Source organism: Balaenoptera musculus, chromosome 7, assembly GCF_009873245.2.
Source record: "Balaenoptera musculus isolate JJ_BM4_2016_0621 chromosome 7, mBalMus1.pri.v3, whole genome shotgun sequence".
NCBI lineage: Eukaryota > Metazoa > Chordata > Mammalia > Artiodactyla > Balaenopteridae > Balaenoptera > Balaenoptera musculus.
The window spans coordinates 52,153,429-52,297,607 of NC_045791.1; the positions used below are offsets into that span (position 1 = coordinate 52,153,429).

Sequence of the window (144,179 nt, forward strand, 5' to 3'; positions counted from 1 at the left end):
AGACTTGTATGATCACAGACAAATCACTTCACTTCTCTGAGATCAGTTTCCTCATCTATTAATGGGAGGGAGCTTAAGGGGTTTACAAATGTAATTCCTTAGCACCCCTGGTGACTGATGAGATGCTTCAGGAGTCTCGTGGATGAGATGTTCTCCTTCTGTTCCATATTCTGAGCTCCTCTGATAACCACTAACCAGCTGGTTGATGATCCCTTCCACTCCTGTATGAGGCTGGACCGCATGAATTACAAGCATAACCATTCATTGATACACAAGGTTTCAGTACATAGTGCTGAAAAAGGAAAATGGAAGAAAATAGTGGAGTGGGAGAAGCCAGGGGGAGGAGAGGGAAAGAGACCAGGGAAGATTGAAAAAGGAAGAAACAAGTTGGCCAGGCTAGTAATGTGACCCATGCAGAGGGCTGACTCCTTAGACAGGCCCTATGGGGAGTTTCAGCTGAAAGGTTTACCCAAAGTCAAGACCTTTTCCCTCCAGAGAGCTGGAACTTTTGTGAGGAGTAGCTGATGCAGTTCCAGTTCATAGGTGACTGCACTGTGTAATGGGTTCATCTGTACTGCAATGGAAGAGGAGTTCAGACTCTTGGTCTGCTACTAACTAATGGCATGACTTTAGGCAAGTCAGGTGATTCTGTGAGGGTCAATTTCTTTATCTGAAAATGGAAGGAGTAGGACTGGATGATATCTTGAGGTCCTTTCACCCAGGACGCAGTGGGGGTCATTTGTCTCACAGTCTTGGGTCTCTCTTCTGAGAGTGACTCAGTTGGAGGCAACTTGAATGCCTAGGAGTTAGAATCATCTGGATGCTTCACTGACATGTCTGGTCCCCGAGCTAGAATGACTTGAACTCTGAGCTGAGTACTCTGTCAACCGGAGCACCTATTCGTGGCTTCCCCATGTGACTTGGGTTTCACAAAACATAGCAGCTGGGTTCCCAGAAGGAATGTCTTGAGATTGATCATCCCAATAGTGAGCCTTCCAGAACAGGCAGAAGCTACATGACCTTTTCAGACCTAGCTTTAGAAGTCACTTAGTGACAATTCTACCATATTTTGTTGGTTACAAGCAAATCACTAAGGCTAGCCTAGATTCGAGGGAAGGGAAGGTAGACTCCAGATGAGCAAGTTCACGTTGCAAAAGAACCATCATTGCTGCCGTCTTTGGAAAAGTATGATCTGCCCCAGTCTGCACTCTGGTAATGACGGTTCACATGCCTCCCGAACACATTGCCTCATCCCTCCCTCGAGATCCCCAAAGTCTCATCCCCAAGATCTTCAAAGTCTGCATCAATTCAAATTCCAAGATCTTGCTATCTAGTCGGGTCCAATGCTGATGAGGTCTCTCAGTGCCTTTCTCAGGCCCAGCCCCTTCACTGAAGTTCCTTGCAGTCTGAAGACTTGTGAACCAAAGAGACGAGTCTTCTAGTCTTAATATCCTTTAAAGGCCTATTATCTATCTGTCTGAAATGGTTCATGAGGCACCATCTTAAATCTTTCTGAGGTCTTAAAAAAAGTACTTAAAGTCACATCGTTGGCTTCCTCTTTACTCTGAGACCGTGTCTTCCTAATCAAACCCTTGATTCGACCTTTGCACTGAGGACCTTTCTTACTTTGAGGATGCTTTGCTGATTGCAAAGACTGACTTGAGCTCGCTATACTTCTGCTAAATGTCACTGCAAAATTGAACAGAGCCATATTTTGTCATCAGTAACTAAAAGAAACCAGTTGACACTTTCAGCTTTCTGCCAGGAAACCTCCTTAGGCAAATCCACTAGTTCACTCAGTATAGTTTCTATTTTTCATGTTACCACAGGCGATGATGTTGCTAAACCTTTTGCTACAACTTAGCAAGGTCATCTTTTTTCCACCTTCCAACAGTAATTTCCTCTTTGTCCCTCTAGCTTTCACTGACAGTCTTCTCAAGGTCCATCCAGGTTTCGCTAACTTCTAAGGCCATTTGACGTTGAGAAACTGAATATACAAACAGATAATGGCCAGATAATATATAAAAGTGGAACTCTCACCCACAGTCTGCAGCAGCCAGCCTAGGAGACTAACCTATTATCTACAGTAACCAGCCCAGAAGGCCAACCTACTATAAGACAGACTAGGAAATCAGACAGCTATCTCTAGCAACAATCCAGGAAACCAAACAATAGCTCCTGTAAAAATTGGCCTCAAATGACCAGGACTTGATTAATAACCAACTGCTTCCCTAATTTTTGTCCCTGTTTCCAACTTAGGACCAACTAGAGAAAGCCAAATATTCATTCTAACCAATCAGATAGGATTTCCCACTTCTAGTCAGTCTGCTTGTAGTATCACCATGCCAACAGCCTCCAATCAGGGCATATTTGAAGTCTTCCCCTTTTTTCCACTGTAAAACTGTCCCACTCCTCCGCCTGCCTTTGAGTGTCTGCCAAAACGCAGGTGATCGTGGCTGACTCCCTTGCTATAGCAAGTTTTGAATAGATAGCCTTTGCTTGTTCTCATTTGGTTGGTCTTCCTTTATTTCCACAAGCTTCTTCCTGCTTCCCAGTCAAAAGCCAATGGGTTATGGTTTGGGGTTTTGTTATGGGAGAATCCCATGTCCGGGTACCAAACTCTATTCTCGTTATCTATTGTTGTGTAAAAACCACCCCAAAACTTAGTGGCATAAAACAACAGTCATCTTATTATGCTCACAGATTCTGTGGGTCAGGAATTCCGACAGGGTTAATAAGGATGGCTTGTCTCTGATCCACAACATCTGGGGCCTCAGCTGTGAAAACTTAATGGCTGAGGGGGGACCCACCAGGAGGCTGCCTCATTCACACATCCTGATGCCTGAGCTGAGGTGACTTGAAGATTGGGCTCAGGTGGGGCTGGCAACCACTGGCTTAGGCTCTTCACAGCTCTTCACAACCATTGGCTGAGCTCTGTGAGGGAGGGTCCTGAGACATGCAGCCAGGCAGTGAGTGTTCTGAGAGAGACAGGTGGAAGCTACAAGCCTTTTCTGACCTGCCTTGGAAGTCACATGTGTTGGTTAAGTGAGTCACTCAGCCTGACCTAGATTCAAGGGGAGGGAATCAGGCTCAACTCTTAAAGGGAGAGTGACAAAGTCCCTCTGCACAAGGACACATGGGATAGGAGATAGTGTTGCAGCCATTTTTGGTAACTCTAATTTGCCACTCCAGGCCACCCTCTTCCTGGCATCCCTCTACTCCTTCATTCCCACATTACTTATTTTTACCCTGCTTCCTTTCAGAAAGAATTTGAAGACACTCAGAAGATGGATTGGTGGGCATGGAAACAAAACAAAGGAAGTTGATTGATGTCAGGTGATAATCTCATACAGGTATTCATTTATTCATTCCATGAGTCTTTTTAAAACGTTAACAATGGGTTCCACGCTGGAAATATACGGAGGAGATGTGAGATGAGCAAAATGAACACACATCCTGTTCTCATGAAGTTTAAGCCCGGTGGGAGAGGCAGACATTTAAAAATAATTCCACAAGTACATAACCACAGGTGCTCTAAGTTCATAAGCATTATACAGCAATGGCCCAGGAGCTGTGTAAGTGCACAACACAGGAGCTTGGTCCTGTTAGGGAATGAGAGATTTCCCTGAAAAAAAAAAAAAAAAAAGAATATTTAAACTAATAACTCAAAAATGAGAAAAAAGTCAGGTAACTAAACTAGGGTGTTGCAAAGCATGTTACACGGACCACTAGTGATACAGAGAGCTATAGCATTGGCCAAAAGGTTCGTACGGGTTTTTCATAACGTCTTATGGAAAAACCCGAACGAACCTTTTGGCCAAGCCAGTATTATTATTGTCCTTGTTATGTATTTATTTTATAGTTTTGCAATTTATGACAGGTGATGTTGGTTTTCCATTGTTGTTGGCAGATAAAGTTTCCTTGTAAAATGAAAGTTTTTAAGTTTAACAAAGCTATCAATTTAAGGTAAAATAATACGGTAAGCATTACATCTTGAGTTGGCAAATATCATGTAGGTGATGTGTGGAACCTGAAGCTCTGTATAAAGACTGGAGTTGGTATGTTGAGCGATTGGATGGCGAGGGGGATCATGGGTAGTAAAGAGAGCATTCTGGTGCAAAAGCCCTGAGGTGGAAGAGTGGGGGGGTCCACAAAACAGAAAGGTGACCGATATGGCTTGAGCAGAAAGCAAGAGGGAATAGTTTACAGTGAGCTGGAGAGGCCTGCAGGCCCCTGAGTGTCAGGGACTTTAGTTCAAAACTGAAACTTCCAAAACTCAGCATGGGCAATTGCACTTTTTTCCTTTAAATACTGTACCTGTGGCAGGGTTAGTACAAAATCACTGGCATTTGAATAGTACATTTATAATAGAACAAATTTAGATGATACAGATATCAAGAATATTAATTTGCAGTATCTGAGAGCTAATGTTTCCTTTGGAAATACTTTGTTCAACATGTTCAACTATCCTAAAAGCAATGGGGCGTCATTGAAGAATTTGGGAAAAGGGAGTGATAAAACCTAGTTTGTGAGGTTTTAAAAAATAATGTTTATCAATGTAATTCACGCATTAAAAAAATTGTCCAGAAGAGCTAATCGTAACAATAAGCAACGTTCTGCTCTCCAGCCTCTTCCCCACCACAGAGGGAGCCACTTTAAATCTCTTCTGGTTCCATTCTTCTGATAGTTTCCTTCTTATCTCCAAAAAATGCTTATATCTGTGTCTCTTGATTTATCAGATTTGGGCATTATATCAGATATATCATATGTGCTTACTCAGATTTCCTCAGCCTTACCTTTCTCCCAGTCTCCCAGCTCACTCCACCCAGGCCATCCCAATGGTCACCAACTAAGTCTGAACTTCTGTTTCCACTGCAGCAGGCCATCAGGCCACATGCCCAGATCTACTTCCCCAATGGCTACTACAGGGCCCGAGTGACACAACCTGCATGCATGGGAGAGTAAACTCTCCAGGCAGCAAATTTTGACCAGTGGAAGAGAGAAGGCAAAGACAGAGGGGAGATATATTTTCTCTTCCTTTCTCCCTCTGATGGATTGTTCTGGCACAATATTTCCATCCAGCCTGTCCAAAGAGGTTCTTTGTGACTGAGTGGTCACCTGCTGAGGAACCAGCTCTGGTTATTCATGGCATTTTATGCAGCAATGGCCAGTGCAGTAACTCATCACCTTGTACTTGCTGCCAGATCTTCTCTGCCTGTCTTCCTCCCTAACTCTCACAGAACTGGGGTTGTACCTCCTAATAAAGCATAAGCCCTTAAGCTTTGCCTCAAGCTCTGTTTTCTAGGGAAATCAGGCCAAGATAGATATTGCCAATATTACCTGTTGACTTACAACTATGACTTAAGATCACCATTCGCATCTCTCTCCCATGTTCCTACAGTGAACTCGTTGTTCTTAGTTCTTTTAGTTATGCTTCTAACTTTCGATTTTGTGCTTATAACTTTACTTCTTTTTCCAACCACCAGAGAGAGTATCTCTTGGTTCTGATATTTTACAGGACGGAGATACTGGCACTCCTTCCTTCTTTGTACTTCTCCTCCTCCTTCCATCCCTAAACCGCTGCATCATACTTTCACATCCTTAAGGTTGACAGAACTTGCATTCTGTTCTGTAATCATGATTGTCTTCTATTATCTTCCTAAGTGTTGATTCTATATTTGAAAATCAATGTGTGTATATACTATGTATAGTATATACAGTGCATATACTATGATGACTGTTCATTGAACCATAAGTTTCTTGAGAGTTTGCTGTGTCTCAGGCACTGTTCTCTAGGCTCTAGGGATAACACAATGAACAGAACAGACAGAAATCCTTGCCCTCTCAGAACTTTCATTTCAGTGGAGGAGACAAACAATTAACAAGGTAAATATATAGAATGTATGGTATGACAGATAATGAAAAGTACTGCGAGGAAAGTAAAGCAAGGAAGGAGAATAGGAAGACTCAGGCTGGGGGTTGCAATTTTAGGTGTTCTGAGCAGGGAAGGCCTCACTGAGAAGGTAGCCTCCAGAAAGCAAGGGAGCAAAACAAGCAACCATCTAGGCAAAGGGAACAGCATTCTAGGCAAAGGGAACAGCATCCTAGGCAAAGGGGACAGAAAGTACAATAGCCCTAAGGCATGAATGTGCTTATTGTGTTCGAACAAGAGCAAGGAAGCTCATGTGGCTGGAGCAGACTGACCAAGAGGGAGACTTAGAGAGGAACAAAGAAAGAAGTAATGGGAAGCAGATAGTGTAGGACTGTGTAAGTCATAGCAAGGACTTTGACTTTTATTATAGGAGAGATGGGAAACCTTGAGAGAGTTTTGAGCAATGGAGTGACACAATTTAATGTACATTTTAACAGGATCACTCTGGATATTGTGTTGGAAAGAGACTGAAGGGGACAAGGGAGGAAGTAGGGAAACTAGTTAGGAGATAATTGAAATAATCTAAGCAAGAGATGACAGTGGCTTGAAGTAGGGTTGTAGCAGTGAAGGATAGGAGAAGTGGTCAGAATCTGGATATATTTTGAAGGTAGAACCAACATGATTAGTGAATAGTTGGATGTGAGAGAGAAAAAATGGAGCCAAGAATGACTATAAAGGTTTTGAACTGAGCAACTGGAAGAAAGGAGCTGTCATATAAGTAGAAGGGAAGACTGGGAAGAATAGGTTTGAGGGAAAAGATCAGGGACCCAACTTAGGCAGTTTGAGTTGCTGTTTCAGTTCTCTATTACTGCGTAACAAATCACCACAAAACTTAGTGGCTTAAAAAAACAAGAATTAATTATCATGTCTCATGGTTTCTGTTGGCCAGGAATTCGATGGGGGTTAACCAAACAGTGCTTGTTTAAGGTCTCTCATTGTAATAATCCCAGTTTTAGCACTGAAAGTCTTGTGTCCTGGGAAGCCCCTCCCAAGGATGCGAAAAGTTCTGGGTTTCGGTGATGGGTGAAGTATTGAGGAGTAGGGGTAGTACAACACCCATACAGTGACCAAAAATATAAGGACTGAAAGCAGGGCTGTTTTTAGTGTCAAATGGATACAGCATGAACTGTCTGTCATCACCGTCACTCACTGATTTTTCGCCTCACCACTGATGTTGGCAACCACGATTTGCAGTTTACAATAATGGGTCACCCATTGTTGCCTCATTTCCAGTGATGTGAGTTAGGTGTGCAATATAAGTGTGTGTGATCATGGCATTAACAGTCCAAGTTTGACCTGGCCTATGAATTAACTGTTGTGCTTTGAATTAAGATTATAGAGGCCATCTTGAATAATCAGGATAGATCCCCACCCCCAAATTTGGTTGGGACATTGATACTGATGCACACACCAAGAGGCTTTGGAAAGATTAATTATTTACACCACTGAGGTCCCTGAGAAGGGCAGGGCAGGCCTCTCAAGCAGGTCCAGAATGCCTTGAGAGAGCTGAGATAGGACACATACTGGCTTGGGGTTTTTATTATGGCAAGGGGATGGGGGCGGTGAGGATTCCCAGTACAAGTAGGGACTTGTGTGGCTTGACTCTCCCACCAGCACCAAAGGAGAGAGCGCTCAGGCTTTCTTAGCAGCTTGCCCAGATGTAGGGCAGACGGGGAGATGAAGGGATAAGGTCTAAAGCTCTTAGCTGTCAAACATCAAAATGGAGCCACTCTCCTATTGCAGAGATAGTGCTAGGTTAATTTTTAATGTGAATATTGGGACAATGTTTTCTGAAAGTTCAGATCATGAAGATGGGAACTACTGTGATATCACAGGCATGACCCAGATATCACTGAAACAGGAGGCTAAATGGGTTGTTTTTTTGTTTGTTTTTGCTTTTGTTTTTTTACATTTTGGCCATTCCGTGCAGCCTGTGGGATCCTAGTTCCTGACCAGGGGTGGAACCTGGGCTGCTGTGGTGGAAGCGCCCCTGTGGAGTCTTAACACTGGACCACCAGGGAAGTCCCAGACAGGGTTGTTTTAATGATAGAAGGAAGGACACATACAGCTGGATTAGGGAGGAAAAGAGCCGAACCAGAGCATGCTGTACAACATGCAGAAAATAATTTTGGATTGGACATGGCAGAGGAGATGACTGTGGAGACACATATGGAGAGTGAATTTCACAAGTCTGGGATTAGACAGGGAAATACCTCTAAATTAATCAAACGGTTTTGTGGTCTCCCAAAGAAACACCAATGTTCAGTTGAAAATAGTGAGTACAGAATTAATTTGGGCTAACCACACGACCAACACGCACGATTGTATCATTCCCTTTGTGGCGCTGTGGAACTGAGTAGAGTACCATATACTGATTCACAGGTTGGAACTAAAATGTCCTGTGGGGAAATTTGAGAACAGGTACGTCGGCCTCTGTATTAAGTTGCTAGGGCTGCCATAGCAACGTAGTGCAAACCAGGTGGTTTAAAACAAACAAGCAAAAAATTAATCCTCACAGTTCTGGAGACTAGAAGTCCAAAATCAAGCTGTCAGCAGGGCCATGCTGCCACTGAGGTTCTAGGGAAGTATCTGTTTTGTGCCTCTCTCCTAGTTTCTGGCGGCTCTGGCACTCCTTGGCACTCCTTGGCTTCTAGGTTCATCACTCCAATTTCTGCCCCCATCTCCCCATGGCCATCTTCCCTCTGTGCGTGTGTGTGTGTGTGTGTGTGTGTGTGTGTGTATCTGTGGGCAAATTTCCTTCTTACAAGAACACCAGTCATATTGGATTGAGGGCCCACCCTATTCCAGTATGACCTCCTTTTAACTTGACCCTATTTCCAAATAAGGTCACATTCAGAGGTTCCAGGTGGACATGACTTCTGGGGGAACACTATTGAATCCAGTACAGCCCCTTATGGTGCAGAGCTCATTCTGTCAAATCTTACCTATGATCATGCTTTCTACATTACATAGAAATGAGTCAAATAACAGCAACAAAAAAATGTTTACCCACTCTTAGGTATTTTAATTTGAAAATGGAGTTTCAAATCATTCTCTTGATTTTTTATGAAGATTTTAATAAAACTGTAGAAAACAAAATATTGTTGATATCTTGTCCAAATAAAAGCTAGAGTTTATCTGTCTGCAGATTCAGCAGAGAGTGCAAATGTAAATCTTGGCAAGTTCTATTCAGTCTATAAACTTCTATAACATGGACTTGATAATAGCAGAGCTGCAAGTCAAAAAAAATTTACATTCGACTGTAGTTTTACCACTACATAAAAGGAAAAATGGATGTCTTAAAGGCTGTAGGCAGTTCATAGAAATATTAGTGGAAAAGAAAAGAGAAAGATTAAAAATAACCTACTATAGGACTTCCCTGGTGGTGCAGTGGTTAAGAATCTGCCTGCCAATGCAGGGGACATGGGTTCGAGCCCTGGTCCGGGAAATTCCCACATGGCACGGAGCAACTAAGCCCGTGTGCCGCAACTACTAAAGCCCGCGTGCCTAGAGCCCGTGCTCCACAACAAGAGAAGCCCCCGCAATGAGAAGCCCGTGCACTGCAGAGTAGCCCCCGCTCACCACAACTAGAGAAATGCCCGTGCGCAGCAACGAAGACCCAACACAGCCAAAAATAAATAAATAAATAAATAAATTTATAAAAATAAATAAACAAATAAAAATAAAAAATAAAATAACTTACTACATCATGAAACAGAAGAAAACATGTCATTGTTATTTTTTATTAAATACAGATAATATCTGTTTAATTAGTACTTTGTATTTATATTCTCCTTTTAAAATATGTTTATAGATCTTAAGAATATACAATAACATAGCCTACAAAATTTAAATATCCAATATAGAGTATTTTAAAAAGATAAAATAAGTTGCTATATCAAAGGAGAACTATTAAAATATTGTTATATTTTTCTACGTATATTTGTTTAATTATTCCTACTATTAATCACTTCTAATTGTCATTGCTAACTAGTCTTGTTATTGTTTATTTAAATAATAGCATTTATATTTATGTGCATATATTGATCTCTAACATTCTGTTTTTGAGAATAATTTAATTAAAATTTCAAATAAAAATTAGAAACAACTCCATTCATTTAATTAGACATCATAATTACATTTTTCTATTTGTTTAACAAAATTGAAATGTATAACCAGCTAGAAAAAAAAAAAATTTGAATCTAGCAACCATTATTTTAATAGGAGGTAGACAATATTTAACACTTTAGAAGATGAGGATTAACTGCAATTGAAATAAATATTTCATGATATGATTTAATAAAATAGGTACTAACTACATGATTTAATAATGTACACCCAATCTGAAGGAAATCACATAAAAGTTTTATCTGTAGCTTTTATCTAATGCATCTACTAAAAATTAGTAGTCCCAGAAATCATTCCAGTTACTCTGTAAAGAATCAGTGTTATTAACTTACACTGATTTGCTGTTCAAATTCTTTTCTTTCTAGCTAATGGCATGGCCCTAAGGATGAATACTGAGAATAGCTAAAAAGATTTGCCAATACTAAATACATCTTAAAAGCTATTTTTAGCATTCAATATTTTTCACCAAGCCTCTTTGTTCTCCTGAACTCCCCCCCAAGAATGCTCTAGGATCTTGACAATAGTCCCAGGGGTGGAGGAGACTAGGTCTTTCAACGAAAACTGTCATCACTTCCACCACCCCACTCAATGATATATTACACTGAAAACATATCAGTGTGGGCCAAAAATACCCTATTTCTAATGCTGGTTTCCCTTTAACTGAAATATACTTAGAACAGAGGAAGACAAACAATCCAACATGTTTATGACAACTTGCTCCATCATGAAAAATAACTGCCCTTTGGCTTGGCCCAGGAGGCATGTACAGCATGGGGGCCACCTCTGAGGTTTAAGGTGGGTGAGAGGTATGCCTTTCTTTTGTAAAGTGAGAGGAGAAGCAGAAACTTTTTAAGAAAGAGTCCAGACAGATGTTGAGCATCCAGGAGCCCATTCCCTTAACTATTCTCTTCTTGAAAGCAACCACAGTTTGAAGACCACTGGTGCAGGAGAGGGAGAGCAGATGGACATGTGGCATGCGGCATGGTGGTAGGGCAGCACTGACCACCCCCTTGTGGTTAACCATAATGAATTGAAAGTGAAACTAGCCGTGTGTTTTCCATTAGCCACAGTCAGCTGAGCTGATACAGGCAGGAAGAAGGTAGAGAACTGGATTTAACCAGGGTTGTGGATTTAACCAAGCATGTAGTTTTGAGAATTTAAAGATGTGATACAGGCAGACAATGAACAACAGAAAAAAAAACAAAACAAAACAAAACAGAAAGAAAGAAAAAAAAAAAAGACCGTTCAAGAAAGAAAATGTAATCACAATGCGCTACTAGATTCTGTAGCAGTACATTTTTCTATAGACTTTAGCTCCTGCCTCATCATACTCTCTAAGACCAGTCTGTCTACCCCCATTCTCTTTGCTGTAGATTTAGACCTTTTTTATTTTTATATGATCTTTATAAGGGTGTTGGCAGGAAGAGGTGATAAATATGTGTGTAGTCTGTCATCTTGAGCAAAAAGTTCTCAAATTACATTTTAAAAGACCACACCGGCTCTTGGAGAATAGATTTGGTGGAGGAGACAAGAGTGGCTGTAGTGACCTTACGAGAATGTTGCAGTAATTCAAGTAAGGGGTGCTGGTAGTTTGGTCTAAAGTGGTAGAAGTAGACATGGAGAAAAGCACATGGCGTGGAGAGTTATTCAGGATGACATGACTTAACTCAGTTATGGACTAGAAATGGGAAATAAAAAAGAGGTATTTGTCCAGGCTTCTTGCTAATGGTTGTACTCACTAAGATAGTAAACACTGAAGTAGGACAACATTTCTGGAGGAAGATCATTACTATATTTTTAGAGCTGATGAGCTTGAAGTATTATTGATATATCCAAGTGAAGAGGTTAAGGAGGAACATGCTATACACGTTCAGAGGTAAGGTCTGGAAGGACACATATATTAGGGAGTTGTTGATGGTGTTATCCGTGGGTAATGAGCCAGATGAATGTATGAGCTCTGTTAGGAAATGAATACAGAGTAAGATTGTAATACACAGTAAGAAGGGGGTTGTAGTATACTGTAAAAAAAAAAAAAAAGGCCACATATTCCTCTCATCCTGGTTTGCATGACTCTTTACAATATGATTTTGTCTCCTATGAAGAGGTAGACTTTATTTCTCCAGATCTCTTAAAGCTGGACCAGCGTTGTGACTTGCTTGGACCAATAGAAAACAGGGAAAGTAATGTTGGGGGAATCAGAGCCTAGATATCAAGACGCCTTCAGCTTCCACTCTTGCCCTTGAGACTGCCATGTTAAGAAGCCTAAATGAGCCTTCTTAAGCATAAGTGACAATGAGAGGGAAGTTCAGCCAGCAGCCACCGCTAACCACCGCACATGTTCATAAGTTCATGTTAGATCAGCCAGGCCTCAATTTGCTATTAGATGACTTTTGCTGCCTGAGTGACCACAGGCAAGAGCAGGAGAACCCCTCAGCCAAGCCAGACCCAATTTGCTGACCCACAGAATCATGAACAAATAAAATATCTGCTAGGTTTATGCCACAAAATTTTGAGGTTATGCAACAATATATCACTCACTGATGCAGGAGCCCAGGAAAGAGTCAAGAAATTCTAATATTTAAATTTCAGGTAGAGAAACAAAAGCTGGCCAAAAGAAAAAAAAGTGGTAGCTAGAGAGATAGGATGAAAATCAGGAAGGTATAGTGCCACAGCAACAAGGAATAGACCCACAGAAACCAAGAGGTGTTTTGTGAATAAGGGAGTATTAACAGTGTCAAATATGGCTGAAAAGTCAAATAAGATGAAATGAAAAATTCCTGTTGGATTTAATGACAGGAAGGTCATGGTGACTCAGTGACATTTAGGACAGAGGGAAAATTAATAAGTTCAGGTTTAGACAGAATTTGAGATGCCTGTGGGATATTTAAGTGCGTCTGTCCAGCACATAGTTAGATTATATGAGCCTGAAGCCCAGTGGAAAGTTTGTTTGTTTGTTTAAAGTAGCCCTTGAGTTGATTCTTTTTCTTTTTTTATAAATTTATTTTTGGCTGCGTTGGGTCTTCGTTGCTGCGCACGGACTTTCTCTAGTTGCGGTGAGTGGGGGCTACTCTTCGTTGCGGTGTGCGGGCTTCTCATTGCGGTGGCTCCTCTTGTTGCAGAGCACGGGCTCTAGGTGCGCGGGCTTCAGTAGTTGTGGCATGTGGGCTCAGTAGTTGTGGCTCGGAGGCTCTAGAGCACAGGTTCAGTAGTTGTGGTGCACGGGCTTAGTTGCTCCGCAGCATGTGGGATCTTTCTGGACCAGAGTTCGAACCCGTGTCCCCTGGATTGGCAGGCGGATTCTTAACAACTGCGCCACCAGGGAAGCCCCCAGTGGAAAGTTTAAGGCTAGTCAGCACGTGGGTGATAGAGCCATTAGTGTGGCTGAATCCCCAGGGAGATGATGTGGAGTAGGATCTTGGGGCACATCAAGGTTTTTAGAGGGTCCACACTGGCAGAAAACACTACGAAGAAGCCCATGAATTAGGAGAACTGAGAGAAAGATGTGTATGAAAGCTAAAAGATTAGAGTTTCAAAAAGGAGTGAGAAGTAACTGTGTCAAATGCAGCCTCTGCTCTAGTAAGGCAGGAACCAGAAGGTCCCCCCACCCCACCCCATTGAAGCTGGCACCGTTTACCAGAGCAGTTTCAGCAACGCTGGGCAGTGACTGAAAATTAGAAGATGGATGCCGATGGGTAAGGAGACTCGCACAGAGGAGAGGGAAAGAGGGCACTTTCAAGGGCCAAGTGTTTTGTTTTTTATTTATTTTGGTTTGTTTTAAGGCTATTTGACTTAAGCTTGTTTTTTAATTGAGAGGAAAGAAGTAGTTTAAAAAAAAAAAGAGGGTTACACTCTAACGGGTTATTTTTTCCAACATCCGCTTTTCCAGCTTTCATGAAAAATTCTTCTACTTGTATTTAGTTTTTACAATATCACCCTTCCTCTTATAAATAGTTGGTTAAAATTCCCAGATTTGTTTGCTTTTTCCATTAGAATTTTAGGTTAGCTGACTCCTGATTGAGTTGGGGAGAGAAAGGGCATTTTTCTCACTTGGAGCTATCTTCCAAATCACAAAGGAAGTATCTAGTATTCTAAGAATTCCCAAATGACCCTAAGAAGAGAAGTGAAATTTCCTAGTAAAACAAATTTGAGAAAGGCTATACATTTGAAATCTCCCTCTGAGAGACTGACAAAGTCTTTCTCTGAGACTCCCTACGTTAAGCAAAACAAAAATAAAAACAAACCAAAAAAACAAAAATAAAAAACAAAAAATCCCCACCCTGGTAAACAAACTATTTTCCTAGAGAATACTTTTTTCTCTGGATGTTATTAACACATCAAAAGAATTTCCCCTTAACACCAGTTAGGAAACCCTGCCACAGCAAATTGGTTGTATCTAAATTCTGTGGCTTCCTGTAAGGTTTTTACAGTAGAGAGGGTATTCATCTTACCTCTAGATTTAGGGACTCATGTTACCTCAGGGACTTGGAGCCCTCTGTAGACTACCCACAGTGAAGAAGAGTGGTGTCACCACCAACTACCTTGGGGACCTTTTTGTAACAGCAGGGTAGGGGGTGGAATTAACAAAAGATTGGAATGAGGATAAAGATGGTCCAGGAGAGGTCAGCAAGAGACAATGTTATTAATTAAGGCTAATGATGTTTCCCACTCTGTGAAAGGATTGGTCATTTATTACAAACCTTCCCAGAAGGATGTGAGTTGAAGACAGGATCAAAGTGCCTCCTTATATGCCTGGAGGAAACAATCAACTAAACTACAATCACCTTAAATTAAGACACACAATTGGAGATGATAACATATTTGGAAGTTCTGATGGAATAAAGAAGAATCAGGAGGGACTTCACTGGAGGTCCAGTGGTTAGTACTCCGTGCTTCCACTGCAGCGGGCACGGGTTCCATCCCTGGTCTGGGAACTAAGATCCCGCATGCCTTGCTGCATGCCCAAACTGAAAAAAAAAAAAAAAAAAAAGACGAAGAAGAATCAGGATATAATGCCCATGGAAATGGGGTGATCCACATTATGGGTTGAAAGAGGGAAATCTGTGGAGCACAAATTTGTCAGTGTGGCCACATGCTGTCTTCAGCATGACTCAGGGAAGAGCAGAGAACAGTGGGGTTCAGGTTGGTTCCACTGTGAACCCTGATGGGGTCTAGCCTGAACTGGTGGCCAACCTTCCCCTTCCCATCTTATTGAAGTGATTAAGTACAACCGACCTTTAAGAAAAAAAAAGATTGCTATTTCACATATATACTAATATTTAAATTCATCCACACATCAAGAATTGGAAGACAATCATCATTTACACGAGACCTAAAATAACAACGTTTTGGCTCCAGGCTCCCTCTACTGTCTCTGCAATAATTAACAAACATTTTATGGCACTCTCCTGACTGGATTCCAACATTTATGAAAGTCAAAGCAAACATAATCTTGTACAATAATAAAGGATATCCTTAGTATCCTTAGTATGGTAATCAGGAAGTTCACTATTTGGAGAAAGTTGAAAAATTATAAACTAGTTAATGAAATATTTATATAGACAGAACCATATGAAGTTGGTTGACCATTTTTAATTCACAAATGGCAATTTCATAGGGTTCAACCTTATATATGAACATTTAATCGTCAAAGAATAGTAGGATGTGTGTGTGTCTGTGTGTGTCTGTGTGTCTGTGTGTGTCTGTGTGTGTGTTTGGGGGGGATTATTACCTTTAATAACCTCTACTATGAAATTCCCTAAATACATTGGTTAACTTACATGATGTTTCTTGGCCAAAATTAACCACAGAATATGTTAAATCTAGTGTCTTATAAGAATGTATATGTTATAACTTGGGTTTAGAAAAAAGAAGTCTGCCTTTAGGTTAAAAAGTGTAAAGATACAAAATGTTTCACACAGGAAGGTTAGTGAAAGAAATGTAGAAAAGCCTTATGTTTACAAGAGGAAAGCTGGAAATAAAATAGTTAACATTTTAACTGTGAGAGGAGGAAGCAAGGCAATTTACATATACTTCAAACGATCTCACACTATTGAGAAAACCTGCAAATCCTGCAAAGAATTAGAGGGAAAAGCCAAAGTCAATACACTTCAAATACCCTTGATGTTTCACAGACACTAACGAGAAAGCATCTTCTGGGTAAGTTCACACTTTGCACAAAATAAATATTAATTCTGTTGTTGGTAATTTTCCAGAAAGTTAATATTTTACAGTTCAGAATTTTATTCCTTAAGTTTGCCTTTGAAGCTGGAAAATTGCTTTTTGAAGTTATGTTTTCATAATCCTAGAAATTCAGTCCAAGAATGAAAGATGCCATTAAAGATTTATTTACAAAGATGTCATCAAAACCTTATTTTTATAGTTACTGTTCGCCACTTAAATCTTAGGCCTAGCATAGTGTCTAATATAAAATAAGCACTCAATAAATACTCTTGAAAGAAGGAATTACCAGAGAAGAGTCGGAAATTTCCGAATTGGAGACTGGTTGAATAAATGATGGATAAATTGTGGTTTATACATACTATATAATGTATGGCCACTAAAAATGTTTTTTGAAGACTTATTAAAGACATTGGGGACATATTAAGACATTGGAGAGAATGTTAAGCAAAGAGGAATGCTAACAATGTGTACACTATCTAATACAAGTTTTATAAAGTAAATATATACACGCACACAAAAAGGCTAGAAGGAAAAATAAATTATTGACTAAGGTGGTTTTTATTGTTTTCTTTGTGTTTCTCTTCATCTTGCAAACTGTCTGTCATGAGCACGTACTACTTTTATAATCAGAAAAACACTAAATGTTAAACATTTTTTATGATGCTCTGCTAACAATTAGATCTGTGATAAAAAAAATTAACCATTCAAAATAGTGAGTTTAAGATAGTTGTCGTGGGGTGATTGAACATTTTTATAAGTGTGTTTGGCTTTTCCCCTTCACTTTGTTAGAATAAACCCTCACTAGATACATACTTTTGTAATTTATTCAGCGGCCTGAATGCACCAGCCAGAGCTAAATTGTGCTCTACGCTTGAGTATAACACCAAAAATAACTTCTGTACAAAAGTTATAGAGATAGGTGAATTCTTTCTTTTTTTAAGCTTGCCATCCTTTTATTCACTATAAAATACACCACTTAAGTCCACACTGCTTAGTCCCCTGCCTACAGGTGTAAAGCTCCAAAGCATCCAAAGGTCTAGGGCCCCAGAACTGGCCAAATTCACTCAGTGTTTGAGGAACAGTGACATAGAAGCCCACAACTGATAGAAATTATACACCAGTGGTGACATCTAATCACAGAATATTGAGGGGCAGGGACACCTCCCTTTCTCTCATAATTTCTTTTTTTAATCTTCCAGTTTTATTGAGATATAACTGATATACAGCACTGTATAAGTTGAAGGTGTACAGCATCATGATTTGACTTACATACATCATGAAATGATTACCACAATAAGTTAGTGAACATCATCTCATGTATATACAAAATTTTTAAAAAACAAAAAAATATTTCAGGTGAATTATTTTTAAAGTTATACAAAGATGAAATGTAATGTTTTTTCATCAGAGAGAAATAAAATAACCAACATGGGTTTAAATAGGCCCTGGGCCAGGCACTTTACCTAATGATTTTTAATCCTTACAGCTACCCTGGATGCAGAGACTTTTATTCACATACATAATATTATAGTAAAAGTAATCATAATAGCTAAGCATTGCTGATCAATTGTCATGTGCCAGGCTCTGTGTCAGGGGCTTATTTTCTCTCAGTTCATGTTCTGAGCAAGTAATGTTATCATCCCCACTTTGCACTTGAAGACCCTGACCCAAAATGGAAGCCATATCTGTTTAACCACTTCTCCATGTGGAGAAAATACTTTTATTCTCCAAGGTCATTAAACTATTTTTGTCCCTTCTTTCAGGAACAATAAATAAATAATGAGGGCTTCCCTGGTGGCGCAGTGGTTAAGAATCCGCCTGCCAATGCAGGGGACACGGGTTCGAGCCCTGGTCCAGGAAGATCCCACATGCCGCGGAGCAACTAAGCCCATGCGCTACAACTACTGAGCCTGTGCTCTAGAGCCTGGGAGCCACAACTACTGAAGCCTGCAAACCTAGAGCCCGTGCTCCTTAACAAGAGAAGCCACCGCAATGAGAAGCCCGCGTACCACAACGAAGAGTAGCCCCTGCTCACCGCAACTAGAGAAAGCCCGCGCACAGCAACGAAGACCCAACGCAGCCAAAAATAAATTAAATAAATAAATAAATAATGAAATCACTGCATTCTACAAATGGGCTTGAGCTCTTCTGTTGCAGGAAAGAGGGGTGAAGAGGAAGTTTAATCAGTTAGATTTGGGGGTTTCTTACATTTCCTTGGAGCAGGACAATGGGAATAGCCAGTCAGACATTACCCATTTATCAACAGTAAGCAAATTCATCAAAACTAATGTTTTAAAAGGTATTGATCAAGAAATATAATGAATTTTCCTTGGCCTTTATTGAACAAAAAGTCTTCAGTCAAACTTAAGATATAAGGGTGTTCCGATAACAGAGGAGGTAGTAGTTTGCTATGTCCTTATCAAGCTAGGGATGTATTTGTCAAGGATTTCACTGAGCGCTCTAAGAAACATCCATGCTCAAACTTCCATTCTGGCTTTTTCCCTTTGCCTCTTTCCTACCATCCAGGGCTCCAAGGAGATTTAGAGTGAATGTGAACAGATGAGTAAGAGAATTTTTTAAAAATTTATTTACTTTATTTTATTTTTGGCTGCGTTGGGTCTTCGCTGCTGCGCGCAGGCTTTCTCTAGTTGCCGCGAGAGGGGGCTACTCTTTGTTGCGGTGCACGGGCCTCTCATTGCGGTGGCTTCTCTTGTTGCGGAGCTCCGGCTGTAGGTGCGCGGGCTCAGCAGTTTTGGCGCAGGGGCCCAGTTGCTCTGCTGCCGGACCAGGGATCAAACCCGTGTCCCCTGCACTGGCAGGCAGATTCTTTAACCACTGCGCCACCAGGGAAATCCCAGGAGAATTTTAAAATAACAGAATCTCCGTATACCCTTGGTTCCTGAAATGGTCCACCTGGTTCCATTTTATTAAAATATAATTATAAAATTTACCATTTTTTAAAGCATCTCTACATGTCAGAGCTTTATATACTTATGTCATTTGAATCTGACAACCATCTACCAAAGTTCATATTCCCAGAGGGCACCTAAGAGGTTAAATAGCGATTATACCTCATATAGCTATTTAGTGAAATTCGCATCCAGATTTGATTCCAGAAAATGGGCTTCCTTCAAAACGCGGTGCCTAGCAACAAATCGACCCTGGTGACTCCCTGCAACCAAAATGGAGAAAACCAATTCCTTCCTAGAAGCCAAGCTTGAGGGACAATTAGAATTTTCTAATAGAAATGCTCTCCACCCTCTTCTGTGACCAAACCACTTATTTAAGCAGTAAAACCTTCCATTGGCCAATGTCAATTTCATATCCCCCGCTAGTGGGAGAGGAGGGTCCCTGGTTCTAATCATTTGAATCTGATCTGTGGGGAAACGCGTCCAGAGCCCTCCAGGAAACCCATAATCTTTTCAGGGCAACCTAAGGTTGGGGGAACAAGTCCTGCAGGGGACATCGGTTCATCCACATCCACGGACAACCCTCTCTCCCAACTCAAGACATCTTTTACTCCATAGGTTAGGTTTAAAACACTAACGAGGCCGCCCTGCCTTTTCCCCTCTCCCCGCCATGAATAAGATCAGGTATGGACAACGAAATTCCAATCCCCCTCCATTCTGCCCTTCTCAGAGTAACTGGTGCACATGCGGACTCTCAAATGAGTGTGTCTGATGGTGTATGCAGTCAATTCTCTGCGCGATAGGACTCCAACCGCCGACCTCTACAGGCCACGGGTCACTGGGGGCGTACCTTCCTAGACTCCCGGATCATGCTCCGCCCCCGCCCTGCCCCGCCCCTCAGCCCCGCCCCGCCCCCTCAGCCCCGCCCCAGGCTCGCCCCGCCCCTTCCCCCTCGCCCCTCCGCAGCTTCCCAGTCCCCGGCCCGCGCAGTCTCGTCTCCATGGCGACGCGGCGTCTACGGCTCCTCGCTCCCAACACCGAGCCGACCAGGAGCTGGGCTAGCTTTCTGTGTCAACCCTTCAAAGCTAGTCGGCGTGAGAGGGCCACAGGCGGGTAAGAAGCGCCGCATCGACCACGGTCGCCCTCTCCCCATCCCAGCGAGCAGCCTGACCCAGTCCTCACCTCGGACTCCCCCAGGCCCGGCGCCTGAGCCCGCAAACTTCTCTGCCTACTCCAGGTTCAGGCTCTGGCGCTCCAACGCAGCCGAGGCGGCGCGCGAGGAGGTAGGATCCGCGCGGCCGGAGGTGCAGCTCGTAATTGGCTTTCTCCTCTGGCTGCAGTCGGGCACTGAGGAAGGGATATTTGTGTCTGGGTGGGTGTGATAACTGGGCAGTTTTGACAGACGTGTCTACACCACCGTTCTCTGACCTGCCGAGTCGCACGCGCCAACTCCTCCACCTCCCCCCCCCAAAAAACAATGAAAATAGCCACGTTCCATCCAAGGGCTTCCGGCTACTTCCCTCTGCTCGCAGGCACCCCCCCTTTTTTTTCTTACTTTTTTTTGTTTTGAAACTTCTTAATGGCCAATAGGAGCGAGCACTCAGCTGGCTGTAGTTAACACGTCATTACTCCCTAGTCCGAGTTGCCATAAAAAATTTCTGTGGAATTTGAACAAATCATTTAACCTCCTCCCCTGGCCTTGTTTTCATCTTCTGTAAAATGAGGGGCTTGGACAGCGGATCACTTCTAAGGTCTAGTCTCAGCCTTCTGTGAGATAACGAAATTGACTTGAGATTTCTAAAATCAAGATCCTGGGGTCTTTTGACTACTCAAACTACACAGTGCCCCTATAGCATTTTAGTTAACACATAGCATCACTATAAATTTATCGTCTGACTTCCCAGAGGGTATAGGTGAATTGGAGGAATCTGTTATTACCCCCAAGAGACCCCTGGAAGTTGCTTTTTAAAAATAAATCTGAAAAAGACACTGAAAATGTCTTTTGATTTATTTCATTCTCCTAAAAACCAAGTACAATGATCACCAAGTCCACCTTGTTAATTTTTTTTTTTCTAATTGAAGTTTTGTTTTTTTAAATCTCAGGAAAACAGTAGCACTGCTCTTTAAGTGTTAAGAGTTTACCAGAGCTGAATTCCAACACCTTTGTCGGATTCCACTGCACCACTCCAGAATTCCAGAGCTTCCTACCCCACCACCACACACATTCAGCACCACCATTTGAGCTCAGTCTTCAATATTTTCTCCCCCTTCATTGCCCAAGCCAGGCCCAATTGTGCACTTAGAACGGACTTCCTTAGTCAGGGTTCAGCTTCTGCACTGTCCTTGCTAGGCTGTAGGTAATAATAACAATAGTAATAGGAAGAGGAAGAGTTGGAGTGATTATCATTGTAGTAGGAGATAGGTGCTACTGTTATTTATTATTAGCTATTTATATTAACCCTCACAGTAACTCTGTAAGGCAGGTAGTATTGAAACCACTAGGTGGCGTTTGGGGGGGCTCCAAGGAGCTCTTGTGCTTTGTCTCCATGAAGAAAGAATTTAGCAAGAGGCAAAGTGATAGATAAGAAGTGATTTATTAGAACAGGACGCCTGTGAGGCTTACAGGAGGGCAGGCAAGAGGGTGCTGTGCCCAGAACTAAGTGAGCTACAGTTTTATAATCAAAGGAAAAGTGGGAGAGGGGGAGCCCCCCTTCTTCCTCATTCTTGAGTAGACATCACGCTTCCATCATCAGTTCCTCCTCCACGTTGGGCGGGAGAGTTTTCTTATCCCTACATGGTCAAACTGAGACTCTCATGGTGCAATGGAAATGAGCAAAAAGGTGGTAACATATACTAAAATATGGTAAATCATCTCAAGTTTCAGTATAATGTCACCTTTTCCTTATATGTTTGTTTTTTATGCACGCAGAAGAGTGTGTCCTAAGAATCATTAACTTACTGAGTTCACTGGGCAGGATGTGGGTCTCATTCCACTATTGTTTTATTGTTTTGGGGCTTGTCTCATGCTTCTGTTGCATGGTTTTGTTGCTAAGCAAACCTGCCTTCTTGAGTGATCATTAACTTACAGGGGTCTCCCATACTTTTTTCTTTACTTGCAGTCCCCTAGGGGGATTAACTATTTAATCACTCTGTCCCTATTTAATCACTCTGTCCCTATTAGTATTTTTATCCTCATTTTACACTTGAGGAAAGTGAATCATAGAGGGATTAAGGAACTTGCTCAAGATCACACAATTTGCTGGGATTTGAACATAGGCAGTCAGACTCCAGAGTCTGAGCTCCTTGCACTATATTATGCTGTAAAAGAAATATATAAAATTTACAGGTAGTCAGTTTTAATTATGACTGTAACTGATAGATGATCACTGAAACCATTTTATACACATTTGAGACTATATAATGAAATATTGCCCTCTGCCTGTCCTATTATGTTTCCCCACTAAGCTCCTCTAGGATGGAGGATGGTGCTTAATCATCTCTGTCTCTCCTTCTCACCACAATTTCAGGCCCTGAGCATGTAGCTGCCTACTTATTAAATCATTCTTTGCCTATTAGAATAAAAGGTAGCTTATAAAAACAAATAGCACAAAAGGATAAAATAATTGCACATGTGAGATGAAAAAAAATATCAGTATTATAAGAGAAACCTAAAATGAGAATTTTTTGAAATCTGAATTTTAAATATTGGTAACTCATTTTATAAATCGGTTTTCTGAAGCTTTATACAATCCAAATAAAACCTATTTGGCCCTATTGGGTGCTGGTTAGTGAACACTTACCTGAAGAGTGGGGATATGAGATGTTTTACATTCTTTTTTTGGTACCAAGTCTTTATAATCTGGTGTGCATACCTCAAATTGAACTAATCATGTTTCAAGTGCTCAATTGCCACATTTGGCATGTGGCTACCATGTTGGACAGCAAAACTCTAGTTTAATATGTTATTTTCCCTTTGATTTCTTGTTGCCTTCCTTCCTGTTCCATTCATTTAACAGATATTTATTGAGCACCAGTTTGTGTGACATGGAGTGCATTAGGTACTAGAGATTTTTTTTTTTTTTAATGGCTTGAATTTATCTGTTCTTTGTAGCCAAAAAAACTAGCTGAACTAACTAACCCCTCTTCCCTGGGGTTTTGGTTGTTGAGAGAGGCAATTTTTCCTTAAAAGCTAGAGCCGTATCACATAAAAATTAAGAATTGCTGGGAGCCATGTTTTGCATTACTTATGGAAAATCTGTCTGCAGTGAGAGAGAAGGATGAGACCCAGGTGGGGAGAAGCGAAGGTGAACAAGGGAAAGCCCCCACCTAAGCCCCGCCCCCACCTAAGCCCCACCCTCTCCTTGAACACAGCTGTAGCCACTGTGTCCTGACTTCCACGCAGCTTGGGTATTCAACTCATGGATTCTATGAGCCAGGGCTTCCCTTTTTGTGCCTGAGCTACCTTGAGCATGGTTTCTGTAACTTGCAACCAAGAGTCCAGGCTCACACAGCTAAGAAGCTAAGAAGCAAGACCTTTCTTTTAGAAATGAGCCCATGATGACCCCCCACCCTTCTGTGACCTGAACCCCAAAGTACATTTTTATTTACATAATACACAGAATTTTTCAAACATATGTAATCACATAATTATGCCTTTTCAAATCATTTTGTCATGTACATTTTTATACTTATCTAATATCTAAATACACTCATCTTCTGATTAATACTACCCATCTTTCTATGTAAGGCTTTCAGTACTTCTTTTCTTAAAATAAATCTATATCTGCTTTTCCATAGCTCTTTTCTTAGAATTATCCCTCCCAATTCTATGGGCCTTTTTTTAAAATTATAAGAGCATTCTAAAGCCAATTAAATTACTTTACATCATTCCAATGGTTTTATTCAATCAGTGAATATCTGAGTACCTTTAAAGTGGTGTAGCACCCACACTCATGGGTAACAGCCAGTTTCGGCTCTCCAGAAACTTCTGGCCTGGTGGTGCATTCATTCCACCTCTCTGTGCAAGGAAATGCACATATTGTATATGTGCATTTCCTTAACGGATTCTTTTCCTCTACCAGGATTCTATGCTTGGCCTTTTCTTATTCTACATAGGCCATGCCATCCATCCCCACTGTCTCACAGCTATCCCATACATCATCTTTTCTCTTGAGTTCTAACTCTCTTTTCAATAGAACACTTGATTTCAGATGACCTACAGGCACCTTCAACTCAGAATTTCCGAAAACAAACTCATTATCCCCCAGAATGTGCTCTTCTGGTCCTTATCCTGGTCATCCAAGCTGGAACCATCAAACTCTTTTGTTCTCCCTCACTTCTATGTCCACTGAGTCTCAGTTTCACCTCTCTTTTTGTTCCAAGTGTACCTTCCTGGCCTTGTGCATCATCATTTCTCCCTAGACTAGAGTTTGACAGACTTTTTCTGTAAAGGACCAAATAATAAGTATTTTAGGCTTTGCAGGCCATACAGTCTTTGTCGAAACTTTTCAAGTCTGCCACTGTAGCTTGAAAGCTCCCATGACAACGTACAAACAAAGAGCATGTCTGTGTTCCCATAAGTTTCATTTATAAAGGTAGGCAGAGAGTCATATTTGGCCCATAGGTGATAGTTTGCAAGCCCCTGCTCTGGGCTGTTGTAATAGCCTCTTAACTGGTCTCTCCAACTCCCATTCTCTCTCGGGTTTACCCTCCACAGAATTTCTTTTCTAAGATAGATCTAATCATATGATTGTTATTCAGAGCCTCGTTTGCTTTCCATTGCCTACTGGTTAAAATATTTAGCACATGGTAATAACTTTTAAAATTTGATCCCACATACAAGAAGCAGGTAAAGGAAAAGGATCTATCAAGGAAATGCACATAAGCAGTATGTAGACAGATAACTACAGAGTGGTGGAATGACTTACCACCAGGACAGGCTACATCTACTGCCATTCTCTAACACACGGCAGGAGTACTCTTCCCATCTACTGACTTGATCTTGACTTGGTTAAATAAATGCCACCTTCATTGTGAAGCCTGACTCAGTCTTGCCCCGTTGCAGGTAGAATTGATCACTTCTCACTCTGTGCTCCCATGGTCTATGTTAATTATAGTGTTGTAGCTCTTATTACATGACAGCAGGTATGTTAGCTTCTTTTGGTTTCAAGGAGTAGGAGCTGTATTAGTCAAGGTCTCTTGGTTTCAGATGACAAAACTCCAGCTTGTTTTGGCAAATAGAGAAATCAGTTGGCCCATGGTAAAGGCAGAGGTTGATCTGGAAACTCAAATACCATCAGGAATGTGTCTGTGTCTGTCTGTCTCTGCCCCCCACACACACTCCACCCCTCCTCTGTCCCTGTCCTTCTCTCTACCTCATCTCTTCATCTCTCATCTCTGATTCTTTTGTATATTCTGCTTCACTCAGGCCACTTTCTTCCTGAAACCTAGAACCATGGCAGTTGAAAGCTCTACTCTCATATTCTCTTACCTTTGTGACAGTTCCACTTGGAAAAGCCTCAGAAAAAGGTGTGGTGAACTTAGTTTGGAACACAGGCTCAATCCTTGGTTCAGTCACTGTGTTAGCTTATGAATTACCATGATGGGTCTGTGCTAGGACAGCACTGCTCTTGTGTTCAGGGGGGCTTGATCTGTCAACCACATAAGGGGGGATGAGCTATAGGCAGACAATGCCTTATTCTAGGGATATTTGTAGAAATTACAATACATGGGGGAATATAGCAAACCCAGAGAATAGGCCTCAGAACTGGATTCTGGAACTTGAAGCTTGTTCAGAGACAGTTCTGTTGACTGGACTCTCTCCCTCTATCTTTCCAATTCCGCCTCCAATGCCTTCTGACTCTCCTTGGGTATCTCCAGTCCATGAGCTCAAAAAAGAAGGGATTTGACTGATCCTGTTTGGGCATTATGGAAAATTACATTGGAGCCCCTAGAGGGAAGCATTTAGTATATTACTTTGAAGCTTGGTCTGTCCCATATATATATAGGAAGTTAGTACTTTGTTTCCCCTATAAAATTCTGAGCTTCTCTTGTATCCCCAGAGCTTATCACAGACATATCTGATACATAGTAAGTGCTCATCAAACGTTTGTTTTAAATAGACATTGAATACTACATGAAAGTTAGGAGTTACCTAACTGTGTTGTTCCTATTACCACCCGGATTGTTGAAAGACATCAGGAGAGTCTGCCCATGTTCCAAAAGGCAGAGGGTGTATTTGGTAGAGTCGAAGTGCTGATTAAATGAATGTTGTGATGTTAACATTAACCATAATCAGTAGTTATGAATCTACAAGGTATGCACTTACATACTGTTCTTTCTGGAAACCATGACTCCAATTTGAACAGGTACCACTGGGTGGAGGAGAGAATTGAAGTAGCACAAGGCCAACATAACAGCTCACGTGCCTGTAAGAGGTGGATAAACAAAGAGGTGGATACAAACAGTATTGCAAATTTTACATCGTATTTTTTAATAGATAATACATTTATTTTATTGAAGTTCAAGAGGTACAATGGACGTAAAGTAAAAAAAACTCTCTCCCACCCCAGTCCTGCAGCTATCTCTATTTCCTCCCCAGTCAACCAATATTATCAGTTTCCTTTATGAAAACATTTCCTTTCAGAGAGATTTTTTGCTATTAATACTCATTTGAAAAATACATAGTTGTGCAATGGCCATACCTTTTTCTGACCAATTATCAGTCTCTGCTTTAACTTTACCTGTGTTCTCAATTACTCTCCTTTTCCCCTGGAGTCAGTGATCTTTCTAAGCAAGTATCATTACTTTAGGGCTTATGTGATTAATTAATTAATTAAAAGTCCTTAGAGCTAGTCTGCTTGTCTCAATCACAGTAAAGCCTCCTTTTTGTTTCCCTAAGCAATCTTAATCAGCCCCATAGGGCCCCAGTTTTTCGTTTGGATAAAACATCAAGTTGTTTCTACCATGTCCCTCCTATGTGCCGGGCACTGTGCTAAACTCTTTACCCAGATCATCCTATTTAATCTATTTAGTCCTTATAAGGATCCAATGAAGTTGGCACCATTGTGATCCCTGATTTACAGACAGAGGAACTGAGGCCTACAGAAATTAACTTACCCAAGCTTACATGGGAAGTGGCAGAACTGGGACGTGAACCCAGTGTCTTTACTCAAGAGCACAGCTCTTTTTTTTTTTTTTAATTGAAATATAGTTGATTTACAATGTTGTGTTAGTTTCTGGTGTACAGCAAAGTGATTCAAATATATATATATGTGTATATATATGTATCTTTTTCATATTATTTTCCATTATGGCTTATTACAAGTTACTGAATGTAGTTCCCTATGCTATAGAGTAGGATCTTATTGTTTTTCTATTTTATATATAGTAGTTTGTATCTGCTAATCCCAAACTCCTAATTTATTCCTTTCCCTACTTTCCCCTTTGATAACCATAAATTTGTTTTCTGTATCTGTGAGTCTGTTTCTGTTTTGTAAATGAGTTCACTTAATATCATGTTTTTAGATTCCACATATAAGTGATATCATATGATGTTTGTCTTTCTCTGACTGACTTCACTTAGTATGATTATCTCTAGGTCCATCCATGTTGCTTCAAATGGCATTATTTCATTCTTTTTTATGGCTGAGTAATAGTATCCCATCATATATATATGATGGAATATTATATATATATGTTATATATATATTATATGTAAATATACATATATATATATAATATATATATACCACATCTTCTTTATCCATTCATCTGTTGATGGACATTTAGGCTGTTTCCACGTCTTGGCTATTGTAAATAGTGCTGCTATGAACATTGGGGTGCATGTATCTTTTTTGAATTATGGTTTTCTCTGGATATATGCCCAGGAGTGGGATTGCTGGATCATATGGTAACTCTATTTATAGTTTTTTTAAGGAACCTCCATACTGTTTTACATAGTGCCTGCACCAACTTACATTCCCACCAACAGTGTAGGAGAGTCCCCTTTTCTCCACACCCTCTCCAGCATTTATTATTTGTAGACTTTTTCATGATAGCCATTCTGACCAGTGTGAGGTGATACCTCATTGTGGTTGTGACTTGCATTTCTCTAATAATTAGTGATGCTGAGCAGCTTTTCATGTGCCCGTTGGCCATCTGTATGTCTTCTTTGGAGAAATGTCTATTTAGGTCTTCCACTCATTTTTGGATTGGGTTGGTTGTTTGTTTTTGTTTTTGTTTTTGGGCCATGCCTCACAGATTGTGGGATCTTAGTTCCCCGACCAGGGATTGAACCCAGGCCCTCAGCAGTGAGAGTGCAGAGTCCTAACCACTGGACCACCAGGGAATTCACAGGTTGTTTGGTTTTTTTTAATATTGAGTTGTACAAGCTGTCGTATATTTTGGAAATTAATCCCTTGTTGGTTGCATTGTTTGCAAATATTTTCTCCCATTCCATAGGTTGTCTTTTTGTTTTGTTTATGATTTCCTTTGCTGTGCAAAAGCTTTTAAGTTTGATTAGGTCCCATTTGTTTATTTTTGCTTTTATTTCTTTTGCCTTGGGAGACTGACCTTAGAAAACACTGCTATGATTTATGTCTGAGAATATTTTGCCTATGTTCTCTTTCAGGAGTTTTTGGTGTCATGTCTTAAATTTAGGTCTTTAAACCAGTTTGAGTTTATTTTTGTATATGGTGTGAGGGAGTGTTCTATTGTCATTGATTTACATGCAGCTCTCCAGCTTTCCCAACACCACTTGCTGAAGAGACTGTCTCTTCTCCATAATATATTCTTGCCTCCTTTGTCGTAGACTAATTTACCTTAGGTGTGTGGGTTTATTTCTGAAGAGCCCCAGCTCTTGAGTATTACTCCGTACTGCCTCCCAAAGAATTCAATTTTATGAAAGGAGATTGAATGAACATTTCCTAGGTAATGATAAAGCTAGACCTAGCAGAGACTGGGTTTCCATCAAGGGCTGGGATCTGTTCATCCTAGGTTTTTCTTTACCAGGTGAAAATGGGAGGAGAATTTTATGCACTGATGTTTCATCCAGGTGAAGGGTAGAATGTAGCAATCCATAAAGACCCTAGAGCTAGAAAGGAAAGGAAATCTCTAAATATAAAGGGGAGACCCAGACGTATGGGTACCCACAGAATGTGGGCATCTGTGGTATGTAAGTACCTCTCAGGAGAGGCCATCTTAGATTTCTTCTGTTAAGATCTTATTTGGTTCATTATTGCATTGTTTTGGCTTCTGAGCTCCACTGCTGTAGAGAATCAGAAGTAAAATCTTTTATTTATCCTAGAGTTTGGTCTTCTACAGCTGTTTTTCCCAAAAAGATGCCTTGCTTTTCTGATGGACTTTAGCTCTCTGTGAGCTTCTCAGAGGGATAATCAAATTAATACATATATAATGTCTGGCTTGAGCAGGGTTCCCCAGAAAACAAAGCCTACGGCAAAAGTTTGTGCACTACTGCTTTATTCCAGAGTGCAAATCAGTGTGAGGGAGACACATTTAAAAAGAGAAAAACTTAATGCAAATAAATGAAGCTTCTCTTTTATTGTCTACAATTTTGGTCCTGAATTTTATATTCCAGAAATCCCTAGGTATTACTATTTATAATTTTTAAAGCCTGGCTTGGGATATGGGGACAAGTGTTAGGGGAGGAGAGGCAAGTGAATTATTACTTATGAAAAATTTAAGTGTGGCATCTCTCATACATTAAAAAAAAAACCCTTAAAAGTTGATTTTTCTCTTTACAATTAGAATGAAATTTATCCAGGTATATAAAGGGCTAAGTTATAGGAAAATCAGTCTATATAGACTAACTTTAAAAAGGTACACATTCAAAGAGAAAACATTGTAAGTATTAATAAACTCATAAAGGAACTTATAAGGTAAGAATTATATTTTTAAATGCATCTTTGGAGAAAATCAAAGGTTAATTTCTAAATGCATTTATTGAAATAATATTTAAAATACTGTATCTTGAAATATGGAAAAACTTCTAGTTCTGGCTAATATACACTCTGTAAAGGTGTTTTTCATAACACGGATGAACTGGAATGTGGCAGGTAGTTTGGTTTATGTGTCGTTTTGCTTTGTTAAAGTGGAGGCAAAAGCAGTGTTGTAAACATGCGCCACACTGAATTTATGGTTTCTGGGGGTCAGCTCAGTAGGAAAGGGGCACCTCAACCTGCTGTATTGTATTTGGATCCAGATCTAGGGTCCAAGTTACATAAACCCAAAAAGGTAACAGAGAATTAGAGGCTAATTTAATACATCACTTTTCTAACATGCAAAATTTTTCCTATAGCTCTTTTTATGTAAACTCCAAGGTGAAATGGGGAAAAGGGGAAGCATTAATTTCTCTAGGCTTTTTAAAAATCTAATTTCATAAACCAGAAGAATGATGTTTTTCACTTAGGATGAAAGTAATGCTACTAAAAACAAAACCAAAATACATGCTTACTACCCTGCTGACAGACCGACTTCTGCATTCTATTTTATTTATATTCTAAATTTATACAAGTGTTTAAAGCAGTAAATATTTTGGTTTTTTGCAGGAATCATCTAGACAAGACAGAAGCTGTAAAGGTAAGAGTATATAAACTAGTTTTTAGGATGCTTTAGTTCTATTTTACCATCAGTTTATGTAGTTTTGGAATAATTGGCTTTAGTATAAAATTACATTTTAGCCTAGATAATAGAAATGTTCATATAAAGGTTATGAATAAATTATTTCAAATACCTCAAACTAAAATAATACTGATAATGCTAGTTTTTATTTCTGCTTCTCTTTTAGGCACCAAAATAAGGACAGAATGGCCGATTGCTAGTGTTTGATCCAAAGGGTAAATGATTTATTACTTAAAAAGAATATGTTTGACCACCCTTTTGTCCTAAATATTAAGAAGATAGTCTACAGGGATGGTTGAGTGTGGTTGAAAGACTTAGCAATTAAATCCTTTATTATACTGTCTGTCACTCAAACAATGCCTAAATATTTGCCAGTCAGGAATTTCTATTAAGCACATCACTACTGATAAAATACTGGGTTGATTTTTTTCTTCTCTTTCGGAAAAAGTGATGATTGAACCAAATGAAGCAATGTTAGAGTAAGAAGATGTCTCTGGTTGTGCATCTGATCTATCACATGCCTTTTAAGCAATTAGAACTAGATAATGCAATCATTTGTCACCCAATTAAATTTGAAAGGCCAGAAATGTATGGATTAGCACTTAGCTTTTGCTTCAGTCAAAGCAATTGTTACTTAGATAAGAGGACATTTAAAATGAGAACTGAATTTTGATAAAAATGTAGGGGTATAGATAATATTCAAACCTACTTTTTAAATGCTTAAACACCAAGTATTCTGTATTTTACTTATATAACTTTCATCGCTCATTCCTGTTTCACTTTGATACTTGCTCTCTTCTTTGAGAATATCATTTTAAAGGAATACTTACCTTAAAATCAAACAGACTCTTTGTTTACTATGAGAAGAACCATTACTACTAAATTAGGAAAATAATCACCCCAACTAGTTGAAGAGATTGATATTAAAAAAGAATCATAGCCCGGTTTCAATTTGGTAGCTAAATATTAAGTACCTGCTTTGTTCAAGGCACTGATTCTGATAATTCATCAGAGCCCTTCCTGCTATGATCGTCTCCTCTCCCCTGAAAAAACTTCAATTATTTATTCCATGAAAAATTACACTTTGAAAGTTGATTGTAAAACACATTCATGGGGATCAATTATTGATAAATTGGTAGGTGCCATTCTAGTGGGATTCTATTCAAATTGATACTATTTTGAATTATTCTGAATATTATTGGCTGGGAAAAATTATACCTTATGCAACATATATTCCAGTTTTCATACTGTCAAAGCTAAAAATTAAAATTAGGGTCCACCTTGACTTTTGTTGTAAATTATATAGTAAAGATGTATTTTTATACTAAAGAGAAGGTAATGTATTACAGATCAATGACAGAGAATCTGTGCTTATTTCAGATTAAATGTTATAGACAACCAGAAAAAAATAAATGCCCCATTAAGTATATTAATCTGGATGTAATTATTTATTATATATCCTATTACATGGTTGAATATCTTTAAATTAAAAATCTGAGAAAAATTTTAGTAGTCTTTGAGGGAAATAGGATATAACTTTCAGTAATACTAATGGGAGTTAGTAGTCATCAGTGAAAATAAATTCTATCATGTCTATGAACCCCGATGTTCATAGGCTGTGATAAGCAGTGTTGGAACTGGAGCAAGGGGTAACCCACATCCTGAGGTAGTTAAAACCCAGAGGGTAAATCAAATGCAGTCTGGGCCGAAATAGAAAAGCAGAGTGACGGCCTGTTCTCTTGATCTCATTAATAATTGCATCTGTTTATCAAACTGCTTTTTGCAAGGGCAGTATGATCATGTTCCCTTCACTTGCAGAGAAGAGTTTAGGTTTGGGTTTGGTTTGGTTGTTGTTTGGAGTGGGGGAGAGAGGGATAGGTAGGTAGCCAGTAACCTTCACAGGTGCATGGCTTTGTCACCTCAGGTACTCCACCCAGAGGTGAAGGTAAACAGAGCCAGTCCTGGAAAAAAAAGATCAAGTAGGAAAACAGAAAATCATGGGGGACCTTTACTTGAGGAAGTGTGACTGACCTACAGAGTTGATGGATTTTCTCAGTATAGCTTTACATTCCACTCTCCACCCCACTTCTGGCTCCATAGTCTGACAGGCAAGGGGAATTTCCCAAAAGGTCCTATCCAGGTTGGATTAGGGAAAACTAGAAATTTTCTTTCCCCACCAGTTCTTTGCCTTAATCTTCTGATTGATTCTTCATTCTAATCCGAGCCACAAGGAGTGTGTGAACTTTATAAACCAGGAGTTTCAAACTTCTCTGTACACAAAGCCCAAATAACTCATTTCCGTTTTTCCTCATGGATCCTGTCTGTCAAAGATTTTGTCTACCCAAAAAATGGCACTTAATTAACAAACTATTTTCAGCAGTAAAAGTAAAGTAAAGTATGTCTTTAATGCTGGACAAAGTGTTATAGATCTTGGACCTTTGATCTGTTGGTTTTTCATCAAGCTGTCAAGTACACATAAAGATGTGAGGGGAAAATGGGTAAAGCAAACCCACAGCACTCAACTCTTGCAGTTTGAAAAAATTGCATCTATCGGTTATTCCATAATCGTATATTTTATCTTTTTCTAAAATGTATGACACATTATTTTTTACTCCCATTTTTGCACTTTAAGTAAATGCCTCTTTAGATGCAGACCAACATTGGCAAGCAAACTTTATACCTCACCAACACAAGTCTCTCTAAATGTAGCGAAGACAGTCTCAGAAAAGTAAGTTTTAATTAATTTTGTTTTTATGCTCATGGTTTTTTGGGGTTTTTGTTTTTGTTTTTGTTTTGACCGCACCTTGTGGCATGAAGGATCTTAGTTCCCTGACCAGGGATCGAACCCGTGCCCCCTGCAGTGGAAGTGCGGAGTCCTAACCACTGGACTGCCAGGGAAGTCCGTCATGTTTGATAAATGTAAATCATTTTAAAACAAAGTTTAAAATATAAACTTTAAAAAATTATTAATTCCAATAGAAATTTGGGGACATTTCATAAATATGCCTAGTGTGCTTAACATACTAATTAATTCTAAAACCTAGGTTATCCACCCTCTGGTGTAAATACGGTCCAGTGGGATATCTAACTTGACTAACTCTCTAACCTTAGTAGATACTAAAGTAAATACTTCCCATCTTCCAAAGTAAAAATTTGAATCTTTCCTCAATTGTAATTGTATTTAAAGAAAACATATTTTAGAGTATACTGGTTATCTATTTTTGTTAAATGGTTAGAAGCATTGTTATCATAAATAATGTCACTTTCTCAAATGAAGTCAACAGATGATAGTTGAAGAGCAGGTTGGAGTTTGGTCCTCTGCTTCTTTGAGACTGTACACAAGATAGACTTTATATCAGAAAGTGAGCAGAAAAGGAATTCACATTTTACTGTTAAAATGATGATTTGGTCGCTTCTCATATGTATTTTTATGGCATGTTCACTGCTTCTCAAATAGTAATATCCTATTTATCTTCGGGTCATTGAGTATGTTGGCTTCCTCCATGTTAGGACATTAAGATTATTAAAGGCATTTCAAATTATTCAAATATCCAGAACTAGACTAGCTAAATTCCCTTCTTTAGGGATATAACTTAGTGAATATATAAGTACCATATTTCATAGATTCTGAAGCATGCATATTTTAACATCTCTACTTGACACTGCTTTTTCTTTCTTAATAACAGTATGTCTTATAATAAATAGGTGATATCTTTGGATGGACCTAGAGATTATCATACTAAGTGAATAAGTCAGACAGAGAAAGACAAATATTATATGACATCACTTATATGTGGAATCTAAAAAATAATACAAATAAACTTATTTACAAGACAGAAACAGACTCACAAACCTAGAAAACAAATTTATGATTACCAAAGGGGAAAAGTGGGGAGGGATAAATTAGGAATATGGAATTAACAGATACACACTACTATATATAAAATAGATAAACAACAAGGTCCTACTGTATAGCACAGGGAACTATATTCAGTATCTTATAATAACCTATAAAGGAAAAGAATCTGAAAAAGATACATATATGTGTGTGTGTGTATATATATATGTATCTGAATCACTTTGCTGTACACCTGAAACTAACACAACATTGTAAATCAACTATAGTTCAATTTAAAAAAAAAAAAGAGGAAGAAAAAATGGTATCTTAGATTCAATGAAACACTGTAATTCGTGGCTGGGAAAAGGCAGTGAAATCCTCCTTTTATCTAGATTAGATATTAGAGTATATGAATTCTAGTAATTACTTGTGGTGACCTTTGGCATAATAGGACTCTCACCATGCTAGAAACTGAATACTTAAGTGACTTCTCAACTTTTCATGTGTAGGGTTTCTTCTTGGATGCGCTCTTTCACAATTAGAAAATCAAGGAGGGCAGAGGTAGAACAAATGTAAATCATCTTTGCTTTGTATTTTTCATCAACAGAGTGGGGTTTTGCTTTAGCTGCATATACTGGGGAGGTGAAGATTTCATTCCCTCCCATGGTATTAAGAATATAACAAGCTGTTCAGCATATTTGCTAAAGCACTGTGCAAATCACTAACTTCACTACTAATGTTCTAGATTCACATTTCAATAGGGATAAAACAGAGCTACCATAACTTAGGGGAAAAAATAATAACACTTTACATCTTTTTATATCTTTCCATGAAAACTAGAAGTTGAATTTTTTAAACTCAGTACAGGAGACATATTAAAATAATCACATTAAAGGAGATACAAAAAACGAACTTGGGGTTATTTTTCCGCCAACATGGGTGCCTGTCTTTGTAAACAGAGTGCACCACACAAGAATCCTCTGTCTCAGTGTGTTATCTGTTGACATGAGGTATCAGGCTTGAAGGCTAAAAGAGAAAATTAACCCATTTTTATCTCAGCCATTTAATGAAAAAGCAGGCTACTTTGTATTATGACCAGGGGTTAATATTAGTGTTGGACTCCATAAGCATAGCATTTATTTTTTTAAATTTAAATTTATTTATTTATTGCTGTGTTGGATCTTCGTTGCTGCACATGGGCTTTATCTAGTTGTGACAAGGCGGGGCCTACTCTTCGTTGCGGTGCGCAGGCTTCTCATTGCAGTGGCTTCTCGTTGTGGAGCATGGTCTCTAGGTGCACGGGCTTCAGTAGTTGTGGCACACGGGCTCAGTAGTTGTGGCTCGCGCGCTCTAGAGCACAGGCTCAGTAGTTGTGGTGTATGGGCTTAGGTGCTCCGCAGCATGTGGGATCTTTTCAGACGAGGGATCGAACCCTTGTCCCCTGCATTGGCAGGCAGATCCTTAACCACTGCGCCACCAGGGAAGTCCCAAGCATAGCATTTAGCAATGGTAAGAACTGACTTACAAACTTAAAAAAAAAAAAGAAAAAAGAAACCTGAAGGCTAGTATTCCTTAAATAGTTTTATTCCATCATATCACAATGATATGCCAGGAACATTCAGGTAATGGATTGCGTATATGCTCTATGTTAACTCTGAAAAGATTCTAAGAATCATTACACAATGACAAATGCCCAATAGAAATAGAATTTTAATCATTAGTAAAACTTATTTTTAATGCTTTTCCACAAAGAAGATATTGCATTTTAGCTATTTATTGTTGGTGTGTTATATTGCGTGTTTATATTAAATGTTTGTATGAACCCATATAGAACCTTAAACAGAATTGTGACCTAGAAAAGTGTTTTTTCACTATCTACTTTAACATTTAGTAAGGAAGTCGCTTCAAAAAATATTGAAAGTAAAGTCTCTTTAAAGAATTTTACCGAAAATAGAATATCTCCAAAGAGTATTGAAAATAAATATATAGAAACAAATCTACAGTCTAAGATATGGTCATCTTCCTTCTTAAAAGAAAGCACAGGTAATAATATTAGTTTTATTTGAGTAACTGTAGCTTCTAATTCAGCCCTCCTTCTCTAGGACCTTTGGGATGTCGACAACTTGTAGGTCTGGAGCGGGTTGTGGGAATCAGTAATTTTTCAAACTCAGGTACCGGATGATTCTGATATGCAGTCAGGTGGGATCCATGGGTATACATTACATAAAATGATAATGATAGGGTATTCAATTTTAGAATGATTTGAAATACCTGTGAAAACATTAACAAGTTCCGTCCATTCAACAATGGTTTACTGAGTGCCAGGCACTTGTTTAGAAGCTGTAGATATAATAGTTAGCAAATGGCCAAGATCCTTGCCCTTATGGAGTTCACATAGATAGCCAACTATTAAACACTAATAATAAACAAACACAAATAAGACAGTGACAGGTTGGGATGGGTGCTATAATATAAATAAATGGCACCTGGAAGAGGGAGAACTACCTTAGATCTAGGGATCAGGAAACCTCTCTCATGATACTCAGTGTTTGTGAATTGAAGGAGTTCCTGTGACATCACATAAAGTTCTTAATTCCCTATTATGACCATCCCTGATGACACCAGTGTGATGAGTCGGTGAACAGGCTGGGTACACATTGGAAGATTAGAGTGGTTATGAGCCGACAGAGACTGTAAAGGAAACAGGTAGATAGACTGAATAGCCCAGGCATCCCACTCTTGGAAGGACTTGTTATCCCTTTTGAGGATAGATAGTACCTTTTGCTTCGAGTGAGGAGTTTTCCCAACTTTTTCTTTTTTTGGCCTGCTTTTTCTTAACATTGTCTTCTCTCAACCTTTCCTAGATTTCCTCATTTTCTTCTTTCTAACACCAGTGTTTCTACACTATTTAGAGTAGCTCATGGCCACACTCCTGTCAAAGAATACATCTCAAGACTTCCCAGACACTCAGAGTCTTACAAGAAGGGGATGATGTAGCACAAGTTAAGGTTGAAACTGTGAAATTCATCTGTAGAGCCAAAAAACTTGGCAAGCTCAATAGTGTTTCCCAAAGAGATAATTTTAGGAAACACAGGGTAAATTTTTTTTAATTACTTTAATAGTAGTATATTTTAATGTGTATTAGAAAAAAATAATATAAGACCTGGTTAAGAATATGGACTCCAGAGCCAAACTGACTCCCAGATCTACCCTAATTAGTGGTGTGAAGTTGGGCAAGTTATTTAACCTGTCTGTCTCTCAGTTTCATCTATGAATGGGATAAAAATAGTACACACCTCACTGAGCTGGTGAGAGAATTAGATGAGTTAATATATGTAGTATTCAGAAGAGTAATGGCATATAATATTTGCTATGATTATTATATCTTACTTTCATAAGTACCTCCATCAGTTTTGTGGATGATAATAGTTATGATCTGGCAAAATTCCTAAGTTAAAAAAGTAAATTAAAAAAAAATTAAGTAAATAGTATAGGTGATACTCTCATGTGGTAAAATGGATGAAGATAGTATATTACTGAAATTTGGAAAATGTTTCAATAGCTTGTGCCATGGAGGTTTTACCTCTTAAATATTTCTCTAATATGTCTCCTCCTCTCAATCCCTATTTTAACAATGACCTGTCAGCCATCTCTTTCACCTGGACTTTTTAAAGACACCTCTGACCACCTCTCTCCCTGCTGTTTTTTTTTTTTTTTTCTGTCTGCCTTCAAATACACTTTCCACCCTGGTATCCAGGTATTCCTTCAGAAATTCAGAATTGATCATACTTGTTTCCCTACTTAAATCTTTCATGACTACTTTGTTTCCCTACTTTTAAATCCTTCATTCTTAGGATAAAGTTCTAACTCCAAGGCCCACAAGACTCCATTATCCAGCTTGTACCCCTCTGGCTACATCTGTCACCATTTCAGCCTCAACTTTGACCCATACGCAACAACAAAGTGCTTGTAGCTCCACACACATTCTTTTTTCACTGGTTCATGCTGTCCCCTCTCCTTGGAAAAACTAATCCACTCAGACCAGGATGGGGCTCTCCTTTGGGCTCCCATGTACCTAGTACACATCTTTATCACTTTCTGCCATACTGTTTTATAATTATCCATTATGTTTCTGACTCCCTAGTTAGAATGTGAGCACCCTGAGGTCAATGACTGTTCATTTTTGTGTTCCTGGGGCTCAACATAGTGCTGGGCACCGAATGGGTAGTCAGAGTAGTGCTTATTTTTTATTTTTCAGTCATCTATGTTTGGTCATAGGTACTATGACTTGACATTAAGAAAAATCATTAATAATGTTATGTAACTTCTGGTTATATCTGGAACACTTCACATGTATCTCTTCCTAATTTGTGTGTGTGTGTGTGTGTGTGTACAGAGAGAGAGAGAACTTTATTCTCAAGTATCCAAGCAGTGACTACTTGCCTAAGAAGAATTACTTTTCAACCTCTGTAGTCTTACTTTTACTTTCCAAGCTCTTTATTTTGCATTTGCATTCCTATAAGAACAATTTAAGAAAAGTATTTCTGTGGATAGAATAGCATTAATTTCTTTTTTCTGGAAGTTATTATATTCTTTATAAACAAAACCGTTTTCCATTTATTACAATTTCAAGCACCAAACAACACTAACATCAGCTCAGTATTATCGGTTTGGGTTTTTTCCTGTTTCACTTAGCAGTTTTATTACCTTTTTCGGAAATGGAAATCAGGTAAATTTATTGCAGTGATGTTTAGTCATGAAAAAAAATCCAGAACAGGAGGGCATATAGTAAACATGTACACTTGCTACATTATAATTTAGGAGTGACCATTTTAAATTTTTGAATACGTTTCAATATTTATTGATTAAATTATATGTATTCTTTTCTAGGTGAAATGAGCAAAAATGTAGTCATTACAGAGCAGGAGAAAAATAATGAATGTTCCCCTGAGGATACTGATGATAAGTTGTCTGAATCAACACATGATGATGGTGAGGATGATACCAGTGATGAAGATAATGAGGAAGACAGTAACCCTAATAAGGATACTCATGCCCCATTAGAGTTAATGACAGAAGTAAGTTTTACTCGTATGTTATATCTCAGGAAACTTAAAAATATTAAAATAGCTGAATAGTATATAGTCTTGCAGACTAAAAAAAATAGTTACAATATCCTTGCCCACACACAGATGCTTACCTCGTTACTCATCTTTCTTACTACTTTCACCAGGGTAGAGGTGAGAGAAGATTCTAGAAGTGACTCAGAGTATTCTGGTAAAGGCAGAAGCAGGAATAAGAGAAGTTTTGGCATAAAACTCTTCAAAGACTGCTTTAAGAAAAACTTTCTACTTACTGGGTACCATGCTAGTTACTTGGGATATTTAGAGATAAATAAGAAAGACATGACCTTACCCTTGAGAACTAACAGGCACATATTTTGTATATAATGCAATTTATAATAAAATGAAATATGTGCTAGTAGAGGTGTTTGTAAAGTTCTCTGGGAACTGGGAGGATTAAGTGACTAATTGAGAAAAGAAGCAGGAGAAACGGGGGGTAAAGGAAGGATTTTTAGAGGAAGAGACATGAATGGAATCTTAGAAACTTGAAGAGGGACGTGTAGGAATTCATCTGGTAAACATATCAAGGAGGTGTTCCTGGCATAGGAAACAACATTGGCAAAGGCATTGAAGCCTGAAACGTCACATGCGAAAATTGTACATAAACGTTTGCTGATAATTCTATGGAGAACAAAACAGTTTTACCTCACTTGTTGTGGTGTCACAGTCTACCTTTAATTAATATTACACAACTTCATGTATATCATAAGAACTTCATAACAGTATATTTTAATTTCCCCCTTCTCATCCTTTGTATTTTTGTTGTCATATGTTTTACTTGTACATGTGTTATAAGCCCCACAATACATTGTTCTTTTTGTTTTAGATGGTTAGCTATCTTTTAAAGTGACTTTTTTTAATGGAAAATATCTTTTTTTGGAAGACATTTCTGGTGTTCTTCATAGCTCTGTGTAGATCCAAATTTCTACCTGATATTATTTTCCTTTTACCTGAAAAGCTTCCCTTACTATTTCTTATAATGCAGTTCTGCTGGAAATGAATTCTCTCAGTTTTTGTTTGTCTGAAAATTCTTAATTTCACCTTCATTTTTAAAGGATTTGATAGCTGGAGATTCTAAGGGGGGGGGGCAGGTTTTTTTAGTACTTTGAAAGGTTGCTCCATTTTCTCACATTTTGCATAGCTTTAGACAAGATGTCTGCTGTTATTCTTATTTTTATTTACATGTATATGTCTTTTTTACCATCTTCCAAATTTTTTTCATATGTATTATTTTTGGCAATTTGATTATGATATGCCTTGATGTGGCCTATTTCTTCTGTTCATTGAGATTCTTGGACCTATGAGTTTATAGTTTTCACCAGGTTTGGAAAATGTTCAGTAATTAAGTCTTCAAATATTTTTTCTGATCTCCGCCCTCCCTCTCTTCATCTGGGCTACAATTATACATATGTTAGACCACCCAATATTGTCCCAAAAGTCACTGATGTTCCCTTTGTCTCCTGTTTTTCTGTATATATTTTAAAAAATTTGTATATATTTATTTATTTTTGGCTACACTGGGTCTTAGTTGTGGCACGCGGGCTCTCTAGTTGTGGTGTGCAGGCTTAGTTGCCCCACAGCATGTGGGATCATAGTTCCACAACCAGGGATCGAACCCATGTCCCCTACATTGGAAGGCAGATTCTTTACCACTGGACCACCAGGGAAGTCCCTCAATGTATTTTATTTTAGAAATTTCTAATGCTCTGTGTTCAAGTTCATGATCTTTTCTTTGCAGTTATAATCTGCTGTTAAGTCCATCTCCCTCCTTCTCTCCCTCTCCCTCCCTAGCCCTATATATATATATATATATATATATATTCATTTTAGGTATCCTGTTTATCATCTCTAGAAGGTTTCTTTAAATATTTTTGTAACTATCATTTCTCGCCTCATCATGTTCAGATTTTCTCTACTCTTGAGCATATGGCATATATTTATAATGGCTATTTTAACATGTTTGTCTGCAATGCTATCATCTCTGTCAACTCTAGGTCAGTTTCTATTGATTAAGTTTTCTCCTGCCTATAGGTCATATTTTCCTGCATCTTTGCATGCCTGGTAATTTTTTACCAAATCCTAGATGTTGTAAATTTTATGTCCTTGGATACAAACTTTTGTTGCTGGACTTTGATCTGGGACAGTTGAGTTACTTGGAAATAGGTTTCTCCTTTTGAGTTTTGCTTTTTAACTTTGTTGGGAGGATCCAGGGCAACCTTTATAGTGTAGGGACACTACTAAGGCAATACCCTTATGAGGACTGTTCCCAGTGCTCTCTGTATTAAAAGAACCTTCCACTCTGGCTGGAGAGAACATGAGTTCTTCTCAGCCCTGTGTGAGGTCCAGTGAGTATTCCATCTGCTCATTCTAGTGATTCTTTCTGCAGCCTCAGTTTCTTAATACTCATATGCAGATCAAAACCAGCCAAAGACTCTTTAATATTACTTCATGTCCCTATCTCTTGCAGAGTAAACCTAGTGTACCTGCAAATGTTTCAGAATATGTGACACACAAGCAAGAACAATTAACCGAGTGTAGGCTTCTTTTTTTAATGGAAGGTGTCTAAATAACTAATAATAGAAGATCAGTAAATTGTGGAGCCTTAGTAAGTAAAAGAATATACAAGAATATTTAATTCCATGGGGAGAAAATGACCATGATATGTGGTGTATTTTTTAAAAGTTATTGAATAATCCTAGTTTTTGTAAATATATATGTGTTCATTTATGGAAAAAATACTAAAACAATGTTCATGGAGATGTTAAAAATAAACATCTCTAAATGGAAAAATATAGATGCTATTTAATTGGGGACAGAATGTGTTTATTTAGCATTTAAATTTCCTACCTGCAAAAATATACATACAAATATGCATACAAATATTACTTTGTAATTAAAAAAATACAATAAAAATAGTAAAAGCAAAACTAGATGGTATAAGGGCAATCAATACTGGAAAATATTGAATATACATAATTGTAAATCTACATTTTTTACTAAGTATTGTCATGTAATTATGGATTAAGTTCACAAATAAAAGCTGTATCTGAACCAAAGGGATATTAAAGTGATTAAAGTCTTCAGAGTCTATGCCAGTTGAATCAACCTATGTATTCTCAAATTGTTCAGTAGTGTGTACACTGTGTGGCTGCAGCAAAGCAGAGGCATCATACTTATTCTGTGTGGCCTTAAATAGTCCTTAAATAGTCCTCATTAACTGCCTGATTACAGACTCAGTCCTGGAAAAACAAGTAAAAGTTAAAAGCAAAATAGTTAATCATTAATGGAATATTTTCTAGGGAGTTTATAATTGACATTTAAATTCTCTGTGAAACTACATAGCTGAAGAATTTCTGAATGTTTTCCAGTTCCTGAGAGCAGAAATGGGCCAAGACTACCGTTTGGCAAAAAAATTATGTCAGATGAGTAAGTACAAAATACTTTTCCGTTTTCCAATCTTCTCTGTTTCCAAATACATTCCATAATATGTAAGATGGTTTGATTGTCATACATCTAATGAATTCTCTGATAGTGTCTCAGTGAATCCTTGATAGTAAAAATTGGTATAAGGACTAATTTAGACTTCTAGAGTAACTTTGAGTGGGATAAAATGACAGAGACTAATTACACCATTAGAAAATAAGTCAAAATCCTTAGCCTCATGATAACGGGTTAGTAGCATTATGCCTTTAGATTCAAAGACGTGTTGTGTAGTGCAAGAAGCCTTACTTAACATGCAATTATTCCACAAATATTTGAGTACCTACATGTGCCAGGCACTGTTCTAGGCACTGGACAGAGAACGATCCCACATTTATATCTAGTTTCAGACAGATAACAAATTTATCTGTAACTAGCGTGTCACAGATGATAGGTGCTATGGAGAAAAATAAAGCAGGGAAGAAGGAGTAGAAAATACTGGGAGAGAGACAAAGCAGTTTTAAGTAGGATGGTCTAGGAAGGCCTCACTGGAAGACTAGAGCAAACACCTGAAGAAGTTGAGGAAGTGAGTCCTGTCATCTGGAGGAAGTGTGTCCCAGGCAAGACTAATAGCAAATGTGCTGAGAATAAGCCAGTGGAAGTGTGATAGGAGATGAGGTCGGAGAGCTTACAGGTCAGGGGTTGTGCAGATTGCATAACACCTTTGGCAGCTTAAGGACCTTGGCTTTTTCTCTGAGTGAGGTGGGAAACCACTGGACACTTTTGAGTAGAGGAATGATGTGAACTACCTTATTTTTCTGTCTTTGGGTTTTAGTGGTTTGACTTGACATTCAAAATGGTGGTGGTTTTCTTTGTATTTAAGCAAAGAAAGGTTTGAGAGGTTTGCTGAGTTTCTTAACTCTGTGGGTTGATGTTTTCATCAACTTTGAGGATTTCTTGGCCATTAACCTTCAAAGATTGCCTCTGCCATATTCTCTCTCTTCTCTTCCTGGGTCTCCAATTACACATAAATTAGACTTTTTTTCATGGTGTCCCACATGTATCTTATACTCAGCTCTGTTTTTTCCATTTCTTTCTATTTCTGTGCTTCAGTTTGGATATCTTCTATTGACCTGTTTTTGAGTTAATTTATCCTCTCTTTTGCTGTGTCCAATCTGCTGTTAAAGCTATCTAGTGAATTCTTAATTTCAAGGATTGTATTTTCCAATTTTAGAAAGTCTATCTAATGATTTTGAAAGATTCCAGCTCTCTGTCAAAATCCATAATCTTTTCAACTATTTTGCCCATCTTTTTCTCTTACTTCATTAGTCTTAGTTATTTTAAAGGAGAAAATGGCAACTCTACAATTAAACTTTATTAATAATGGACTTGAAATATTAACTATTGTAGACCTGTCTTATGGTTAAAATCTTTTAGTGAAAATGTAGTGTAGGGACATGGGGTCTACTCTCCCTTGCCTCACAGAGTCCCCACTGTGGATACAGTATTCTTAAATCATCGGCTAATTTTTAAAATGGGTTTCTTGAATGCTTTAACACTACCTATCTCATATCCAAAATAATTTGCCTTGTTTAATCCTTTCAAGCACTTTTGACCTTTAGAGCCATCGATTAAAATATTTCAATCAAAACTGTTTCTGGTGGCCCACAAACAGAATTTCCAATCAGAAAGAGTCCTTAGAGAGAGAATCATGTCCAGTGCTCTGTTTTTATAAATAATGAAGCTGAAGCAGAAAGAGGTTAAGCAGCTTGTGCAGCCCTGCTCAGGGAGCAAGTGACACAGCCAGAACTGGAACCCCAGCCTCCTTTTCCCTCAACTACTTTTCTTCTCTGTGTGGCTGGTATAGAAGGGAGTGATTTTGTAGCTCTAGCTCCCAGTTCTCTGAGTTTTTCTTGTGGAGCCTAATTGTAGGAAAATTTACATATTGTATTATATTTTTATATTCATCAATCATTTTAGAAAAGCCTCTGGCCAAAGCTTACAAAATATAGACACTGATATCACCACATCTGTCAGTAAGTTTTGGCTGTTAGCCCAAACTGTAAACAGTAGGCGCTCAGTATAATGCTTATGGAACTGACATACCAGTGCACATGCATTAAGTGCCAGGTCAGTGGGGATGAAAAAGTTCAAACTGATATATCTTATGGGGTTATATTCCTTTAAAAACTCACTCCCTTCCTTCCAACCAATAAATATTGAGCACTAACTCTGTACCAGACATTATGCTGGGAGCTGGAGAGAAAGCAGAACTCAGAGCACACATGCTCTAAACCCTTTTGGGGTTGATATCAGACGTGGTTTGCACTCTTACGGCTCTTCCAGTAATGCTGTTTACTCTTTTCTGTCCATGGCAAATAGTGGTGCCTCTAAAACTAAGGACTAAACTCTAGGAAAAGAAGCTATGGAGTGCCCTAAGACAGGCACCGTGATCCAGGGAGCCAAATGGGAAAGAGCTGCTCCCAAGAGGAAGAAGAGGCTGATGGGAAATGTGGGCAAAAAGGCCCAGAGAACGTGGGTAGAGAGCAGGGGTGTGCAAAGTAAGATTGGCTACCCCTGAGGCAGATTGCCAGCCAAGGATGTGAAAATTAGGGAGGCCCCGGTTTTGCAAAGCTAGGCAAGTTCAAGGAAGAACAGAGAGTTGTAGACAGACTGTGTTCCAGGGAGAAGGAAGTGCTAGTTCTTTGATGCCAATAGGAACACTTGGCTGAGGGCTTACCCAAAGTCCCTCTCTGTGTTCAGAGCAACAGACAAAACAAATTGTTTTCATCTAGCATGGACCCCAAAATATTATATGTAAATTCTTACAGCATAGATATTCTTTTTCTAAAAAATTTTTTGAAGGATAGTTGATTTACAGTGTTGTGTTAATTTCTACTGTACAGCAAAGTGATTCAGTTATACGTATATATATACATTCTTTTTCATATTCTTTTCCATTATAGTTTATCACAGGATATTGAATATAGTTCCCTATGCTATACAGTAGGATCTTGTTGTTTATCCACTCTATATATAATAGTTTGCATCTACTAACCCCAACTCCCAACCCGTCCCTCCCTCACCACCCCCCCCCTCTTGGCAACCACAAGTCTGTTCTCTACAGCATAGATATTCTTTGGCCTCTTTTCTTCCCCCATCTTCTAGCTCTTCCATGGAACACTTCACCTTTCTCTCTATATATATTTATAAAGTTATGCATGTAAACATAGATTGTGTATTTACATTTTTATGTATTTATATATGTATATATTGAACACCTACTATGGGAACATTAAACATACATTGTTTAATTCTTACAGCAATTCCGTGAGGCAGATATGATTAACCCCATTTTACAGATGAGCAAAGTGAGGCTAGCAAGGAGAACTAATTCACCCAAAGTCACACAGCTACCCAGTGGTAAAGCTAGGATTAGATCCCAGGTCTGGCTTGAGAGCCTATGATTTCTTGCTATATTTCCATTTCCTCATTTGACTAATAAGCTTATTTTTCTGGTTAAGTAGGCAGAGACTTGGAAAAAAGATGCTTTTATGAATCAATCAGATTGAAGTGGCTCCTATAAGTTGACTAATATATTTTTTATTTGTATCTAAGGCAACTAGTTTATATGAAATACTGCATCTTTGTCCCTGCAGAAATGTTTTACAAATCCATTCTCTTGAATTAAGTCTCCAGTTCCTGGTGTGTTTCCTTGCCGTCCAATCACGGTATAGTCATTTGTATCTTCACTTGGCTGCAGGGCTTCCCATCCTGCATCCCAGGTGCAAATGGGTTCTTTTCTTTTTATCCTGCCTTCTAAAAAAGTTGTTGGTGAAGCCTTGGAAAAGTGGTTTTTAAATGAGACTGCAAGTCAAGAGTCCCAAGTACTTTTCTTCATTTATCTCATGATTGACAGTGAGATTTTCTGTCAATCTTCCCATTTCTTAGTCTCTTTACCTGCAGCCCAGTCATCTCAGGGTGCCAACACTTCTGCTCACAGGCAGCCCGGGATTCTACAAAAATAACTTTTAAGCCTTGAAGACCTACTCTGTCAATTATAATAATTGTAAATGTTTAAGAATAATGGCCTGAAAACCAAAATGGTTCTCATCATCATGGGTCTAACACAAATACAGATGTATCTTGAGAAAAGAAAGTTCCTATAAAGTTTTCTATTTATTTTTGAGTAAAATAAATCACCCTTTCTTATTAGCCTAGAGTATAATTTTATCAAGGCATAAAAGGACTGCTTCCTATTCAGTTGTCTATATTCATTTATTCTTTTTTTTTTTTTTTTTAATGTTTTGAAGGCTCCACCTCTGTGTCAGGTACTCTCTTAGGGCTGCAACAGTGAACAAGACCAACAGTCTGTCTACCCTAGCATAGCCTCCTGTCTGAGGGCCTTAGAGCTCCGTGTGCAGCAGAATCCCCAGCTCCCTGCCCCAGCCCTTCAGCCAGAAGGAGGCATCCACTGCACACTTAGAGGGAACCACGCCTTTCTCCAGGCCCAGAACCACTCCAGGAAAACTAATAATCAACATTTATTCAGCACCTACCATGCACCAAGGACTAAATTAAGTATTTATCTTTATCTGTATTATCTGTTTGATTCATCAGAACAGCCTGATGTGGTCAATAGTATTATTACAGATAAGGGAACTGAGGTACAGAGACATTAAATACTTTCCCCAAGGTGACCCAGCTAGACAGTGGCAGAGCCAGGGTTCACATCTGTGACAGTCTTTCTTCAGGGTCCATACCGGCCTCTGCTTATGGGCCACGGTTGGGAAACAACTCCCAGAACATCAACTGCATGTGCTAAGGGCTTCTCTTGCCTTTTTACAAACCCTACTAGCCTGTCAAAGAGTAAAAAAGAGTTTTTTATTTATCACCTAAGATGGATATTGCAGGGCTAAGTTTCAAAGAGCAGATACCTTTCCCTCACTCTGAAAATTGACAATTGCCAGCAGTTTTTGTTAAACCCTGAGAACAGCTGATGCCATACTCCACTCCCATGGAATAATCCTAACTCCAACATGAAATTTTCTAAGCTGTGTTCCAAGGAATATTAGTTCAAGATTTCTTAGTAAGTGTTCCACCAAAAAAGGATTCCATGGGGATAATAAATTGGGGAAACCACATTCTCCTCTCTGTAAGATCCATCGTAGTTATGAGCATATTAATGGCTATGTAAAATCCTGCAGTTGCTCCTTACTGTAAGCTTTACCTGATTAACTTCATTAGCCTAGTTTCCCAGATACATATTAACATCTTAAGAAACTAGTATCTCAAGGAGCAAGTTGGAGAAACTCTGCTCTAGAAAGAGGCTTAGCCTCAGAGAAAGATTTAGACTGCTAAATTATTTTAGTCTAAGTTAAAATGTACAAACAGTCACTTTTATCAGAAGCCTTAAAAGATGTATAAATACCCCTAGAAGCCTTAAAAGCATGTTCTGAGCAGGTGCACACTCATGCTAACCCAGATTGATGGTACATTGTTATATTAGGAATTAGGAAATAAAGACCTTGGTTTGGTGTGTCAGGATGAAAGCCATATGGGGTGAGGCCCTCTGAGCCATTGGGGCCTAGTTGAACCATCCACAATTCTCTGTCTCACTCTTAGCCAGGCAAATAGCACACTTGATGTTTCAGTGCCCCCTGGGGGCCATCAAGATATTACGCAGGAGTCACGACATTTAAATGGATGATGCAGAATTATGAATACACCTCAAGGCAGGTAGGAAGAAGGCAGAGAGAGAGGTCTGTAGAGCAAGACCTGAAAAAATAAACTAGTCTAGAAAACTCTGAAACAAAAGGTGTAAATCTTTCTGGCCTCTAGGACATTGGTAACATACTAACAGGCCTAAAAAAAATCTATTGATATGGTCCAAAGGAAAGATGACACATTCACATAAAGGATCAGCAAAAAGGAATAAATAGCACTTAAAAACAATGGGTCTGATGAAGAGGTGAGAGTGCTGTTAAGTAGGCGATGACTAGGGTGTCATTAGTAAAGTCTCCATGTTTTGCGGGATTTGTACCTTGTTTGGGGAATGCTTATAGTCAAGAAACACTTTGGCTACAGGCCCATGAGGCATGCCTCATAGTGATAGAGATTTCCTTCTTTGGGCAGGAGGTAGAAACTAGAATGAGGATTATTTCCCTTACAAAGCACCTAAGATAAGTAGAACGTTTTCTCTATTTGCGCTTAGATATACCCATGGTATAATTGTTGGTGGTTTTGCTTTGTGCATTTTCACTTACTCTCATTGACAGTTTCAGTCTCATTCTGAAGAGGCTGTTTGCTGAAACACTTCGAACACTAATAACATGCATTCTGTTGTCCATTTTCAGTCCTAATCTATGAACCAGAAAATCCGGAGGCCAAGGAGTTTTTCTCACTTATTGAAGAAATGCTGCTGATGGGTAAATTTAAAAATTGAAATTACTTCTTTCTCATAGAACTATGAGCAGTCACTATTTAAAAATCCATTATCCCAGGAGATTGGCAAAGTATATCCTCAGGAAGTGGTTAAGAAAAGGCTAAATGATCGTCTTGGATGGTTTCATGAAACCGGCTTGTCCTCTGTGGATGGTCAAGATGACTCCCTTTCCTCTGTGGGGTGGAACTGCCCAAGCAAAGCAGGCTCCCTGTGCACAAGGTATTGGGCACTGACAGAGTCCTCAGAGGGAACAGAACCTGCTAACTGCGCCAGGCACTAAAGGGATTATCCCACAGTTCCAAGCAAAGCCAGTACCCTCTAAATCACCCTGAATCTCACTTTTCTCTTATTCTATTTAAGTAAGAATTAAGTTGACAGTAGTAAAAAATATTTTTATAGGCCAATGTTTTAAATATATTTTAAATCGACAAACATCTTTATGCCAGTAAGAATATGTTCTTCTTTGTGCAACCGCTTTGACCCTACATGCAGTTAGCATATTTCAGCTCAGTTCTCACATTCCAAAAATGTGTATTTCTTAGTGGCGGGGAAACAAGGAGAATTGTGATTTTTCAGGGTAGAAATATTAAGAAACATTTTAAGCAAGTCTCTCCCTTTCTGTGGCAGAGAAAGCTCAAAATCTGGAGGAAGATGATGAAGAGAGTGAAGAAGACAGTAGCGGTGAGGGTGAAGGGGAGAGCAGTGAGGACCCAAGTGAAGAAAGCTCTGATGGATGTGAAGATGGGTGATGAGAGTTGCTGCTATCGTTTAATCTTCATGTGTGTTCATTACTGTATACTATGGAAATATAAAGAAGAGAGCTGCATTTCAGTCTAACTGTTCTTTATTTGGTACAGAGTTCTTTTAATTTATCCATATTAGTTTGAGCTCCTTCTTAATATTTAGATTTTAGCTCAAAGTGAGCTACTCAGAGAGGGAAGTAATCATTGAAAACACATAGCACTAACTATGTGCCAGGTGCTGTTCTATACACATTAATTTGTTGAATCCAGCAAACCCATGAGGTTAGCACTGTTATCCCCATTCAACAGATGAGAAAACTGAGGCACAGAGAGGGTGGGTCATTTGCCCAGCATCATATACCTGTTGATCGGTAGAGCCTAGATTTGCATACAGACATTATGGCTCCAGAATCCATATTCCAAGCCCCTCCCATGTCCACTACTTTAGGCATTTTATATCATTTGTTTCATGTTCTTTATAGCATGTATCAGTACCTGAACCTTTCTTATTATTTGTTCTTTTTTTTAAGGTTTTATTTTATTTTATTTTGGAGTATAGTTGATTTACAATGTTGTGTTAGTTTCAGGTGTACAGCAAAGTGATTCAGTTATACATATACCTATTCTTTTTCAAATTCTTTTCCCATTTATGTTATTACAGGATGTTGAGTAGAGTTCCCTGTGCTGTACAGTAGATCCTTGTTGGTCATCTATTTTAAATATAGCAGTGTGTATATATGTCAATCCCAAACTCCCAATTTATCCCTCCCCTAATTTATTTGTTCTTTTTATCTTCTCCCTTCTTGTCAGAAAATGTAACCTCCATAAGCAGGACTTTGTCTTTTCACTGTTATATCCCTAGCAACTGGATAAGTGCCTGGAAAATAACAGGATGTGTATACCAAGTGAATGAATGAGGTGAAAGTTAATGACAATGTTTATATTCTTTCATAAAATATTTATAAGAGTTTATTATACTATTTATGTATCAATCTACATTATTTTGCTGATTCTGTATTCCTTGATGAATTTCCACCATCTTCAAATTAGGTTGTAAGGTAACTGATGTAAAAATGAGAAAAATATTCCTAAATAATTTGTTTTGAGTGTGCCAATCTGATTTGGGGTTAGGCAGTTTGAATTTTTATTCTTATATCAGCACAGTATCATGTCATATCCAAAATGCTTAAAGCGTAATTCATTCTTTGGGCATTTTGTAGCGTGCTAACATTCAGAGGGAGGAATTCGGCCACACCATTTTATAGGAGTATCTGAAAGAAGTGAAGACAGGTATGTATAATCTAGTTACATAAATAGTCAGATAGATAGCACTGAAGGGCTGGCTGATGGAGACCACAAGAACCACTTGTTCTTTTCATTTGTGAGGTGTTTGTTATTCCTTCCTACCATAGGAAAACCATCGTATGTCAATCTGATGTCACTTACCTGATTTTGGAGCTCTCCCCATAAGAAGGTCATTAAATACCCTAAAACTGATATTGCAGACTAAATTAGTCACACTAGTGAACCTTTAGTTTTCTTTTAAAGGAACAAGCAAGTTCTGAGGAAAAAACTCTGAATAAAAAACCATGATATCACAGATCATATTATAGCTACATCTAAGTATTTGCGAGGTTTGATCATGCAGGATAATCCATATTTATGGATATATACCCTTTATCCATATTCTTCATCCTACTTGCACTCCTTTTTTTTGTTTGTTTTTGTTTTTTTTTTTTAAGTTTTTTTAATTTTGATGTGGACTAGTTTTAAAGTCTTTATTGAATTTGTTACAATATTGCTTCTGCTTTATGTTTTGTTTTTTTGGCTGTGAGGCATGTGGGATCTTAGCTCCCCGACCAGGGATCAAACCCACACCCCCTGCATTGGGAGGCGAGGTTTTAACCACTGGACTGCCAGGGAAGTTCCCTACTTGCACTCCTTAATCAGTGTAATTTAGGGTGTTGGCATAACCTGACATAGGCATGCGTGTCTGTATGTGGTAGCTAAATATAAAATCTAGTAGCTAAACATAATCTGCAAAGTATTTTTATATTGTTTTATGTAAGTATTTTATATTATTTAACTCACTGGCTTCTCAGTCCTATGAGCAAGCTATTATATTGTCCCCATCAGTTACACAAATTGAATTTGGGATGCTGGGCATATCCAAGGGTAAATGTTGACTGGGGTAGTGGAATTCAGATGAGGAAATTAAGACTACAAGACGCTAGGTTATGTTTCAGTATGAGAGATCTAGTGAATCTTGAACCCGTGTTCTGTGCTGCTTCACACATAGCTAAACTGTAGAAACTGTTTAATGAATCAGCAAACAAGTATCTATATAGACAGTTCAGTTCCAGACCTTTGCCTTCTTCAGAACGTTACAGTGGTGGGAAAGAATCCAAATATTCAACAATTTGCAAATGTACGAAATGTCCACTCAATGGACTTAAGATGGGAACCCACCAAAATAGTTTCATTTATTCAATCAATATTTACTGAAGGCCTACTATGTATACCTGCTCTTAAAGAACACTGGCACAGTTGAAATGCAGGGTGGTAGGAAGTCCAGGGTGCTAAGGGAGCATGCAGGAGGGGTACCTAACCTGGGCCAGGTGTCCAGGGAAAGCATTCAGAGGGAAGTGGAGTCTAAGCTGAGAAGGTAGAATGAGGGGGAATTAGCTACAAGAAGAGGATGTGGGCAAGAGCATTCTATCAGTAGATACATTCTGAGTCCAGAAAGTAAATAGGTATGGTTGGATTGCAAAATGAAAATGAACCAGTTAGAGCCGAGACAGATGAAGCTATGTTCATAAGGGGGCTGGGAAATGGTGGATCTTACAAGCTGTGTTAAAGTTTGAACTTTATCCTTAAAGTAGTGGGAGGCCATTGAGAGATTTTAAGGAAAATATTGATTGTATATTAGAGCATTCTAGTAGCCAGGTAGAAAAATATGTTCTCAAACTACAGGTCATGATCCATTGGTCAGATATGAAATCACTGTGGTGAGTCACAAATAGCTGGGGTTTTTTTTTTAATTAAATACATAGAATAGAAAATAGCACACATTGCAAAAGAGTATATGGGAATTATGGTTTTGTGAAACTTCGTTCAGAGTGTGTGTGTGTGTGTGTGTGTGTGTGTGTGTGTGTGTGTGTGTGTCCTAGATCTTGATGTGAAATGTATTTCTTCCTATGGATCTCCATTTTTAAATATATGAAAGTATAGAGAACAGACTGGAGTGGAATACAAAACTCCACTGTTACATAATCCTAGCAGTTCAGTACTGTAGCCTGAAAGAGGTAGTAGCAGAGATGCAGTGGAATAAAGGTGTTATTTTAGAGGTAGAAAGAACAGACAGAAATCGGTGATGAATTAAATGTGGGGAGAGGTAGAGGTCAAGGATGACTCCCAACTGGATAACTGGATGCATGATAGTGGTGACATCCCCTGAAAAAGGAGCACAGAAAGAAAAGCAGATTTGCTGGAGAATATGGTGGTTCACTTACACAGGTTGAATATAGGAAGTATATTGTTTTCTATGCTGTAACAAATTAAAGCAACTTAGTGGCTTAAAACAGTACAAATTGATTATCTTACAGTTCTGGAGGTCAGAAATCCAAAATGGATCTCACTTGGCGAAAACCAAGGTATCAGCAAGGCTCCATTCTTTCTGGAGGCGCTAGGAGGGAATCTGTTTCCTTGCCTTTTCCAGCTTCCAGAGCCCTCCTGCATTCCTTGGCTCAGGGCCCCATTCTTCCGTGTTCAAAACCAGCACTGTCTGACTGACGCCTTTTCACATTGCCGTCTCTCTAGCCCTCTCTCCCCTGTTGTGATTTTTGTGAAATTAGCATTTGTTAAGTAGACCACAAGGGAAAGTGAAATAGAGAAATTTATTACTCACGGGTCCTAGAGAAGGTACATGGCACACCTCAGAGGGGCCACGGGATGGGGGGTGGGGGGTGTCAAGGTGCAGGAGAGAGTGGGCAGCAGGACCCTGGGCGCATGTCTTATTTAGGGTCTACAGTCGAGTGCTTTTGGGGTTCCTAGGCTAAGTCCAAATTGGTGGATTCAAACTAAAAAGAGCAGAGTTTTGGTAACTTCTGTGGAGGTCTTATCTAAGGGGGGTGCACCGAGGAAGGAGCTGGGAAGCAGGAGAGACTGTTTATCACCAGGGGCACTGGGAAAGTCATATCTGGAATTTACACTTGTGAACCTGCAGGCTATTGTCTAGTACATGGGCTGTTATCTGGGCATGCACTTGAGGGAGAGGCTGGTGTCATTTCAAGGCCCCTGTAGGCCACTTAGCCACACAAAATGAATGCCAAGGCAGCAATATTATGAAATATTTTAGCTAAATTCTCAACACCCTTCCTCCCTCTTCTACCTTAAAGGCTTGTAATTACTTTGGGTCCATCTGGAGAGTCCAGGGTAATCTTCCCTATCTTAATGTCAGCTGATTAGCAACCTTAATTACATCTGTAGCCCTAATTGTGCCTTGCCATGTAACCTAACATATTTGTGGGTGCTGGGGATTAGGACATAGACATCTTTGGGAGGTGGGGGATTATTCTGCTGGCCATAGGAAGTATTGTGTGTTTTTTTGGAATTTATGGTATGGAGCTTGGAAGAGACACTTTGGCTGATGATATACACCTTATTTAGGAGTCATTAGGAGCTTACACTCAGTGAGATAACACATAACAGAGATATCTCTTTAATTAAAGATAGTAATCAAAGACAAGGCATTGGTAGCCCACAGAGAAAGTGTAGTCTGAATAGAAGAGGACTGAAAGTAGAATTATCTTAAATGATAAACAACATTTAAGTGGTAGTCCAGGAAAGAAAAATGCACAAAAGAGAAACTGAGAAGAATAGCCAAGAGGAAAATCGGGAAAGCGAATATAGTAGATACCATTGGTCGCCTGCTTAGCATCATCTCACCCTGCTTCTTTGCTAAGAGACCCCTGATTCTGTTCAGATATTCACTCCCCACACACATAGCCATGGGACTCAGAAAAGATACCCTCAGCCAATCAGTGCATGGCATTTCTCTGGTGACTATTACTGTTCCAAAAGTGGACATGTGACCTCCATTGGCCCAGTCAGATCAAGGACTTTATTTCATGATTGGGAGGAGAGTTTCCTCCATTCCTCTGGTTGGGAACCAGGAAGCATGCTGCGCTCCTTACTGCTGGCAGCCATTTTGTGATCATGAGAGGAACTAATCTTAGGATGTTGTGGACAGTAAAGCAAAAAGAACCTAGATTCCTGGTGATGTTCAATCATGGTATCCATTGCTCTGGAGCCAGCCCTCTATTTGAGCTTACTGTTAAGTGAGATAAACTTTCTTATTGTTTAAACCAGTTTGGATTGAGGTTTCTTTTACCTGCTGCCAAAAGCATCCTAACTGACATCTGAGTACAGAAATCCAGAAAAGAGTTTCAAGATCTGGGAAGATCTACTTGGCCAGAAGTTATAGAGAGGACAAGTAAGGTAAGAACTAAAAAGTATGATTGGATGGAAACAAAGAGGTGGTTGGTGACATTAGGGAGAGCAGTGTCAGTTGACTGGGGGAGGAAGGAGAGCCATATTTCAGTGAGTTTGAGTGAATTGGAGTGAGGAAAACAAAAATAAGGAGTTTGACATTGAAGGTAAGAAGAAAGATTATGTGTTGTGGAGGACATAAGGCAAAAGGAGTGTTACTTTTTAAATATTTAAGATGAGCATGTTTAGTAGGAAGGATTATAATCATATGTACTGATAGCCTATTGTGTGTTAGACACTGTACCATATGTTAATTCCATATGGTAATGTTATATGTTAATTCCACATGTTAATATTTTTAGTCTTCATAACATCTGCATGGGGGTAGATGTTATTATCCCCACTTACGTGTGAAGAAATTGAGACCTAGGAAAGATTGAGAGTAACTTTCTAAAGATCATAAACCTGAGAATCGGCAAATTCAAATCCAGGTCATTTGTTTTTGATGGTTTTATAACTTCGTCAATCAGTGGTCAGTTCTCATCCACACTGACTGAATGTAGATTTTTGGAAGTGGTGACAGATACATAGGTGACCAATGTATAGAGCTTGTTTGGTGAATCTTCATCCTCATTACATTTTCTGGACAGTCACACATGGATACAGTATGGGACATTCCTTATTCCTTCAGCCCAGACAGCTTTGCTGAGCCTGGCGTCAATGAGCATATCTGGAATTCCCATCTCCTTCGTGGCAAATTTCCGAATCGCTATGAGTGCCCAAGGGGTGTGCTTCTCGAAACCCACTCCATGGATGTGCTTGTGAATGGAGATGGTGTATTCTCTGGTCACTACCTTATTGTTGGCAGAACGGCCCTTGTCCTTCTCACCACGCTTCTTTCACAGCCATTCGCAGGGCCTGGGTTAGAAAAGAAGAGCATAAGGTATTCCAAATCCAGATCATTTTACTCTAATGCCCTACCCTTCACTGTACTTTCCTCCCTAAGGTTCCAGTAGAGAGGAGCAGATTGAAGAAAAGGGAATGATTTATTAAGTAAAGACCATCTAATACCTTAGAGAATGTATATAGCATAACCTTAGTGAGTGGCAGTTGGTTCCATCTGGACCACGCTCCAGCAGTCCAAACGTGGAATTAGAATTGCCTCTCTTTTGTGCTCCTCATATAGCCTTCAGTTACCCTTCATTTCTTTATGTAGTTGACCCTTGAACAACACAGATTTGAACTGTGCGGGTCCACTATATGTGAACTTTTCTCAGTAGTAAATACTACAGCACTATACGGTCCGCAGTTGGTTGAATTCACGGATGCCAAACCACAGATGCCAAACGGCGGTTACTGAGAGCCAACTATAAGCTATACTCAGATTGTCGACTGCACGGAGGATCAGCACCGCTAACCCCCATGATGTTCAAGGGTCAGCTGTGTATTAAGCAAGGTGATAACCTACATTCCCTTTAATTGAAGTGTGTTTTTTCCCTTTAACTATACCCTTGGTTAATTACATGTAAGGTATATGTAATTTGGGTATTTTGCCTGGAATACTGATGTTGGACAAGCAGGAGAGGGGGGTGGGGAGCGCTTGACCAGAGCTCATGGTGCCAGATGTGGAGGAAAGCCTGGATCCACTGGAAATGTTTTGGAGTTCTGGGCAAGTGTCCTATATTGTGAGGTACTGAGAATTCACAAGAGGCAAGTAAGATGTAGCCTCCAAGGCCACACTAAGGAGGACAAAGGTCGCTCTGATTGGCTTTCCTAATAAACTACCCAGCTGACATGGGATATGTTATAATGCGGGGTGGGGCTGTGTGTGTGCAGAAGTTGGAGAGGCTTGTTAAGTAAAGCACTGGGAGATGAGATGGGCTTGCATAGCCTTGTTCATAATGCACCCTTTTGAACCAGGAGACAGCCTATAGCAGACACTGGTTGATTCCCCCTCCACCCTTTTCAACCTAGGTGATAAATCTAAGCTAATCATGGTACTCCCATCCCACTTGCTACTAGTTTGTTTGTTTGTAACAGCTTTGAAATGTCATTGACATAAAAATTATATTTTTATATATATTTAGGGTGAACAACTTGATACACATATACATTGTGAAATGACCACCACAATCAAGTGAATTAACATATCCATCACCTCTACATAGTGACGTGTGTGTGTGTGTGTGTGTGTTGAGAAGATTTAATTTAAGATCTATCCTCTTAGCAAATTTCAAGTACAGGCATACCTCAGAGATATTTCGGGTTCAGTTCCAGACCACCACAATAAAGCTAGTATCACATTAAAGCGAGGCACATGAAGTTTTTGGTTTCCCAGTGCATATGAAAGTTATATTTACACTATATTGTAATCTATTAAATGTGCAAAAACATTATGTCTAAAAAAATAATATGCATACCTTAATTTAAAATACTTTTTTGCTAAAAAATGCTAACCATCGTCTGAGCCTTCAGCAAGTCATAATCTTTTTGCTGGTGGAGTTTGAAATATTGCAGAAATTATAAAAATGTGACACAGAGACACAAAGTGAGCAAATGCTGTTGGAAAAATGGCCCCAATAGACTTGCTTGACACAGGGTTGCCACAAACCTCCAATTTGTAAAAGAACGCAGTATCTGTGAAATGCAGTAAAAATGAGGTAGGCCTGTGTATAATAATAAGTATGTTAACTATTGTTACCATGCTGTACCTTAGATCTCCAGAACTTATTCATCTTACATAATTGAAACTTTGTACCCTTAGAGCAATATCCCTCTACTACTAGTTATTACTAGACATGGACAGAACTCAGTCAGTCTCAGCTAATAAAACATGAGACAAGAAAGCATAGAGCCCTCATGCGTACTTGCAGCATCTTAGAACCATGGGAAGCTTTATGCTGAAGCCAATGCTAAGGACAGCGGAGGAGAGAAAAGAAGAACCTGGTCCTTGATGACATTTTTATTGACAGTCATCTCTGGTTTAGTGCCTGCCCTACCTCTGAATATCCTACGTAAGACAATAAATTTTCTTACTGTTTAAGCCAGTTTGTTTCTGATTTTCTATTACTTTGCAGCTGAGAGCATCCTACTGTATGTATCTGCCACAGCATAGCAAGCATAATGACACCAATAACATCCTCTAAGACTGTAAGCCTAACTGGACTCCTTAGGGTACCGTCAGGTCCCCAAGGGTCAGGCTACTCAAAGCCAAGGAAGAGGAATTGGCGGATCCTTGTGCCAGTTACAGGTGCAGGTATGTGAAAAGTAGAAATATGAAACTGTCTAGAATGGTTATCTCTGGGTTGTGCAAGTGAGGAGGGGAGGTAGGTAAGAAAAGCTTTACTTTTCAATGTATGCATTTTAATTTTTTTATCATAGGCATGTGTCACTTTTATAACTAAAAGCTTTTTATTGTGCTAAAATATACAATTTACCATTTAACCATTTTTAAGCACACAGTTCAGTAACACTTAGCACATTCATATTGTGAAATCATCACCACCGTCCACCTCAAGAACTTTTTCCATTTTCTCAAACCAAAACTTTTTCCATTTTCTCAAACCAAAGCATTAAACTATTGTTTAATGTACCCATTAAACAGTAACTCCCCATTTCCCTCTACCCTCAGTCCTTGGCAACCACTGTTCTACTTTCTGTCTATGAATTTGACTACTCTAGTTACCACAAGTAAGTGGAATCCTCCAGTATTTATCCTTTTGTGACTGGATTATTTTACTCAGCATAATGTCTTCAATGTTCATCTATGCCCTAGCATGTTTCAATACCTCATCCCTTCTTATGGCTAAATAATATTCCATTGTGTATATATATCTCACTTTGTTTATCCATTCATCCATTGATGGACAGTTAGATTGCTTCCACCTTTTGGCTATTGAGAATAATGTTGCTGTGAACATGTGTGTACAGATAACTGTTCAATACTAAAAACTTTTAAATTAAGCCTCTAATGGGGCGGGATGAAATCTGGGGGAAAAATTAATGAAAATGTTAACTATGGTTGTGTATGGGCGATGAGGTTATTTCATTTTTGTTCATTATAAAGTCATAGACTTTAACAATCATATATTAATTTAAAGGAAGAAATGTACTTTTTTTAAAAAGAAAGAAACTTAAAAAGAAAGTCAGGATAAACAACAAGGTGCTACTGTATAGCACAGTGAACTATATCTAATCTGGGATAAACCATAATGGAAAAGAACATTAAAAAAAGAATGTATACATGTGTACAACAGAGTCACTTTGCTATACAGCAGAGACTGGCACAACATTATAAATCAACTATACTTCAATTTTAAAAAAGACTAAAAAAAAAAGTTAAAGTAAAACTGACCTTAGGAACAGAAAAGTTTACACAAGGAAGGGAGGAAATAAAGCAATATTCACGAATTGCCTATTGTACGTGAGGCATTTTAGCAGGCCTTAGTACACTTTTTGGTGTGCTGGAAGCTTCTGATGAGGATCAATACTAATAAGTAAATAAATAGGTCATTAAGTTCAGAAAAGAAATATTGTCTGAGACAGAAATGCTGATCTTCATAGAACCTTAACCAGTTAGTACACTCACAAACTTGCTTACTCTTATGCCCAGTTGGATAAATTAAGTAGAAACAATTGCAAATCATCACCTATAGCCTCCAAAAGACCTTGCTTTTTTAGCATTGATTATGTGTTGGGTTGGCCAAAAAGTTCGTTCAGGTTTTTCCATAACATCTTCCGAACGAACTTTTTGGCCAACCCAATAGTTCCTATTGTTGCATAACTGTATCAAAAAAAAGTTTAATAGTTGGTTAACTTTCCTGAGCTCCTTCCCCACCTTTTGAACACTTTAGCTTGCCCCCTCTTCTACTCTGTAACAAGACTTTTGGTGTTTCTTGCCCCCAGGTGTCTAAATGTATCTTCGCCTCAAAGAAAAATTATTCTGAATGTCTTTCCATGAAAAGGATTACTTGAAAACAATCATCCTGTTAAGATGATACATTTCACAGTTCCTTGTCTACCACTGGATAGTGTGTTAGGAAGAAAATCTCTTTCCCATCATAACAGGCACCAAATTCAGTTTCATCCTGTTGGCATCTGAAGAACTGAGCCAAAGGTGGGGCAGAATACTTAAATCAGCAGACAACATCGTCCTCCTACAGCCACCTTCCCTTAGCTCACATCCCACCGATGAAAGAAAATAAGAGGAAAAATATTAAAAATCCTATGTACGAAATGGATTTAAAAGAATACTTTTGAGAAACTGGTCTCAAAACAAACTTGCAAAACTGAGATCTTTTGCCACCTGTTAAGGCAGGGGTTTGAATACTAATGTAACTGGCTACTCCTTCATAGGCTAGTTGAGGTCTCCTAGGTGGTTCTGACTATGGGGGACTTATTTCTTCCTTGTCTACTTTTTCTTCTCACCTCCTCATCTGAATCCAGATGAAGAAAAGAAAGTGATGCAAAACGACTTTCCATACTCATTCTGCAGGCACTAGGTGCCTTCCAGATGGCCACCTGAAGATCTTAGGAATATATTGTCTATTCAGATGCACAAAATAAAAACCAGCCAAATATGCATTGGGTGGTTATAGTGTTCCAGGAACCATTCTGTGCTGGGGATACATTGGTTTAAAAAGAAATCCCCGCCCTCATGGAGCTTACATTTTAGTGAGAAGAAAGAAGCAATAAATAAGTAAAATATACAATATGTCAAGTGGTAAAGAAAAAAGAAAGTGTTAGAGGAAAAAAACAGGGTGGAATAGGGAGTTCTATGACTGGGGGAGATTTGCAATTTTAAATAGAGGGATAAAGGAAGGTCATAGAGAAAATAACATTTGAACATTTGAGCAAAGACCAGAATGAGAAGGAACAAATCCTATGGATACGTGAGGGAAGAGCTTTCCAAGCAGAGGAATATTTATTGCAAAGTCCCTGAGATGGGAACATGCCAAGAATGTTTAAGAAACAACAAGAAGGTCAGTGTCATTGGGGCAGAGTGAAGACATTGACACAAACCTGGCTCCCTTTCACCCCTTCTCAGCTGAGTCTGAATGTTCCATCAGAAAATTTTCTCCTTTAGGAATCAAAACTCTCTGTAGATTAAAAAGCCTCTAAATCGCTGAAGAGGAAGCCTTCAAGTCCATGTCAAGGGATGACGAAGCTCTACTGAAATGGGCAACAAAATAAAACACATATTAGGCTTAGTTTATACATCCAAGGAGAAAACATTTAAATGGATCAAAATCACTGTTGAACTAAGGGGAAAGAACAGGAGCAGGAGTTGACATACACTGAAATCCACAAACCAGGCACCACTGAACTTGTGAACATGGGTTTTAAGGACATCAAATAAGACAGCCCGCAAAGCTAATGTTAGCTCCCATTTTATTGATGAGAAAATTTAGACTGAGAGCATTTAAATAATAGCTGATAAGTTGAATTGAGATTTGAACTCAAGTCTGACTAAAGTTATTGATTTTCCTCCTGTAACAAGCTGCCTTGAAGACCTCAAGAGGTCCTTGAGTCCATAGCATTCACAACAGGAGAACATTGCCCTGTGAGAAGAGTCATGAAACACTACTAATTAATTATTTCAGATGAATGAAGCCTTATCTGGTCTCATCTGATACCCTAACCCTGCCATTATGGGAGTCCAGAGAGATTAAGTGATTTTCCAAGGCCAAATGATTATTATGTGGCAGAGCTGGGAGGCCTCACTGAGCAGTGCACAGGGCACTGAGACTGAAGGGAGAAGAGTTTCCAGCCTGATTCTCACTAAGTGTGTGCTCTGGGAAATCCGGAAACTTCTCTGGACTTCAGTTTCTTTGTCTGCAAAGCAGACGATCTCAGGTGATGCTTAAAGGAGAATTCAGACGATAAACACACCACATAATTTCCAGGAGATTCATTTTTCACCTCTATAATATAACTATTTCTGTAGTCATGATTCTAAAGCAAGAGACAGACGGACACAGAGAGGGAGAGAGAGAGACAGAGGTCAGAGGTCGCTAACCTGCCCCACCCCCTCCACCACCGCTATTAGGCCAGACTGGGCCCACCCACAGTAAGCAATCCTGGGCAGCCAATGCCAAGACCTTTCTCTGAGTTCCACCTTGGTTCTCCCTGGCAGCCTTGGTGTGAGAGGCTGTATTCGTCAGCTACTGCCACAGAAATGATGCATCACACATTACCTCAAAACTCATGGATCTGCAGTTCAGCTCTATTCTTGTGTCCAAAGCAAATCACATGGCCAAGTCCGATATCAAGGTTGGTGTGTGTGTGTGGCGAGGGGGGGGGGCGGGGGGGGTGATGGGGAGGGGAGAGTATACGGTTCTGATTCAGGGAAGAAAACAAAAGTTTTACCAGTTCAAGTCTTCCCGTGCTTCAACGCATGTCTGTGGTTTATCCCTAGCTATGTAGTTGAGACAATGTGACTATAGCCCCAGTGAAAAGATATTGACTATCATTTAATCTGCATATTTAGGGACTTCCTGAGATTTCAAGTTGTTGCAGTTCTAAAGGATCCCTGACTCATCCAAAGGCAGAGAAAACAAGACCTCAGCCTTGCACCTGAAAGTAAGAAAGAACGAGCTCCAGGTAACTAATTGCTCTGGGAAAACCCAAGGCACTGATTTGCAGCTGACACAGGTGAGAACCTTGGGTGTGAATAAATTCCAGTGAGCTCTTACTTGTTAGTTCTTGACAAGAAAGAAACTGAGCTAAAACAGCAATGATGAATCCCACCTGTTAAGCTTCTGTTTTCTCCCCTGAGTAACTGGCCAAGGATTAGGCCAGATAGGGAAGGAATCTTATCAGGAATAGAAATTTATCAGTTTCTCCACAACTATGTCAGAACCTTCCAGAACCTCTCATACACAGCAGTCCTAGGCACCTACATCTGAAAACAAGGGCTAAATACCTGTTATTCTAAATAGTTCAAGAGCTTTTACACTGAAAAAAAAAATAGATAAAATACAGTGGACCCTTGTACAACAAAGATTTGAACTGTGAGGGTCCACTTAGATGCGGATTTTTTTCCATAGTAAGTACTACAGTACTACATGATTTCAGGTTGGTTGAAAGTGTGGATGCAGAATCTAGGATACCAAGGAACCGTGGATGTTGAGGAACTCTGTACATGGAGGGCCGCCTCTAAGTTATACGTGGATTTTCTACCGTGTGAGGGCTGGCTCCCCTAACCCCCGGAGGTTGTTCAAGGCTCAACTGTATCGCTATTCCATATTCTGTTTCACTAAAAAGCATCTCATTTGGGAAATCATCTTTCTTCATCCCACTCTTTTGGGAAAGGACTGATTTTGCCTTAGTTTTTGTTGAGAGAACTGAAAACATAGATACATCTTAGAAGCTGTCAGAATTGCAATCCAGATCTGTTATTTCCCTGGTGTCCAGTTTCGCAGTGAGACACCTTGCCTAATACCAGAGTTCCCGTCCTGAGGCTACCTTTAAAGAGCAGCCCTGTGGGAAAGAGTTGGATACTCTGCATCCCCTCCTCTTTCACCAAAGGGACAGAGGTTCTGAGTGTTTCCAGCCACTTCCGGCAGCATCTCTCGGCATTTAAAAAAAAAAAGGCCCTGCTTTGTGAAATATGGCAGAGTATGAGTGTGAACTGGAAAGGGCCTGCCAGCAGTTTTCCTTCAAGAACTGCTCCCTTGTGGAACCCGTTGTTCCCTCAGAAATTGTAATCTATCGCCACCTGGCGGTCCCTCCGTCGTCGTGTTTGAAATAGCGAGAATTGGGCGTCTTAAGATGTGCCCAAATACAAATTACTCTGTCCTCTTTGATTAATTTCTTTAATATTAGAATATTTTCAATTTCTGAATAGCAAGGGGGAAGGGACCATATGACGATTATCTGAGGAACTCAGCGCTGTTCTTTAGAAGAAAAGGTTGCAATTTCCGGAGTCCTCTCTGGCGGCGTTCTGGCTGGAATTCTCCCTCTCTCGCCACACTTTTAACCCTTTCCCGGAGTGAGTGTGACGTGGTCTGTGGCGGGTAGGGGTGTCGATTTAGCTATGGTTCCCAAAGAAAGTCCAGAATGATTTGGGGAACTATCTTTAAAGTACACAAACACACCGAATAGACCTTCGCTCCCACTTACGAAAAGCCGAGTGTACGGTTAACGCTGCCCACAGCCCTCGTCTCGGGAGACAGACGTTTAAAAGGTGAGCACTGCCATTTTTTCCCCCTCTTTTTCGGTCGTAAACTAGATGCTTAAAATAGACCTTAACGAGCAGGCTGAAATGAATCAACACTGTGGCTCTAAATTACCTTTCCTGAAGGCTAAAAATACTAAATGCGTTAAAAAAAAAAAAGATTGACGTTTCATATTTACTCACCTTGACGCGGACCATATTTTACGCATAAAAAATCTTCCCCGCAGCCCATTTGGGTGCCCCTTCCACTCCTTACTCCACCCACTCGCTTTTTTTCCTTTGACGAAAGGCTCAGCTCCAAATCCAAATCCACTTGGAATATCTTTAAACCTCCCGGGGAAAGGGCATTGTGGGCGGAGGGTCGTATTCCCAAGTCCCAGCCATCCTTGACCTAAAGGAAGGTTGTCCTCGGAAGACATAATCGAGTAGCCCGGGCTGCAGGCTGGCAAAACCTCCACGCCCGGCAGAGTGAGACCAGAGGGGTCGCCCTCGCCCCCCCCCCGCCCCCACTTCTTCTGCCTCTGGGCGTCTTGTTCCCATTTCTTCAAAGCGCTAAACCTTAGATCAAATGCAAACGAAACAGCTGGGCGGATACCACTCCCTTCCGGGCCACCCCTCACCACCGGCAAGAGTCCCTAGAGAGGATATCTTTTTTCCACCCCCATTATCCAAAGCATCTTCCCCCGGGAGTCATAAAAGATAAAAAGAAGAGTGAAAAAATACAGACAAAAATATAGATCCCCAAATATTCTGAAGAGCCAAAAGACAACCACAACGACCTTCCTTGCAAATTCTTACCGGAGAGGCAAGAATGGGGCGACCTACTCCACCACCACCGCGCCCCAACAAGGGAAACAAAACCCAGCAGTTACTGCGGGGAGGCGGATGGGGAGAGCGGGGCGGGTTTCCTAAATGCTGGAGACCTAAGCCGGCTAACCGGAGGCTTAAGCGGCCAAACCGTGGGCTCTGTCCTTGGTGCTGAAAGAGCCGTGCCCTACGTCCGAACTCGCTGTGCTGAAACTGTGGAATTCCAGGCCCTCGGTTCCTTACCATCTCCGCTGAGCCCAAGAGTCTGGGTTGGAATGAGAGATAATTGGAAACTAAATCAAAGCCATGAAGTCCCCAACTCTGTTACTCTTCCCGCCTAACTGGAATGTTCACGAGTGCAGGGATAATATAAGTTGCTGGACAGTGTAAGCTCCATGAGAACAGCGCCTGGCACAAAGTAGGTGATTAATAAACATCCGTTTAATTAATTACTCATATTTAATTAAACATTTTAAAATTCAGGACGAGCAAGAGCCTTCATTCCTCCCTTCCCCCTACATAAAGGAGAAAGGGAGGGATGTCCTCGCAGCTGGACGGACTCAGCTTTAATTTGAGACACAATCTTGTAGGAGATTTCTTTCTCCGGCGAGATTATTTTATTGGCTAAAACATTAGGGGTGAGCGTTTTGGACACCGGGGTCAGAAGAGGGAGTGGGTGGAAATTTCTCAGTCTGATGCCACAGGTGAAGGTAAACGAATCTTCCTTTCTGGGGAATCTGGGATCTTAGGAGAAGGCGGAGGAGACTGAAGGTGAGCGGGCGTCTTCCTGGTACGGCACACCCTGAGAGGAGCCGGGATTTGTTGCCTCCTCCCGCCAGCCTCCTTGCCCCAGGGCGTCTTGAATGATCGAGCACTAGCACCGGGCTCCCTGATTGGTGCAACCATTTCTTTTAGGGAGGCTCGAGGAAGGGGCGTGGGTGGAATTCCGAGCCTAGTCTCGTAGTAAACCGCGCATTCCAAGCGTGGCAGAGAAGCTGCGCGATGCGCGGTTTGAAGGGTTGTTTCCTGCGCGGAGTGGGCACGCCCACCCTGCCCAGTCCTGAGCTCTGGCACCCGCAGCTGCGGTTATCCACGCCCGCCGTTCGGGATGCTTTCCCGTCCTTAAAAAGTGCCCGAGTTCTTACTGTAAGATGGAAGAGAGGGCAACAGTATTTCCTTTAGTATCAAGGGCAACGCGGTTATTTCAAACCTCACAACGAGATCCCTCTTACTAATCGAACTCCATCTTCTCAGGGTGGAATCTTCGATCTCCCTTACGGAATATTCAGTGCTTTGTAAGATATTCGGCATTCCCACTGTGTCATGGTGAAAGGCAATAAGACATTCAGAGAGAAGGGACGGGACTCCGGTGGGCCAGCAAGGCCGCAGACGTGTCCATATATAACCCCTGCCTGCTGCACCGCAACAGGGAAAGGAAAAAAAAAAAAAAATCACTGTGAAAACGAGTAAAGGAATCACTGGTTACACGGTGTCACCCAGACCCAAAGATCAACTTTGTTTTGCCCTCAAGAAAAAGAAACTGAGGTAGAGGAAAGAGGAGAACATAAATTAGAGACGAGGGTGCCTGAGGGATGGCTTGAAAAGGCCAGAGAATAAACAGCCCCGCCAGCCCCTCTAGTTGTTGGCTCTGGCGCACGAGGAAAGACCCGGCCAGCATAGGGCCTCTCGGTCTCTGGCCGCCTAGCGCCATCTGGTGGAAATTTTTCCGTGAACGTCGTTTTACCGTGAGGGGCTTTTCCGAACGAGGCAGTTCGTTAAATACGTTTAAATATTGCAAAAGGAGAATCCTTAAAAAGCATGAAATCGAAGGGGGAGTGGAGGGGAGTAGGCCTAGGCAGAGAGGGCCGGTCCGCTCCCCCCACCCCACCCCCAGGACACCTCTATGCTCGGGCTCCCCTTGTGTGTGGAGCGGCACTCGTGCGTGTTATTAACCTTCAGATATGATCAATCAGGAGGACTCCTTTCCCCATCACCAAGGGAACCAAAGCTAGGAGGGAGCGCACAGTGGATTGGAAATCGGACCCTTTTCTCTGCGGAGGCAGTGGGTAGCTGTGCTCAGATGAAGTACTTGGGGAGGCTCCGAGCTGGACGAGGAAACTGAAGTGAAAAGGAGATGGAGTCCTCTAGGGTCTGAGTGTTCCCCCGTCGTCTCTGCCTCCTTTGCTTTCACGACAATCCTGGCTCAGTAGAGAGCCAGCAAGGACACGACCCATAACGCGGTTTCGCTCAAGGAGGCATCTTGGGGTCGTAGAGCTGGAGGAACCGCGGCGAAAGCAATTGAGGCAAAGCCACTGCTCTTGTCTTCTCGAAGATATGGTAGTGGGGGAGAAGAAAGGGAGGGAGAAGCGCTCAGCGAGGCAGAATTCTTCATAGAAATTCTCTCTTGCCTCGCCTTACCCGACACTCTGCCTATTTCAAAAAATAGAGCGTGTTGAGTACGGTCTGGATTACTCATAGGGCTCTTTCTTTTTCTTTCTTGCTTGCTTGCTTTCTTTCTCTTCCTTTTTTTTTTTTTTTTTTTCCGGGCGCAAACCCGTGATCTGGATTTGTAATCGCCCTATAAAGCTCCAGAGGCGGTCAGGCACCTGCAAGGAGCCCCACCGCTCTGCCGAGCTGCCCCCGCAAGCAGCGGCCTCGTGATTCCCCTGCTGAGCCGGTCCCCGCCTCCCCACTCCGCCTCCGCCTCCCCCGAAGCCAAGAAGCCGCCTCTTCGGATTGCTCTCTTCTCTTCCTGGAGCTCCCGTGCGGGAAGGTGCTAGCGAAAGAGAGGCGGCAGCTGGAGGTGACGCCGGGCAGATTACGCCTGTGGCAGAGCCGGGCCGAGCGGGGCGGATTGCTGGGCGCTACGCAGAAGAGCGACCGGAGCGCCCGGCTTGCTGTCTCCCAACCTAGGTGGGTAAGCGCGCGGCCGCCCGTACCTTCCCAGTGCCCAGCCGCGACTGTTAGCTGGGTCCTCTTCACCCGCGGTTTCTTGACCAATCCCCACCCCAGTGTCTGCCATCTACCTTCCCGAGCCGAGTGCGTCCCGCCCGCCCCAGTCCTGGCTCTCCGTTCCTGCGCGGCGCAGAGACCTCAGCCTTCGCAATCATCGTATCGCCATCAGCGAGATTCATGCCCCGGGGACGCACAGAGGCTGAGGCTCGCGCAGAAGTGGAGCGAGAGCGATTTTCCCCTCCGCTCCCCGGCTGCGCGCGCTGGTCTTGGGCTCCTGGCCAGCAGCAGCCGAAGGCGCGACTCAGAGCGGTAACCTGTTACTTCCCCAGAAGACCCGGCCTCCCCACTGCCTGCTCTGCTGTGCGAGAGCGCGCGCGGAGCTAGATGCGGAGTCCTATGCAGGGTGTGGAGGACGTGGCCGGCGGGCGCTACTCTGCAGGCTCTTAGATGTACCCAGATTCGCCCGCACTCTCTGTCCCCTGGCCTTCGGAAACCATCGCACCAGCGCCGAGCGCGGAGCAGGGGCGCCGCGCACCTATCCTTGTCTGCCGCCTCCCGCGCGCTGGGCGCAAGTTCGTTTCCCCGGTGACATTCCCCTTTCTTGCCTCTCTCACCCTCTCCGGGTCTGTACAGCGAGAAATCCGGGTACCTCAGAGAGTTGTATGGAGAGGAAATACAGAAACAAGAATAGAACCCCGTTCTTGCCTTCGAGATGACTCAAAGCGGGTGGGGCAAGAGGGAGACAAGCGAGGTTCCGACTCGCTGCTTTCTGGCTGTCTGGAGTACAAGGCGACTGTATTTCTTCCCCAGCCAAGTCCGAGGGAGAACGTAAAGACACGGACCCTTTTTTCCCTCTCACCTTGTCTCACCAAAGTCCCCGGTCCCCGGAGCAGTTGGCCTCCTTCTTTCCAGGGAATCAGCCAGACACAACAAGGGGAACCAGACACCGAACCAGACGTGCCCGCCCCGTGCGCCCTCCTCCCCCCCCCACACCCGCCTGCCCGCCCGCCCGCCCGCCCGCCGGCTGCTGAGAGCCCAATAGTGCCTGTCGCGGCTAGGCTGGAAAACCGCGCACTGAGCCTCCCTAGCCCTCCTAGCCCAGTACCCCGCACCCGCGCGACCTGCCCTGGTCTTGTGCTCCTCTAGTCTCAGCGCTGGGCTCCAGGTCGCCCCGCCGCGCCGCCAGACTGGAGAGCCGCCCCGGGCTACGCTGCGGGCGCCCGACTCCCCAGCTCGCGCGCACGTCTCTTCCTCCCCCCGTCCCCAGCCCGGCGCACCCCGACCCAGCCCGCTGGCTGCCGTTCCTCTAGCCTCTCTCTCCCGAGCCCGGACTTCAACGGGAGCGTCCGCGCCCCCGACCGCTCAATCGCCTCCCGCGCGCCGGACCCCTGAATCCCTCCCCGTACAGCTCTCGCTTCTCTTTGCAGCCTGTTCCTAAGCCCGGCCGGCCGAGGACCCCGGACAGCAGAGGACAGGGGACAACCGAGCAGATGGCGTCTTCGACCCCTTCTTCGTCCGCAACCTCCTCGAACGCGGGAGCGGACCCCAATACTACCAACCTGCGCCCCACAAGTAGGTCCTGCTCCAGTTTCCTATCAAATGGACTGCGGGGAAGATGGGGGCGCTGGGACGTGAGGAGGCTGCGCTGGCGGAAAGGGAAGGGGGAGCGCGGAGATGATGGAGGCTAGAAAGAAATGGGGCCCTGACCCAGGTCCCGACCAAAGGTCGTTCGACTGCCAGGGATGCTAGGCGATTCCAGGGCGCTAAGGGAGTGGGAACCACGCAGGGTCGGAGCGGCGGCGATCCTTGGAGGCTTCGCTGCGGGGGAAGGACTCGCGGCGAGAGTGTTGTTTTTGTTGTGTTGTGTGTGGTTTCTTTGCTGGGTGGGACGACGGGGGTCAGCGCAAGGGGCGGTGTGAGGAGCTGGGAGCCTCAGCGGGAGTAGAGAGTTTTCTGTCTTCGGCTTTCGTTGAGCCGAGATCCGACCCCCCCCCCCCCCCCTTTACTCCTGCGTTGTGCTCGAAGTCTATAATCAGCGGAAATTTCGACGTTAATTGCAGCTTTTAGAAAACTCGGGGTCCCTAATTGCTCCAAATTTGCGTCGAGCTATTGACGAGTGAGGAAGAAGCCAGGGGCGAGAAGGGAGCATAAAATGGTTTGAGATTAAGCCTCGACATTTTAGACAATTAATTACATTTCAGAGACAAAAAAAAAAAAAAAAAAGCGGGCAGCATCCTGAGTGGCAAGAAGTGGGGAACCAGGAGGAGTCCAGAAGGTTTGCCAGGGCGGGAGGAGAGAGCAGCTCTCTCTTTTCTCCCGGGCAGGAGACCTGTCAGCAATGAAGACCTCTCTAAGAGAGAGGAAGAAAAGGGGAACCAGATAAAAGCGGGTGGGGAGATGTATGCTTCCCCACCCCTAGCTCCGTGCGACTCCTCAACCCATTTCCAGAATCTGTCTTTAATTCGGATTGATTTCCAACATCTTTGTAGAGGCGTGGAGATGAGGGAATTGTTTTCCTTTTTCCACTTTGGATTGAAATGCGCTCCCTCCAAATCCATGAGCTCCAGATAGTAACGGCCCCAGAATTTCTATATAAAAGGGCTTAGGGATGGCATTGTGGTTAGAAGGAGGGTTCATTGCTTCGCTTTTATAGCACTTTCTATAAGCTTGAGAAAACATCAACTGTTCCCATCAACGAAGGCTGGCGCGGGGCAGGGGGGTAAGCCCTCTATCCAACCCCTAGGTGCTGCCCTTGGCTTCCCGGCTGGAGGCCTTCTCTTAAATTCTTAGGCAACGTTCCAGTTCCCTTTGCAGCTCCCTCTCCCCGCCCCCGAGGCAAGCTACAATTACCCACATAACAAAGAGGGGCTCAGGAGAGCCGCCAGCCTTGGTGGCGCGAGAGCCGGGCACTGGCTACCAGAGCTGGTCGGAACAGGCCAAGAGAAATGGGAGGCCTGCGCGCCTTTGTCTGTTGCTCTGGCCCTGATGGATTTCTTTTCCAGTTCTCTCCACATTTCCTGCCCCTTTCTTTGCTGTCTGGCAGGGGTGGGCGGCCGTTGTGTTCACCCACCCTCGAGTCCTGCACCCCTACTGCGCCCCTACTTCCCAGAGGCAACCAGCAGCGGAGCCCATGTGCCCAACCGCGGGTCCCAGACCGAGCAGAGGAGCTGACCCGAGTTCGCTCATGGCCGGGCGCGCCCGGAATTCGCCAGGGCGGAGGGAAGATAGCCGAGAACTGGGCCCAGGAAGAGCCTGCAGCACCTGTCCTGAGAACGCCGCCGCCGGCCCCGACAGCCCAGCCGCCGTGAGCATTCTAGGCTGTGTGTGCACGCCTGGCTCTCTACCCATCCTTGCCCTCCCTTGCAGACACATCCTCGCCCGCCCAGCTGGCTCTGCTTCTCTGCCCCTCCAGGGTCTCCTGGGAGGTGGCGTTGCTCAATTCGCACAACCTTACTCGACCTCTTGCTCCAGCGACGCCTCCTCCTTGTTCTCAGCCACTCGGTCTTCCTTACTCTGGCTACGGCAAAGGATCTCTCTCACTTCCTCTTCCCATCTCTCTTTCACTGCAATCCCCAACTCTAAAAGGCAGTGCAATGGGTCTGAACTCCAACGTCACAGCTGAGTGACCTTGGAAAACTCTCCTAGCCTCTCTGAGCTTCAGTGTTCTTATTTGTAAAAGTGAGTCTTAGATTAACACTCCTCTTGCTTCATAGGGTTATGAGGATTAGGTGAGATGGCGTTTAAAATGAAAGCACTCTATCGGATGAAAATAGCTCTTTACCTGCCAGGCATTTTTGTTAGGGTTTAGCTTTCGCACCGATTTACTACTGTCTGTTGCAGGAACTCCATCTGTGACACGCTCTCATTGACGTCGGGCTAGTTCTTCTCCCCGCTGGGGCTCTGTTGTGCCTCGGGTTTAATGGATGTCACTCTCCTTATCGCAGCAAACACTCGCGCCCGGCTGAAGGCACCGGCCCGGATGGGGTGGGGGATGGGAGTGATTGGAGGCGCCTTGCTATGAGGAATCCGAGGGGAATTCCAGGCTAGGCCCACTACACCGGCTCGCATGCAGGCTCTGCAGGCACCCCCGTGCTTCTGGCTGGAAGTTGAACCCCGAGGGCAGGATAGACACTGAGGAGTCTGAGAACACGGCAGCGCCTGAATCCGCGATTCAGACCTAGAGAAAAAGTGTCTGATTCCCTTCGCCTTCGCCTGCTCCAGATCCGAGACGTCCGAGGGAAGGGTTAATGAGGGGCAGGTTGGGAAGAGGGGGCAGGGGATGAGGACCCGAGGCGCACTATTGTCTTGCCGACTCCCCGGTCCCACTGAAGAGCAGCCATGCGAGCCCGATCATCTAGTCAAATACTATTTTTCACCCAATTAATTCCTGAACTCTTCCGCGACCCCATTTCATGCCAGTTTATTTTAAGCTGCCACTCGGCTGGAGACCCGCCAAGAAACTATGAGACGTGTTGGTCCCAGATGTCTCTGTGTTCCCTTTCCCAGCCGCTGTGGTTGCCCTTCGAGTCTGCGGGGCGGAGACCAAGGGACTGGGCCTGCGGGTGGGTGTTGGGCAACTCGAGGAGCCGGGCCTGGCCCTTTGCACCTGCGGTCAGCCCTGTCCCACTCCGACCCCGGCTTGGCGGCTACCCCATCGTAGTCGCTGGGAGGCCGGGCGGGGCGCTGGGTGCGTGGCCTCTCAGAGACACTGTTCTGTACCTGAGGTCGGAGCAGGAAGGGAGTGTGGTGGGGTCTCGGGGGGCACGAGTCTCCCCGTCGGCCCAAAGATCTGGCTCTTAGCTCCTTTCGGGAAAGAGCTTTTTAATGAGGCGCACTGGCGAAGACCTGCCCCTACCCTCCCCAGAAAACCTTTGCCCTCGACCGGGTGCCGGACTGTCCGAGCCTCACTGATCGCACGTCTCTTGGTTTCTAGCGTATGACACCTGGTGCGGCGTGGCCCATGGATGCACCAGAAAACTGGGGCTGAAGATCTGTGGTAAGTGAAAGGGCCGGCTGGGGCCCCAAAGGGCTGCGAGGCGAGCGGGCTTTGCGGGTTTGGGAGAGTGGGACGTACGCGGAAGGGAATCCTGGCTCTTGGGTCTGTTTTCTAGTGTCTACAGCCCCTACGCCCGGCAGAGACGCTCCTCTACTGGCCTTGACCTTCCTCTGCCCTCTCCTGACGTGCCCCCGAGGGACCTTTTCCGATGGGGGGTTCCTGGGCTACTTGAGACCTCGGGGCTCCCCTAGCTGGGCGCGAGCACAGCGCCCCCGCGCGACAGCCCCGCTCATCTTGCCCGGCGCTTTGGCTGTTCTGACCCCTGCGCTCGGCCTACGCGACGCGAAGGCGGCATAAAAAGGTCCGGGTTTACTGGAGAGCCAGGCCCAAGGCAAGACATCCGCCTTAGACGGTAGCTGGCGCGTCGTATTCCTTCCCTCTCCACCATCGCGCGTTGAAAGTGGCTTCCTCGGCTGTATATTTTTGCCCGAGATGTCAAAACGGATTCAGGTTTCGTTCTTTGAGGCCTTGGAGGCCAAGAGAAAGGATTGCCTGCAGCCCTCGGTGGCCTGCCTGGAGGAGGTGCGGGCGGTGCAAGCTAGAGGGTTTGCGGAGCTTGCCCTTGAAGGAGAGGAGGGAAGGGAAAGGGGGCAGAGGGGGCGTGGGGCCGCAAGACGGAAAGGGGGTATCGGGCACGATTTGCTAGAGAGGAAGGAAAATAGATCTGGGAGCTGGACGGGAGAAAGAACTGCTCTCCGGAGACGTAAGGATCTAAAATGAAAACGCCCAAGGGGTGTAATTTTTTTTTTTTTTAAGGAAAAAGGGAGATTTGTTCGAAGGGACACAGCTGAGTGGCTCTGGCTGAACAATGAGAACTTGCTTTCCTTGCTACATTTCACCGTCTAAAATTTCTAGCCTTATCGGGCCAGAAAATACGGACGTCCCGGGTCAGGGGGTGGAGAGGCGGGGTAAGATTAACGTGGGGCTTATTAAAAGGCCATCCGTCAGCTGCTGCGCGCTGGAGATAGTGGCGGCGCAGGCGTAGGCACGCCCGCCCAGCCCCCCGAGCGCCCGAGAGTGGGCCGGCGAGCCGGTGGTCTCCGGGCCTGATCTTCCCAGCTGTCCGGCATCCCGGGGCCCCAGGGAGGCGAGAGTTTGTGGCCGGAGCGAGAGGAGTTACTTAGCAGCTTTTGGGAGTCACCCTCCCTTCCCCGCCTTGCGGCGCGGCGCCCTCCCTGCGTTTCTGGGGCTCTGTCCCCTTGATCCCAGAAGCAGCTTTACGGTGAGCAAGGGTTGCTCGACTCCAGGACCTAGCCGTTTTGCAGGGAAAGCCCAGCCCTGCGGCGGGGAGGCCCCGGGGTTTGGCCCTCTCCCCAGCACGCGAGGCCCGCGGCGCGAGGCCTGGGCAGCGTCCCCGCGCGGGGGCAGCTGGCGGCAGCCGAGCTTTGTTCTATAAATAGCCCCATTCCCCCCGCCGCCATTCCCGGCTTAATGGCCCGTTTCGCGCCAGGTCCCTTCGGCGGCGGCGGCGCTCGGCTTGAGCAGCCGTCATTGTCATGCAGCCGGGCAAGCAGAACTGAGCGAGCCCTGGGCGCCCACACGGTCTTGGACAGGGTGGGGGAGGCTTGGGGTGAGCGCTGCTTTCCTCGCGGTCCTAGGCCTGCCTAGCCAGCGGCCTTCATCCATCCCCATCCCCGCTTCCCGGCCTCGGCCCTGGGCGGTGCCCCCTGCCGCCCCGACTGCAGACCCTCAGGGTCTGGGGAGAAGAGAAGGTCTAAACGCCGCTTTGGGGACACACCCGAAGTGACCCGAAAAGGTAAAGGGGCAGGAGCATCCCTGGGTCCCGGAATAGATGTCCAGGCACAGGGGTACAGGAATTGGGGAATAGAGGTTTGCATCAGCTTCCCCTGAGGGAGAGCTCTTGGGCGTTTGGGGGCTACCATCCTCAGGGAGTTTCTTCTCTGTTTTTACTCACCTCCCCAACATTAATTTCAGGAAAGTTGAAACCCCTGTGACAGGAGAGGGCTGGTAGTGTGTTGAGGGGCAATTGCCTTCTGCTAATACGCATGCTTTGGGGGCCACAGGTTAGGAGGATTTACAATAGGTTTGATTCTGAAAGGAAACAAAACAACGGGAGGATTTGTTTTCCATACTTTGCGCCAACTCTGGCTTTCCATTTTAGTCTAGTTACCGGAGGCAAAGTGCAGTCTTTGGTTTTGACTTGAATCCACAGACCCCTCCCCTCCTCCACACACAGATTCCCCCACTCCCTTCATCCCAGACCTTCACGGGCTTGAAAGGTGCCCTCTTGACCTGACACTCTCCAGGTTGGTTTGACCTTTCACCTTAAGAGAGTTGAGGGACTAATGGTGATCTTCTCACTTCCAGATCCATTGCCCTGGGGGACCCCTCCATTGCCCTTGCCAAGATTCCACCCCACCCCCTCTCCTACCCCCTCTCCTGGATCCCCGCCCCCCCACCCCCCAGGAAGACAAAGCTGCAAGGAAGGCCTCTGGTCTCACCAGTGGAACCCTTAGCTCCGGAGGCAGAATCCCGTGGGAAGGCAGTCAGCCAGAAGAAACCCAGGGTCTTGCCAGGAGGTAGAGAGCCGGGTGGCTACAGGCATGATAGCATGACCTAAATAGAAGGAGATGCAGGGAGCCCTAAGTTGTGGCTCTGGGCTCTGCTCACTTCCCAGTGTGTCCTTGGGCCTCCATCACTTCTGTATTCAGAGGTCCCAGACTGGCTGCCAGTTACAGTCCCTGAGCTGTTTTATTTAGCCCATGCAGTGCGTGTGTTTGTGTGTGTGTTTAATTTTGTGTCAGTCACCAACTTTTAAACATACATTTCAAATATTCTGTATTTATTATGGCTTCTCTTGAAATTAAAAAAAAAAAAAGTTTGAGGTAGGGGAGAGATCTAGCAGGGTACTTATAGCCCAGAAAAATCAGGAAAAGAGCCCCTTCCTCTAGGGAGATACAACTCCATGCTACAGCTTGGTAAGAGACAGCAAGGGGGTTGGGCTTCAGGCCTCACTTGCCCCCTTGGCCAGGTGCCCTTTTGCCAGGCTCAGTTTGAAACCCCACTTGGAAACAACCAGCTTGACCCAGGTGCTCTAGTTCCTCACACCTCCCCCCTCTCACGGGGCTGATTAGGGCTTTGAGTTTGGGGGCAGCTGTGAGGACCAGCAGCAGGATCGCCCTCGGCTCATAGGTGGAAGCTAGCCAGGGTGCTACGACCGGGCCAAAGCTTACCGCAGCTTCGGCTCCCCTCCGCTTGCCTCTGTGCCTCTTAAGAATGTTCAGCTAAGTTACCTTAAACTAGGTCCTTATAGCTGAGGTATAGAGCAAAAGGGAGTACAGTCTGCTCTAGTCTCAGGGACCTCTGTTTCCAGGACGCCTTGCTAGCCAGGGAGGTCATCAAAGCACTGACCTCAATGTCATCCACCACCTCATTATCCTTGGAGAAGCATATGAACTTCCAGAGCCTCTCAGAGCCCAGAGAGGCCCGGGTCCTTGACCTTGTTTTTGAGGCTCCCAATATTTTAGAAAACAAATACCTTCCAAAAAAGTGATATTCCAAAAATAATATCCATTAAGTGTTTATATTAGCAAATTAATGGTTTTTAACACAAATTATAATGCAATATAAGTGTGCTTTGCATAGAATAATGATAAGATGTATAGAAAACACTAATTCCTTGTGCACGCCAGGAAGTGTGGTCCAGGAATGAGATGCAGGTTTAAAGTTGTGTCGTTAATTATCATCTTTCATTCCTATCAGGACACCTCTGGGAATGCCTGTGAGAAGAACTCCTTTGGAGATAATATCCAAAGCCCAAATGCAGGTCCTAGGTCCTTTCCCACCTAGGAAAGGAGTTGCTAAGGGGTTTCAAGGCAGAGACTTTCCCAGGGAGTGAGTCAGAACCAACCAGAGGTCAGAGACCCAAAGAGCGGGAGTTCAGCTAGGCAGGACCTCACCTCCATTAGGGCACTTGGTCTTCTCAGCCTGCTTGAAACAAATTCCACTGCTGCCTGTTCTGGGTGTAGGGGGCCAGTCTCACTCAGGAGCCAGGTGGTCCTGCATCCCTCTGGCAAATGAGTGCTAGCTTCTCATTTTGGACTCTGGGGATTTGGAGGAGGAGTTCAGAAAGTAGGAGCAGAGGTGAAGGGGAGGATACACCCCCCCCATCTTTATATCCAAGTGTGGAGCTCTATTATAGTGTATTTCCCCCCTTCTGATGTCCTTTAGAGCTTTAGTGATACATTTTAAAGGTGCTGGGAACAATGAAAGGCCTGGTGCCTCTGCCTTCCTATTCTTCCCTCCAAAAATAGACCCCTGCTTCTGTGTGTGGGAGGATTCTAATCACTGCAGCCTTCCCCCTGCATCCCTCCTTCCTCCACCCCTCACCACTGAATTGCAGCCCTGGGGAAGTAAAGCTGAATTCCCCAGATTAACTTGCCTCTCGTGGAACCTCCCGGGACTTTCCTCCAAGCCTGCCTTGTGACGTATGTGACTCCCCAAGGATCTTGGTATCTACAAATACAGCTTTGGGGTCACCAAGAAGCTTAGAACTTTCTTCCTCTTTTCAGGGTGTTGCATTTCGGACTAAGATTGAGGCTGAATTGGAGGAGATGCTGAGGGAAGGAGCGGGTCTGCAGGTCCCGAGCCCCAGAAGGGACAGGTGGAGGTACTGAGAGAGGAAATGTGCTCCTGGTTGGCAGAGCCTCAGCCCTTTCAGCTCAGCCTGCTTCTGGGTTTGCCACTGGTAGTGTTTGCACTGCTCACCTCAGGCGGGAGAGATTTCCACTCCTTCTGAGGGGCAGCGGGGAGGTGTTTTGACTCCCACCCTGGGCTCAGAGTTCATCTCTGTGGAGTTTTTGGATGGCTTTCTAGCTTTATTACATTGTTGGTCACCATCTGCCAATCTGCAAGCTCCTGGACAAGAGGGGATCTGTCTCATTTATCTTTATCTGTCCCTGGTCCTAAATGCTTAGTAAAGTCCTTTTCCACAAGAGGTGCTCAATAAGTATTTACGGAATTAAATGTCACCACACATAAAATTTTAGGCTTTCTTGTCTCTTTCTCCAATACCTTTATTTAAGGAGAGGGGGTGGTACAGGGAAAGCTGCCCTTCAGTGTTGGGTCAGAAAAATTCAACTTACATTCAACCCTGGTAGCATTTACCTGGTGTCCAAGGAAAGCATCTTCCCCAGTCCTCAGTGCTGGTCCTCACCCCCTCCTCCCTCTGGTCGCACAGCCCGTAAACCCAGAGCTGGCAGCATCCTCTCCGTTTGTGTCCCTTCCCTTAAAACCCCATCCTGGGGCTGGTTACTGGAGTGGAAGCTGTCCAGTTGACTTAATTCTGCGTTCACTGTCATGTTCGCAGAGGAGAATGGGCTTCACTTACTGTTTTTCTCTCTTGCATGACTGGCTCTGTGCCACTGATGACACTTGGCACTGCCCCCTCCCCGCCTGGAGGCGAGCAGTGCCAGAGCCCTTATACATAAAACAGACACTCAGCTTCTATTCAGGAAAAGTGAGAACCCTGCTTGGAGAGCCGACCTGGGCCAGCAGCTGACCCTCCGAGGCTGGGAGTTTGGTGCCCTTCCTCTGACCCAGCTTCTTGTGCTACAGGCTTCTTGCAAAGGACCAACAGCCTGGAAGAGAAGAGCAGGCTTGTGAGCGCCTTCAAGGAGAGGCAGTCCTCCAAGAATCTGCTTTCCTGTGAAAACAGCGACAGGGATGGTCGCTTCCAGCGCACAGAGACCGACTTCTCCAACCTGTTTGCTCGAGGTAGTCCCCACCCCCCAGCCCTAGTGCTATCCAGTAGGTTGCTTATTGGAGTTTCTTTACTTTTTCCTGACATCTTGCTTCTTTTACAAAAAAAGTCATTATTCTCTCTGAACCATCATGAAACTGCTTTCCCAACATTTGAATATAATATACTCCCTCCTTCCCTATTGCCCAGGTCTCCATCATTTGAAAGCTGGATGAGGACAATCAGTAAAACAGCCAACTCTAAAGATACTTGCAGGGACAAATACACAGTCATAGAATCTCAGAATCCAAAGAAATCTTTCATATAAGAAAATCCAGCTATTCCCTCCATAGCATTTATCCTCCAAGGGTGGTGCCCACAGCAACAAAATCACCCTGTGGGAAGCTGTGTAGCTGGGCCTCATGACCAAGTGCTGTCCTGAAGGTCATTTTCCTTTTGAAGATCTTTCACTCATTACCGCTGCCCCTACAACAAGGGTCTCAGGAGGTGCTTTCCCAGTCTTTCCCGACCAGCTCAAAGGTAAACCCACCCCCCTCCCCCTTCCGTGAACTCCCCACAAGCCATGGAGGCCAAACCAGAACAGTAAACAAGATTCACTAAACCTTGGAGAGATAATCCAAAGAATAGACACAGAACATCATATACAGCCAGTCTGTTCTTGAGCTATGGCTGACAACTTCAGTTGGGGCCCCCTACAGCTATCCCCCCTGGCTATCCCCCAGCCTGACTCTGCCTAACAGAGGCCGGAACCCAGAGTCACCTTCTGGCATCCCAGAGGCCAAGCCCTAAAAGGTAAGGTCAAGAGAGAGGCAGGAGTTCCCTCTCCCACCTTCCAGTTCTAGTTTTCTGTCTAAGGACAACATAAAGAACCATCCTCTTCGGTGTGACCTCAGCCTCTACCCACAGAAGCCTCACCCGCCACCAGCAACAGATCAAGCACATCATAACACCAAACCGAAAGCCCAGTGTCTGAGCCAGATGTACAGAGACACACCTGGTACTAGGGGATCAAGACAGACGCCCCGTCTGTCACACGCCTGACAGGTGCCCAAATGGATAACTGCAGGGGCAGGCTGCTCGTGGCTTCTCAAAGCGTTTCATTTATGAGCAGCCTAACTATCAGAAACTCTGTGAACCCCCAGAGAATATATGCAGCGCTTCTGTGTATACACCGATGTACATTGTTCTGGGGAGATGGTACATCAGATTCTCAATGCATGCATATCCTGGAAGAAAATCAGTCCTATAAAGATACGCATATTAGGGATTTCTAAGCTGACTGAGGAAATCCAGATACGAGTCAGGTGATAACCACTCATGGGCTTCCCCCCCACCAGATCTGCTTCCAGCTAAGAACGGGGAGGAGCAAACTGTGCAGTTCCTGCTGGAGGTGGTAGACATACTCCTCAACTACGTCCGCAAGACATTCGATCGCTCCACCAAGGTGCTGGACTTCCACCACCCCCACCAGCTGCTGGAAGGCATGGAGGGCTTCAACCTGGAACTCTCTGACCACCCTGAGTCCCTGGAGCAGATCCTGGTCGACTGCAGAGACACCCTGAAATATGGCGTCCGCACAGGTAAGGGTGAGAGCCAGGTTGACACGCAGTGGCAACCTTGCCCTGCGTCAGACCTTTGCCGATTGCCAGGATGTCAAAGTCATGTTGAAGGAGAAACACAAACCCGGGTGAAGGAAGGCAGCAAAGCGCTCCATGACCTCAGAACCACCAGACGCAGTGACAAAATCCCATCATTATTTATTGTTGTAAAAATAGATTTAAAAGATACAGATACACGGTGCTATGTCAAGTTCTGTATAAAGAGTTTTAATTCTTGGTTTGAGGCTATTCACAACCTAAAGAGAGCAGAATGATCCATTCTCTACTCCATTTTCACGCCTACTTCATTCTGATAAATCCAACCCTTGCCTGTCCCTGAAACTGGGGAGAATTGGGCCCATTTCCTTTTCTTTCTGTACTAGTTTCCTAGGGCTGCCACAACAGATGACCACAAACTGGGTGACTTAAGACAACAGAAATTTATTATCTCACAGTTCTGGAGGCTAAAAGTTCAAAATCAAGGTGTCTGCAGGGCCATGCTCTCTCTGAAGAGTCTTGGGAAGGAGCCATCCTTGCCTCTTCCAGCTTCTGATGGTTGTGGGAATTCCTTGGCATTCCTTGGCTTGTAGATGCATCCCTCCAATCTTTGCCTTCATCTTCACATGACATTTTCCAAGAGTCTGTGTCCAGGTTTCTCTCTTCTTTGGACTACCCCAATCCAGTATGGCCTCATCTTAACTTGTTTACATCCACAAAGACCCTATTTCCAAATAAAGTCACAGGAATCAGGGGTTAACACTTGAACAATCTCTTACAGGACACAGTTCAACCCACCACACCCTCTATTTGCTAGGCCCAAAAGCCACACACTTACACACCCTTTGCATTCTACTCCATCCTCTGGAGTTCAGGTATCCTGAGGCACCAAATCCTATCTCCAACAGGGAGCCCTGGAGGACGCCCTCTTGCCTCCTTTCTATGTTATAGGAACTCTCTCTACTCAGCAATCCTGGCCAGGTGGTTACTCTCCAGTTGCCTCAAGTTCAAGGACTTTTGGGATCTCTGTCTGGCTCTTTCTAAGCCTAGGAATCAAGCAGTGGTTTCTTCCCCCTACCGTCTTTCCCCACTGTAGCCTGGCTCTCCTGAGCTCTTGGACAGACTGATGTACAGGAATTGGCAGTCCATAGCATGGTTGTCCCCACAGAGGAGCCCCTGAGCCCACGACTGGTAGCCTCTTGTTCTTTTTTCTTTCTCTCTCTCTCTCCTTTATTATCCTGATCACTCTTCCTAGTCATTTGAAGATATGACTGGGGAGGGTGTTGTAATAGGACTGAGTAAGACTATTGGATGTCAAAAACAAGGGTTATAATGAAATAATGAGGCTGGCCAAAGAGGCATTTTTAAGTAATGAATCCCAAACAGCTTTTGAAGTCTGCCAACACCACTGGTATAGGTGTAGCTTCCTTGAATAACTGCAAGATGGACAAGACTCAACTATATTACAAAGTCTGTGTTTGCTTTTTAAAGAAAAGCATGCTCATCCATTTAGTTACATCTCACCTTGGTCTGATGGCTAATCTGTTCCTGGTGGAGATCAAGTTGTTATTTGGCTAGGAAAAAAAACAGAGTCAGAATTCTCCGTGTATGTTTTAGCTTGACTAGCTTTGGTCCACTATTTTTATTTTGTCAGTTCACGCCACAAACACTTTATCAGAGAGATGAGACCACGTACGTTTATCATGAAAGCTCAGAATAGTTTTGCCCCTCAAAGAAAAATACATGGATTTGTCATAATAGCAACTCATATCGCCTACAAAACTGAAGTAGCACGTGGTCAGAGAAGCATGGACTCCTACTAGAGTCGAGTGTGTGAATCCAATTAGATACTTAGCCTGGAGCCATTCATCCCTGTTCTTCAGAGCAGCTTCTAGAAGCAGATATTTGCATTTGTAGAGTTCATAGTCTTCAGGCAGTGTGAAACCTGCATTACAGGGTGTTGACCCTGGCAAAGTGTACTGTTGCTTTCATGGGAAAACACATTTCCTAGTTGCTGGTCTGTAGTTTAGATGTAGTTACTGGAGCAATAGAGTAAACCCACAGGTATTCTGCAGTGGAAGTGGAAGATATTTTTTAAGAGTATTAATGCACAGCCAGAATAATGAGTAGGGTTTTAGAATGAAAACATACTGATCTGGGAAGCGTCTGTGGAGGACTGATGATGGCCTTTGGAAATTTCCCTACAGATTAACAAAGACTTCTGAAAAAGGAACCAATGTATATACATTCTCCAAGAACTGAGAGAAACGCTAGTCAGACCTCAGTCACAGTAGACATGCTGACTTCCTTAGTTTTCCTTTTTTGAACTTTTTATCATGGAAATTTTAAACTTATACAAAAATAAAATAATGTAATGAACCCTGTATACCCAACACCCAGCTTCAGCTATTAGCAGCTCTTGCCAGTGTAGTTTCACCTGACACCCCACTCACTCCCCTCTCTTCTATACTATATGGAAGCAAATCTCCAGCATAGTATTATTTCATTCATAAATATTTTTTATCCTCAAGGACTCTTAAAAAAACCACATTATCATTGGTACATCCAAAAAAAATTTATAATTTTTTAATATCACATAGTCAGTGTTCAAATTTCCAATTGTCTCATGAATGTCATAAATGTTTTATTTTGTTACAGTTTGAGTCAAGATCCACATAAGTCCCTCACATTGCAATTGCTTAATATGTCTCTTAATCAACAGATTTCTTCCTCCATCTCTTTTTTTTTTTGAAGCTTATTTGTTCAAAAATTTTACTTTAAAAAATTACTCTTTCTTTCTCTCCAACCTGATTCTAAGCTGTGGGCTGCTCAGTACCACGTCTATCATCTGTTAGTATTTTTGTTGACTATAGACAGTTGAAATTGAAATTTAAACTAGGTCATTTTGTTGCTTGATAGAAATTCTGGTATGAGATTTTGGCTTCATTAAGCTATAGCCATAAGAGGAAAGTAAGGTTTGGGGGGACTTTGTGTCCTTTTATATTTTAATAGACCGTGAGATACTGTTTCGCTTTTGTTTGAGGGCTATTTGTGTCAGTCTGTCTGTCTGTCCGTGTCCATCTTTTGTCTCTGCTATGCGATGTGATTTTGATACATTGTCAAATGGTGTGATTGCATTTATTTATAATTCAATCTTGTCTTAAAATTAAATGTTTGTTGTTAAAAGTTTTCAAATGGGTATTATGTGTGTGTGCGTATATGTATATATATATGTATATACATATTTATATTTAAATGGACTTCAACAAAATTAGTTATGTTGTAGGAGATCTCATAGATTTTGTTGGCACTGAGCCGAGTAGAGCAAAATGGACCAGTTTAAGCTATTTAGAGTAATCTACATGAATGTCTGAAATCTGGCCTTGAATTTACACTAAGCTTACTGTTTATGCTTCTTTTATTCTTTCTAAAGATCAGTATTATTTTTCGAGGACTCTTGAGGTGCAGGGATCGGTATATTCTGCTATTAGAAGTCCTAGTCTAGATGTTCTGAATGAGTCCTTATCACAAGGAGGGAAGGATAGACTTCCTCAGAGAGGGGACTTAGACCAGGAACATTCCAACATTAGCTCTCTGACAGTTATTTCAGAGGCAAAAGCAATTTCCGCTGGAAACACAGCAGTCAGCACATCTTTCTAACACCAGTTCTCTGTCACACACCCCTAGATAATCTATTGCGTTGACTCCTTCGTGACAGCCAAGCCAAGCCTGCTCTATGGGGTTGAGTTTTTCTGTGAACGCCAAGTTGGCCAAAATTTGGCAGTAATCCTGAATTTGCTGAGAACAAAGCCTGATAAAGCATAGAGTGGGTTGAAAAGGACTTTTGAGTTACATAATAATAAAAATTATTCTATCAACAACTCAATGAGTGAATGAGGCTGTGTCTGCCCCTGTTTCACAGAGCAGATGCCAGGTCATCTCAGCAATACATCTAGTTTAACAGTCGCCTGACTATATGTGGGCAAAACACACCAATGCTTGACATCGTATTTGACTGACACAGAGGCCCAGAGAGTGATGTCATGCCTCGGCATCAGCCTCAGAGCTGGCACTTACCCTGGGCTTGGTTCGGTTCACAGAGCCACTGACCCCTTCTGAGGCCTGCAGCCTCTCCTCCTCCATCAGCATACGTTGATTTGGGGAATAAAAGCTTGAGGTGTTAAATTAAAAATTGAAATATTTATGGAGAAAAACAGGACCACCACATCCGGATTTGTATTTTAAAAAGTACAACAGAGGAGCTCATCTGGAAATCAACGATACTGGACAGATTACTTGTTTTATGACCTTGGATTTTTTTAAATTTAAAAGCATAATGCTTTAGAAACATGTAAGTTTGGGAGACATCTTCAATGTTAAAGGTTGGTATAGGGTGGGTCAATGTGCCCTTCCTTCAGTATTCTTGGGCAACCCTATTAGACCGTTGGGATAGAGGTCCCATCACTGTGGCCTAGTGGAGTGGACCTTTTGATTTGAAGACAGCTTGAAAAATCTGGATTTGCCTTGATGCTTGTCTGTTACTTACCTCTTTAGGTCATCCTCGATTTTTCAACCAGCTCTCCACTGGATTGGATATCATTGGTTTAGCCGGCGAATGGCTGACATCAACTGCCAATACCAACATGTAAGTCCCACATATTATTTTCATGTAAGCAAACATGATGTCTGAGTATGGCTTGTTGTATTAAGAGTCCAATTCCAATGGTTCTTTAATAATTTTATTACAGTTTGCCCTAGTCATCTTTTCTCTTAAAATCTTTTAGGTTTATCACAGCTCTGAGTTAATGATAGATACTTGATAAACTATTTTTTAATTGAATAATGCAGTTTAATAAGAGCATGGTCATAAGAAGTAATAACTCTAGCTTTCAAAGTTTAGTGTGAAACTTCATGTTAAAAGACTCCATATTTCTTAATGATATATTTAAAGAGATCATGTTCTGGGGTATAATCTTGGTCATTTTCCCACCCAAGCATATTGCTCCTTATCATTTAGGTCATATTTTCTTCATAATTAAAGGGGCCATAAAGCCACAAACCAATTTGATCAGCCTATTGTTCAACTAAAAATTCTAAAACAATTCAGGTAGTGATATTCCTTTGAAAGGAATTATATATCCCTTTCAAAATAACTGATTGTTTTTCTGAATGTGAAATTTTTTTCATACTTGAGTAGGCAAAGCCTTTGTTTGTTTCTAAGTTCTTGTAAATTTATTTGAAACTGTCTCTAAGGTCCTGGCGGTAGGAGGGTTGTGTGTGCAAGTAATACCTGGGTAGTCTTCTGGTAATCACCCCACAGTTTCTTCTACACACACGTGCCATCTTTGGAGACAAGGACAGGTTACAAGTTGATGGAGGGGTATCATAACCTACTAAGTACTGCCTTTTCTTTCAACGCTAAGATAATGTTTTACCACTCTCTCTGTATCCAGACAGTGGTACCACATTCTATGAAAGTATCCAGAGGGAAATAATAAAACAAGGTTATCGCAGTAAGTTAAAAATAACTGCATAAGAATTATGTAGTTTAGTCACTGTGGAAAGATTTGGAAAATAACCGTACGCTTTTTAAGTTCGCGGTAGATTTGAAAAATGAATTTAGGTGAAAGGGTGGTATTATTTAAAATGAGAAATTCCATTTGACGTCAAGATAGAATGTAAGTTATTAAAGTTCAAGGTATTCTATTTTTCTTAAACTACTACCAGCCACAGAGCCTGAAAGGGCATTTTAAACTTATATATTGATTTGTGTGTGTTCCAAAGCTGTTTAATGCTGTGACTCAAAATACTTAACTACATTCAGAAAAGTTTCTATTAATTAAGGCCTCCTGCTTTGTTTGCTAATTTAAAACAACAACAACATTTAAAAAGCAAATGTGACAAGTGAAACCATTAGTGCTAAAAGGCATAAAAGATTAAATTGATTGAAAAGTCAAATGGTTTTCCTGCTCCCTACTTGCAAGTCAAGGTTAACGTCACAGAATGTTCATGTTGGATCACTGAGGCTCTGAAGGGCTGGAAGGAATTCAGGTCAAAGATACAATCACCTGTATGATCTCCTCAACAAAAAACTCCCCTTTGCAGTCTTTATGTTTATGGTTTGTGAGATAAAAATATATCAGCAAGCACAGACATCATAATATATTAATTATAACTTGAAAAAAGACAGTAATGTTTAACTGAAACATCTTACACTAAGGAATGATTTTAATTAGAAAGTACAGCTTTAAAAAAAAAAACTTAACTATTTAGAAAATAAATGGGAAAAATAAAGGTACATACCCATTAAGGCCCAAGTACCCTTATTAATATAGGCACCAAATTCACCCAGTGTCTTTAAGTGTGTATTCTGTAGGCCTCTCAGCTGTGATTTCCTAATATATATAGCTCAGTCTCAAGGTAAATAAAAGGAATTCACCCCGTTGAACCATTTATGACCACATATTCTCCTGAAAGTCTTTTCTTTAACCAGGGAAATCTCGCAAATTCTTTTTTTTTTTTTTTGTATGTGTTCATAAAATGAAAGTCCCTTACTCTTCCCTTACCTCAGCTCAGCCATGAAACGCTAAAATATTGTCCAACCATCTGAGGTCAAGGCCAGTCCAACTGAATGGCACATAGTAATTGCAGCTGTACTGAACAGTGGATATTTATAAAATATGATCCAATTCCAACAGATCGATAGCAAAGGTTATTTAAAACACTGAAATAGTTTCTGTCAGTTCTAGAGACAAGGCATTGTCTGAAGAAGTAATAACTATTATCTAGAAATTGTTCTAAGCCGGTTCCCCTGGTAGATCATGAAATGTGGCAGCGCTGTCAGGAGCTTGGGCAGAAACTTGCTCCCTTGTGACAATTCCTTCCCCAGCTGGGAACAGTGTTCAAAATAAGCCTGGGGAAGAATGGCAAAAGGATCTTTTTTGGCAGAGTAGGATTTAATTAGTGATACACTCATTTTTTTGACCTGTACTTCGTTGCGTTTGGATGGCACTGATAATCGAGAATAATAACTACATTCCTCAGTATACTCTCTCTAAAAGAACTATCCAATATCTTAATCCAAGTGGCAAAGTGTAAGGTATCTGATGGTTAGAATAGAAGGAACGTTTATGCCCGTGCTTTCACACCTGCCTGTGCATTCAGCTTTGAGATATATTCTTCCAAGCTAGGACTCAGTGAAGATCCAAAGAAAACGTCACCAGTGTGCAGCTGGCCATGGCATGTACAGCTCTTTTCTTCCAAAACACGGCCACCGAGCAGGTGTAAACAACAGCCTGCCCTCAAGCACCTGACGTTAATACATAATCCTAGAGGCAAGATCTATCACAGCCCTTTGTTATGAGGTTATGATTTCAAGTATCTAGCACTTTATTTTCATAGAAATTACACAGGAGAAATTTTCTATGGGGGTTATCAGTCATTTTATACTAGTAGGCAGGTTGTTACAGAGGAGCCTGCAGTAAGTAGTTCTCATTTGTCATAGAAAAGCAGCTGTGATGTAAAGGACATGGAATTCCAGCTTGGAAACATCCTACATGTGAGATCTTGAAACAACTCACTGAATTTCTCTGAACCCCAGTTTCTTCTTCAGAAAAATGAAGAATAATTGTATCCACCTTACATAGTCGTTCTGAAGACTAAAAAAGACACCAGTCTTAAGTGCCCAGTGTATACAAGGTACAATGCACACACCCAGGAAAGGCAGCCAACCCACAGGTCACTGTTGCCATTTGCAACCCCTCCCTTCAACTTCCCAGCTCTTTTGTTTCTGTCTCTCATCATTTCTGGACACCAAAGGGGCTCACTAAGCTCCCCCTCAGGTGTGTTATCTTTTAAGGTAAAGATGGGCCACCCACCACATCCATAAGGAGGATAAAATCTAAGAGGAGTGTCAAGTTAGAGAATCAACATAGAAAATTATTTCTTCCTCTCATTAAAGAAGTTCCTGGTTTGGCAGTCACCAGGGATGCAGGATCCTTGTGCCTTACTGGTTCATATTGAGGCATGTGGCTCTCATCTTCAAAGTTACTTCATGGTGCAATTTAGCTGCTGGAGTTCCAGCCATCATTTCTGTGTTCCAGATCTCAGGAAGGAGTGCAGGTGGAGGGAGGAAGGAGGAAGGAAGGAAAGAAAGAAAAGAGGGAAGGAGGAAGGGCAAAAGGGAAACACACTCTTTCCTTCTAAGAAACCTTCTCAGAAGCTCCACAAGACATTTCTCCTAGCATCTCTTTAGCTAGAACTTAATCCAATGGCCACACCTAGGGAGGCTAGAAAATACAGTCTTTGATCTGGATGAATTGCAACTCCAGATAAAATTGAATGAAGGAAGGGAAATTTTGATACTGGTTAGCAACCAGCAGATTCTGCCATCAGAGAAAGTCAGCTTAACAATCAATTTGCCTCGGTTAATCCCACTGGGAAGGTGAGTTGAGCTACTAAAACAGGGCTGACTCACTACCCTACTCAGAATATAAAAACTCTCCTTTAGTGTCACTCCCTGAATGTCACAATCATACTGTTTTTAAACCCTTACTTTCAATCCCATGTTCTTATGCTTCAACCTAGAGCTTTTAGCAGGTTTAGTTTCTTATCCTCCGATTCTGAAATGTCATCTTGTACTATGACTTCAGCATCAAACCAGCTTCTTCTGAATCCATATTTGACCTTTGATCTCTTGACTTTGTCCACTTTCATCTGTCATTTACGGAAAGGGTACCAAACCTGGAGTCCCAGGTGCAAGAGGAGACTCTCCTACAAGGGTATACAAAATGATGTGCATATCCTCATTTTCTTCCTGGAGAGAGGGACCGTAGCTTTCCTGGGAGTCCCAAAGGTGTCTGTGATCTCAATTAAGTTAAGAACCACTGCTCTAGGTTGAACTTCAAGGTCTTCTCTAAGGCTTTGGGTGCAGGCAGACTCCCAGTTGTAAACACAGCCCAGGATGAGAAGGCAAGTTCAGAGGAAGTGTCAGGATCAGCCCATGTGACAGGCCTGGCTGAGGATCAACAGCCGTGGGGCAATCTACCAGCTTCCAGGAGAGGATGTCAGGACTAAGGTAACGAATCGGAATAAGCTTGGTGTTAGCTGTGGGGTAACTGGTCCTTCAGACCCAGGCAGCGACTGTCAAATAGGATGCAGCTAAGGCCAAGATGCTGGATTCATCCTAGTAAGCTTCCTCCTCAAGGTTGGGAATTGTGTCTTATGACATCTTTGTCTCCTCAGTACGTAAAAAGCTACTTGGCAGAAAAATAGTCATTCATTAAATATTTGTTGAACAGAACTGAAAGAAAGGTTTCAGAATCAGGAACCTGGCATAAATAAGGAACCTGAGATAGATGAGATCAGATAATCTCACGATCAAACTCTCTAGACTCTTCCTTCTGATCCTGAGAGTAATGGCCATATTCCTGGTAAGAAGACTAATTCATGCAAACCTGGGGCCTAAATTGATTCAAATCCTGAAGTGGACCAACCCTCTGGCCTTCAACCCCATCCTTTCTCCCTTCCCCATGTGGTTCCTGCACTGACTTGACTCTGGTCCAGCTTTCATCCAATCCTTGATAAGGTTCTGATATTATGGTGTATGATTCCATTGGTTCCTTGCCTTACTCTAGAGAGCCTTCTCATTTGGTACTGTGAGACTTAAACACACACACTGCCACCAATACCTCTTCACCATGCAAACATTTTTGCCATTCCAACATTTCCAACAATCAGTGGCACTGTTGATAACGCATTTGTTCAAGAATGGTTAGAACCACATCATGAGTTTGCCCCTTGGTACACTCAGCAGCACAGGCTAAACCAGGAATCCTTCTCTTCTTCTTCCTTTATCAGGCCATCAGACATGAGGGAGTGTTGGTTGCTACGGTGATGGGGCTCAGAGCAGAACCAAAGCATGATTGTGACCTCCAGAGGTGATGGTAACTGAACACATGATTTCCAAGGGTCTTCCTCCTAAATTTCAAGGGTCCTCCCAAGGAAAATGGACATATTCTTTTTGCAAACAAAATTCTTCTACCAAGAGATGTACCCTGAGGATCCTTCAGGATCTTTTTGTCCTCTTTTACCACCATGTGATTAAGTTGATTGCTTTATTTTTCTCCATGATTAAAATTTAGCACCTTCACCTGGGTCTTTGTACAACAATTGTTATCTCATCCTTGCAAATAGCTTTTCTAAATCATGAAGCCAGCAAAAATTCCCTTTAATTCTCAGCATTTGCATTCAGCCTAAACACCCTAACCAGGGATGAAGTCTCCCCATATCACTTGGCTGAGTCAATATAGGAATCTCCCTTCGGTGAGCATTGTCTGAGCCGAGCCCACAAACTCTAATGCTTGAGAAGGCCAAGCAAAAAGAAGAAAGACAAAGAGTCTCACAGTTAGTAAATATCTTTTTGTTTTCTGGTTTAATTTTCTGTAGATGGACCTTCTTTGATTTCTCTTAAGCCCTATGCCTTGGCACCATGATTTTGTTTCAATGATTAGTCACCAGACTGTGCTTCTGTTTTGAACGGCTTTGAGAAGAGCATGGCTTGCTACTTTTAAGTCAGTTAGTTAGAAGACAAAGCTACCCTACCAGAATATCTTGATGCCCACAGTTAGCTGTGTATGCCAGTTGACATTCTTCTTGTTTTTTTGTAATTGGTAATTAGAAAATCATCACTTATAATTATTCTTGACAGAGATCGACTTCAGAGAATTATAGAAGCATTGCTGTCCTTAGGGATTATCAGTAGAAAAACCACGTAGATGATTATATTGAGATCTTTAAAACCTAGGTCAATACTTCCAATTATCTTCATGGTTAGCTTTCAGATATTTACATTGTTTTTAAAAGATAGACTTTTTGGGAATTCCCTGATGGTCCAGTGGTTAGGACCCCGCGCTTTCACTGCCGAGGGCGCGGGTTCAGTCCCTGGTCGGGGAACTAAGATCCTGCAAGCCACCTACCTCGGCCAAAAAAAATTTAAAAATAGACTTTGGCTCTGGGTTTTATAAATTCTACAGGTGTGAAGTTGGCAGTCAGTTTTTTTAAATGTTGCAAACCATTTATATAGAATTTAGAATACATTTTTTCAATTAGCATTTGCATCATCCTATATAATCTTAGAGGTGAAAGGGACCCAGAAAAGTCATTTTCTTTCCTTCTGTTTCTCTGGGTGGACCACACCTAAGACATTCCATTGAGATGAAAGTCTATTTTGTTGGTGAAGAATCACAGAGCAGGTACTTCCACCACCTCTCTCGGTAACCCAGGCTGGTTTCTGACATTTTATGATTGATGACAGTGCATTTCCAGGAAATTAATTGTTTTAGTGGTTTTAAACATCTTTTATTCGAACCCAAGTACAAATACTAAACTGGTTATCTGTGTTCCCCAAATAAGTGGTTTGACTTCTTTATTTTCATTCTTTTTCTCACCACCTTTCCAGGTTTACATATGAAATTGCACCAGTGTTTGTCCTCATGGAGCAAATAACACTTAAGAAGATGAGAGAGATAGTTGGATGGTCAAGTAAAGATGGTGATGGGATATTTTCTCCTGGTAGGTTTCTGTTCTCTTTCCCCGACTCTCCTCAAGGTTTGCAGTATGGATCCTTGGGATCCGTGAGAACACTAAACACAAAGTGAGTCTGTAGAAGAATAACAATTTTTTCAATAGTCCTGCCTTCTTACCTTTGTCAGAGTGAAGGCTAGCAAGAATGCTACATTCTATGTGTACTAACCAACAAAGGCTGTGCCTAAACCTGTACAAACTGACAAAGGCTGTGTCTAAATCATGCTAAACAGCTCTGGTCTGTCAATAGCAGTTTGATTAAGCTGGGGATCAGAGAATCAAGATTATCAGTGGACAGATCAATTTTGGCCAAAATAGTATATCTACTTTAAATCTCTAGTTCAATATAGATACAATAAGAATCTTTAAAACAAGGACAGATAATCTTGTAGAAAGGAGGGAGTTTGGAGTGGTGTCAGAGACAGTGTGATTGTGTACAAAGGGAAGAGAAAAAAGAAAAATTGCAATTGTTCAGGCAATTGAATCAGTCCATGAATTTGCCTGTTTGTCAGGTAACTGATGCAAACATGACTCGTTTGTGTTGGCCAGACGTACCTGGTTACCTCAGTTCTCCTTTCATCTTGATTTAAGTAAACACGAGTTTGGTTTTATTTTAATACACTTGGAGTTCTTCTAAATGACTCAATAACTCAGTTGGGCTGTTCTTTGAGGAGAGTATCCAGGCAATGTCACTGTTTTCTTCCATAGGCTCTATTACTCTCTCTTTCTCTGTCTTTCTGACTCAGAGAAAAGATTCATCTTTGTTCAGTAAATAGATTGAGCAGAAAATGGAAGCAGGAGGGTTGTAACTCACCTATCTCTTCGCAGCCGCTGCTTCTGCCACCCCTTATATTCCTGTCTAGGCTTTAAGGTGGGACAGGCACCAGAGTACGTGAATCACCTCCAGCCAAATTGCCTAAATGGCTTTGGTAATAAGTGTGATTATTTGTATTTCCAGGGCAAAGGGGCCAGAGGGAAGCCCTGGCAATAAGGAAGCCAGCAAAACCTATCATGCATGATATTGTCCTTCCCCTTTCTGACCTCCCTAGTCTCTTGAGACACCACGTCAGCCTTTGTTGTTAGAAACAGTATTGAGGGAGTCCCAACAGCTCCCAATGTGTCTGCTTGCCGATAGGGGGAGCCATATCCAACATGTACAGCATCATGGCTGCTCGCTACAAGTACTTCCCGGAAGTTAAGACAAAGGGCATGGCGGCTGTACCCAAGCTGGTCCTCTTCACCTCAGAACACGTGAGTTGGGTGCTCTTGCTCATGCATTGTGGTGTTTTCCAAGGGACTGTCTAACATCTAACCTCCAGCCTCTGTTGCAGAGTCACTATTCCATAAAGAAAGCTGGGGCTGCACTTGGCTTTGGAACCGACAATGTGATTTTGATAAAGTGCAATGAAAGGTAGGCAGGGGAGAGTGAATATTAGGTTCTTGATGTATTAAATGTGCTCATCTGTTAAATTTGTTTTATTGTGCTTAAGGACTGACTCAGTGCAGTGTGCCAAGCTGCTAATGGTCTGTTGAAAATATCTGATTAAATTACTTTCTGCTGCTGCTGAAGTTTTTTCCATGTGCAATCTCACTGATTGTTCATTTTCATTTCTCTCCTTTTACAATAATTACAGGGGGAAGATAATTCCAGCTGATTTAGAGGCAAAAATTCTTGAAGCCAAGCAAAAGGTATGTACTCTATGGTGCATTTAAACTCTGGTGAATATAGATTTTTTAAAATACCTTCTTTCTGCCCTAGACAATAAAAGTGTTTGATAATATAAGAGATAATTTTATTGTGTTTCTAAAATTCTTTTCTCAGATGTTTGCTTATTTTCAACTTGTGTGTTGACATGGCTTTAAAGCTGTGTCTACACAATATCAATTTTTTTTGAAAAGTGGAAAATTCAGTCATTAAACCACTTGTTCTGTCTTCACTGTGCCAAATGACTAGTTCGATGTACTTCAATAAATCCACTATCCGCGTCTCATGAAGATGCAGCCTAACTGAGGTTTTCACTTGCTACTTGTTAGGTATAATCTCATTTTAACAAATATCATTTAAGGTTAGGATTCTATTTAGCAAATTGCTTGCATGCCCTGGCAGTTGGCCCATAATACTTGGTGAATCCAGCCTCAATAAATTCTCTTAAACAGAAAAATCGCATAGAACAGATATATCCACGAGGCACTGCCAAGTACCTGTCAGGCCATTTACCAACTCATTGTTGTTTTGGTTACATTCTTGTACCTCCTTCTCTAACTATGGTTGTTTGCCGGGTCTCAGCAGAGAAGGATAGAAATGTCGCTAGGACTGAGCAAGGGGCAGAGGGGGAGCTCCTAGAACTCATAGATTTCCCTAACCCTGTCTGAGCTCTATTACTTCACTTTCTCATCTATTTCTTGTTCACACCAAAATTTTACTGTATCTGCTCTTAGGGAAACGGTGTATAGACCTGTTTTCAATAACCAAACAATGCTTCAGTATTATTATTACATCAATACACTTAGAACAGCACAGCTTCTAAAATGTAGAATGTCCAGATGACACTCAGATACCTGCCCATCACTCCACTTATTACTCTTTCCTGCTTTATTGTTTGCCATAGAACTTATCACTACTAAACATGCTATTTATTTTGCTTATTTAATTTTGTTGACTGTCAGTCACTCCCCACAAGAATGCAAACTCCACGAGGACAGAAATATTCGTCTTTTGTGCTCACTGCTGTATTCCCAGCATCCACAACAGGGCCTGGCACATGAAAGTCATCAAAAATATTTGTTGAATAAATGAAGGAATGGTGAATGAGCTACAGAGAATAGTCCCAGATATAGTATCTGATAACACACCAGCTTAGCTGATCTCTGCTGGAAATAAATGCTATAGTAATTCTCCTTCATGTGGAAAGGAGGGAGGTTAGAAAGCCTAATCAGCTTGTCCCTCTTACCTTATAGGGATACATTCCTCTGTATGTCAATGCAACTGCCGGCACGACTGTTTATGGCGCTTTTGATCCCATACAGGAGATTGCAGATATATGTGAGAAATACAACCTCTGGCTGCATGTCGATGTAAGTGCTGTAACTCAGAGTGGCCTGGTCCTGTCGTGGGGTGGAAGCAGCTCTGCTTTATAATTTGCCTCCAGCTTCTCCCATTGCCTCTCTCCCCACTACGTTTCTCTGGCCCCTAGCAAGCCATTCATGACAGGTGCACACCACACGCCTGTCCGTCCTCTGGGGCTCACCCAGTCCTTACTGGCCAATTGCTGTCATCTGCGATTCATCCTAGAATTTCATCTCTATCACTTTCCCGGAAAGCTTTTGTCTGAACAAATGTCTAAGAGTGAAGGACAACTGATTTCAGAGGGAAAAGATGTAAGATACAACGTATAGAAAGTGACCATGAGTCTGAATCTGGGCACTCAGCTATCTGCCTTCAGTCCAGCCATCTATGACACTTTTCTTCCAAAAAAAAAAAAAAAAAAAGGAAAGAAGGAGAAGGAAGAAAAAAAGAAAAAAAAAAATGAATATCTGGTTCATGTAGGAAAAATAAGGCAGTATATGGAAGGTGTTATCAATTAAGAGATTTAGTTCCAAATTTTCCTAGGAACATAAGACGTACATTTTCACACGTGTGACTGGGTGTGTTTTTTCCTTTTTCTCTCTCCATTCTCATGGGTTGAACTTCTCACAACTAGACAGTGGGGTGATCTGCCCTGCTATTGGACAAATGATAACAAAGGCTGTTCTTGTGTCACATGGTGTCCCAAGATATTCGATCACCATGCATCAGGGGACACATAAAAATGTCTTGCTATTGCAGGAGTGGTTGTGGGACCTCCAAGCCCACCAGGGCTGCTGCCTTGTGAGTTTTTCAGGAGTCCTTAGAATTCTGCTCTGGGCAGAATCAGACAGCAGTCTCTAGTCCTTTGTGTCGCTCCCGGAGCTCCACCCCTTGGCTCCTCAAGTGTCCCTGGCTTTCCAGAGCACTTTGGGCCTTGGGTCTCAGCACCGCAGGCTCAGCCCCTATTTACCTGTATCACTTGCACTGCGACTCTGACGTTAACCAGGAGGAACTTTTGAAGAAGTGATAAACGATGAATAAGCACAACGGCCCCTGGTGGAACAATCCGTGTGGGTTCCTTCTGTCAGAGAAGCTTACGTTTTTCGCCGTGTACATTCTCGCTCATGTTTCGCTAGAGATGTGAAGTGACCGGGCGTGGACTCCTCAGTGTCACTGCTCCCTCTCGCTCTCTTTTTCTCTGTCCTCACAGGCTGCCTGGGGTGGCGGGCTGCTCATGTCTCAGAAGCACCGCCATAAACTCAGCGGCATAGAAAGGTAAGGGCTGAGCACAGGGCCTCCCTCCGTTCAGGCCATGCAACACGCTGTGCCGCCGAGTCCCTAACGTCCCTGCCCCGATTCCCAACGTCTTATTCACTCTAAGCTCACTTTTGTTCGGCAGGCATTTATTGAGCACTTATTGTATGCCAGGCACTGGGAAATCAAAGATGATGGATTTCCCAGTCAAATGAGTTCTCGCCTCAATTCACGATTTAGAAAGAGAAAAAGACAAGTATGCAGATAGTTACCACACCATGTGGTAAGCTCAACAATAGATGTGATTGCAAGGTGCCCGGGTAGGAGAGACGAGAGACTTACCAGTGTGGGGATTTGGAGGCTAAATGGGAGTTTGTCAAGGGCACAGAAAGGGGCGCTGATTTATTTCATTCTTTTTTCTCACTAAGCTTACATTTCCCATTAAGCTGGGAAAAGGGTAAGACACTCAACTTACCTAACTTGTCTCATAAGCAAAGAGATATTTCATCTGCCAAGCCATGCTATTTTAGACAGGGTAGTTGGAGGCCTTTCTGAGGAGGAGGCGTTTCAGCAGGTACTGGGTTGAAGGGAGAGAGGAAGCATGAATACAAGGAAGAGTGTTCCAGGCGGTGGGAAGGGCCAATGCAAAGACCCGGAGGTAGGACTGTTCTTGGCAAGTTGGAGGAAGGACCGTCACAGAAATCACTGTGGCTGGAGCAGAGTGACAGCAGTAAGAGCAGACTGAGGGTGGAGAAGGGGACGGGGAGCAGGCATCAGGGAGAGCGCTCCCGTGGCTTCAGTGTTTGTTACCTCTCCTGGGCCTCTTCCCTTGCATTTCAGTTTTGAAAGGCCAGTATCGAAGGGAGTGAGACTGACTCGTTGAAGCATGGTTATATGACCCTTAACCTGGAGGACAAGATCTTAAATGTAGATGAGCCAGTCCAGCTGTACTTTAGATTTCTCGGGCAATTTCCATTTTCCATCTTTGAGTCGAGGAAAACTTGAAACATTTTGCACTAGACTTTTTCTTTTCTAACATTTTAAAGTACATATGTCTTCTGAAGGAAATTGAATCCACGTCATGTCTTATTACTTTCCACCTGTAGCACCAAAGAATCATTTACTTCAGACCTTTAGGACATTCAAAAAACATCTAAGACATTTTGTGAGATCTATGTATAATTGGTTTTTTTAAACTTATTTATTTATTTATTTATTTAATTTTTTTTTGTCTGCGTTGGGTCTTCGTTGTGGTGCGCGGGCTTCTCATTGCAGTGGCTTCTCTTGTTGCGGAGCACGGGCTCTAAGTGCGCGGGCTTCAGTAGCTGTGGCACGCAGGCTCACTAGTTGTGGCTCACAGGCTCTAGACCACAGACTCAGTAGTTGTGGCACACAGGCTTAACTGCTCCGCGGCATGTGGGATCTTCCCGGACCAGGGCTTGAACCTGTGTCCCCTGCATTGGCAGGCGGATTCTTAACCACTACTCCACCAGGGAAGTCCCTATGTGTAATTGTTTAATGATTCAGTGAATGATAGCAATGAGAAAATGGATTAAATTCACTACCTTCTAAATAAGGCTTGACACTGATTTTTTTTTTTTAATAAATTTATTTATTTATTTATTTTTGGCTGTGCTGGGTCTTTGTTGCCGTGCACGGGCTTCTCATCGCAGTGGCTTCTCTTGCTGTGGAGCACAGGCTCTAGGCGTGCAGGCTTCAGTAGTTGTGGCTCGCGGGCTTTAGAGCACAAGCTCAGTAGTTGTGGCACACAGGCTTAGTTGCTCTGCAGCATGTGGGATCTTCCCGGACCAGGGCTTGAACCTGTGTCCCCTGCATTGGCAGGCGGATTCTTAACCACTACTCCACCAGGGAAGTCCCTATGTGTAATTGTTTAATGATTCAGTGAATGATAGCAATGAGAAAATGGATTAAATTCACTACCTTCTAAATAAGGCTTGACACTGATTTTTTTTTTTAATAAATTTATTTATTTATTTATTTTTGGCTGTGCTGGGTCTTTGTTGCCGTGCACGGGCTTCTCATCGCAGTGGCTTCTCTTGCTGTGGAGCACAGGCTCTAGGCGTGCAGGCTTCAGTAGTTGTGGCTCGCGGGCTTTAGAGCACAAGCTCAGTAGTTGTGGCACACAGGCTTAGTTGCTCTGCAGCATGTGGGATCTTCCTGGACCAGGAATTGAACTCGTGTCCCCTGCATTGGCAGGCAGATTCTTAATCACTGCGCCACCAGGGAAGTCCGACACTGATGTTTTTTAATGAGATAAACATTTAGTCAACTTTTCTTAGAACTTTTCACAGTCTCTTTCATAAAGGTTTTCTTTATTATGCACATGGGGGAAAGTACATCATGCCTTTCTTTCTTCTTCTTGAGATGCAATGTACGCCTGTGGTCATGTATACACTAAATTATTTTCCCTCTTATGCACCTAAGCAAGATGAAGAGGTTAAAAATTCGCAGCAGGAATTTAGCTCCAGGGAGAGCAGAGGCAGTATAATTCCGAGCCAATTGCTATGTCTGGGGAAAACATCCTTCACAGGTATTAAAGCATAGAGCCCAGCTGTGGGCTAGGCCATTGGAAAGGAGCTACCTAAGCTTTAATCATCATACATTACACGTAGTTGTTTCCATAATGTCCTAGCTAGTGTGCTCCTTAACCATTTAATTGTGTCTGACGGGGTAGTGTGGTTGCTAGGAGACCATGCTTGTTAAGCTATCATTGCAGCCTAAACAGGCAAGATTATGTTTATTTAACATTTAAACAATGCTGCTAAGTAGCCAAAGTCTAGAATTGTCCAACTGATCCTTGCTTTTATGTGTCAGTCTTCATACTACCTTATAAGCAGGTAGGTCAGCATCACCAGTCCAAGTTATTAGTAAGAATGGAAAGGCAGAAAGAAGCTGAGTCTGTAGCCTAGAGGGAGGCAGTCTAGTGGAGAGGATGTGAACACTGGCTCGACAGTTAGACTCCCTGAACTTGAATCTTGGCTCCAGCGCTTCCCAGCTGTGTGACTTTGGGTGATGTATTGAACCCTTTTGTGCCTCAGTCTCTCCATCTAAAATAGAGGTGATAATAGTCCCTATATGATAGGATTGTTGTGAGAATTAAGTATTCAAGCATGGTTATTAGCATTATATATTTACTAACTCATTTTATCCTTTATTCAATTCCTTGAGGCAGATACTGTTCTCCCCACTTTACGGACAGGAAAACTGAGGCTCAAAGGAGTTATGTAACTTGCCCAAACTAGCAAATGTCAGAGCCAGGTTTCAGACTTGGGTAATCTGGCTCCAAAGCTTGAGCTCTTAACCGTGACACCGCACTGATAAGATGCCTGTAACCCTCTTAGAACAATAGGATACGTAATAAATGCTGTTCGTAAATGTTAGCTAGTATTAATAGCAGTTATTTAGAAGAGGCAGTCTGCCACTTAGTACTCTGAGACTGCCTGCAAAATATTTGTTTGCCACTTGATTAGTCAATTTAGGGGACGAGGTGTCAAAAACTTGAGTTGAGTTGAGTCTTGACTTGAGTTGAGTCTTGACTTGAGTTGAGTCTTGACTTGAGTTGCAGTGGGTGATGTTTTCCTCAAGAGGGCGGTTGCCTCTTGCTGACTCCTGCACCTCCTCCTCAGAGCATCACGTGTTTCTTTCAGGGCCAACTCAGTCACCTGGAATCCTCACAAGATGATGGGCGTGCTGTTGCAGTGCTCCGCCATCCTGGTCAAGGAAAAGGTCTGCCCTGCCCGCAGAGATGAGCTGGTGGCCTGCACACCGTTGAGAAGGCACAAAAAGAGAAAAGCATGGGGTCTTTTTACAGTACTGGCTGAGACACTCACAAGATTGACAGCCCCACTGGGCCTGCCACGGCTGTTCTTTCCCACCTGCATATCTTAGCCTTCGACTAACCCAGCATATCCTCTTGGCCCTTGCTCTGAACTGTCCTTCTTCCTTGTTCAGCCCCCAGGGCCCTGCCAGTGATAGAAACTACAAGGGCATTGTTTCATTTCACATTCCTTCGTGTTTGTTCAAACAAAAGTGAGAGTGATTGGGTGATCTGCCAGCTCTCACCTCAGTGAGGACAAAAAGTGGTCACTGGGACATACTTTTAGTTCTTAGCATGAGTTTGCGGTCCCAAGAGCTGAAACAAGTTATTTGGAACCACAGCTACAAATGTCAACCTAGGGCAACAAGGAATGTTGACCCAAAAGCTTCTGTAAATGACGATAGTTGTGTAACTTGCCCAAATTAGCAAACGTCAGCCAGATTTCAGACTTGGGTACTCTGGCTCCAAAGCTTGAGTTCTTAACCATGTCAACGCACTGATAAAATGCCTGAAAGGCACTTAGAACAATAGGTAGTATATTCTCTTCCTAAGAATCTAATAGGACCCTGCCCCAGAGGGCCTTGTTCCTCCAGTAAAACTGTTGCACACTGAGGCGTCCCCAAAAGCCTGTCACCAACCTGTGGGGGCCAGTACCTGTACAAGCTTTTTACTCCTCTCCTAAGTAGAGCGCCTGTTAACTTCATAGGAGCTCCCGGAAAGGATTGGAACACTTTTTAGGGGGTGCTTTGGGGGAGGAAAATTCTTCCACGCATGAAACTGTCCCACCCCCTACAGGAAGTTTATGTCCCCAACCCCTGCTGACTGAATGCCACAGCACTTCCAGTCTGTGAAATAACCCAAAACGCCCATGCACATTTCCAGATGCTCCTTAGAGGGACAGTAGGGTGGGCCCTTGTTGTTGGCATCTGAGACAAAAGATCGGTTTCCAATCAGAGTGATAGAGGAGAAGGGGCAAAGGTTTTTCCAAGGGTGGTTTTGGAGAAGGACATCAGAACAAGTGCACAGCCTCATGAGATGTTAGAAGAAAGGTTGTATGTGGCCCTAAGTCCGGCCTGCCCTGTTTCAAAACCATCCTCACCTCTGCCCTGTGAATACAGATGCACACCTGTCTTGATTTCCATGACAGGGTATCCTCCAAGGATGCAACCAGATGTGTGCGGGGTACCTCTTCCAGCCAGACAAGCAGTATGACGTCTCCTACGACACTGGGGATAAAGCCATTCAGTGTGGCCGCCATGTGGACATCTTCAAGTTCTGGCTGATGTGGAAAGCAAAGGTACGAAGGAGGGCATTCAGGAAATAGAGCAGAAATGTAATTTGCACAGGTTAGCTGGCAAAAGAGAGGCAAAGATATATCCCAGATAATTCATTATGTGTGAAATCAATATCTAGATAATTGAGTTAACTGTATTTTCTTTGCAAATGAAATCACTTCATCCCTTATGTCAAATTCTCTCTCCTTCCATTCAGTCTCCTCAATTTGAATTAGCATGACTTTTCTTATAACTTTCTCTTATAAGCACTAAAAATTTTGCCAAGATAAGGACTTCCACAGCAGTCCTTAGGGATGCTGAAATTATTTAGTGCAGATGTAGAGAAAGAGATAAAGATAAAATTACTACATTATTCTGTGCAGAATCCTGAGTTCCTTTATGTGGCCTCAAATCATGGGATATATATGACAGTTTTAAGTTCTATTTAAATAATAGCTTTCCCATTATTTGTACTTCTATACTCTCTTCTAGAAAATGCATACTTTATTCTAAGAAATCTGAGACTGAGGCATGCTATGTCTGCATTCATCAGTCTTTCAGGTTGCATTTCTGTGTCTAGAAAAAAAAGCAAACTACTGGAACTTCCCCCAGTGGGGGTGAGGGAGAGGAATACCATGGGACTATTTATTTCAAAAGTATTTGTATGCAGTCAAGTAAGGGCAATTTTTATTTCACAGCTTTATATTATATTGCAACCATCATTTTATTTTTCTACTGTAAAGTAATTTTAATAAATTTCCATATATAAGATCGGGTCACCTAATACCAAAACAAAAAAGGCTTTCCAGCCAAACATCTAGTCCAATGTTTTTTCTGTAAGAAGAATTTGATGGATCATTAGTTTTTTTCCTCATTAAGTTATTTTGTCTTAATATAGAAATAGTCTGAATTTGATTTCTACCACAAAGTAATCATAGGTATTTTAAGCATATAAATAGCCATAAATTGCAACAAGAGAAAGAGCCCTATCATTCAGAAATATGATAACCACATGGCCTGTCTCAGTAATTTGTGCCTTGGTTTTGCCTAACAATAACCACTTGAACCGTCTGCTGGAAGTTTAGCTCAAAGTGTATTGGTTACCGAGGTGGGACCTGGTGTGGACTTCCTTCCCAAGAAGGAAGTGGACTGGCCCGAGCACATGCTCAGAGGCAACTGCTGCTTTGCCAGTGTTGGACTTGGCCCAGACACATTAGCAACCCACAGGCCTCGTGCATCTGCTCTCCTTGTTAACACCGACCCACTCAGCAACCCCCATGCTGCTGTTACTAATCAGCCATGCTGGCTTTGGAAACTCATGCTCAGTTTGTCAATAGATGGAGCTACTGCCATCTCAGGGCACATCCTGAGACCAGTGCTTCCCCATCTGCCTGCCTGCCTCTCACCAAAAAGGGGTAATACCATGTTACGTGGAAGGTAGCCTGCCTGGGAGGGAGGGGGACGTGTTTGGCCAGGACTTCCTGCTGCGGAAGGTGGGTTCTAAAGTAGTATTTCTCCCACTATCTGTGGTGAAGAACCAGCTGGGGTTTTTCTAACCTCTCATAGAGCAGTGCAATAAATTGGTCTTCATTAAATTCATTTATTGTGCACTACAATAAATGAATTGCTAGAAAGGTGAAATAAAAAGCCATACAAAGTGTGAACACCGATTTTAAACATGCAATTCAGTAGGCATAAAATTACTCTGTCAAATGACCATAAAAGTTTCTTATTACTTAATCTCAGTTTTGGGGCTCATCTTATCATGGACTGGTTACATTTTGTAGACTGGCCTCAGTCCATAGACAGCAGTTTGGGTGGCATTATCCTAAAGCAAACCAGAAATGGGCTTCAGGCTGTGAATTACTAGCAAGAAACTAAAAGCCCTGTTGAGAATAACTGCCCAGAGACTAGAGTGCCTTCAAAAGAGATGAGGCACACTTTATCGCATGCAGAGCTATGAGAAAGCCACACACATTTAATGAGATGGTTCTTGTTAACCGTCTCCAAGAATACTCTTATGTATATTTCCGATAGACGAAGACAGCATAGCCCTCTCAATGCCATCACAGGGAAATTCAACCTGTCACCAACAAACATGACTTTTCCTTTTTTAAAACAGGGCACAGTGGGCTTTGAAAATCAGATCAACAAATGCTTGGAGCTGGCAGAATACCTCTATGCCAAGATTAAAAACAGAGAGGAATTTGAGATGGTTTTTGATGGTGAGGTAAGTTGTCATCCTGGACTAGATGTATAGCATTTCTGGAAAATCTTTTGAGGGAAGCTCCTGAAGCTGTAGTGTCCCACATTGCCAGAAGCTGCTTCTGAATTTTCATTCTAGCACTCTTCATTTACTTCCCTCTGTGTCCATGAGTGTTTCTTCCGGTAGCATTGGGATGACTTTTCCCCTTCACCTCTTCTAATAAAGAAATAGTTCTCAGCCAGCCCTTCGTAGGCAAGAGGTCTTTCCTTGGCAGGTCTGAATCCTGTATAATTCTGGGGTCTTATTATGGTGTTATACCTCCATGATAAAGTGTTCCTCAGTTCCAAGAAGCTTATAGGATGGGTATATCCTTGTCTTCCAAGACTGGTTCTAAAATGAAGTTCTACTTTACAATAGATTCATTATGAAGAGAGCAAGATACAATTGTCTCTGCCCTGAGTTCAGATCCGCATTGCACACAGTAAGGTACTTGTCATACCAGTGTTGGCTGAGTGCCTGCTGTGTGCCTTGCCCCAGGCCAGGAGCTGGATTATAGAGTAGTGACCAAAACAGGTACTGTCTCTGCCCTATTGGAGCTCGCAGTTGAATGAAGAAATTTGGAATAGGAACCAGTGCTGAACAAAAGGAAATCCACTCATAATTCAGTGTAATAAAACACCACCTGCATTCAATTCAGTCTATTTATCAGGCACCTAAACTACTAGGAACACACTGGAGAGTCTCCAAATGAGCGAAAGAGAGCCCTGAGCAGTTCAAATCAGTCATACAGTGCTCACACGTTTCACCTCTGGGACCTCACTCTCGTCATTTACACTAATTTAAACATTCTACTAGCAGGTTAAAACAAATGTAATGTCTCTAGACCATGAGAGGCAGGCACAGTGATGGCAGACAGCAACTAGGAAGGAAACTGAAAAACTATAACAAGAATACAGAAGGACTTAAAAAGCATGAGAGTCTTTAGGGCAGGAACACTAAACAGTTCTAGGCATCTCAATAAGCCCTGTCTTATAAATTAGAACCAGTTTTAATGTTCATTATGATAATCCTGAGTCTTCAGGGAAAGTTCATTATCGATAGAGTAAACTCAAAGTATTCAGTACCAATAAAATTAACTATGTTTTGAGCATCTTCTATACATGAGGCACTACAAAATGGCAAGATGGATAACACCCCTTTTTAAAATGACCCAAATGTAATTTTTTTAACATTTCAGTGTTGAAAGGTGGGTAACTTTAGTCACCTAGAAAATGGGTTATGGGAAACAGCTCTCTTGTCAGAGATGATGGGATTAACCAGGCTTTGTTCTCCCAAGTGCAGAAGTAACATGAAGCCTTTTCTTATCCTTTTTTTTTGTCTGAGAGACTTCCGCCAAGGGTCCATAGGGGTTTTGGGACAGCTTTCTCTCAAGTTCTCATAATTTTTCTGTTTTGTTTGTATGCATGCTTGTCTGTGAAAATCTCCACAGCCTGAGCACACGAATGTCTGTTTCTGGTATATTCCACAAAGCCTAAGGGGCCTTCTGGATAGCCCTGAGCGACGGGAAAAACTACACAAGGTATGGAATCACTCCTTGTCTCATCTAACCCTCTGCAGTTTCTCTGGCTGGTCAGAACATACTCACTCTGATGTGTCTTTCTAACAGAGGAGAAATAAAAGCTAAAGGCTTGGGGTGGTAGGGAAACCTACCTGTTATAGTCTTCTTGGGTCTGAATTGTCCCCTCACTGTGGTTCAGATCCGTGGGAACCTCTGGGGGACGCATCCCTGCCTTAGGTTGGTGTTCGTCATTAGAGGGGTCATATGCAGGGCAGTTGAATAATATACATATTCCTAGGAACTTTCGTATTACACTATGTCTGTTAAAATATCTTTTACTAAGTTCACGTCTGCTCTAATGCTGACTCATTCTAGTTGTCGGTTTCTATATCTAGTTTATATATTACTTATAGTTGTGTGTATTGTATTTAATTTATATAATATTTCATTCGTCTAACCATTCAGCAAATATTTGTTGAGCAGAAGCCACACGCCAGACAGTATCCTAGGCACTGGATTATACAGAAGCCCTAATTTGTGTTGTTGGCCATGTGAATTTTTCATTTTTGTTTTTGATTTTGAATTTATTATCATTGTCCTATGTCCGACTTTCAAAATTCAGTTGCACAGTACTGTCTGTAGGAATGTGTGATTGGGTAGACTTAAACAGTCATTAGAGGCCATCATCAAAAAGCCTACAAATAATAAATGCTGGAGAGGGTGTGGAGAAAAGGGAACCTTCCTACACTGTTTGTGGGAATGTAAATTGGTGCAGCTACTATGGAGAACAGTATGGAGGTTGCTTAAAAAAACTAAACAAAAGGTTACCGTATGATGCAGCAATCCCACTCCTGAGCATATATCCAGAGAAAATTCTAATTCGAAAAGATACGTGCACCCCATTGTTCATAGCAGCAGTATTTACAATAGCCAAGACATGGAGACAACCTAAATGTCCATAGACAGAGGAATGGATAAAGAAGATGTGGTACATATATACAATGGAATATTACTCAGCCATAAAAAAGAATGAAATAATGTCATTTGCAGCAACATGGATGGGCCTAGAGATTATCATACTAAGTGAAGTACGTCAGAAAAAGATAAATATCACATGGAATGTGAATGTGGAATCTAAAAAAATGATATAAATGAACTTACAAAACAGAAACAGACTTCACAGACATAGAAAATAAATTTATGGTTACCAAAGGGGAAAGGGGATGGGGGAGGGATAAATTAGGAGTTTGGGATTAGCAGATACAAACTACTTTATATAAAATAGATAAACAACAAGGTCTTACCATATAGCACAGGGAACTACATTCAATATCCTGTAATAACCTATAATGGAAAAGAATCTGAAAAAGAATATGTGTGTATAACTGAATCACTTTGCTGTCCATCTGAAACTATCACAATGTTGTAAATCAACTACATGTCAATTTAAAAAATTAGTCATTAGATACTAGCCAAGGAAGAAACTTGTACAAGTAATAAAAAGAAAATTGCTCTTTTTTCCAACTAAGAAATGGGTTGCATTTTGAAAAAGAGCATGGTGTATCAGTCTTGAGTTTTGTTTTGTGTTTTCCCTCACAAGGTGGCCCCGAAAATCAAAGCCCTGATGATGGAGTCTGGCACAACCATGGTTGGCTACCAGCCTCAGGGGGACAAGGCCAACTTCTTCCGGATGGTCATCTCCAACCCAGCCGCTACCCAGTCTGATATCGACTTCCTTATTGAGGAAATAGAGAGGCTGGGCCAGGATCTGTAATTGCCGTCCATAGAACATGAGTTTCTGGGACTTCCCTTTCCCCTCTGGTATTCTAGAACAAACTCTATATGTTGCTGAAACACATAGGCCATTTCATTGAGGGAAAACATAATATCTCGAAGAATACTGTTAAAACCTTACTTAAGCTTGTTAGAGTTAGCAGGAAATGATGTTCTTTTTCAAAAGTTGCACATTAGGAGCACAGTATATATGTACAGCTATATATACCTCTCTCTATAAATATATGTCTGTATAGTGAGTGTGGCTTAGTAATAGATCGCAGTATGTCTCCCACTCTATGAGAATTCAGTTTACCTTCAGCAGTTACTGAGGGGCCAGACATGCTGCAAACCAGCTTGTGCAACAACCCCTGGAAAGATGTTTTTCAAAATGCCAGGTGTCGGGGACCAAGGGAAATGCTGTTGGCAGGAGTTGACTTCATTGTCGGTATTTCTCCTGCCTGAAGTGATGATGGATGAGAAAAAGCACCACTGGCTGACAAGAGTCCCGCCCTTCCCATTAGTATCCTGTGAGGGGAAATCAGTAGCAGAGTCATTGTTTCAGGTGTACTATTGCTGTATTTTTAGAGATTAATTTGTATAGATTGTGGATATTTCTGTTGTCTGACCTTGGGGCAGAGTGGAAGAACACATGTAATGATTTCAATGACTGTTTAACAGTAGGTATATGAAATATTTGCTTATTTATATTCAGAGATTTACCATGTTAAAGAGGCGTCTTGTATTTTCTTCCCATTTGTAATGTATCTTATTTATATATTAATGCAGTAAGTTCTGAAAACTGATTATGGTATTTTCGTGCACTTGTGAGCCAAAGAGAAAAGATTAAAATTAGTGAGACTTGTATTTATATTAGAGTGCCCTTAAAATAATGATTTAAGCATAAGTTTACTGTCTGTAAGAGAACTCTGATACTGTACATAACGTATATATGGAAATCCTGTTACTTACATAGCATCTGCTCTTCTATTACCCTCTCTGTCTGGCTGTATGTCTGGTGTTCTCTACGCTTTTCTAGTAACTGTTGCGTAATAACTAGATGCCCTGTAATTTTGTAGTAGCTCATGACCAATCTCTGTGACTTGCTTAGCACAAACCTAAGGCAATGTTTCCCAAGACCTTCTGAAGTCAGATAAACTGACCAGGCTCACAACTGTTTTTGAAGAAAGGAAATTCACACTGTGCGTTTTAGAGTATGCAAGAAGAATATAAACAAATAAAAATATTCTCCGTGGAGAATTTGAACAAAATTTTCTTTTAGTATCTGTTTCATGCAGAAAGAGAGGTTTCCAGTTATAGTTACTGGGATCACCACAGCCCATTCACTCTCCACTAGCTGGCTTTAGGTGATGCTCGGTACCTTTGTTAAGTTGGGACTCAACCCACAGTCTTAGGTTCCCAAGCCCCTTATCTAAAAATCATTGGGATTCTAATTAAATAAAATTTGCAATTCACACCTGGAAAAAGAAAAGCCATTCCTGTTTTTCATTTTCCTATCTGAATCTTGGAGTTCCATTCATTCAGTTACTCAACAAATGTTTTCTTCCTCTGTGGCAGGCAGTGTTCTAGCACTAGGGTTGCAGAGGTGTGCATGGCAGACAAATTTTCCTTCTCGTGGGGATCTTCCATCACTTGGTGTCTGTGGTATCTGAATACGTCTGAGAGCACAGAATTGTGCCTTCCTGCTGTTTATGCTTGTACAGTGGGCCCAGTTCACTTTCTCAGGAAACATATTTTGGTGCTGGATCATTATGAAATAGGGTCCATTTTCTACAATATTCTATTAAGCTATGATAATACTATCTCACTCATTTGGAATACAAGGAGTTCCCTATTTGGCACTTGTAGGGATTAAATGAGTCATTTGTAATTAACATACTGATTGTACAAGTAACTATTGTATTAAACAAACTGGGCTCCATAAGGAGGTGATGATAAAGTCACTTTATTCTTTCTCTTACTTTTCCTTCAAATCCCCTCTGTGGGCTGATTGTTTCCACGCCTCCATTTGAATTCAGGCCGATCCCATAGCTTTCCTGGCCTCTCAGTCACAAGAACAGTCTCATTTTAGCAACTAAATGTCCAGGTCACTGTGATAAGCAAGACCTCAAATTTGTATACAATATAGAGCTCCTCCCCTTCCTCCCTCTGGTACCTTTCAGGCTGCAATCCCTGGTGGGAGGGGGGAGGGGAATGGGTGTGAGGCTGGTGGTGGGGTAAAGTCAGCTGCTTTGTTTACTCTTTCAGCCTCATTTCTACTCCCTAGCTACTGTATTTTCCCATCTAGGGTCAGGTCTAGGGGGAGAAGGGGTCAAAGTAACAAAGACACAATTTTAGGTAACTGTTAAATTGACATCTGGCATCCGGTCCCCTGGTCTGAGATTTTCTTCTCATGGGACAATATTTTGAGGGGAATGGTTTATTTTTTTATTAAGATATAATTAAGGTACAGTAAGAGTCACTCTTTATAGTGTACTGTGTGTAGTGTTCTGTGAGTCTTGACAAACCCATTCAGTCATGTAACCACCACAATACTTGGAAGAGTTCCATCACACCAGTAAATCCCCCATATCCTTTGTGTGTAGCACCTTCCCCAAGCCCCCTTTCTTGGCAACCTCTGATTTGTCTGTTTCTAGAGTTTTGCTTTTCCCATTTTGGTAATAGAATCATATAATAAGTAACCTTTCGAGTCTATCTTCTTTCACTTAACACAAGGCATTTGGAATTCATCCATGTTGTTGTCTGTATCATTTGTTTGTTCCTTTTATTACTGTGTAGTATTCCATTTGTATGAATGTACCAGTTTGTTTATCCATTCCCTCATAGAAGGAAATTTCGGTTGTTTGCAGTTTGGGGCAATTAAAATAAAGCCACTATGAATATTAGTGTACAGATTTTTGTGTGAATGTAGGTTATCATTTAACTTGGGTAATTAACTAGGTGTAAGATTGCTTGATCATATTGTAAGAGTATGTTTAACTTTATAAGAAACTAACTAGTTCTGAAGTGGCTGTACCATTTTGCATTCTCACTAGCAATGTACAAATCTTCTAGTTGGTCTATATTTTTGCTGACATTTGGTATTGTCAGTTTTTAAAAATTTTAGCCATTCTTTTTGTTGTTACAGCTTTATTGAAATATAATTCACTTGCCATGTAATTCATCCATTTAAAGTGTACAATTCCCTGGCTTGTAGACTATTCATATAGCTCTACAGCCATCACCACCATCAGTTTTAGAACATTTTAATCATCCCACAAAGAAACCTCATACCCATCAGCAAACACTTCTCATTCCCACACACACATCCTCTCCAGCCCTTGGAAGCCACTACTCTGCTTTCTGTCTATAGATTTGCCTATTCTAGACATGTCATATAAATGAAATCACACAATATGTGGTCTTCTGTGACCACATCTGACTTAGGATGTTTTCAAGGTTCATCCATGATATAGCATTTATCAGTACTTCATTCCTTTTATTGCTGAATAATATTCTATTGTATGGATATACGTTTTATTTATCCATTCATCAGTTAATGGACATTGGGGTTGTTTCCACTTTTTGACTATTATAAATAACACTACCTACTATGAATATTTGTGTACAAGTTTTTGTATTGACACTTTGTATTGTTTTTACTCTTAATAGTGGTATCTTGCTGTGGTTTTAATTTGCTTTTTCATGGAGCACTTTTGAAGGATCCCATTGGAGTCCTCCCACCTCATCGCACATGAGACATCAGTCTCTCCTCCTGTGACCACTTAGGACTCAGACTCTCAGCTCTGGGCCCCTAGCAATATACCCTGTCCAGCCCTTATGTTGATACCCCTTCTCCAGGCAGTACTCCTGGGTGGAATCTCTTTTATTTAAAATCAATCATGTGGATTACATAAGGAGGGCTTTTAAAATATACATGTACAGGGTAAAGAATGACGATAACAGAATACTTGACTACCCACTGTTCAGCCAAAGAAATAGAGCATCTTCAGTACCTTAAGAGCTCTCCACCCCCATCAGGAACTCTTCCATAATTGGTTGCTCTCCTTTCCCCAAGAAATGATCACTATTCTGAATTCTGTGTTAAACACTCTCTTGTTTTTCTATATAGTTTTAACACATGTATATGAATCATTATGGTTTAGTTTTATTTGGTTTTGCACTCTGTATAAATGGAATATTACAGAATATATACACTTCTGACTTGTCTTTCAACATTATGATTTTGTAGGGCCAGAGCTAACCCATAAAGAGCCTTTGGACAGTTAAAAAATTTTTAAAGGCACCCCTTCCTTCAGAGATAGGCATCCCTGTGCCAGTGTGTTCAGCTTGGCATGTGGAGCATGTAGTAGATTCTAGCACCTACTGAGCCCACTCCCATAACTTGCAAGCACAGCCTTGTGTGGCAGCCTCATGTTTTTGAGATTCATCTTTGATTATGCTGTAATCCATTCATTTTTATGGCTTTGATGCTATTCATTGGTATGAATATACTTAAGTTGGTTTATTCCTTCTGTGAAGGTGGATATATGATTTTTTTCCCCAGTTTTTGCCTTTAGGGACAATGTTGCTATGAGCATTCTTTCTTTTTTTAGTTTTTAAAAAAAAATTTATTGAAGTATAGTTGATGTACAATGTTGTGTTAATTTCTACTGTATAGCAAAGTGATTCAGTTATACATATATATACATTCTTTTTCATATTCTTTTCCATTATGGTTTATCACAGAATATTGAATATAGTTGCCTGTGCTATACAGAAGGACCTTGTTGTTTATCCATCCTATATATAATAGTTTGCATCTGCTAATCCCAACCTCCCACTCCATCCCTCCCTCAACCCCCTCCCCCTTGGCAACCACAAGTCTGTTCTCTACGTCTGTGAGTCTGTTTCTGTTTCGGAGATAAGTTCATTTGTGTCATTCATATTTGAAGTTCATTCATATTTTAGATTCCACATATAAGTGATATCATATGGTGTTTGTCTTTCTCTGTCTGACTTTCTTTGCTTACTATGATAATCTCTAGGTCCATCCATGTTGCTGCCAATGGCATTATTTCATTCTTTTTTGTGGCTGAGTAGCATTCCATTGTATATATTTACCACATCTTTATCCATTCATCTATCAATGGACATCTAGGTTGTTTCTATGTCTTGGCTATTGTGAATAGTGCTGCTATGAACATTGTGGTGCATGTATCTTTTTGAATTATAGTTTCCTCCATATATATGCCCAGGAGTGGGATTGCAAGATCATATGGCAACTCTATTTTTAGTTTTTTGAGGACCCTCCATACTGTTTTCCACTATGAGCATTCTTTGCACTTGTTTCCTGGTGCTCATGTGCAAAATTTTTTCTAAGGTTTAATACTTAGAAGTGAAATTGCTGGGTCGTAGAGTACTTGTTGAACTTGACTGAGTAAAGCAGAGTGGTCAAACCAAGTTGCACATCAACCAGCAAGGCACGTTTTCCATAACCTCACCATCACTTGGCCCAAAATTTTTGCCAGTCTGGTGGGTACAAAAGAGTATCTCCTTGTGGTTTTAATTTGTCTTTCCCTGATTACAAATGAGATTGAGTATCTTTTCACATTTTATGAACCATTTGTGTTCTCTCTTCTTTGAAACGCCTAATTCATACCCTTTGTCCAATTTTAAACTTAGTTGTTTGCCTTTTTCTTATAGTTTTTAGAAGTTCTCTATATATTCCAAGTACTAATTCCTTCTGAGTGTATGTTTGATAAATATCTTCTCCTAATTTGGGGCTTGACTTTTCATTTAACTAATGGTCATTTTTTGAAAATATAATTTCTTAAATTTAATGTAATAGAATTTATCAACATATTTCTTTACAGTTTTTGTTTTTTTGTGTGCCTTCTTTAAGAAATTCTTCCCTATCCCAAAGTCATAAAGATATTCTCATATTCATATTGGCTTCTAAGTTTTATGGTTTTATACCTTTCACATGTAAGTCCTTAATCTACCTGGAATTGATGTTTGTGATTGGTCCTTCTTCAAGAATGAAAGGGCTATTATTAGCCCTTTAGTCTTCTTTATAAATTTTAGAATTAATTCATCAAGTTCCACCAAAAGATCCTGTTGGAATTTTTATTGGAGTTTCATTGAATCTGTGAATCAATTTGAAGAATATTAACATATTTTCAATATTGAATATCATAACCTTAAACAAAGTTTATATCTCCATTTAACTGGGTTATCTTTAGTGTCTTTCAATAAAGTTTCATAATGGACATGCACAGCTTTTGATAGATTTATTCCTATGTGCTTTATATTGTTGTTATTTTAAATGGCATCTTTTAAAATTACATTTTCTAACTGATTGTTGCTGATAAATAGAAATGTAACTGCCTTCTTCAGTAATGATTTTGTATCCTGAAAACTTTCTAAAACTCAAATAATTTCGGTTCTTCAGTGTTTTCCAAATAGAGAAATATACCGTCTATGGATAATGACAGCTTTGTTTATTCCTTTCTGATCCTTATACCTTTGTGTGTGTGTTGTTTTCTGTTTTACCCTTTATTTTTATTATTTTTTTAAAATTTATTTTATTTATTTATTTTTTTATTTTTGGCTGCGTTGGGTCTTCTTTGCTGCACGCGGGCGTTCTCTAGTTGAGGCGAGCAGGGGCTACTCTTCGTTGCGGTGCACGGGCTTCTCATTGTGGTGGCTTCTCTTGTTGCGGAGCATGGGCTGTAGGCCCACAGGCTTCAGTAGTTGTGGCACGTGGGCTCAGTAGTTGCGGTGCACAGGCTTAGTTGCTCCGTGCTCCTTATACCTTTTTTTCCCCTTTTCCTTGATATACTGCACTGGCCAGGATAACCAGTATGATGAGGAAATGAAGTGTTGGTAGCAGGCATCTTGCCTTATTTCTGATGTTAGAGGGAATGTTTTCACCAGATACCGTGAAGTTTTATGTTTCCTTTAGGGTTTTTTGGGTTTTTTTTGTAGATACACTTTATTGGGTTAAAGAAGTTTCCTTTTATTCCTAGTTTGCTAAGAGTTTCTCTAATATATGAATGTTTAATTAATGTTGTATTATACATAAACAATTTAAGTTTTGCATGTCTTCTTGAGTCTGTTTTTGCAAGTTGCATTTTTCCAGGAATTTATACATATTTTGAAGTTTTCAGGTTATTATGAAGTTGTCCACAATATCTTCTTTTTTTTTAATCTGTTGCATCTGTACTTATATTCTCCATTTTTCCCCTAATCGAGGTAATTTGTGTCTTCTTTCTTTTTTTATTCATTAACCTTAGCAGAAGTTTGTCAGTTTCATTAAGCTGTTCAGAAAATATTTGTCTTGGTCAATAGTCTCAATCATATGATTGCTTTTTACCTCATTAATTTCTGCTTCTATGTTTATTATTTCCTTTCTTCTACTTTTTTGAGGCTTATCTGCTATTCCTTTTTCTAACTTCTCAAGTTCTGTGCTTAGGTCATTAATTTTGAACGTTATCTTCTTTTCTAATGGAAGCATCTAAGGATATATATTTCCCTACAAGCATTCCTTTAGCTGTATATTACAAGTTTTGACACACAATAATTTATTATCATTCAGTTCTAAATATGATGTTTGTCTATTTTTCCTTGTAGTTTAATTTTTGCTCTTTATTGGGTATAAACAAGTTTATAATTGTCATATTTTTCTGGTGATCTAAAACTTTTATCATTATGTGCTGACCCACTTTTTTTTGCCTTCTTGTCTTTTTTGTCTGACAGGCAGATATAATTTGCCTAATATATATTTTCTCTTCCTTGAACTATAATGTTTCTGTATCCTTATGCTTTAGGTGTGTCTCATATAAAAATAACTGGATTTTATCATCTTTTCCATCTGACCATCTTTGTCTTTTAACTGAAGAATTTCGTTTATTGTGATTACTGATATATTTGGATTTAATTCTACCATCTTATTTTGTGCTATCCATTTGTTCCACCTTTTCTGTTCTTTTTTTCTTCTTTCTTGTAAAAGATTTGGATTAATTAAGGTTTGTTTTTTGTTTCTCTTGCTTTTCAGTTTTAACTTATGAGGGTATAATTGCTGATAAATTATACTCTTTATGTCTACCCTAAAGATATTAGCATGAATACTTTACTGTTTCAAAAGTTAATAATTTTACTCTCCTCATGAATCACAAAAGAACCTTAGAATTCTTTTGCTTTGATCATCCTCCTCCCAATATATACACCATTGTTATCCAGTATTTGGGGTATCTCTTTTTTAACCCTATAATTTATACATTATTAATAGTTTTATTCAATTGATTTTTGCTTAGATATACCCACATATTTACCACTCCCTTGTGCATGATTCCTTTTTACATCTCAGACCTTCCATTTGGGTCATTTTCTTTTTCCTTGATCTGCACGTGTTTGAACTTTCCTTTATTGAAGCTTATTAATAACCCCTCTCCGAGAATGGGCTCTCTAACATTGCTTCCTGGGCATCATTTGTGAGGCTGGTTTGAAAGCATAGTGATTCAGGCGATTTGCTGCCTTGAAGCTGGAAAAGGTAACTCTTAGATAAGGCAGACTTTGTTAAACAGAAAATGTTCCAGTCACATCAAGGGGCCCTGCTTCTAAGCTTTATGAGGATTCTGTTATCTCTTACAGATAAAAGAAACTAGATACATGCATCAAATTTACCTGCAAGAATCTTAAAATCCTTTAATCTGACCAAATGATGTAAAGCAGTTTAATAAAGGGAATCTCACTTTATTTTGGGTTGAAGAATGGAATTTTTCATAATACAAGGTTGCTTTAATATTCCAGTAAAACCACTGCAAAACTCCATCTCCTGATTCCCTCAGTCTGCATAGTGGACATCTGTGTTTTATGCCTGCCCTACATCTATTCTCTTTTCTTCTGATCATAACACTCTAATTTTCCTTTGAGAGGATATCCTTTCTTCATTCTTGCCCTGTGTATTTGGAGGAATGAGCCCACCCTCTGATTCCAGAGCTGGTCATCTGACTCAAGTGTGGCCAATCAGGGTATTCCATCCCCTGGGCTACAGGGATGGACTCTTGACCCTGGACAGGCTGTCAGGTGAGGTGATGAAGCCCTAGTCAATAAGGACTCCATGAGCAAAGCAACATGTGAGAAGCCTTAGCAATCTTGGCCTTGACACAACAGATGGAACGGAGGCCCCATCTTGGAAGCCCAGACTAGGTTTTTCCAAGATTCTTTAATAATGGCTGAACTTGTCTGGAGGGCTGTATTAGTTTCCTATTGGTACTGTAACTAATTAACACAAATTTAGTGACTTAAAAAACAACATAAATTAATTTTTTTACAGTTCTGAAGGTAGAGCTGCATTCTTTCTGGTGGCCCTAGGGGAAAATCTGTTTCCTTGCCTTTTCTAGTTTCTAGAGGCTGTCTGAGTTCCTTGGCTCATGGCTCTACTTCACATCTCCATCTTTGACTCACCTGCCTCGCTCCTTCCATGATAAGGACCCTTGTGAATATATTGGGACCACTTAAAAAATCCAAGGTAATCTCCCCATTGCAAGATCCATAACTTAATCACACCTGTAAACTCCCTTTTACCATGTAACACATTCATAGATTCCAGGGATAAGGATGTGAAGCTTTTGGGGGGGCCTATGGGTAAGATCCACCATGAGTTAAATGTGCACTGAGGCCAAGGTACCTCCTGACAAAATCCTCATCTGAGGGAAAGAGACAGCTAATGGTCCAAGGACAATGAGTTGGTGTGATGAGGAATCTGTGAAGTTCATCAGGGAATGTCTTACTGAGATTAGTTTTTTGGAAAAGGAGACCTTGGGTTATTCCTGAGAACTAATACCAGAAATCTGTGAAGAGGAGGTGGTAAGAAAAGAATTCATTTCACTACAAACTGAGAAATTTAGAACACAAGCTGGCATAGCTTTGGAGCCACATAGCAGAGTGGAACCCCCATGGGGGTGTTTGGGGACTAGAGTCCAATGGCTCTGTGGGAAGGGCTCTGCCTTCTGCCTGGACCTCAAGTTACTGGGTTAAGTTTGGCTAGAACAAAGACTCCAATGACATGGCTTCAGAGTGGTTAACTTTTGAGGGTACTTTCCCCACTCATAAGTACATTTCAAGGCCTCCAAGAAAAGGGTGAAAAAGGACAAAGGTATCCTGCCGCCAGGGCTCCGGATGCTTCTGCTCCGACACCAGGACAACCTGGCCATCATTGCACTACTCAGGCCACTCCAGCAGGCGTGAACAAATGGCAGGAGGGTGTGGCTTGGTGAGCTGTTTCGGAGTCTGCCTGTGCTCCTGGTCCTCATAGCATGTGGAAGGGGGAGGGAAGAGGGTGTGAGGGATGGTTCTGTGCTTTGTGGCAGGTTAACAGGTGGGGTTTTTCTCTTTGCCCCAAAAGCGGTACTTAGGATCCAACTGGAGAGATAAAAAGCCGTAAGTACTTCACATGCTACACCACCGCCAGGGCGCCCACCTTGCCCAGAGCTTACTGGGAGGTGGTAGAACCGGCCCTTCTAACAGCAGCCATAGCCTCAGACCAGCCCTCCAGGCCCACCACCTTTCCAGAGAGGAGAGAAGGGATTTGTCAGGGTTGTGAGCTGAGACCCACCACCCCGGAGCAGCTGGAGCCTGGAGGTTGAAGGGGAGGCGGCCTCCCAGAGGAGATACAAGCCCTTCCCTGATGAGGCGAGGGCAGAAGGAAGAAGAACCAGCAGTTCGCGGCCCTTCCCCTCCCACTCAGGTCGGTGAGCTGCCAGCCTGTACGGACGGGGCGGTGGACAGCTTTGAAAAGCTGGACTGTCTTTTAATAATCAAGAGTGAAAAGTAAGTTACGGAATCTAAGCTATTGCCAAGGGACCCCCTACATAGTGAGAAAGAAAGTTTCAACATTTGGGGCTACAGACTGGAAGACAAATAGAACAGGTTCATGTTTTATGACCCCCCCCAAGAGTTAGGGTTATTAGAAATCTTTACAACAAATTTACAATAATGGCAGAATAAGCACCAAGAATCTTATTTTCTCCTGATAGTAGGCAAGCTGCCCTACCCTTTCCTAGAAGGAAAAAAAGAAAAAACAACACCTGGAGAGAAGGGATGAGTAGGAAGAGGAGTGGAAGGGGAGGCGCGGAGGGGAGAGGAGGAGAGAGAAGAGAGAGAAAAAAAATAACACCTGTGGCTAAACTTAATTGTGGGTCTTGGAGAAAATCAGGTGAAAGGAAGGAATGGAATGGGCTGAGGGTTACAGGTTCTCAGCGGGCTCCAATTACAACCTAACAACAAATGAAACTCACTGGGCCGTCGTTTCGGACTTGATAAAAGAACAGCCTTCTTGCCTTAAATTTAGTCCGGGCAGTCAGAGAAGCTGGAATCCTCCCGGGAGGGAGAAGTAGAAAGGTGCCTTGTTTTAATGTTATTTTTAGGGTTGGAGGTGGTGGCGGTGGCGATGGTGGTGGGTGGAAAAAAATAGAAAAGAAAAAGCAAAGCAGCAGAACACTTCCTTTGTGCTGTTTTAACAGAAAAGCTCTCCTTCTCTCCTCAGGCTCAAGAGACGCCACCTAGTGGGCAAACGGTGGACTCACACCCAGCCGGCAGCCGTGGCCAGCCCAGGTTTGATTTCCTATTTAGCTTGCTTCAACTACCAGACGCAGGGGTGTAAACGGTGTTTCAGCCTCTCAAAAGCTGCCCCTCACATTGGGGTAGAGGCAGCAGATGATTCGGGCTGGCAGAGAGTGGCCCAAGAGAGCCAGAGAGCCCCGAGAGCTGGGGTAAACAAAGGGGACGCAGCGGCTGCTAGACTCAGGGCAGGAGCTGGGAACCAGAGAAGCTGCGGACTGGCGGGGGCTTACAGCTAGCTGTGGTCAGCAACAAGCCGAGGGTCTGGAACCTGAGGTGCCTGATGAGGCAGGTTGGAGCTCACTGGTCCTCAAGACAGAGATCTGACCTTTAGAAGGTCATTATTATTCAAGGCAGTGGCACCGGCCAGCAGAAATACAGTATATTCATTCTAGCCAGGGACCATCAGTCCTCTGACCCATTCTGTATTTTATACCACTGCATGCACATTCTGGGCCTGGCCAAAACTTCCGGGGCCCATAAGAGTGTGGGTATAAGGAATGTTTCAGCTGGTGTGAATTGAGGTGTTTTTTTCCTGAGGTATAGTTGACATATTAGTTTCAGGTGTACAACATAATGATGCCGGATTTGGATATATTGTGAAATGATCACCACAATAAGTTTAGTTAACATGCATCACCATATATAGTTACAAAAAAATGTTTTTTTCTTGTGATGAGGACTTTTAAGATCTACTCTCTTAGCAACTTGCAAATAAGCAGTACAGTAGTATTAACTATAGTTGCCATGTTGTACATTACATCCACATGACTTATTTATTTTAGAACTAGAAGTTTGTACATTTGACCCCATTTTTCCCACTCCCCAACCCCCAGCTCTGGCAACCACCGCTCTGTCCTCTGCATCTATGAGCTTAGGGATTTTTTTGTTTTTGTGTTTTAGACTCCACATATAAGTGAGATAATGTGGCATTTGTCTTTCTCTGACTTATCTCTGGCTGATTTCACTTAGCATAATGCCCTCATGTTGCATAATGTCCATCCTTGTTGTTGCAAATGGCAAGATTTCCTTCTTTTTTATTGCTAAATAATAGTCATATATATATCTCATTTTCTTTATCCATTTATCCATCAATGGACGTGTAAGTTGCTTCCGTGTCTTGGCTATTGTAATGCTGCAGTGAACATGGGGGAGCATTTATCTTTTTGAGTTAGTTTTCTTTTCTTCAGATAAGTACCCAGAAGTGGAATTGCTGGATCATATGGTAGTTGTATTTTTAAATTTTTGAGGAACCTCCATACTGCTCTCCACAGTGGCTGCACCTATTTACATTCCCACCAGCAGTGCACAAAGGTTCCCTTTTTGCCATATCCTCACCAACACTTGTTACTTCTTATCTTTTTGATGAAAGCTGTTCTCACAGGTATGAGGTGATATCTCATTGTGGTTTTGATTTGCATTTCCCTGATGAAGAGTGTTGTTGAGCATCTTTTCATGTGTCTGTTGGTCATCTGTGTATCTTCTTTGGAAAAATGTCTATTCAGATCTTCTGTCCATTTTTTAATCAAATTGCTTGCTTTTCTGCTGTTGAGTTGTATGCCTTCTTTATACTTTTTTGGATATTAATTCCCTATCAGATACACGATTTGCAAATATTTTCTCCCACTCAGTAGGGTGCTTTTTCATTTTGTTGATGGTTTCCTTTGCTGTGCAGAAGATTTTTAGTTTGATATAATCCCACTTGTTTACTTTTGCTTTTGTTGCCTTTGCTTGTGGTGTCAGATACGAAAAATCCTCATCAAGACCAATGTCAAAGAGCTTACCACCCATATTTTCATCCAGGAGTTTTATGGTTTCTTACGTTATTTAATGTATTAGTATTTAATCCATTTTGAGTTAATTTTTGTGTATGGTGTAAGATAGTGGTCCAGTTTCATTTGAATTGAGTTTATGACACTCACAATCAAAAAAATCCTAACTAATACATCTGCTCAGTCCTATTGCAGAAGACTTTGGAGAGTGCCAGTGGTCAGAAATAAAGTGGCAGTAAGGCAGTAAACATGACCTATACCTACCTGCCCACATCCCCTTCTCTGGGACTGTCCTGCCTAGACAATCTTGATGAAGGTATGGGCCTAAGCATGTTATTCCAACCCAGCACTTGGCCAGGAGCAGGTGCTTGACGCCAGGACAGTCTAGATAGTTTAGGTTATGCTACCTTAAGAAACAACACCCACATTATTAGTGGCTTCAAAGAACATGGGACAGGGGAAGAATACAGGCTTATTTCCTGATCACACTCCCTGTCCATAACATGTCAGGTGGGGGTTCCTCTCCAGATTGTCCTCAATCCAGGAGAGGTTGAAGGGACAACCACATACTGGAGCATTGCTGGTCACTACAAAACAAAAACCAAAAAAAACAAAAACAAGAAAATGGCTGAGATAATACAAGGAGTTGAATTGTCAGACCAAACATGCAGGGATCATAGATCCTACCTGATACTAAAATGTATTAATAATTCAAAAGATATAGGCAATTCCAAGATGGGTTCAAGATGGCGGAGTAGAAGGATGTGTGCTCACTCCCTCTTGCGAGAGCACCGGAATCACAACTAACTGCTGAACAATCATCGACAGGAAGACACTAGAACTCAACAAAAAAGATACCCCACGTCCAAAGACAAAGGAGAAGCCACAATGAGACGGTAGGAGGGGCGCAGTCACAAGAAAATCAAATCCCGTAACTGCTGGGTGGGTGATTCACAATCTGGAGAACACTTATACCACAGAAGTCCACCCACTGGAGTGAAGGTTCTGAGCCCCACGTCAGGCTTCCCAAGCTGGGGATCCGGCAATGGGAGGAGGAATTCCTAGAGAATCAGACTTTGAAGGCTAGGGGGATTTGACTGTAGGACTTCGACAGGACTGGGGGAAACAGAGACTCCACTCTTGGAGGGCACACACAAAGTAGTGTGTGCATTGGGACCCAAGGGAAGGAGCAGTGACCCCATAGGAGACTGAACCAGGCCTACCTGCTAGTGTTGGAGGGTCTCCTGCAGAGGCAGTGGGTGGCTGTGGCTCACCGTGAGGACAAGGACACTGGCAGCAGAAATTCTGGGAAGTACTCCTTGGCGTGAGCCCTCCCAGAGTCCACCGTTAGCCCCACCAAAGAGCTGGGTAGGCTCCAGTGCTGCATCACCTCAGGCCAAACAACCAACAGGGAGGGAACCCAGCCCCACCCATCAGCAGACAAGCGAATTAAAGTCTTACTGAGCTCTGCCCACCACAGCAACACCCAGCTCTAGTCACCACCAGTCCCTCCCATCAGGAAGCTTACACAAGCCTCTTAGATAGCCTTATCCACCAGAGAGTAGACAGCAGAAGCAAGAAGAAGTACAATCCTGCAGCCTGTGGAACAAAACCCACATTCACAGAAAGACAAGATGAAAAGGCAGAGGGCTATGTACCAGATGAAGGAACAAGATAAAACCCCAGAAAAACAACTAAATGAAGTGGAGATACGCAACCTTCCAGAAAAAGAATTCAGAATAATGATAGTGAAGATGATCCAGGACCTCAGAAAAAGAATGGAGGCAAAGATCGAGAAGATGCAAGAAATGTTTAACAAAGACCTAGAAGAATTAAAGAATGAACAACTAGAAGAATTAAAGAACAAACGAACAGATGAACAATACAATAACTGAAATGAAAAATACACTAGAAGGAATCAATAGCAGAATAACTGAGGCAGAAGAACGGATAAGTGACCTGGAAGACAGAATGGTGGAATTCACCACTGCAGAACAGAATAAAGAAAAAAGAATGAAAAGAAATGAAGACAGCCTAAGAGACCTCTGGGACAACATTAAACGCAACAACATTTGTATTATAAGACTCCCAGAAGGACAAAGAGAGAGAAAGGACCCAAGAAAATATTTGAAGAGATTATAGTCGAAAACTTCCCTAACATGGGAAAGGAAATAGCCACCCAAGTCCAGGAAGCGCAGAGTCCCAGGTAGGATAAACCCAAGGAGAAACACGCTGAGACACATAGTAATCAAATTGACAAAAATTAAAGACAAAGAAAAATTACTGAAAGCAACAAGGGAAAAATAACAAATAACATACAAGGGAACTCCCATAAATTTAACAGCTGATTTCTCAGCAGAAACTCTACAAGCCAGAAGGGAGTGGCATGATATATTTAAAGTGATGAAAGGGAAGAACCTACAACCAAGATTACTCTACCCAGCAAGGATCTCATTCAGATTCGACGGAGAAATCAAAAGCTTTACAGACAAGCAAAAGCTAAGAGAATTCAGCACCACCAAACCAGCTCTACAACAAATGCTAAAGGACCTTCTCTAAGTGGGAAACACAAGAGAAGAAAAGGACCTACAAAAACAAACCCATAACAATTAAGAAAATGGTAATAGGGACACACATATTGATGATTACCTTAAACGTGAATGGATTAAATGCTCCAACCAAAAGAAACAGGCTTGCTGAATGGATACAAAAACAAGACATATATATATATATATGCTGTCTACAAAAGACCCACTTCAGACCTAGGGACACATAGAGACTGAAAGAGAGGGGATGGAAAAAGATATTCCATGCAAATGGAAATCAAAAGAAAGCTGGAGTAGCAATACTCATATCAGATAAAATAGACTTTAAAATAAAGACTGTTAGAAGAGACAAGGAAGGACACTACATAATGATCAAGGGATCAATCCAAGAAGAAGGTATAACAATTATAAATATATATGCACCCAACAGAGGAGCACCTCAATACATAAGGCAACTGCTAACAGCTCTAAAAGAGGAAATCGACAGTAACACAATAATAACGGGGGACTTTAGCACCTCACACCAATGGACAGATCATCCAGACAGAAAATTAATAGGGAAACACAAGCTTTAAATGACACAATAGACCAGATAGGTTTAGTTGATACTTATAGGACATTCCATCCGAAAACAACAGATTATACTTTTTCTCAAGTGCACACGGAATATTCTGCAGGATAGATCACATCTTGGGTCACAAATCAAGCCTCGGTAAATTTAAGAAAATTGAAATCATATCAAGCATCTTTTCCGACCACAGTGCTATGAAATTAGAAATCAGTTACAGGGAAAAAAACATAAAAAACACAAACACATGGAGGCTAAACAATACATTACTAAGTAACCAAGAGATCACTGAAGAAATCAAAGAGGAAATCAAAAAATACCTAGAGACAAATTACAACAAAAACATGATGATCCAAAACCTATGGGATGCAGCAAAAGCAGTTCTAAGAAGGAACTTTATAGCAATACAAGCCTACCTCAAGAAACAAGAAAAATCTCAAATAAACAATCTAACCTTACACCTAAAGAAACTAGAGAAAGAAGAACAAACAAAACCCAAAGTAACTGGAAGGAAAGAAACCATAAAGATCAGAGCAGAAATAAATGAAATAGAAACAAAGAAAAGAATAGCAAAGGTCAATAAAACTAAAAGCTAGTTCTTTGAGAAGATAAACAAAATTGATAAACCTTTAGCCAGACTCATCAAGAAAAAGAGGAAGAGGACTCAAATCAATAAAATTAGAAATGAAAAAGGAGAAGTTACAACAGACACCACAGAAATACAAAGCATCCTAAGAGACTACTACAAACAACTCTATGCCAATAAAATGGACAGCCTGGAAGAAATGAACAAATCCTTAGAAAGGTATAACATTCCAAGACTGAACCAGGAAGAAATAAAAAATATGAACAGACCAATCACAAGTAATGAAATTGAAACTGTGATTAAAAATCTTCCAACAAACAAAAGTCCAGGACCAGATGGCTTCACAGGTGAATTCTATCAAACATTTAGAGAAGAGCTAACACCCATCCTTCTCATACTCTTCCAAAAAATTGCAGAGGAAGGAACACTCCCAAACTCATTCTATGAGGCCACCATCACCCTGATACCAAAACCAGACAAAGATACTACAATAAAAGAAAATTACAGACCAATATCACTGATAAATACAGATGCAAAAATCCTCAACAAAATACTAGCAAACAGAATCCAACAACACATTAAAAGGATCATACACCATGATCAAGTGGGATTTATCCCAGGGATGCAAGGATTCTTCAGTATACGCAAATCAATCAATGTGATACACCATATTAACAAATTGAAGAATAAAAACCATATGATCATCTCAAATAGATGCAGAAAAAGCTTGTGACAAAATTCAACACCCATTTATGATAAAAACTCTCCAGAAACTGGGCATAGAGGGAACCTACCTGAACATAATAAAAGCCATATATGACAAACCCACAGCCAACATCATTCTCAATAGTGAAAAACTGAAAGCATTTCCTCTAAGATCAGGAGCACGACAAGGATGTCCACTCTCGCCACTATTATTCAACATAGTTTTGGAAGTCCCAGCCACAGCAATCAGAGAAGAAAAAGAAATAAAAGGAATCCAAATTGGAAAAGAAAAAGTCAAACTGTCACTGTTTGCAGATGACATGATACTATACATAGAAAATCCTAAAGATGCCACCAGAAAACTCCTAAAGCTAATCAATGAATTTGGTAAAGTTGCAAGATACAGAATTAATGCACAGAAATCTCCTGCATTCCTATACACTAACAACGAAAGATTGGAAAGAAATTAAGGAAACAATCCCATTCACCATTGCAACAAAAAGATAAAATACCTAGGAATAAACCTACCTAAGGAGGTAAAAGACCTGTACTCAGAAAACTATAAGACACTGATGAAAGAAATCAAAGATAACACAAACATATGCCATGTTCTTGGATTGGAAGAATCAGTATTGTGAAAATGACTATACTACCCAAAGCAATCTACAGATTCAATGCAATCCCTATCAAATTAACAGTGGCATTTTTCGCAGAACTAGAACAAAAAATCTTAAAATTTGTATGGAGACACAAAAGACCCTGAATAGCCAAAGCAACATTGAGGGGAAAAAACAGAGCTGGAGGAATCAGACTCCCTGACTTCAGACTATACTACAAAGCTACAGTAATCAAGACAATATGGTACTGGCACAAAAACAGAAATATAGATCAATGGAACAGGATAGAAAGCCCAGAGATAAACCCACGCACCTATGGTAAACTAATCTATGACAAAGGAGGCAAGGATATACAATGGAGAAAAGACAGTGTCTTCAATACGTGGTGCTGGGAAAACTGCACAGCTTCAGGTAAAAGAATGTAATTAGAACACTCCCTAACACCATACACAAAAATAAACTCAAAATGGATTTGAGACCTAAATGTAAGACTGGACACTATAAAACTCTTAGAGGAAAACATAGGAAGAACACTCTTTGACATAAATCACAGCAAGATCTTTTTTGATCCATCTCCTAGAGTAATGGAAATAAAAATAAACAAATGGGACCTAATGAAACTTAAAAGCTTTTGCAAAGCAAAGGAAACTACAAACAAGATGAAAAGACAACCCTCAGAATGGGAGAAAATATTTGCAAATGAATCAACAGACAAAGGATTAATCTCCAAAATATATAAACAGCTCATGCAGCTCAATATTAAAAAAACAGACAACCCAATCCAAAAATGGTCAGAAGACCTAAATAGACATTTCTCCAAAGAAGACATACAGATGGCCACGAAGCCCATGAAAAGTTGCTCAACATCACTAATTATTAGAGAAATGCAAATCAAAACTACAATGAGGTATCACCTCACACCAGTTAGAATGGGCATCATCAGAATATCTACAAACAACAAATGCTGGAGAGGGTGTGGAGAGAAGGGAACCCTCTTGCACTGTTGGTGGGAATGTAAATTGATACAGCCACTATGGAGAACAGTATGGAGGTTCCTTAAAAAACTAAAAATAGAATTACCATATGACCCAGCAATCCCACTACTGGGCATATACCCAGAGAAAACCATAATTCAAAAAGACACATGCACCCCAATGTTCATTGCAGCACTATTTACCATAGCAAGGTCATGGAAGCAACCTAAATGCCCATCGACAGATGAATGGATAAAGAAGATGTGGTATATATATACAATGGCATAGTACTCAACCATAAATAGGAATGAAATTGGGTAATTTTTAGAGATGTGGATGGATCTAGAGTCTGTCATACAGAGTGAAGTGAGACTGAAAGAGAAAAACAAATATCGTATATTAACACATATGTGTGGAACCTAGAAAAATGGTACAGATGAACCGGTTTGCAGGGCAGAAAGTGAGACACAGATGTAGAGAACAAACGTATGGACACCAAGGGGGGAAAGTGGCGGGGGTGGTGGTGGTGGGATGAATTGGGAGATTGGGGTTGACATGTATACACTAATATGTATAAAATGGATAACTAATAAGCTGCTGTATAAAAAATAAATAAAATTCTAAAATTCAAAAAAAAAGATACAGGCAATTCTAAGATACAAGTGAACATGGAGAAATTTGGGACTGTCACTGCAGTTCTCCCTTTCTTTCTGGATTAGAAAATATTCTTGTTTAGATTTAAAATCTAAATCTAGGTTGTTTTTTTTTTTTTTTTTTTTTAAATCTAGGTTTTAAGAAGGGCATCACTTGGAAAAAGGGAGCCTTTCAGCTATGAAATATCTCCAGTTTATACTCTAGTCATGACATAACTGAGAGTTTCCCAGTGGGCCATGCCCTGTGAATGCATAAATTCCAGATTTGTTGACCGTAAGCAACCAAACAGACCAAGTCCCTCCTGCTAATAACATTCTATAGGTGAAGACTCTCCATTATCTGCCATCAGGAGGTGTGCTTAGCACATTTACAAGGAATAGTTTCTGTCTTTGAATCCCCCCTACTACCTGTTGGTATCCCCAGGAGAAAAAGAATGGGTCGCAGGCCAGCTGCTAATCTTTTCCTTTCTGGTGATGAATCATGCTTTGACTCTTAAAAAGGTTTCCATCTGGATATGAAACATATCAGTTCTATTCACATTTCATTGGCCAAAGCAGGTCACATGGCCAAGCCTAGAATCAAGGGGGTGGGAAGTATAATCCTTCCTTGGGGAAGGAAACCAGATATTGCTAAACAGTGATATAGTCTACCACAGGCAGCCAACCCATAGTCAGGAAGGGGGACCCTGATGTACAAATTTGCATTGTGGTAGGGTAACGCTAACTGCTGTAACAGATAAACCTCTCAATTTCAGTTGCTTAACACACAGAATGCTTATTTCTCTTCCTTTTTTTAAAAAAAATTTTATTGTTGATTACAATTTTGTGTTAATTATTTCTCTTTCATATTACAATTCTATGTGATATTTGGCAGCCAGCTTTCTACATGGTAACTAAGGATACCAGTCTCCTCCCATATAATTACCCTCTCCGGTGGCCTCAGAGTTCTCTTCTGTCTGGTTCACAGGGAAAGAAAGGATGCACAAGTGAGAACAGGTGCTTCCTAAGAGCTTTGGTTCATAAATGACACACACAGCTTCACTTATATGCAAGGTAGACTAGGAAACGTAGTCCAGACTGTACAGCTCCTTCCCAGCCACAACTCTACACAGTGGAAAGGGAACAAAATCTCTGGTGGAAGTCAGTCACCTCTACTGCAAGCATTAAAAGAGGGGGCTAGACAGATCTATCTTTCTCTAAGAAATTCCAACTGGCGAACACTAAATAATTTTCTAATTTGTGATAGAGCTGTAGCTAAAGGAATGTATCAGTTGGGATTGGGTTGAGTTGTGAATGGCAGGGAGGGGGGTGGGTAAATAGCAACTTAAAAAAAAAGTTTATTTCTCATACGTAAAAGTCCCAAAATGAGCAGCCCAGGTTCTGCTCCATAACGTCCTCGGGGATCCAGGCTCCTTCGATCTTGTTTTAGAAGGCATGGCCTCCATTCCCAAGGAATGGTTTCCTCCTGGTCCTCAATGACAATTCCATGTCTAGCCAAAGTCTATAATCTAACTAATAAGAAGGAAGACAGGACAAAGAAGAGGGTAGAGGGCTCATACCTCCTGTCATTTTCCTTGAAAAGTTCCTGGAAGCTACCAGAGAACACTTCTGTTTATATTCCACTGGGCAGAGCATAGTTATATGGCCAAATCTAGGTGCAAAGAGAAGTCTTTATTCTGATAGGCCAGAAGGTGACTGGTAGGAAGAGAACTACTCTTTTGTTTTACAAGAACAGCCTAATGGATGTAACTGGTTATGAACAAGTAGGCTCCTTGCAGATTAACCTAGATGGGAAAGAGTTAGTTAAAGAGAATTCAGTTGCTTTTCACAGTAAAATCAGAGAAAATTAGAATCTTCCTCTGTTGTGCAAAAGAGCAAGATTGCAGGAATATAGGAGAGAAAGAGAATAGTCTTGGTAGAGGGGGGATCTGGGTACCATGGTGTATTGGTTTCCTAGGGATGCCTTAACAAAGTACCAGTGGCTTAAGCAACAGAAATTTATTGTCTCACAGCTCTAGAGGCTTGAAGTCCAAGATCAAGGCATTGGCAGGGTTGGTTCCTCCTGAGGGCTCTGAGGGAAGGATCCATTCCAGGCTTATCTCCTTAGCTTGTAGATGGTCATCTTCTGCCTGTGTCTCTTCTTATCATCTTCTCTCTATGTGCATCTGTCTCTGTGTCCAAATGTCCCCTTCTTATAAGGACCCAGACATATTGGATTAGGACCCACCCCAATGACCTCAACTTGATTTACTCTGTAAAGACATTATCTCCAAGTAAGGTTACATTCTGAGGTACTGGGGATTAGGACTCCAGCATATCTTTTTTTTGGGGGGGACACAATTCAACATATAACAAATGGTAAGGAAAAGGATGGCTGGTGAGAAATTCTCTGGGGATAGATGGCAAGGACCTTTAAGAATAGCAGTGTTTAATATTCAGTGTAATGTTCTGTGTATTTAGAATAAATATGTTCATTTAGATATAAATCCCCTCTGTTACCCCAAAATGTTAGTAAAAAGTCTGCTGCATATGAACAACATTCAGTTTAGGGGTGCTTTGGAGAATGGGATCCTCTGTCTGAGGAAGCAATCTCGCCAGCTTGTCCTCTTCTACACAAGGCAAGCCTGGAGAGCTAATGCCCTGGAAGCATCCCTTAGACACTTCCAGATAAGGTGTTAGTGAATAAATACCCCAACTTCCTTGCCCCCTGTTCTGGACAACTTCGAGGTTACTTCCTTGTCATCCCCAGATGCCTCAGCGGCACCAACCCCCAATTGCCCACTTCCTTCACTTCCTTGCCCTCCTGACCTCATGCCCCTCACTGGTGTTTCCTGGAGTTGCCTCACAGGAAAACTACTTGTGATCAAATGTCAGTCTCGAGTTTGCTCAGATGATGCTAAAGCTAAACAACGACCGAAAATCTGAAAACTTAAACTGGAATTCAAGAGCTTTTTTAGCTTAGTAAGCTTAGGAAAAAGTCCTGATATTCTTTTTTTTCTAGTTTTTTTTATTGAAGTATAGTTGATTTACAATATTGTGTTAATTTCTGCTGTACGGCAAAGTGATTCAGTTATACATATATATATTCTTTTTTATATTATTGATATTTTCCATTATGGTTTATCATTGGATACTGAATATACTTCTCTGTGCTATACAGTAGGACCTTGTTGTTTATCCATTCCATGTATAATCATTTACATCTGCTAACCCCAACTTCTGACTCCACCCCTTCCCTGACCCCCTCCCCCTTGGCAACCACCAGTCTGTTCTCTATGTCCGTAAGTCTGTTTCTGTTTCAGAGATAAGTTCATTTGTGTCATATTTTAGATTACACATATAAGTGATATCATATGGTATTTTTCTTTCTCCTTCTGACTTCACTTAGTATGATAATCTCTAGTTGCATCCATGTTGCTGCAAATGGCATTATTTTGTTCTTTTTTATGGCTGAGTAGTATTCCATTGCATATATGTACCACACCTTCTTTATGCATTCATCTGTCGATGGACATTTAGGTTGTTTCCATGTCTTGGCTATTGTGAATAGTGCTGCTGTGAACATAGGGGTGCATGTATCTTTTTGAATTATAGTTTTGTCTGGGTATATGCCCAGGAGTAGAATTGCTGGATCATATGGTAATTCTATTTTTAGTTTTCTGAGGAACCTCCACACTGTTTTCCATAGTGGCTGCACCAGCTTACATTCCTACCAACAGGGTAGGAGGGTTCCCTTTTCTCCACACCCTCTCCAGCATTTGTTATTTGCTGACTTTTTAATGATGGCCATTCTGACTGGTGTGAGGTGGTGTCTCATTGTAGTTTTGATTTTCATTTCTCTAATAATTAGTGATGTTGAGCATCTTTTCATGTGCCTACTGGCCATCTATATGTCTTCTTTGGAGAAATGTCTATTAAGGTCTTTTGCCCATTTTTCGATTGGCTTGTTTGCTTTTTTGTTGTCCTAATATTCGTAATGAATGCCTATTGATGTCTTTGATAATCCCCTGCCCTGGAAAGTGATGCTGGATCAACATCTCTTGTTTCATTCATGAGCTTTCAGCATTAGATTTGAGAGAGTGGGAAACAACAAATAATTGTATTTTTGAAGTTCATTTTTATTTTGCTCTGTGCTAGTACCTTGAAACAGATGGTATCCATTCAAGTGAAAATGAAGTTTAAAAGTGATTTTTATTAAAATTAACATTCAATTTAAGCTTTGCTTTATTCATACCACAAATAACTATGTGAGTTCCCTGTAAATAGGTTGCATATATCACATAATTCATAATCATTTGTGCTCTACCAATTACATTGAAATTATGACTGAAGTTACCACAGAACCTCAATAATCATTACTATGTAATTTGCAGTTTTCCAGATTTGGGAGCTTTTTGGAAGCTGCAAGTAGCTAGCCAATTGCTTTTAGAGAGTATAGTAATGAGTGCTATTATTGAGGAGTTGAATGAAGCTCCGTTCTATGCCCTGAAGATTACTTGATAATTATACTTGATGCTATCATTTTTTAAAAAAAGTAACCGACACATAAATAGACAGCAAACTAACTATAATAATAGTCCAATAATGTGGGCCAATATTGTTGGCTGTGAAAATTAACACACTCTCCCATTGTTTTTTATTTCTCTAATGGGAACGCCTGCCTATACAAGTACACTTACCTTTAGATGGATTGCCTTGACTCGTGAGTGGCATTAGATGAACAATCAGTGAAATTAAAGGGAAGAGTTCTGAGACTGTGTTTATCATGTGAAAGCACAATAGGCCACAAAGATGACTCAAACTAAGTCAGCTCCCCTTACCTTACCCAAAACAAACCTGGCCCTGTCCTGCCTTCAAAGTTCCTTGACTGTGGTGCCCACACCTACCACCACCATTTCCTTTCAGCTATCTGACCCCAGACTAGAATGTATTACTACGGCCCACATCTCAGAAAATATTTTCTATAGATGAAGCCCATTAAAAGAGTTCTAACTTTTAAGTACTCAAAAGCAATATTTCTCCTCTACTTTTTTCCCTTTTAAACTAGGCCGCAGTAGACTCTCCCCAGACATTTTTTATTTGCATATGTTTTTATTATGTATATATTTTTCCATTTTTTATTGAAGTATAGTTGATTTACAATGTTTCAGGCATACAGCAAAGTGATTCAGTTATACATATGCACATATATATTCTTTTTCAGATTCTTTTCCATTATAGGTAATTACAAGATATTGAATATAGTTCCCTGTGCTCTACAGTAGGTTCCTGTTGTTTACCTATTTTATCCCCAGACATTTTTTTATGCAAGGAAACACACTTCTCATTCAAAACTGATCCCAGGCTAAAGTGTTAGGAATTTAAAGTTTGCTTTCAGTCCCATTAAACTCCTTTTCTGCCATCTCCTCCTCTCAACTTTATATGTTCAATGCACATCTGAGCAAAGCTTGCTTTTATGATAGTCTCTGGTGCCAGGCCCTGTGCTACCTTTATTCGTGATAATTGCTCTGTACATTTACCTCTAGGGAGTGAATAAAAGATTCTTTCCCCATCTAAAAGTACTTCAACCAGGGGGAAGTCACGTGAAATTCTGAAATCTAATGTCAAGTCACCTTCTTGCAACTATTAATATGTGTGTAGCCCCTGAAGCTGCCCACCATCCTAACTTCCCTGCTGGAAGAATGGAAGTCCCTGCCTGAAAACAGCCCAGTGACCACGCTGAGATTGAGTCTTTGGTGCCCTCATTTTCTGCAGCAGCTATTCCAAAATAAAAGCTCCTGCCTTTCACTGGTAGGTTGCCCTGGGAACCACTTTAATATGTCTATTAAGATCTTTGTTCATGTGCTGTCTGGCTGCTGGTATTGGCTCCCATTTCTAATTTTAATAAGACTTACACTAGCTAACTCACTGAAACAGCCCTCTTATATTTTTATTCAACTGATTAACTCCAACTGTTTTATGACTAAACCATTTTATTTAACAGTCTCCAAAAGTACCCCATAAAATGCTCATGAGTCCTTTCTAGGGGCCTTTTTAACGAGCAGGACCTACTACACTTTCAAAATTCTTGTGATCAAACTCATCTACTTCTAGAAGGCTCCAACTGATGGAACTACCGCCTGTAGAAAATCTACTGGCTGTGTGGGATGAAATGACAGACTGACAAGACGGATAGAAAGGCTGTGGTTAGACACTGCTGGGATGCCGCCCAGCTCTCCCTCTCTCAGGAACCCCCTTCCACAGAGCTGGGCACTGGCAGCCATGTTTATACTACAAGTCCCCACTGCCTGGTCACAGCTGCTTGGACCTGAGGGAAACATCTAACCAAAGTCGGGCTAATCCAGTTCTCTGGCCCAGGAATTTGGAATTCAGACTGAGAACTTAGTTGGTCTGTGTATGTTTTGCAATCTCAGGAGCAGGGGTTGGGGGTGGGAGGTGCATGTCACATGCCACCCTGTGGACAGGGGAAGCAAGAAAGCCAATCTGAAGAGAAAGGAGAATGAAGTGAACAGGAGAGGACTAGAGATAAAGGTGCAGTGTTCTGAGAGCGTTCCAGCCCCTGGACTCAGCCCTGGCTGATGCTCAGCTTCATTTCTGCCTTCCCTAGGGTTCCATGAGCTCCCCCAGCAGCCTTATAGCAAAGCCCTAAGTTCTGCTTCAACTGGTCTCTTATCATGGCCTAGGTGATGCTTTTAAAATACATCCACAAATTCTTTGACATTCCTCCATTCCCATGGTGAAGGATAAACTCCCTCCCCTGAAATGTGGGCTGCATTTAGTGACTCACTTCCAACAAAGAGAATGGGGTAGAATGGACAGTGTGTGACCTTCAAAACCAGGTTGTAAAGGGCATTGCCACCCACCTTGCTCTCTTGCGTCTTGCCCACTCTGGAAGACTCCAGTAGCTGTGTCTTGAGGGCACTCAAGCAGCCTATGGAGAGGCTCAAGTTGAAAGGTACTGAGGCCCCCCAACCATCAACCAGCTCTTCTTGCCCGCCATGTAAGTGAGCCACTTTGGAAGCAGATCTTCCAGCCCCAGTCAAGCCTTGGCCAACACTTTGACTAAAAACTCATTAGATTCCTAGCTAGAACCATCCAGCTAAGCTTCTCCCAAATCCTTCACCCATAGAAACCATAAGGGTAACAAGTGTTTATTGTTTTAAGCCACTAAGTTTGGGTAACTTGTATGCGGCAGACTTCAAGGTCCCACACTGTCTGGGCTCCCTTTCAAACCTCATTTCTGACCCCTGCTCTCCTTGCTTTTTATGCTGTAACTACATATTTTCCTCCTTACAACCTTCACCCTAGTATTTCCATTACCTGAAGTCCTCTTCCCACAAATAGCACTTTCTCATCTTTTAGGTCTTAGCTTAAATGGCAGTGCTTCCCAGAGACCTTACCAAGACTTTACCCAAACTATCCTTCTACCCCATTCTCTCACAGTATTCTGTTTTTTGTCTCCATAGATTTTACTGTAACTTACATATTTATTTGATTTGGGGTTTTCTTGTTGATTTTTGTGTCTTTCCACTGTAAGTCCAGGGCCAAGCACAGTAGACTGTCAGTAGTATTTGCGGAATAAATATTGTAAATGAAGTGGGTCCCATTAGCTATGACTAAGGAGTCCTCACTAATGGCCCAACAGATGAACACTGGGCAAGGGGACCCAGATTCTATTTCCTTGTTTTCAATAAACCAAATGCCCTTTTCAGGGTGTTTTTAGCTCTTCCAAGGTATCTGTAGGACAGGTAGATACTCACCTAATGAAGAGGGCCCCCAAGCCCAGGTGGTTAGCTGTAAGAGGCCAAACAGTTAAAAAGCCTTGGGACTTCCCCGGTGGTCCAGTGGTTAAGACTTTGCCTTCCAATGCAGGAGGCATGGGTTTGATCCCTGGTCGGGGAACTAAGATCCCACATGCCGCGGGGTGTGGCCAAAAGCTTAAAAAAAAAAAGCCTTGGATGAGCTGGCTGGCCACTGACTGAGAATCACCAGCGCCAGCTCTGACAGCCCTCTGTCCTCCCACTGATTCAGCGTACCTGGCTTTCTGGCCATTTTCAGAACAGCAGGTCTGACCCTAGTCCCAGAGTGTTAGAAAGATTTCATTGTCACTGCACCTGGCGTGGGCTTCCTGATGTCCTTTCTCTCTCCTCCCCCGCACTCTCCGCACCAGAAGCTCTTCCCTCTCCTGCTCTCCTCCCTGGGTCCACAGGAGTGCGCCCTTCCCTCGTCCCTCTCATTCCAGCCCCCCCCCCCCCGGGTCACACGGTGCCTCCCCAAGGGCCTCACTCCCCACTGTGTTCTCAGGCTCAGTGGTGCCAGTAGAACTGCCCCAGTAACTCCCATCTCAAGTCTCTAATTTACCTCTTAGAATATTTACAGCTCCAGTGACCCCCATCCCGAGGGTCACCCACAGGTAAGGTGATCTTTCCTCACAACTAGCCAGGATACAAAGCAGGGCCTAAACCTGAGGCCACAGATGACCTCCTGAAGAGTAGCCATTTCTTGGGCAGAGCCCATGGCTTACGTGGATGAATAGGTAGCCACAGCTATCCCTCATCCTCTCTCTCTCTGTACCCCTGCCCCCCTTTCCCAGGACCACTGGTCTCATCCTCTCTCTGTCACTCTTTCTCTGTGTGCATCTACTCTGCCTTTTTTTTAGTCTCAACCAACTTCCTCTGTTAATTTATACAAAGCCCACCCTGTACTTCATTCCTACTTCATCCCACAGGTCACTGGGATTTCCCTCTGTATCCTTCAGCTCTAATTTTCAAGACAGCTTGTGAGAATTCATATCGTCTTTTCAGGCCAAGCTATGCCGATCCGAGGGCAGTGGCTGACCTCTGCCCGGAGGCGTCAGAGGCCGTCAGGGGCTGGCAGAAGGGTCCTTGGCAGACTGTGGGCAGGTACTCTCCCAGAAGGGTGCAGTGTGGGCAGGCCTCCTTAAATGCCACTGCTCCGCCAAGACCTCCCTCTGAGGAGGGAAAGTGTGATTTGAGGGTCACCCAACAGCCTAAATACCTACTCCATCAACCTTTGGAATTCAAGGAATTTTCTCCAGAAAAAATACTGATACTGGAGGATGTTACACAAGCACAGACCAGGAATAGCAAACTTATCTCATGCCAGCTCGGCAGCATTGTATTACAAAGAATTGTGCCCTCATCATTCTGTGGTGTTTAGGTGTGAGGATTTGCTGATATCTGCCTGAATGTATTGAGTCACTCAGCATCATTTCTTCGAGGAAACCACCCCTTTCCCAGTGTGCTGGGCTGGAATGTCCCTTATGGTGTCCTGTCCCTTCCATCCTCAGTGGAGAGCACATGATCCAGGCTGAATCTGTTCTAACCTGGCCTCAGTGATTGGTACAGAGGTGGCTATGGGGCCCCCACAGGACCATTTAGTCTTTTCTCTGATAGATGTGTTTTGTTAAACTAACAAGCCCTGAGGCTGCCAGGTGCCCTCTTCCCCATGATGTGAGAAAGCCTGCAGGCAGGCTGAAGACAAGGAAAGTCCTGTAGAACACAGAGATGGAGAGAGAAAGAGAGAGGGAGGGAGAACCTTAATTATACAATTTGACCTGCTGGATCCAACTGTGCCCAAAGAAGCCAATTCATTCCTTTTTTTTCCCCTTAAACTACAGTAGTCCCCCCTTAATCCACAGTTTTGCTTTCTGTGGTTTCAGTTACCCGTGGTCAACCTCGGTCTGAAAATGTTAAATGGAAAATTCAGGAAATAATTCATAAGTTTTCAGTTGTGTGCCTTTCTGAGTAGCATGATGAAATCTTACGCTGCCCTGCTCCATCCTGCCTGGGGTGTGACTCCTCCTTTGTGCAGTGTATCCTGCCCTTTTGTCACTTAGCCATCTCCCTTACCACCATGCTTGTATTCAAGTCACCCTTATTTTACTTGCTAATGGCCCCAAGCACACGAGTAGTGATGCTAGCATTTCGGATCCGCCAAAGAGATGCTACAAAGTACTTCCTCTAAGTGAAAAGGTGCAAGTTCTCCACTTAATAAGAAAAATTACATGCTAAGGTTACTAAGATCTTAGGTAAAAATGAACCTTTATGAAATCATGAAGGAGAAAAAAAATTTGTGAAGTTTTGCTGTCACACCTCAGATTGCAAAAGTTACGGCCACAGTGTGTGATAAGTGTTAAGATGAAAAAGGCATTAAATTTATACAATAAGATATTTTGAGAGAGACCACATTCGCATAACCTTTATTACAGTATGTTATAATTGTTCTATTTTTCATATAGTTATTCATTTCTGTGCCTAATTTATAAATTAAACTTTATCATAGGTATGTGTATATAGGGAAAAATATAGTATATATAGGATTCAGTACTATCTGTGGTTTCAGGCATCCATTGGGGTTCTTGGAATGTGTCCCTCACAGATAAGGGGGGAGACCACTGTAGTTTGAGCTGGATTTTCTGTCACACGCAACTAACAGAATTCGAACTAATAATCCCATTCATTTTACAGAGGAGACTGGGAGTCCAAGAGAGTAACTGATTTGCCTAAGACCACTCATCTAGTAAGTTATATGGCCAATCAGAAAGCATGTTCTAAAAGACTGTGACATGAGCCATCTATCCTTCTGGGTCAGAGAAAAAGACCCTGTTGAAAGCTACCTGGATGCTGGTTCTGTCACTAGCTCTCTCCTCCATTCCATGTCATTGGAAAATTTGATAAGCATCCTATAAATGTCTAAGCTACTATTAATATTCTTAAACAACACTAGATCCTAACCACATAAACCTCCCCCCATGATGACAATGACCCACTGACCAATCTTTTTTTTTTTTTTCTTTTTCGGTGTTAGAGCTCTTTCTCGATTCTTCTAGCAAACCTGACACCTACATAGTAATCCAGACACAAGATTTTCCACTGTACTTCTAACCTTTGGGTCTACAAACACTGAATTAAGTTTGTTTTGTTCTTTTCTGCTCCCTTAAAAAAATGACATTTTTCCTGTTTTTTAATGAAATTCTTTTATCCTATTTTTTTTAACATCTTTATTGGAGTATAATTGCTTTACAATGGTGTTAGTTTCTGCTTTATAACAAAGTGAATCAGCTATACATATACATATATCCCCATATCTCCTCCCTCTTGCATCTCCCTCCCACCCTCCCTATCCCACCCCTCTAGGTGGTCACAAAGCACTGAGCTGATCTCCCTGTGCTATGCAGCTGCTTCCCACTACCTAGCTATTTTACATTTGGTAGTGTATATTAGTCCATGCCATGCTCTCACTTCATCCCAGCTTACCCTTCCCCCTCCCCGTGTCCTCAAGTCCATTCTGTACGTCTGCATCTTTATTCCTGTCCTGCCCCTAGGTTCTTCATAACCATTTTTTTTTTAGATTCCATATATATGTGTTAGCATACGGTATTTGTTTTTCCCTTTCTGACTTACTTCACTCTGTATGACAGACTCTAGGTCCATCCACCTCACTACAAATAACTCAGTTTCATTTCTTTTTATGGTTGAGTAATATTCCATTGTATATATGTGCCACATCTTCTTTATCCATTCATCTGTCAATGGACACTTAGATTGCTTCTATGTCCTGGCTATTGTAAATAGAGCTGCGATGAACATTGTGGTACATGACTCTTTTTGAATTATGGTTTTCTCAGGGTATATGCCCACGAGTGGGATTGCTGGGTCATATGGTAGTTCTATTTTTAGTTTTTTAAGGAACCTCCATACTGTTCTCCACAGTGTCTGTATCAATTTACATTCCCACCAACAGGGCAAGAGGGTTCCCTTTTCTCCACACCCTCTCTGACCAATCTTTTGATACAGCTGTTTAATTGCTTACTAACCCACAAATTGTACTATTGTGCAGTCTACACCCTTGCTATTCAAAGTGTGGAGTCTGGACTTGGGCAACAACCTGGAGCCTGTGAAAATGCAGACTCTCAGGCCCTACTCCAGACCTTCAGAATCTGCATTTTAACAAGATCCGCAGGGGATTCACTGCACAATAAAGCTTGAGAAGCATGGATCTTCCTTACCTAAGGATCCTTACCTTAACACAAACACACATACACACTTTTGCCGTATGCCTTCTGAAATTTAATGAACTTATACACACACACCCTTTATCTAAAAATCAGGCAACCCTGTTGCAATAAGGAATATAGTTAGTTTGGTGCATCTTTTTCTTGCTGAACCTGTGCAAGTACATATGGGTCCTTGCTGTTAAACCATAATTTTAATAAAAAGAAATATTGCTGAGGCTTAATGCCAAAATGCCAGAACTACAGATTAGAGCACCTTCTTTTTTTTGACTTTTTGAAAATTGGGATCATATTTGCCCATCTCAAGCCTTTCCAAAACCACTCCTAATATTCTTCCAACACATTCTTCACAGTTCCTTAAAGATGATCAATGGAGTTCAACGATTTCATTTGCAAGTGTTTTCAATATTCTGGAACTCCTTTGAGTCAGGTCATTCAAGCTAATTTAGAGCATCGAGGTCAGTGGATTTCAACCCTGGCTGCACATAAGTGTCACCTGAGATAGCTTTAAAACTACCGGCCCTTGGACCCCTCAACAGGCCAATTGAATCAGCATCGCAGGGTGGAGCCCCAGCAGGGCATTGCTTTTTTAAGCACCCCCAGGTAATTCTAATGTGTCACCAGGGTTAAAAGCAATTGAACAGAGTGTGGTTTCTTTTAATCTAGCGCCCAGGGCCCATGGAATCAGAATCTCTGTGGCTGAGGCACAAGCATCGATAGTTTTAAGCCCCCCAGGTAACACTCAGATACAGCCAGGACGCAGAACCACTGATGAGAAACTGTTGTCAATTTAAGCCAGCTATGCGTGTTCTTCTGTAAATGCAGCCTAACCTAATCCAAACTAATGCAAGTAGGGCTCACCATTTGGATAAGTTCCCCAGACATCCTTGAGCCCTCCTAGCCCAAGGTCCCCTGGAAAGCAAGGAGAAACGATCAATTCAAGGAAAAAGTGCAAAAGACCAGTTCAGGAAAAATATATAGCTGCCAGATCAACTCAGTAACTGAAGGTTTTATCGTTATTGAGCTGAAAATATTCCTCTAACCAGCACAAAGATGTTAAGATGGCTCTTTGCCTGACCGGAGGAAAATGATTTTAAATCTTACTGGATTTTGGTCCAAGTCCCTGGAGGAAGCCTAAGGGGGCTGGGAGTAACAGGAAGGAGGAGGCTGGGTGGAGGGGCGAGGGGAGGGTGCCCTGCCTAAGAGCTCCACCACATGTAGGCTAATTGCCCCCTATATAGATGTAAAGATGCAGGGATCAATTCAAAGTGTCACCCAGATCCCAAAGCTGAATTAGTGAGGCCTCTCCATGTCACCTCAGGAACTAACCTCATGGCAGGGGCGGCACACATCAGTAAGAATCTCTAATTACTTTTTTCTTTTATTGATCTTAGCTGATCTGTTCATGTGATCCAACCTGCACTGAATGGAGGCTGGTCCATTTAGTCTCCTCCTGGCTGAGGGGCTTGCTTAATTATTCTTGCCATCCACTTTATCACCTTTGAGCCTTCCTTATGAAAGATGTCATTGACACCTCAGAGAAAGGAGTTCTTTATAATATAGCATTTTTCGGGAGAGGATTTCATCTGCCAAATGGGAAAATACAGCTTGTCAGGCAGACTGGCAGAGCATTTTTCATGCTCTGAGAGTTTTCTTTCAGCTGTTCAGCAGCCTGTGGTCTGGATCATTTTCAAGATCTACTGAGAGCCAGTGAGTGGCTGTGCCTACAGACACACAAGCCACACAACCCTCCTGGCAACACACGTGTGCTTGGGCCCCCTTCAGAGGTACCATGTCGCTTTAGAAAGAGCAATGAGCTGCCGCTAGGTTCAGATTCTGACTCTGCCCCTGTGTGGTTGTGATGTGTAGTGGAAATATGTATATTGGTCTCTGCCCCGCCTCACCCCCCCGCGCCCCCCGCCCCCCCCCCAACCCCACCCCCCGCCAATCAGGCAGCTCTGGGTGGGCTCCTGGATGGCTCCTGGATGAGGGCTGGTCACCAGAAAGACCAAGCCCATGATTAGAAGCTTGGCATTATCAGCCCCACCCCCCATTCTCTTGAGAAGAGAAAAGGGCTGAAAATGGAGTTAATGATTGATCATGCCTATGGGATGAGGCCACCATAAAATCCCAAAAGTATGGAGTTCGAAGGGCTTCCAAGTTGGCGAACACAGCCACACAAGGAGGGTGACGCACTCCAACTCCACGGGGACAGAAGCTCCTGTGTTCGGGACCCCTCCCCCCCAGACTTTACCCTTATGTATCTCTTCATCTGGCTGTTCTACTGTGTCCTTTATCATCTCCTTTAATAAGCTGGTAAATGTGTTTCCCTGAGTTCTGTGAGCACCTCTAGCAAATTAATCGAACCTGAGGAAAGGGTTGTGGGAACCTCTGTTTTGTAGCCAAATTGGACAGAAGTTGTGAATGATCTGGGGACCTACTACTTGCAATTGACATCTGAAATGGGTTGGGAGCAGGCTTGGGGGACCGTGCCCTTAACTTGTGGGATCTGATGCTAGTGTCAGAATTTAGTTATGTTGTAGGATACCCAGCTGGTGTCACAGAGAATTGCCTGGTGTGGAGAAAAACTTCCACATACTTGGTGACCAGAAGTAAGGTATTCTGGGTGAGAGTAAAGAAAGACACAAGAGTAGAGGAGAGACATATTTTTTTGAGGCAGGAACCCTCTTTGTCCCCCTTTGCCTGGCAAAGTAATAAAGCTATCCTTTTCTACTTAAAAAAAATAATAATAAAGAGTAGGGGAGAACTGGATTTTTCCCAGTTCCTAAGAGGGGAAAATTGGGTGGGTTTTTCCTTTTCAGCCCCTCACTCTGACTTGGCCTCTAGGTGACACTTTTGGGCAAGTCAGTTAACTTCCCAGGGCCTCGGTCCACTTATTTGTAAAATAAGAAAAAGTATTCTTTAAGAAAGCTTTCAGCTTTAAAATACTATAATTTTGTGGGTTTTCTTATTAGAAATAGAAAAATGAAAACATCTATATTTTTCACTACACATGAGCAGTTATTTTTTATTACTCAAATAGCACACATATTTTGCCAGAAAGTAGAAATACATATTAGCAGAAAGATTAAACTATAAATCTTCCATACTCTCACCACCTTTAATATTTTGTATATATCCTTCCAGACTTTTACCTAACCAAAACATGCTAGAAATCTTTTTGCAAAAATATGATCCCATCCAACCAACTGTTCTGTGGTCTGCTTTTTCACTGAGTACAATATTTAAAACATCTTTCCATGTCAAAAAAAAATATATATATACATATATATATATTTATATGCTAAGGATTACATAGTATTCTAAGAATGTAGCAAAATTTATTTAACCAAATTCCCATTTTTGCTATTATAAATATTGTTGTATTGAACATCCATGGATATACACTTCATCTCATTTCTTTTTCCTTAGGAAAATTCCTAGAAGTGAAATTCCTGAATTTAACAGTAAACTTCTTTTAGGGATTTTATACATAAAATTGTCCTTCAGTAAGTTGTATAAATTTACATTCTTCAACCAGGATTTTGCATTTTCCCCATCCTCTCCCTCATTCGTTTTACTTTTTGTCTTTCGTAGGTATATCCTATTACTTTTAATTTTGCATTGTTTGATAACCAGTGGGATCTGTTCTCTCTGTTTATTTTTCTTGGAGATTTGTGTATTTTCCCCTAGAAAACTGTCTGTGTCCTATGTCCATTTTTCCATTGGGGCTGTCTCTGGACGCTCTTGTATAGGCACAGCTGCTGCCACCTTAAAAGTGACAGATGGATGGGACGTGACAGGTGAAGGGGAGAAGAGGGAAGGAGTCACCATGGAAGGTTTCTAGGGTACCTGGGGCTAATGGATAGGCCCATGTGCCCCCCACAGCCCCACCCTGTACCCCTAGCACCTGGGTGACCCACAGCAGAACACAGAGAGAGGAGATGCAGAGCTTAGGCTCCTAACGATGTGGGGGGACCTGAAGCAGCTCTCCAGGTGACTAATGGAACCTTGGCTGTCGTAGCAGGATCAGGGTACAGAAGGATCCAGAGCAGTCCAGGAGGCATCATTGAGAAAAAGTGACCAGAAGACAATGAGTGATGGCTTGGGCTTGGGGCATCTCCAAAATATCTAGCTGCATCGCTAATATCCACCGCACATTTCTGCTTTAGTTATTTGATAAATATTTATTGCGTATTTACTATGAGCCAGGGACAGCGCTTGCCAAAATAAATAAATACACAACAGAAATATTGTTACATATATAACTATTTGTTTTTTGTTTCTTCAAAAAGATTTGATTTTCAGCATTCAGGAGACTAGGGCTATTTCATTTGAAATAGTTAGAACACATAATCAGAACACTAAAGGGCATAAGATCT

At 41.7% G+C, this 144,179-nt stretch overlaps 2 protein-coding genes and 1 pseudogene across 6 annotated transcripts; 2 read left to right on the forward strand and 1 right to left on the reverse strand.

Moving 5' to 3' along the window:
- Positions 1–20,116: 20,116 nt before the first annotated feature.
- Positions 20,117–50,434, forward strand: ERICH2 (glutamate rich 2). Of its 4 annotated transcripts, XM_036858152.1 has the most exons (9): positions 20,117–20,432; positions 30,717–30,747; positions 30,956–31,004; positions 33,422–33,517; positions 39,518–39,705; positions 43,119–43,176; positions 47,484–47,501; positions 49,527–49,598; positions 50,243–50,434. In XM_036858152.1, the coding sequence occupies exons 5-9, from the start codon at positions 39,523–39,525 to the stop codon at positions 50,362–50,364; spliced, it is 453 nt and encodes a 150-aa protein (XP_036714047.1). In that variant the 5' UTR covers positions 20,117–20,432; positions 30,717–30,747; positions 30,956–31,004; positions 33,422–33,517; positions 39,518–39,522; the 3' UTR covers positions 50,365–50,434. The 4 variants fall into 4 exon arrangements, with proteins under 4 accessions (XP_036714047.1, XP_036714046.1, XP_036714048.1 ...); XM_036858151.1 differs by lacking the exon at positions 33,422–33,517; XM_036858153.1 differs by lacking the exon at positions 33,422–33,517 and having other exon boundaries at positions 20,117–20,262.
- A 5,947-nt stretch (positions 50,435–56,381) lies between these two features.
- LOC118898427 lies at positions 56,382–56,747 on the reverse strand (annotated as a pseudogene).
- Positions 56,748–68,412: 11,665 nt separating this feature from the next.
- Positions 68,413–109,882, forward strand: GAD1 (glutamate decarboxylase 1). Of its 2 annotated transcripts, XM_036859090.1 has the most exons (18): positions 68,413–68,746; positions 69,422–69,953; positions 70,216–70,360; positions 73,722–73,784; positions 79,422–79,580; positions 80,904–81,146; positions 85,716–85,806; positions 92,620–92,732; positions 93,880–93,995; positions 94,076–94,155; positions 94,379–94,433; positions 95,703–95,819; positions 97,022–97,086; positions 100,734–100,812; positions 102,051–102,200; positions 104,300–104,407; positions 105,873–105,962; positions 107,542–109,882. In XM_036859090.1, the coding sequence occupies exons 3-18, from the start codon at positions 70,279–70,281 to the stop codon at positions 107,713–107,715; spliced, it is 1,785 nt and encodes a 594-aa protein (XP_036714985.1). In that variant the 5' UTR covers positions 68,413–68,746; positions 69,422–69,953; positions 70,216–70,278; the 3' UTR covers positions 107,716–109,882. The 2 variants fall into 2 exon arrangements, with proteins under 2 accessions (XP_036714985.1, XP_036714984.1); XM_036859089.1 differs by lacking the exon at positions 69,422–69,953 and having other exon boundaries at positions 107,542–108,982.
- The last annotated feature ends 34,297 nt before the right edge of the window (positions 109,883–144,179 follow it).

What these genes read in the sequence shown, in the direction of transcription:
- ERICH2 (XM_036858152.1), top strand. Translation starts at nt 39,523, where the DNA reads ATGAGCAAAAATGTAGTCATTACAGAGCAGGAGAAAAATAATGAATGT. An exon ending in CATTAGAGTTAATGACAGAA is followed by an intron (nt 39,706 to 43,118) that starts GTAAGTTTTACT and finishes AATGTTTTCCAG; the next exon opens with TTCCTGAGAGCAGAAATGGG. An exon ending in TGAAGAAATGCTGCTGATGG is followed by an intron (nt 49,599 to 50,242) that starts GTAAATTTAAAA and finishes TTTCTGTGGCAG; the next exon opens with AGAAAGCTCAAAATCTGGAG.
- GAD1 (XM_036859090.1), top strand. Translation starts at nt 70,279, where the DNA reads ATGGCGTCTTCGACCCCTTCTTCGTCCGCAACCTCCTCGAACGCGGGA. An exon ending in ACTGGGGCTGAAGATCTGTG is followed by an intron (nt 73,785 to 79,421) that starts GTAAGTGAAAGG and finishes CTTGTGCTACAG; the next exon opens with GCTTCTTGCAAAGGACCAAC. An exon ending in CTCCAACCTGTTTGCTCGAG is followed by an intron (nt 79,581 to 80,903) that starts GTAGTCCCCACC and finishes CCCCCCCACCAG; the next exon opens with ATCTGCTTCCAGCTAAGAAC.